Source organism: Rattus norvegicus, chromosome 9 (assembly GCF_036323735.1).
Source record: "Rattus norvegicus strain BN/NHsdMcwi chromosome 9, GRCr8, whole genome shotgun sequence".
Lineage (NCBI taxonomy): Eukaryota > Metazoa > Chordata > Mammalia > Rodentia > Muridae > Rattus > Rattus norvegicus.
Window position 1 is genome coordinate 93,638,857 of NC_086027.1, and position 119,642 is coordinate 93,758,498.

At 44.3% G+C, this 119,642-nt stretch overlaps 2 protein-coding genes across 30 annotated transcripts; one reads left to right on the forward strand and one right to left on the reverse strand.

The window, feature by feature from the left end:
• Window positions 1-9,717: 9,717 nt before the first annotated feature.
• Window positions 9,718-34,620, reverse strand: Sp110 (SP110 nuclear body protein). 8 transcript variants are annotated; one of them, XM_063267020.1, is made up of 14 exons: window positions 34,602-34,620; window positions 31,699-31,816; window positions 29,054-29,201; window positions 26,301-26,469; window positions 23,589-23,855; window positions 21,775-21,852; window positions 21,587-21,670; window positions 20,310-20,387; window positions 19,059-19,139; window positions 17,680-17,829; window positions 16,153-16,233; window positions 11,891-11,995; window positions 11,339-11,481; window positions 9,718-9,990 (listed from the first exon to the last, which is right to left on the reverse strand). In XM_063267020.1, the coding sequence occupies exons 3-14, from the start codon at window positions 29,198-29,200 to the stop codon at window positions 9,937-9,939; spliced, it is 1,437 nt and encodes a 478-aa protein (XP_063123090.1). In that variant the 5' UTR covers window position 29,201; window positions 31,699-31,816; window positions 34,602-34,620; the 3' UTR covers window positions 9,718-9,936. The 8 variants fall into 8 exon arrangements, with proteins under 8 accessions (XP_063123090.1, XP_038939329.1, XP_038939330.1 ...); XM_039083401.2 differs by lacking the exon at window positions 34,602-34,620 and adding an exon at window positions 34,417-34,556; XM_039083402.2 differs by lacking the exons at window positions 31,699-31,816; window positions 34,602-34,620 and adding an exon at window positions 34,417-34,555.
• Window positions 33,680-83,740, forward strand: Sp140 (SP140 nuclear body protein). Of its 22 annotated transcripts, none has more exons than XM_039083714.2 (23): window positions 33,680-34,219; window positions 40,323-40,485; window positions 41,715-41,883; window positions 43,776-43,859; window positions 48,264-48,374; window positions 48,688-48,768; window positions 51,932-52,042; window positions 52,356-52,436; window positions 54,947-55,027; window positions 55,310-55,390; window positions 60,014-60,115; window positions 61,593-61,643; window positions 63,232-63,297; window positions 65,529-65,606; window positions 68,467-68,571; window positions 70,466-70,608; window positions 73,429-73,476; window positions 75,699-75,740; window positions 80,425-80,534; window positions 81,243-81,348; window positions 81,635-81,712; window positions 81,805-82,047; window positions 83,291-83,740. In XM_039083714.2, exons 1-23 carry the CDS (start codon window positions 34,188-34,190, stop codon window positions 83,387-83,389), a joined length of 2,265 nt encoding a protein of 754 aa, XP_038939642.1. In that variant the 5' UTR covers window positions 33,680-34,187; the 3' UTR covers window positions 83,390-83,740. The 22 variants fall into 22 exon arrangements, 20 of the variants coding, with proteins under 20 accessions (XP_038939642.1, XP_038939644.1, XP_063123353.1 ...); NM_001012133.1 differs by having other exon boundaries at window positions 33,726-34,219; window positions 81,904-82,047; XM_039083715.2 differs by lacking the exon at window positions 33,680-34,219 and adding an exon at window positions 34,491-34,630.
• The last annotated feature ends 35,902 nt before the right edge of the window (window positions 83,741-119,642 follow it).

Sequence of the window (119,642 nt, forward strand, 5' to 3'; positions counted from 1 at the left end):
GTCTTTCCCTTCTCTTTTGATTGATTTCAGTTGAAAGTTCATTGTATTAGATATTAGATTGGTGGCTACTCCAGTTTGTTTCTTGGGTCTATTTGCTTGGATAACTTTTATTCTGAAATAATTACTATCTTTGTTGCTGAGATGTGTTTCTTGCATACAGTAGATTGATAGATTCTGTTTATATCCATTCTATTGGCCTGTGTCTTTTTTTATGGGGAATTGAATCCATTGATTCATTCATTGATCTTGACAGATATTAATGACTAATGATTCCTGTTATTTTTATATTGGTGGTGGTTGAATGTGTGTGTGTGTGTGTGTGTGTGTGTGTGTGTGTGTGTGTGTATGTGTGTGTGTGTGTGTTTCTCAATAAAAGAGAAATAAAACCAATAAAAGGTTTTAATAGTGTGAAATTGTTAATTTCTTGTGTATTCTTAAGTGTAGTAGGTTTCGTTGGGCTGGAGTTTTCCTTCTAGTATCCTCTGTAGATCTGGGTTAGTGGAAAGGAATTGTTTAAATTTGGTTTTGTCATGGAATATTTTTGTTTCTCCGTCTAGGTTGATTAAAAGATTGGCTGAGTATAGTAGTCTGGGTTGGCATCTGTGGTCTCTTAAGGTCTGTAAGACATCTGCCCAGGCCCTTCTAGCTTTTAGAGTCTCATACGAGAAATCAGTTGTAATTCTTGTAGGTCTCCCTTGTTACTTGGCCTTTTTCTTTTGCTGCTTTTAAAATTTTTTGTTCTGTATAGTGTTCTATTACTATATGGCAGATAATTTTCTTTTCTGTTTTAATCTGTCTGATGTTTTGTAAGCTTCTTGTACCTTGATAAGTATCTCTTTCTTTAGATTTGGGAAATTTTCTTCTATGATTTTGTTGAAGACGTTTCTCTGGGTCTTTGAGTTAGGAATCTTCTCCTTCTTCTAGTCCTATTATTCTTAGGTTTGTTCTTCCCTATTATCCTGTATTTCCTGGATGTTTTGTGTCATGAACATTTTAGATTTTGCATTTTCTTTGACTGATGTATTGGTTTCTTCTATTGTATCTTCTACACCTGAGAGTCTCTCTTCCATCTCTTGTATTCTGTTGGTGATGCTTATGTCTGCAGTTCCTGTTTTCTTTCCTAGGTTTTCCATCTCCATGATTACCTTAGTTTGTGTTCTCTTTATTGCTTCTATTTCCCTTTTCAGGTCTTGGACAGTTTTATTCATATCCTTTACCTGTTTGATTTTATTTTCCTGTATTTCTTTATATTTATTTGCTTCCTCTTAATGCTTCTACTGCTTGAATGTATTTTCCGGTATTTCTTTAAGGAATTTATTCATGTCCTCTTTAACGGTCTTTATTATCTTTATTAAATAACAAATAGAAGACAACATGTTGGCAAGGATTTTAGAGAAAATGGAGCATTGGTCCATTGTTAGTAGCATTGTAACATGTGTAAGAATATAGAAAGAAGTATGGAGTTCCCTTTAAAAATTTGAACATCGAACTGCCAAATGATTTAGCAATCTCACTTCTGGACATAGATCCAAAAGAGTCAGAGGCAGAACATTAAAGAAATCCCTGCATATCTTCTACTGAAGGACTATTCCCAGTAAACAAGAGATTTAGTGTTCCGTCCAGGCTCATGTACTGCAATATTTGAATGCCAGCTGGTGGGGAATTGTGTAACCCTTGAGATGTGGATCTAACTGAGGAAGTAGTCACTGGGAGAAGGGTGTAGATTGCAAAAAACAAAACTTTCATCTCCAGGAGAATATCAGATAGTTTAGTCTGTAATATAATACGGCTGAACAACCTGGGTGCACAGACTTAAGTTACCCCAAAAACCATGTACCAATGTGGCAACAGTTTCAAGAATTTTTTTAAATATTTGTCTATTTATTATGTATACATCATACAGTGTTCTGCTTGCATGCATGCCTGCAGGCCAGAAGAGAGCATCAGATCTCAATACAGATGGTTGTGAGACACCATGTGGTTCCTGGGAATTGAACTCAGGACCTCTGGAAGAGCAATCAGTGCTCTTAACCACCAAGCCATCTCTTCAGCCCAAGAATTTTTATGGTAATAAAATAAAATCACAAATTAAGGCAATTTTCTAATACATTGGTGGGAATGTTGGATAGGCAGTTACAGCAAAGTGGGGGAACCCCTCTATCTGCCTCAGATGATATCTGATGACAGTCTTACCCTCTGGGTTGGTAGAGGTTAGGGGACTGTTATATTCCAAAAGGACTTTACCTTATAGTCATGGGCTATTAGGTGGATGATGCATGGCTCTGAAGAAGGCATAAAGTAGTCTAATGTTTCCCTAGACTTGGAACATTACAGCTCCCCATTACCATGAGAATTCTCCCAGTCAGTTGACCCATCCAGCGGGTCCAGTTATTCAGGGTTCCGAAGGGGCGCTACCCTTGGGCCAATGGGGGGGCGAGAGAAGAAGGAGACCAAGCAAGATTCTATTGTCAAGGTCTCGTTTATTGAGAGAAATGTACAGCATTTAAAGCTCTGAGGCAGGAATAGAAGTGGGAACTGAAGCTTAGGGTGGGGGAGTTTGGGAAGTGCCCAAGGATATAGGGTGAATCACAAAACTTCAAGATATCCTCCTTAAACAAAGAGGCAACAGTCTTCTGGGGACATGTTCTTTGAAAAGGTCGAACCCTTCTCAGGAATCTGCTCAGGGACATCGGTGTTTTGCTCAGGCTGAAACATCCTGTGATTGCTCCCGGGGTCTTCCTGGGAGAGACTTTTGTCCCACAATCTCATAATCTTACAGCAGCCACCTGAGCTTCTGTGGCCATGCAGCCCAGAGTCACGTAGCCACCTTGAGCTATGCAGTCATAAAGTGGCCAGGCCAAAATCTAATACGGCTCCCTACAGTCAGTCACCATTATAGAATCTTTAATACAGGTGCAGCTCTTTTCTTCCCTAGGAACTTCAGGTCATACAACCTTACAATTTGTAGTTTAATGATATTTCTTGGTCCATCGAGATGTAAACAAGTATCTTCATGCTTCTGCCACTACAGTGATAAGCTGCCATTATGCCATGCCTACCCTGCCATGATGCACTGTACCCTCAAACCAAGAGGCAAAGCAAAATTGTCCTTCTTTACATTGCTTCTTGTCAGGCCTGCCACCACAGAAAACTGACACTAGGAAGTGAGGTTCCTGATGTCATTAACCTGACCAGGCGGTTTATAGACATTTGGAAGGGGTCTGTGGGAGAAATGGAAAGAGTTGGCTCTGTAGGCTAGAGCAGCCCTAGAGTTCAATTGGCTGTTCTGGTGGGATATTACAGGTTGAGACTGTCAACCAAGTCTGTGAAGTTTCAAAAAGATTCTTACAGGAACTGGAGTAGAGGTCATTAATGTTACAGTTGGCATAGAGTCTGGCTACCACACAGCCTGTATTCTAAAAATTTGAGCGAGGCTGAAATTTTAAAATATTTAAATTGAATTTTAATATTCTGCTGTGCATGAAGCTGTAAAAGTGAAGCCTATATTACAATGGAAATCAGAAACCCAGGAAATTTGCCAATTCAGGAAGCTGCAGTTACTGGATGGAAATGGCCCAAGAGAGGAACTACAGCTGTTGCAGGCCACAGAGCAGGAGGAACAGGGCTAATTGAGCCCACAGGAGCACAGGTGATGTCATCATCAGTCCCAAACACCAGACATGGAGCTGCAGGGTGTTTTTGTGTTTGTCCTGTTGGAGTTCAGTCTTAATTTGCGCTGATATTTTCTGGCTGTGTCTATTTCTTCCTTTAGTAATGGAAATGTGTGTTCTGTGCCATTGTGTGCTGGAGAGAAGTGAGTCCCCTTTTGATTTAATAGGGGTTAGCAAGAGAGATTACCTTGAGCTTTCAGAAGAGACTTTGGACCTTTTCGATAATATTTAAGCCATTAGGTCCCCGGGATTTTTAAACTTGGGCTGAATGCATTTGTATTATCAGAGGACCATGTACTTATGGAGGCCACGGCAGCATGTTATTATTTAGTTGTAAACTATCTGCCAGTGGCTCATGCCTAAGGCATTGAATATTGGATCTCTAGTTGATAGTGGTATTTGGGGGGGGGGGAAGTTATGGAACCTTTGGGAGGTGGGACCTAGCTGGAGGAAGTGAGTCTGGGGGATGAGCCTTGAGGTATAGGCTGGCCTCACTTCCTGTGTCTTTCTGCTTTCTTAGACCAACAAGATTTGAACAAATGGCCCCATATTCCCACGAGCACAGCCGGGATTGGCGTCTACTACTCTCCCTTCTCTGCCTTGATTACCTTCGAAATGTGAGGCAGAATAAGTCCTTCCTCTGTTAAGTTGCTTCTTGTCAGGTAGTATGTCACTTAGAGAGAAAGATTTAACCAAAGATCCACTACAGGGCTGGCAAAGGAGCTCAGTGGGCAAAGGTGCTTGCTGTAAAAACCTGATAGCCTGAGTTCAGTCCTCGGAATCTACAGAAAGGTAAATGGAGAGAAATGTCATCTGATGCTCACACGAACACTGTGGTGTGGGTGTCCCCCTTCAATCAAAAAATATTATCCATCACAGGTAAATGGCTAAGCAAAGTGTTGTAGAAGCAGACAGCACACAGCAGAATATTATGTAGCCTTAAAAAGCAAGGAACTTCTCAGGCTGGGTATGGTAGCCCACACCTTCATTCCCAGCACTGGAGAGGCAGAGGCAGAGGCAGAGGCAGAGGCAGAGGCAGAGGCAGAGGCAGAGGCAGAGGCAGAGGCAGAGGCAGGGGCAGGGGCAGGGGCAGGGGCAGGGGCAGGGGCAGGGGCAGGGGCAGGGGCAGGGGCAGAGGGAGGGGCAGAGGGAGGGGCAGAGGGGCAGAGGGGCAGGGACAGAGGGGCATAGGGGCAGAGGGGCATAGGGGCAGAGGGGCAGAGGGGCAGAGGCAGGTGGATCTCAGGGACCTCCGTGCCCACCTGGGCTGCATAGTAAGAACCTGTCTAAAAAATGTCAGATTCAGTCCTGAAATACTGAATGATCAAAATTTCTTTATCAGTTCCAAAAGCCACCTATAATTTGTGGTTTCTCATGCTGTAGTGCCTGGGAAGGGTTGAACTTCCCAAAACCAGACAGGAACTGATCTGATGCAACTTACAGCAGGCAGGGTCTTTGAGCTAGCTCAGGCCCCTCCAATGCATCACCACCATGCAGGATAGTTTTGGTGGCGGGGGCGCACTGAATATCTATTGGGGCAAGACTTTATAGTAAGCAGCAAGCAGGGAGTATGTGTGCAAGCATCTGATTGGAGAGCTACTGCGGTCTCTAACATAATTGGTTGGTGCTAGGAGTCACATCATAAACTTCATTTCTGCTCCCCTCTGCATTGGTGACCATTAGGCAGGGAGTGAAGGTGCAGGCTTGTTGGGGGAATAACTTGGAGATGCTGGTCTTGTTGGGGATTAGCCTAGAGACTGGAGCTAGGCATGGGTTTTGTTGGGGGACAACTTGGAAACTAATGATAGGTACCAACCAGCCTGCTAGTTTACCTGAGTTCAAACCTAGATCAGGTTCTCTAAAATGGAGTCTGAACTTAAGATTTGGCCTCTCAACGCAATCCTTGTTCTTCAGCTTCCCCAAGTAAACAGGAGCAGTTTTGGAGATGGGAAGGTCCAGCACAAATGTCTGAGCCAGCTGTGGCACGTTTAGACTGGACCTGCTACCAGGCCCAACCTGATAAAATAAGAAATGAGACCACACAGGTCTCTTCCACTTCACAACATAGAGTACATCTCGGCCACTTTGTTACCCTGACTGTGAGGCTTTAAATATGTGGCCAACAGCAAAAGAGACCTGTTGCCATCTTACGGAGCCGGGCAAGACCATTTGGTTTGTTGTTCTTTGCCATTCTTAATTTTCTGATGAACTTACTTCTGTTCTTGGTTGGCTCTCGTGTTACTTGTGCTTGATGACAGCCATTGAGAGCATCCCTGCTTCCTTTAAAGGCTTCACTATTTCCTTCTAGCTTACTCTGAATCCGAATCCAGTGTCAGGAGTGATCCACAGTGCTCTCTAGTGGTAGGTTAGCGTTCCACAGTCTTGGGTGGCCTTCCAGGGCTTTACTTCTTTTTTATTTCTTTATTTTTATTTTTTAATTGCGTTTTAATTTACATTTTAAATGCTATCCCATTTCCCGGTTTCCCCTCCAGAAACCTGCTATCCCACCCCTCTGCTTCTATGAGGGTGCTCCCTTACCCACCTACCCCCTCATTCCTGCCTCCCCACCCTGACATTCCCCTACACTGGGGCATCGAGCCTTGACAGGACCAAGGACCTCTCCTCCCATTGATGCCCAACAAGGCCATCCTCTGTTACGTATGCAGCTGGAGCCGTAGGTCCATCCCTGTGTTCTCTTGGGATGGTGGTTTGGTCCCTGGGAGCTCTGGAGGGTCTGGTTGGTTGGTATTGTTGTTTTTAGGGGGTTGCAAACCCCCTCAGCTACTTCGGCCTATTCTCTAACTCCTCCAATGGGGATCCTGTTCTCAGTTCAACGGTTGGCTGCGAGCATCCGCCTCTGTATTTGTCATGCTCTGGCAGAGCCTCTCAGGAGACAGCTATTTCAGGCCCCTGTCAGCATGTACTTCTCGGCATTTGCAACATAGTCTGGGTTTTGTGGCTGTTAGACTAGTCATGTCTACAGAGTTGCACCATGACACCTGTTCAAATTAGAAGTGGCTTGAGGACTGGGCCACCACTGGGTGAGTGGGTAGGAGAAGGGAAGTAGCCAAGGCAATAGGGCCAACCATTCTGTAGGTGGGGCCATCTCTGCCTTCAGGAGAAGCCCGTCCTTCTGCATCATTCTCGGTGGTTTGCTCTACTGCTGGACCACTTTCCTTCCCAGGTCCTTCTCTTCCTTAACATGCAAAGGATGGAATTCCTCAGGTTTCCATCCGCAGCCACAGTCTCTCCAGATGATCACAGTCATTCCAGCTGCAGGTTTCCACCTGTGTCAGCCTCATGGTGTCTCAACTCTCCTCAGCTCCTCATGTTCCAGTGCTCAGCCATGTCCCCTCAAGGGCTCCCTAGGTGCAGCTCAAACTCATCCTGTTAAACTGTAACCCATCATCCAACCACACCCTGCTCCTTCTATGGAACTTCCATTAAATATAACACGCTGTGCACACCACAGACCTAAGCCTCCATCCTGTTTTTGTCTCTCATCTCCCAAGTCTATCCTTAGTCTAATGGACGCTCATTTGAAGTTTAATTTTTTTCTGTCCTGTAAGGTCTACCCAATATACCAAATGGGTGTATTAGGATGTTGGTCTTTTTTTTTTTTTTTTTTTTTTTTTTTTAATGGCCATATAAGAGGAAGTGTTGAAGGGTGCCGCCCAGCTCCATGAAGATCCTTAAAGTAGGGGAGAAAAGCTGCCCACTCATGGAAACATGGACCTATTTTTCTTCTGTAAGAAGGAACCAAACTGAAGCCATTTTAAATAAGACTTCCATATTGAAGAGTGGCCAAGTAAAGTTGAAGTTCTCAAGACCTCCTTGGGTAGCTGACACCGTGCTTGGCAGAGGGAGACATGTACATGCATAACTGACATTCTGGTTGGCGAATTGAGACACGAATGCTAAGGCATGTTGCCCTGCCGTGGTTGAGGTTGAATGAACCAACCAACGAGAACCAAGCATACCACAGAGGAATGTTTCTAGGAAAGTATGCTATCCCTAGCATCCTGATGGATGGGAAAATGTAACTGGAACTTGGCACAGATGTTTGAGGATTTCCAGCTTAAAAGCTCTGTGACATTCTGGCTTGGGGGCCACAGTTCAGCTCCCAAGTCTGTTCTGTATCCCCAACCAATCAAGAGATGCTGGATTACGATAACTTTTTTGTTATCGCCATAGACCTGGTACTTGAGTTGTGTTGGATCTAAGCAGACCCCATAACTCTTCTCATCGAAGCAGAGGCTAATAAATAATCAGCATTACTGTCAAGGAAGTGCTGACCCCCTTCCCACCCAGGAGAGCAAGGGAGCCAAGGAAACAAATGCCTGAAAATCTTACATCCTTGTGACGGTAATGTTGTCAGTTTGACAGGCTCTCCTAGGAGATTCACCGTGAGGTTCATCTGTGAGGCCTTATTTACCTCTGGGCATGCCCATGAGGGATTATGTTAATTAGTTTAATTAAGGCCAGAGGGCCTAACTTGTAAGGGGGAGCATCACTCCCTGGGCTGGGGTGTATCCAACAGAGAAGGACTGAACTTGAACACATCCTCCTGCTTCCGTCTTCCTTACACTCTTCATGTCAGGAAATCACTTTGTTTTGTTTTTTTTTAATTGATTCTTTGCAGGTTTCTAGCCGTTTGCTCTCACTTAAAAATGAGGATCTAAGTCTGTGGCTTGCATCTCCCTCAGTGCTGGGATGGTGGATGTGAGCTGCCAACCTGGCTTCACCCCTTCTTCTTAGACAGGTACAGTCCAGTCCCAATGGACAAGACTCTCTATCATCATGGCCTCCTTATGCTCCATTACATCCTGTTTTTTTATTGGATATTTTTATTTACATTTCAAATGTTATTCCCTTTCCCAGTTTCCCATCCATAATCCCCCCATCCCATCCTGCTCCCCTTCTTCTATAAGGGTGTTTCCCCTCCCCAACCACCCGCTTCCTACTTCTCCTCCCTGACGTTCTCCTACACTGGGGGGGTCCAGCCACGGCAGGACCAAGGGCTTCTCCTCTCATTGGTGCCTAACAAGACCACCCTCTGCTACATATGCAGCTGGAGCCATGGGGCTGTCCATGTGTACTCTTTGGGTCGTGGTTTAGTCCCTGGGAGCTCTGGTTGGTTGGTATTGTTGTTTTTATGGGGTTGCAGCCCCTTCAGCTCCTTTGTTACTTCCTAAGTCTCACCTCCAAATACCATATGGTTCTCAACCTTCCTAACGCTGAGACACCTTCCATACAGTTGTTCCTCATGCTGTGGTGACCCCCAACCATAAAATTACTTTGGTTGCCACTCCATTAAACTATAATTTTGCTACTGCTGTGAATTGTAATGTAAATATCTGATGTTTCCCATGGTTTCAGGTGACCCCTGAGAAAAGAACATTCATTCCCAAAGGGGTCTCGACCCACAGGTTGAGAGCCCACTGCCATAAATGGATAAAGCTTCTCCTTTACTAACTCAGAATAGAGAGTCAACTTCAACAAAGGTCTTGATAGGGAACCTAGAGGACATAGCAATGGCTATGGAATTTTTTATGTTTTAAAAGTTTACCCAGTACCTGTATCAATATATTTTACATCGATGGAATCTGGTAGCGACCACACTCTAAGCATTCTTGATCCCAGTGTCTTTCAACCAGCATGATAAAGGATGGTTTACATTGTAAGTGACACTGGGGGAATCTTTGTTTTAAACTTTGAATGAAACTGGCCAAGGGTCAGGCCTGTCTCCTGGGCAAGGAGACACAGCATTGCCTCTGCTAGAAGTTCTCATTTGAAAGGCACTCATGGGTAAGACCATGCCTGGAGAACACACCTATGAGGTAAGGAAGGCTGACGTGAGTGCTGCTCACAGGTGGTTGCCCTGGAAGGGGAGAGGGTCTCTGCAGACAAAGCTCGTTTGGATCACCTTACCCACAAGCACTAAGTGTGTGGCGTTGAGTGATACTTGGTATCGTGCTTGCTTCTTGCACTAAAGCCGTCTCCTTCTGACACCTTTAGTTTCTATTCATTTTAATACCAGGGCACATAGACACTAACAGCTATATCTTTATTTTCTAAGATTCATGTACTTTTCTATTGCAAGTCAGCTGTGAACAAAGGCATCGGGAGCGTGTACTCAGTGCTGGACCAGTTGTGATGAGTTGCCCTACACGAACATGAAGCTGGGACACTCAGAGACTCGAAGGCAAAGTTCAGACACTGAAGACAGCACACAACAGCTAAGCATAGTTCAGGAGCTCATCCGCTAGTCACACTCTTTTTGAGGCTTACTTTTGGAAGTACAGAACAAAAATCCATCCTGAAAGAGAAGAGGTTGACAAGATTATTCTGGAAGTTTCTTCCCTTGTGGATCTTGACGTCTCCCCTCTTTAGGAAATACCTGTATCTAGAGATCAGACTAGGAATGAAACCTCGAGGGGAGAGAAATGAGCCCCCCAATGGCTCCCTTTTAAAGTTTTCCCTTAGTATAAAGTAATTTTCCCTTTACTTAAACCCAAGACCCAACCAAGCTCTCCTTTCTCAGTTCCTTCCCCACTTTCTTTTTCCATTCTTCAGGTAAAATCCAAACATGCTCATCCCTGTGACGTTTGAAGTTTATTTAGAAAAAGAAACTATTCATTTATTATTATGGGGACAAGCCTATACCACAGTGCACACATGGAGGTCAGAGGTCAACTTTGTGCAATCAATTTTCCCCTTCCACATTTACTTGGGTTCTGGGGATCAAACTCAGGTTTTGAAGCTCAAACGGAATGCACCTTTACCACACTGCTGGTGGCCCTGCCACGGAGCCAGGAGTCACGCAACTGGGCAGGGGGAGCAGAGTAAGAGTGAGGTAGAGGCATAGCCAAACCCCCAAAATCTCATTTGGAGACCGTCAGGAATAGGACCGTTCCTTCCCTGCTCTGGGCCTGTTTGTCCAGGTGCATGTAGCCTTTACACTCCCCACCTCTGCCAACCCCGAGGCAGTCCTTTAGCCTGGAAGCCAGGTTACAGGTTAAACTTCCTCTCTCCTTAGAAGGTCATATCCCTCAAGCACCTGGAATTCCTCTTCAGGCAAATAAGGCATTTCCAGAACCCTGGCTCTGGCCAGTGGTGTTCATTCACCTTGAAAGCCTCTACCCACCCCCCAAAGGTTTAAATAGCCCTGTTTCCCCGCCAGAACAGGCGCTGCACTGGGTAGCACCCTGTGATAATGGTTTGCATATTACTGGGAGGCTGTGTCTAGGAATTGCAGCAACTCATGCCTTCTGCAATTGTTACACGTTAGGAAGAGTGCCATAAGGTGTAGGGGGAGGCTGTGCAGTTGAGGTGGCTGAAGAGAGTCCACTTGAACCTGGCTTTCTGTAAAGGCTTATCAGGCTGAGGACACAAGGAATTCTTCGACTGCAGCTAGTTTCCTTCCAGTCAAACTTACCAGGCTAAGCTTCTTAAATCTTGGCTTCCATTACTCTCAGTCCGTTCAGCTCGCCCTAGGCTCTCATGTGCCTCTACCTGCAGTTCTAACTTTGTCATCTACAACTTTTCCTGTTTGAGCATCCTGCTCTCTGTAAGTCATGCTGTTGAGTCAAAATAGGAATTTGTCTAGAGTTTTTGCTGCCCACCCTTCCAGGATGTGAACCCATCACCCTAGGTCATTACAGTACCTGCTCCAGACTTCTTAATGTCTTCTTGTTACAACGGATAGCTTTCTTCCAATCTTTTGACGTGGCCTTTCCCCCTTTCTTTAAAAACTCCTTTACAGTCAGCCAAGCTCCCGCCTCATTCTGAATGCACTTTTCTGAGGATCCTGTAAGAAAAAGACAGGCCATTCTAGGACCCACCTGGATCCTCTGTGACTTTACCTTTGAGCCTCCTCACTATGGCTCTCCCCCTTCCCAGGGCAAGAGGAGATTCTTTTGGGGTGGGAGCAGAGGCTCCCTCCCAGCCTCAGGGGACCATAATCCCTACAGGCCATTGAGGGAGCGGGAGACACCGCAGGGACAGTGTTCACTTCACAGGGCTTGTAGGCAGCTCCGTAGGAAAGTCTACAAACTCCTTCTTGGGAATCCTTTTTGTTGTAGCTTTTGTTTTTTTTTCCCCTTGTAGCCTGGCTAGCGGGATCTGCTTCTTGACAAGTTACCCAATGGGCACACTCTTCCCTTTCCAGCCCACCCATCATCCAGGGACCAGAGAACATCAGAAGAACAGGCACTCACCTTGCTTCAGTTTCTCTTTGAACAAAGTCCCTCTGGCCTCACCACAGGTCACAGAGAGTGTAGGAGAGAGAAAATCCACAGCATCGTCCTTGGACTTTTCTGGAACTGGGAGAAGAAACAGACTTTGGTAAGTGAAGTGATCTGCACTGAGAGATGAGGTCCACCGTCACTGCCCAACTCTGGATGGTTCAGGATGAGTCTGCTGAGTGCACCTGGAAAGATCTGGCAGCTCAGCGCCTCAGAGCAGGGATCTCAGGTTAAGATTCGATCGAAATATTTGTGAAAGGGTTTAAAACAGCTGTTGGTAGTTCCTGCTTCCTTCCCCTCCAACCTCATGGTGGAGGCGTGGAGAGTTCATGCAGGGCTGTCTCTTGGAGACAGAGGAAAATGCCGTAAATGTGTGTCGAGTTTGAGGTTGATATAAGAGAAGAACAATGCACCGTGTGTGTGTGTGTGTGTGTGTGTGTGTGTGTGTGTGTGTGTGTGTGTGTGTAAAAGGAAAGAATGGTGTTGATATGAAGATGCTAATTACCATTAATTACTTTGGAAAGATGGCTCCAGGGGTGTTATGCCATGGAGCTCCCAGGAACAGAGGGCATGGATCTAAGTTGCCTCAAAGAGTGTCCAGCTTTGGAGGAGCCAGGCCAGCCTCCAGGTTAGCGAGTGGATAAAGGTGTGGGCTGGTTTGTCCCACCACTGTCTCCAGCATCCTTTCAAATCCAGCACAGTAGATGAGAATCTGGAGCGAGGCAGATTCTCCTCAGCTCTGCAGCTTCTTGGAAGAACCACTGAGGTTGCCGCTGTTACCAACTTCAGTGGGCGGTTTGCCCCTATCAGATCCTAATTTGATGGAGAAGCAGAGTGACAGGTAACCCTGAACTACTATTCTAAACCCTGTGGGGTGGGCAGATTAGCATAGTGTGGGGGATCTTCCTCGGTTCTCTGTCTCCATGGAAACGCCTTTGCTAATTCCCTATAGTAAGTATAGCTGTAAAGAAGACAGACGTCCTGAATATGCTCACAACAGATGAGGGGGTAGCGGGGGTGTGGGAGTGCTGTGAGCAACAAGTTACCATGCAGGGTCAGGCTACGAGTATTACCCCCTCTTTTGCCTGTTGCAGGTACCTCTTGTATCCCAAATGCAATGGGCCTTTAGTTCTGAGGACTTCTGAAGCCACATCTTCTGGTGACTTCTCACTGGTGCTGAGTTTGGCCTCATTTGCCCACTTCAGTTCAAGGCCTTTAACGATGGAACCTGAGGGGCAGCCTGTGTGTGATGACTTCAGCACCAGCCAGCCTTATTCTAAGGGAGCTGCGGCAGCTGGTTTAGGCCCTCATTAGCGTGAGCAAACAACCGGGAGCATGCAAGGAAGCAATTAAAGATAAAAAACAATTTCCTGATGTGAAAAGCTTCTATGGAGGAAGGCTGATAAGGAAGGGGAGAAATGGAATGGAAAAAAACCCCTAATTAGTCACCCAAAGACCAGCTCATGGATGCTTCCAAAACACAGGGAGACATGCTAAGGTGATGGTTACACCCAAGAAGGTGAAACACCAGGGATGACCTGTGCACTTTATGACCCATGGACCAAGGGGGAGGGTGGAAGTGGGGTGGCTGGAGGTGTCCTAGACAGATTAAGAACATCAAGAACTGCATCATTCATTCCGGCAAAAAGAAGGCAAGGATCATCCATGTAATACATGGGGTGAGTGGCTCAGACGTGGGGACAGTGAGGAACAGTGACAGTGTGTGAGGAACTGGCCCAGGATGCAGACGAGTTCTTTCTCTGTCATCCAAAATGTCTCAACAGGAGGAAGGTGCCAGTTGATGGGGTGTGTGGCGCCTCCTAGGTTGCCCATGCTCCAGCGGATGGCTCCATACCCAGAATTAATTGGATTCAGTGAGAGATGAACATGGGAGGGGGATGTGCCGGAAGTCAGGGGAAGCTGTAGGAGGAAAGAGGAAGTGGGCTTGACCAAAGCAGACTGTATATATGCATGACTTTTTTGAGACAGGGGCTCTCCGTGTAACGGTCCTGGCTGTCCTGGAACTTACTATGTAGACCATGCAGGCCTCAAACTCAGAGATCAGCCTGCCTCTGCATGTATGATTTTTTTTTTTGGCTTTGAAGATTTATTTATTTATTTTGTATATGAGTACACTGTAGCTGTCTTCAGACACACCAGAAGAAGGCATCAGATCCCATTACAGATGGTTGTGAGCCACCATGTGGTTGCTGGGAATTGAACTCAGGACCTCTGGAAGAGTAGTCAGTGCTCTTAGCCGCTGAGTCATCTCTCCAGCCCCATGTATGACATTTTTAAAGGATAAAGGAACGTATAGTTTTTAAAATGCTAAAATTGGCTCAGTAATACTCCTAATAGTGCAAGCACCCTAGGCCAACCTAGAAGTCATAGCTCATGGTAGACGCTAAGCCGAGGGACAACAGTCAGCATAAGCCTGGGTTCCTGCTTCCTCAAGTGTTTCATAAAAAAGGACTAAAGAGGCATCTGGGATTTTTCGCTTTTTCATTGTAAAGACAAAAAGCATTCAGAAGCACCTACGTGGATCTTAGCTCCTTTGAATCTTTTACCTTTTTACTTGAGTCCGATCATGACGATCAGATGGCAATACGATGGGCAAGCGCTTTGTTAATATACCAACTTATCTCATCCGAGCAAGCCTCTGCATAAGGTCCCGGAGAAACAATCCGCCGTAAGCGCAGTTCAAGAACATTCCAGCAGAGGGCAGCATAGTCCTTGGTACGGACATTCATAGTGTTCTGGCATCCTCCTTGTTCTGATTCGTTAGTTGTTTAAGTATAAACAGAGGCACAGAGGAGCCGGACACAGGACAGAAAACAAGACTGATCCACTCCTGACTTCAAATGCCTCTCACACAGTAAACAGGAGGCACACAGACAACTAACCAAAACTCTGAAAGAGCCGTGACGAGAACTCCCTGACAGCAAGTTACATGTTGGAGACGTATGCCCTGCCCCTGCCCCTGCCCCTGCCCCTGCCCCTGCCCCTCCCCCGCCCCCGCCCCCGCCCCTGCCTTGAAGGTAATTCCTTGTAGAAGCGATACTTATTTAAGGTAGTTCATATGGGTGTGGAGCAGAGAGGGAGCAGGAAGTTGAGATTTGTGGTGAGTATGAGGAAGAGGTGGTAGTGGTGGGGAGCACACTGTGCTCCGCGCTAGCTCGATAGGGATTAGTCTGCGGCCTGTCTTAGGAAAGGACAATTATAATGCTGACTAAGAAAAGCCAAAAGGAAGAACTGGAATCAGCAAAGCAGTGAGATGCTGGCTGCTACTGGGAACTGGGAGAGTGTCCGAGTTGCAGGAAAGCACGGAACATGGATGAGAATCCCCAGTGGTCTGCAAACCCCGGTTGTTCAAATAAAAATAAAGGAATAAAGAGAAAGGCAGAGGGAGAGGAAGGGGAGGAGAGAGATTGTGGGGGAAAAATAGAAGACCTCAGAGCTACGTAGGTGCTTGTTTCTTAAGGTAAGCAGTAGCTTTTGTGGGCCAGAGATGCGTGGTGGGACCAAGAGTTAGCGCTGATAGTAATGGGGCTTGCTATGTAAATCTGGCAATTTTAATCGGATTCCAGGAGCTCAAATAAAGGTGCAAGGAGAGACCAAACTCTGCAAAACTCATTCTCTAACCGCCGCATGCACCCTTTGGCCCACAAGTCCTTTCATAACGGTGCAGGTTGCTTATGTGTAGTGTTATGTCTGTATGTGGGTGTTTTGTTTTGCTTGCATGTTTAGCTGTGTACCACAATCATGCCTAGTGCTCCTGGATGCCAGAAGAAGTCATTGTATCCCCTAGAGCTGGAATTTAGGACAGTTTCTAGCCACCATGTGGATGCTGGGAGTCTGAAAAAGCAGCCAGTACTCTTAACTTCTGAGCTGTCTGCCCCGAGACTGGATTTCTAGAAACAACCCTGACTCACAAGCTGGAGATTTTCAGTGTAGGGCAAGCAATATTCTCAAGCAGATTCTCAGCAGCAGTGATGCTGTCCTCAGTGGGGGCAAACATTTCCCCCTTTCAGGAGGGGAAAAAGATAACACCACACACACACAGTCCATGCCTGTCTATCAGTAAGTAGTCTTAAGCTATCATGCATGGGAAGGTTGTGGTGGGAAAACAGACACCCAGAGGGCTCCTTGGGCAGTGAAAGCCTGGCTTAGAGAGTGCTGCTGTTAGTGTGGGCGCCTGCTGGCTGCATCCTGAGACCCAGGCTCCCTATCCTTACCGTGTATGGTTCTTCCTGCTGTGTGGGGCCTCTTCTGAGGCCTCTTTCTAGCCCTTGGTTTTGATGCTTCCTTGCTGATCTCTAGAAGAAAAAGGAAGAAATGTTATTCCTTGCCTGTGGACGCTCCATGAGAAGTCTCCCAACCTCACAGGGCCTCTCATACTTCAGAGCCGAGCACTGCAGACTCTAGGCTGCCTCCTCTTCCCAGGGTGGGAAAATGGGAAAGTTAAACATAAAATACTTCTGTCACGTCTCCAGAGTCCACAGTTGGCCGAAGAAGACTGTGTATGGGCCTATGTTGCCAGTTCACTATAAAGTTCAACGCTTTCCAAACGTCTGAGGCCTTATAAAATCTTATTTGAGTAGCAGGTCCATCTGAGATGGGGAGGCAGGTTTAATTTGAGTACTTGGTAGGCAGGGGTAAGTGTATCTCTCTGAGTTTGAAGCCAGGCTGATCTCCACAGTGAGTTTGAAGTCAGCTAGGACTACATAAACAAACAAACAAACAAATCACTATATCAAAAAAAAGTAAGGTGGGTAACGATTTTGTTTGTTTGCTTTTGGGAGACACTCGTATGGTTCTTACCATGTGGCTCTGACCGGCCTGAGGCTGAGTATATAGACCAGGCTAGCCTCAAAGAGATTGGATACAAAGAGATCCACCTGCCCCTGCTTCCTAAGTGCTAGGATTATAGGCACGGGCTATGCTATCACGCTCAGCTGGTGTGACATTTTATTTTAACAGAGAGCAACAGTGGCAGAGACATGGATTCAGAGTGTAGCTGACAGGTGATGGGGTAAGAGCACGGGGTGCCCTCACAGAGGACTGGAGTTCCATGTAAGGCTAGACCTTCTCCTCTTCAGCCACAGCAATCCATCAGGTGCATGAGTTCAGAAGCAACTGTTAAGAATCTACCTGTGGGGGCTGGGGATTTAGCTCAGTGGTAGATCGCTTACCTAGGAAGCGCGGGCAAGGTCCTGGGTTCGGTCCCCAGCTCCGAAAAAAAAGAACAAAAAAAAAAAAAAAAAAAAAAAGAATCTACCTGTTTCTCATGAAGCCCAGCATCACTGAGAGCTGTGGGAACACGGACTGACACCTGTCTTCTAATTTTGTTTTTGCTTCAGAAATAATTTTCTCCTACACGGTTGGTTATGTGACCAAATTGTTTCACTTTAAACAAAGCTTTTTTTTTATTGTTTTTAATTGTGAATAAAGGAGAAATATGTAGACATAAACAACACAGACGTGGACCTTGGGAAGTTCTTAGTAATCTTTAAGGTTGCAAAATCTAAAGGGTTGACATGCTCTGCCTTAGGTCTCAGCTGGGGTGACCTGTGGCTGTTTCTTTACCGAAAACTCCTCCTCTGAAGTGGATATTGCTTCTCTTTGCCCCTCTTCTCCCCGACCCTCATTCTCTTAATGTCTCTTTGCTAACACTGAGGTCATGCCCCCCCCCCCCCATGCCAGCTCCAAGAGACCCTCCTGTGCTGAGCCTTTCCAATGGCAGGTGCCACCCTCTGCCTTACCTTGAGAACTGGATGTCTGGGCACAGCGAGTCCTTTCCCTCAGAGTCCTGGTCACTACCTTCACGTTCCTAGTTGAGTCATCCTGATTCAGAGTCCTCTGCCCCACCACCTTGAGCTTCTCCTGAACTCCAGGTCCAGGTGAGGCCACTCCTGGTGAGACAGACTCATGAATGGTTTAAATGGCAGTTCCCAGGACCCACCCTCCCTCCCTCCCTCCCTCCCTCCCTCCCTCCCTTCCTTCTTTCCTTTCTTCACAGACTTCGCATTCTACCTCCCTTCCAGATCGCTGTACCTCACTTTTACTGTTTTCTCCTATGTGCACCTCACTTTCTCCCCCCAAAGTCATCACATTCTCCCGCCCCAGGGAGCTCTCATAAGAAGTAACCAGGTAGCCTGGTAGAGCTGGTGCATCCCTTTAATCCCAGCGAGTGGGAGGCAGAGGCAGAGACAGGCAAATCTCTGTGAGCTTTGATTTCTTGAGGTCAGCCTGGTTTACAGAGCAAGTTCCAGGACAGCCCGGGCAACACAAAGAAACCCTGTCTTGAAAAACAAAACCAAACCCAAACCCAAACCCAAACCCAAAACAAAAAATTAGCCAAATAAATATGGAACGATTGGGGATGGGGGGGTGATTTCTGACTGGTTTCTAAGACTCATGAACCACGAGGCCTGGGATACTTCAGGGGGTGAGGAAGGGCCTTCCTTCCATGTAGCTACCCATGTGCAGACAGGCAACATCCAAAGGCCACCAGGCACCTTTTGTGGGTGAAGTAACGAAGGGACAGCCCTATGCCTGCCATTGAAGGCAGCTTCTGGGCGAGCCACCAGAGAGGCTGCGGAGGCCCTGAGGTTCTGCAGTGGGCAGGACTGGTGGAGTAGTGGCCTTCGCTGAGGAGAGGGAGGACAGGGCACTTTTTCCTGTTGGGACTGTGGAAGCTGCCTCCCACAGGACAGCCACACTGCACTGGCAGGAGAGCTCCTCTCAACAGCTTCTCTGGGGCTTTTCCTGTGAATTACCTCTCAGGGCGAGGACCCAGGTTCATTTGCCCTTTTTCTGAAAGTAGCATAGTTTACTTACTCTCCCTTTAGTTGGGAAGGTTGGTTGCCCTCCTAAAGTATGTAAAGAGGAAACCTGATACTCTCTACCCTTCACCTTGGACTGTGTAACCTGCCATCAGGACAGGATTCCAGTCTGCTCCAGTTGTGAAACAAGTCTGGTGAAATTTAAAGCCAGATCACTGCGCTGCCTAGAACTCCTGTGTGCCTATCCAGTAAGTTCAGAACAAGTGGCAACAGATCCACAGCCCTGCCAGAGCCCCCTCCAGCATCCCCCAGCCCTGCCAGAGCCCCCTCCAGCATCCCTTTCAGCATCTTCTTACCCATCATCTTATGTTGAGGGGGCTTTTTTTTCTGCCGTCTTCTTTTGGAATTTGACCAGATGCAACTTTTTCTTTTTCTTGCTAAGAAGAAAAGAGAACAGTCTTTTATAGTCATGTAAAGCTTTCAAACTTTTTTTATTTAAAAAATTAAATTATATTTTTGCTTATTGTGTGTACACGTGTACACTTGTGTGTGTGTGTGTGTGTGTGTGCGCATATGTGTGTGTCTTAACCCTAAGCCATCTCTCCAACCTCAACCCCTAACCTTTTTAAAGGATCAACTGGGAAGGAAGGAGAAATCAGAGGTTGAACTAGAAGGAACAAGCTTCAAGGACAGGTATTAAAATGAGAATTCTTTGAATCAGTTATTGGGAAATTAAGCTAGGGTCAGATATTGGTAGGGTATGGATGGCTTTTGGACATGAGAAATGAAGAATTTGAGAAGGGAAAAAAATAACCAGACGTGAGGAGATAAAGACGTAAGTGGCTGGAGTAGTGGATGGCTTGCCTGCTACCCATGATGCCTTGAAGGTATCCAGGATCATGGCAAGATCTGAGGCGGGAGAAAACAGACTTGGAAGGCTTCTAGGAAGCAATGGGGAAGCCAATGGATGGCAGTATCAGATAGATCACAGTGTTTTTATCATCATCGCCATCATCGTCATCATAGTCATCATCAACATCAACATGATATTTTGGGTATGTGGAGGTTGTACACATGTTCTTTGGTTCACATGCAGAGGTCAAGAGTCATTTTGTAGGAGTCGTTTCTGTTCTTCTGCCATATGGATTTCAGGGATCAAATTCAGATCACCAGGCTTGGTGGCAGGGACCTCTAGCCAGCGAGCCAGGACAATAACAGGTTTTAATTGAACGATGACACCTCAGAGTAGACGATGGGAGAAGGCGAGATGGGAGTAGGCAGCCAGGTGGACATCCAACCTGCTTGCTACTGTGAGGTTTAAGTGACGATGACACCTGCATATGACTTACCAGGAAGCGGTGTCCTCCGGGGCGGGGAGGAGAGTGTACCAGTCACACTAAGCAATTGTGGATAGGAGTTCAGTGAATTTGAGCAATGCTTGGGTCAATATGTCTAAGTGCCTTCTTGTCGCCTATACTTTTCACAAGGCCTTTGAGGAAGGCAGAGTGAGAAGAAAACGAGGAAATGCTGTGTCATTGCAGAAACAGGGATGCTGGGATGCGCCGCAGCTAGAACAGGGAGCATGGCACAGGAAAGGATGGCTGTACCTTTCTTGTTTGCAGGTGTGCAGGGAGCTTCCTGGGGCACTTCCGGGTCATTTGGTGCTGGAGAATTATCTTGAACCACTGGCAAAAGAAACAGAATTCACACCAGAAGTCAGAATGGACTGAAGAGAAAGTGCAGAGGAAAGCCAGTTGGAGAACTCGAAGAGCAGGGAGGGAAGCAGGGATCTGCCAGCCCATAGGGCTCCACCTTGACCTGACCCCCTTAGTTTAAGTTTTAAAGTTTTATGTCTATGGGTGTTATGCCTGCATGTGTGTCTGTGTACCACGTGTATGCCTGGCTCCTGCAAAGGCCAGAAGAGGGTGTCAGATACCTTGGGCTTGGAGTTACAGATGGTTGTGAGCGACTATAAAGGTGGTAGGAGTTGAATTCAGATCCTCTGGAAGAGCAGTCAGTGCTCTTAGGCACTGGACCACCTCTCTAGCCCTCACCGCTTTGTTATTGTTACCTATGCATCTGCTAACAGCAAATTCATTATGAAATTTGGCTTGCTTTGATGCAATAAGAAAAACAGAGGGGGCTTGATACCACAATAGGTAAAAAGGTCCATCTCCTTAAGGCTGTCTGTTGTTTATGCAATATTATGAAAATTGTCTTAAATTCTGACTTCTTTAGGGTCAGGTAACTGGGTCACATTGTAAACTGTCTACGGCTTTTGTGGTCATTTCTTTCTTTTCCTATCATTTTAATATCATATATTCTTAGTACTCTGTACTATGTAGAATTGACTAGTACTGAAAGACAGTTCCCTCACTCAGCTGAAGTCAAGGAAGGAGAGCCAGCCACATCAGCGACATCACCCACCGCTGGGGACAAACGGGATTCCTGTCATGCATTTTGTTGAGGCTGTCAGTTTGAGCGTCAGCCATTGCTGTGAGCTCATCACAGCTGCAAGGTCACACAGTCCAGCCCTACCTTGTCCTCTGCTCTCCTGGAGCCCACTACGGTCTCTTGTGGCTCTATTTGGAATCGTCTGCTTGTTGACACCAATCAATCATTTAGAGTCTAAGTCTAGCAGGTGTGAGGGGACTTTCTGATTGGTGGATCCAGAAGTCTGCCTTTCCCGTCCTGCCTCTTTGCCTTCCCCACAACTCTACATCCCAAGCTTGGGTGAGGAGCGGGAAGCTCAGCTGAGATAGAAATAGACAGCCTCATACCAAGAGGACTCCAATGGCTTTTCTTTTTGGTAGGAAAGTGGAGGTGAGCATAAGCTGTCCCAATGAAGACTGCTAAGAGTTAGGTCAGCCTTAACCAGCATTACCATGCATGGTGCCAGGAGAACCCGGAGGCTGTGCTCCTGAGTCATCTCGATTGTTAGTCTTGGATGTTAAGATGTCTTTGACAACTGGAGGAAGAAGGAAAAGGGTGGGTTACCAAACTGGCTGTCAGGGAGGAGAGTGGATGGTGTACATGCCCAAAAGGAGGACGCTAAAGTCAAAGGCAAGTCACCTGCTTCGGGTCCTGAGGGATGGTGGGGCATCTCTTGAGAGTCTTCCTTATCTTTTCTCTGGTGATCTCTTGAGGACACTGAGCAGAGGGAAGAAAAAGAATTGAGGATTTCAGGATGAGCAGGTGGGGCCAGAGTGGTAAAGAGAACAGTGATTCTAACCAGTAAGGGAGGCAGGTGGCCAGGGGATGGTAGGATACAGAAGGGACTGAATAGTTTAATAGCAGGATTATTTCTTCTTCTTCTTCTTCTTCTTCTTCTTCTTCTTCTTCTTCTTCTTCTTCTTCTTCTTCTTCTTCTTCTTCTTCTTCTTCTATTCTTCTTCTATTCTTCTTCTTCCCCTTCTTATTCCTCCTTCTCCTCCTCCCCTCCTCCTCCTCTTCTTCTTCTCCTCCTCCCACCTCCTCCTCCTTCTCCTCCTTTTCTCCTTCTTCCTCCTCCTCCTCTTCCTCTTCTTTTGAAAATGTAGATGATGAAATCTTCTATTGACATTACCTTTCCAATTATGTTAACTTATTTGAATGGCAAGTATCAGAGGAGTGGAGGAAAAGTTATTGAGTTCAGGCTCCTTTATTCTCAGTCCTGCAGAGCAAGGAGTCCAGACTGTGTATCTTCGGCAATATCAGGAGTACATCCTGATATAGTTAATGTAACTAAACTTTATTATTATAATAATGGTTTAGGGAAGGCGAGTGGCATAAGTCTGGAAGTTCAATTAGATCTAATAGACATAAAAATTTTATATTTTCTAATAATGTTAATAATAAACATATGTCTTAGAATCTGATTCAACTAAAAATAAATAAAGGGGCTGGGGGTGTAGTGCAGTGGTGCAGTGCTTATTCAGTGTCCAATAGGCCCTCGGTTCTACTCTTAACACACTAAGAAAAGAAAGGGACGAGAAAGGCTGAGACTCAAAGGCTTCTGCATCTAGGGAGGGGAGAGAGGGAGGGAGAGGAGGAAGAGGGGGAGAGGGAGAGAGAGAGAGAGAGAGAGAGAGAGAGAGAGAGAGAGAGAGAGAGAGCCTTATATCTACCAGGAAAGTGATCTTCCACTGAGCTAAACCCCAGACCCACACCAGCATTTTTGATGGTTGGTTTGCGCTGTGAGTCAAAGGACAGCTCTCTCTGTTTCCCTCCCCTTCTTTCTCCTGAGGTTCCAACCACAGCTTCTCATCTGGCATGTTCATCTCCCTCCACAGCCCAGTCAGTGTCACTTTGCACAGTGCCCGTGGAAGGGCTGGGCATCCTTTGCTGGTCTTCTTTCTGACCATGTATCAGTTGTAGCTGTTGAATTGTTACTGGCAGCTGAAGGAGGGAAAACCCACAGGTTGCAGGGAAGAGGGGGAATGGCCTGAAGCAGCAGTTCTCAACCTGTGGGTTTCGACTTCTTCCGCAAACCTCTTTCTCCAAAAAATATTTACGTTGCGATGCACAGCAGCAGCAAAATTACAGTTATGAAGCAGAAGCAAAAATAACATGATGGTTGGGGATCACCACAACAGAAGGAACTGCATTAGACTGTAGTAGCATTAGGACGGTTGAGAACCACTGGTCTGAAGGCTCAGGAAAGGTGAAGCACCAAAGGAAGGGCAGAAGCCGGAGCGTCCAGGCTTAGGAAGAAGATGCTCTGGGATCCGGGCCTCCCGGGCCACTGGCAGCACTTGCGATTTTCTTAGAAAGGGTTGTATGAAGGTGGCTGCATAGAAAGGAACAGATCAACAAAAGACAGCAATTTGGGGTTCTAATTGACAGGAAGCCAGCATCCTAGGTAGGGTTACAGGCTGTTGGACAGACAGGAGGGCTCTGTTTCTTGCCTGGAGTGGTTTTTCCTTCCCGAATGTAGCCAGGGAGAGGAGCAGCTGGGTGGGAAGGGCTGGGCTGCTCATCCAGGATCTCAGTGATTTGCAGTGAGGTTGTTCCGGGGTCACGGATTCTCAGTCCAGAGGACAGATGACTTGGTGGCAATGCCTGGGATCGGGGCTGTGGCAGCAGAGTCTGAAAGGAGCACCCTTCTGCTGGGTTGGTTGAGGCTCCAAGTAGGGTTGGTGCGGGTCTGTTTCTCCCTTCATAGGCATTGCCAACTGGAATTAGCAAAGGAGCACATGTCAGGACCCCGGAGATTCAGAAGTTATCTGGCAGATAGGACTGCCTCCTGTATCTTTCCCCACAGGACCGGAGGCAGAATTACTGATTTTCCCAGGTGCACAGAACGGGTTCATCACCACAAGTGTTCACCTGTGGCCTCTTGTGACTTTTATTTATTTGGGCACTCAGTGCTACTTAGTCCCCAATCCAACACCAAAAATGTGTTGACCACATAGAAATCTACTACTGTAGAAGGTCCCTAAAATATATACGTATATAAATGGAATTTAAAGGGAGCTATCATACAGTGAGGGAGATAATGCCCTAATAAGATACCATAGGATACAGAAATGTAAAATGGTCCAGAGGTTCCTCCTACCCCTAAACATTACAGGCCAATGCTATTGACTACCCTCCACAACGTAGTGAAGCTGGACCTGTCAATCACACTCCAGGGTAGGCCCATGTGCAGGGTTAGTTGACCAATACAGAATGGACTCCATGCTTCTTGTCTGTTTGATTTGGTTAGATTTGGGTATTTTAAAGAGAGAAAGACTAGGAAGTGAGGTGGGTAGTGTGGGAGGATCTGAGAGAAGTTGAGGGAAGGGAGATGATATGACCAATATATGGAAAATCTTTTGAAAAAAGACTGCAAAAATAAATAAATGAGTGGAAAAGAGTTAAGCAAAACTGGGTTTTAACACATTAAAATTGGACATTTTGAATCCAGGGATTTAATTTTCTGTAATTTGGGTTTCATAAAAGTTAGTTGTGTGAAAGGTTTAATTTTTATAAATGTCTCTATTCATTTTATTATTATTTTATAATTTACTTATTTTATTATTATTTTAATAAACAAGCATATCTTCCTGTACTAAATGAAACAAAACTTCCTTACCAGGTTCCATTGGGACCTTATGGTTTCTATTCACTTCTGAGGTTCCATTGCATCCTATGATCTGGCCACATCTATCTGACCGCCCTAGGATCTTCTTCCTCCTCCCAACACCAGGCCCTTGGCTTTCCACACACTGCTCCCTTGAATAGATTGGGGCTGGTTTCTAGTAAGACTGTTCTTTGTCACTTATTTCGGAAGTGATGATACCTTGACCCATGAACAGGAAATGACATGGATACCAACAAAGGCTCAGAACAAAACCACGGAACTGCACAGCCACGGAGACGCTTAAGTCCTGCTCAGATGAACTTAGGGCATCCCTAAGTCCCTTTCTCCTGGCCCTGCTGCAAGGCTTAAAGGTGAAGATGTCCCTCAGCTGCTCTCTCAGCTTAAGGAATCCTCCTTCCCCCAGAGAGGAGCCTTTTGACAGTGACATGTCAATAGTGAGCAAGGCCAATGTCACAGTGCAGTGTGACTGGGGTCTCTTCTCACTATTCTCCGGTAAACTGACTCTCTGTTGGGTGTGTATTCTCCAATCTCAAGTGGCTTTATTGCCTGGTTCTCTTACTCTCACTCCAACCCCCAGACCTGTGGCTGACCCCTTGTGTTCCTTTATTTACCCAGTTCTGCAGTCTAGATGCCAAATGTCCCCTCAAAACTTAGGGTCTCAGGTGACACTACAGGGAGACGGGATGACTCGAAGAGCTGGGGCTGAGAGGAGGTGTTAGGTTATTGGGGACATCTCTAGAGGGGATTGTGGGATCCAATCCTCTCCTTTCTCCATTTTTAGAACACACAGTGAACAATTTTACTTGTTTATACATTCCTGCTATGATACACTATATTGCTAAAGGCTCAAAGTGTATGACAGGTCAGAGTCCCCTGACTTTTTCTCACTGTAAGTAGATTATCATAGGCATTTTGTGACAGAAATAAAAATCTGACAAGTGATCGTGGAGTTACCTCTGAACTTCCCCTCTTTGTTAAATGCAGCTAACAATGATGTCACAGGTGGTTTTAAGGTCATGTGAAATGATCATACAAAATGTGTGGGGCCCTCACACTGTCACAAAGAGATAGATATTGAATTCACGCCCCCTCCCCCCATATTGGGTTCTGACATTTCTGCTGCCTTATGTGTTCCCTGTAGATGCTCCAATAGTTCTTATTTTCAAGATGGGTGTGTGTAATGGCTCACTTTTGTTACACCAGTACTTGGAAAAAAGGCTGAGGTAGAATGATTATATTTTAGGCCACCCTGGGCTACATTTTGGACTCTGTTCCAAATGAACAGCTATTCCTGCACTAAAATTCATTGAATAGCTGCATCAGAAACATCTGTGTCCTACAGAAATTCACCTTGGGGAAACTGAGGTCAGCGTCAGTCAGGTCTACCCCTCCAGCAGCTTTTGTGAGCGAGTGTGACCTACGCCTTTACACAGGGAAAGCAGGCACTGGAGTGTATGTTCCACACTGGCAACAAACCCAGGCTTTTACTGTGGCAACACTGTGCATGTTGAAAGGATTGGAGAAACCACATTACCATTTCTGAAGCTTCTACAAATTGCCCCCAGACTGGGGTATTCCCGTAGGTTGACTTTGCTGAACAATATCAGCAGCATCGATGGGTCGAAAGTCTGCTCCAGACTGGTGAGAATATTGTGCACCACTTTGGATAGAGGGACCAGATTTTGACAGGCTTCCAGAGATTCCTTCAAAGAGTGGATCAGAGGGTTAGTTTGAATGATTACTCATTGAGCTGAGAGCTCTACATTTGTGGTTTTCTGTATCATAAGAAAGCTACTTTGGGGCTGCTGAGGATGGCTGAGTGGGTAAAAGTGTTGGCCCTCAAGTCTGATGACACGGGTTTGAACCCTAGGTAGGATCCATAGGTGGAAGGAGAGAACAGATTCTACAAGCTGCCCTTCAACTTCACTTGCACACCACAGCAGATGTGTGCCTCACACCCAAATAAATAAATTGTAGTACTTTAAAATAATATAAAAGCCAGGCTTGGTGACAGGAGCCTTTAATCCAGCATTCAGGAGACAGGCAGTCAGACTGCTAATGTTTTCTATTGAGGCCATTCTGGTCCACAATGGGAGTTCCAGGACAGCCAGGGCTGCACAGAGAAATCTTGTCTCAAACAAAACAAAGCAAAACAAAACTGCCAAATTTAAGAAATATTCTTTTTTTAATTTAAGAGGAAATTTAGTATAAAATGTAGTTAAATCTTCAGGAGACTGAGTCATGCAGGTCTCTGAGTTCAGTCAGTACAGTGAGTTCAGCACAGTGAAGCTGAGTCAGTGATCTGGGAGTCAGTGCAGTGAGTGCACTGCAGAGGAGCTGAGTCAGTGAGTGGAGAGTCAGTGCAGTGAGTGCACTGCAGAGGAGCTGAGTCAGTGAGTGGAGAGTCAGTGCAGTGAGTGCAGTGCAGAGGAGCTGAGTCAGTGAGTGGGAGTCAGTGCAGTGATGCAGTGCAGGGGAGCTGAGTCAGTGACTTGAGAGTCAGTGCAGTGAGTGCAGTGCAGAGGAGCTGAGTCAGTGAGTGGGAGTCAGTGCAGTGATGCAGTGCAGAGGAGCTGAGTCAGTGACTTGAGAGTCAGTGCAGTGAGTGCAGTGCAGAGGAGCTGAGTCAGTGAGTGGGAGTCAGTGCAGTGAGTGCAGTACAGAGAAGCTGAGTCAGTGAGTGGAGAGTCAGTGCAGTGAGTGCAGTGCAGTGGAGCTGAGTCAGTGAGTGGAGAGTCAGTGCAGTGAGTGCAGTGCAGAGGAGCTGAGTCAGTGAGTGGAGAGTCAGTGCAGTGAGTGCAGTGCAGAGGAGCTGAGTCAGTGAGTGGAGAGTCAGTCCAGTGATGCAGTGCAGTGGAGCTGAGTCAGTGAGTTGAGAGTCAGTGCAATGAGTGCAGTGCAGTGGAGCTGAGTCAGTGAGTGGGAGTCAGTGCAGTGATGCAGTGCAGAGGAGCTGAGTCAGTGAGTGGAGAGTCAGTGCAGTGAGTGCAGTGCAGAGGAGCTGAGTCAGTGAGTGGAGAGTCAGTGCAGTAAGTGCAATGGAGTGGAGCTGAGTTCATTCATGAATTCATGCAGTTCAGTGCAGGTCAGTAGAGGCAGTTGAAGCCAATGAATAAAGAGCCCAAAGATTAGAACAAATTGCCAGTTAGTTTGAGGCCAAGCAGAGCAATTCAGTGAGAAGCTGAGAGAAGCCATATTGAATCAGTCAGCTTGGAGAGGAGTTGGAGCCAGAAGAGCTGAGTTGAACCTGCCAGCCAGATTTTAGAAAGAACTAGAAAAGGTGAGTTTATTCAGCAGAAAGCCTCTGAGATGACAATTACATGCAATTGTAAAAGCTAATGTAAATATTACATTTTACATTCCCTGAGCTTGAAATTAAAAAATCCAATAAATAAATAGATAATAAAATAAAAAACAAAACCAAATTGAAAAAAACAAACAACAAAAAACCCCACCCAAACGATGTACCAAGCACTACATTCGTACAAATAGCCATGTCTTCCAGTGCCTGCCTTACATCAGAATGAACTGGGGAGCCTGCAAGACAGTGCATCAGGTAAAGGCGCTTGCTGTCAAGTTTGATAACTAACCTGAGTTCAGTCTTCAAGATCCGCATGGCAGAAAGAGAAAAACCAACTCCTACGAGTTCTCCTCAGACCTTCATACTCATGCCTTGGCATATGTGCACACCTGTGCACTCTCACACAGACACATCACAACAAATGTAATGTGATGTTTTGTTTCAGAATGACCAACGCTCCACATGCTCTTAGACGGTGGGACAATGGCTGAGCATTGGGTTAACAGCATCTTGGTGCCAGAAAAATATGTGACATTTGGATCCTGTGACCGTGAATTTATTTGAAGAAAGATCTTTGCCACTGAGGATGCTGAGACACGATATCCTGGATTAGAGCAGTGCTTAAACCAAGTGTTCTTATCAAAGGAAGAAAGAGGAGAAGACAAAAGAGAGAAGACGACATAGAGGTGGAAAGAGATGGCAGTGGACTATTAGTCTAAGAACTCCAGGAGCTTTCAGGAGCCACCAGAAGCTAAACAGAGGCAAGAAACATATCCATCTCTGAACCTCTAGCACCTACAATATACCCTGTCCCTAACACAGCCCCAAGACACCCTTTCTCCCAACCATCTCTTTCTGCAATAATGATCATGGTCAATTGGGCCTTCCATGTTCTAGGAGCCCTGGTGGGTTGTGGTCAGAGATCTCAATACTGGAACACATGTAATGAGGACTGGGCTGCTTTGTGGAGGGCCCACAGGCCTCACCTTGTACATTCGCTCAGTGATGAAGGAATTGTCTCGGAGTGCTTCAAAGAAGGGGAACGGCTTGTTGATGGCATAGGCGATGTCCAGCTTCGTGTATATGAAATGCTGAAGAAGAGCCTTTTCCAAGGCCTTGGTCAGGGTGAACATCCTATAAAAAGAGGCAGGCTGAGAAAACAGAGGCAGAAGGTATCAGGAGCATGGGGGAGTGGCTCTCTGCATAAAATGGGTTCTCAAAGGTAGACATTCTAGTCTTCAGGCATCCCTTAGCAGTCTACAGAACAAAATCTTGCTAAAAGACCCATTGGTAGAGGAAATAAAGGTGGTGCCCAGCAACCAGAAGCCGAGAGGGACAGACAACAGCACACCACCATCCTGAAAGGGATTTTAAAAGTTAAAGTGGGTTTGGAAACATCTCTTATTCACTGAGTATGTCCTATGTGCAGTCTTTGTTCCAAGGATATCATAGGTAGTAACTTATTGGAGTTCACGAAGCGTTGCAAGATGGCCACTGTCATCACAACTACCTAACTGGAGAACTCCAATGCAGACAGAGGTGAGGTAAGTGACCCTCATGCTGGATCATGTAATGTGGAGGGGGCTGAGTACCAATTGAACTTGACTTTCTAGTTGCTGGTTTACTATTGAGAAAGTGCTTGGCCACAGTTGAGTCTATATAGAGAGAGTTGAGAATAGATGACCTGGGTTAGAACAGATCACTTTGCAGTGTGGCTGAGCACATCTAGTGCCAATGCTTACGGGAAAGGGACCACCTGACATGTGGAGCTAGAAACCTGGTAATATTTAGACACTGAAGAATCACTCACAGCATTTTGAGGTAAGCAGATAACACAAATAGAATCAGGAAGGACATGAAAATTAGGATTGGTCAAAGTCACCACTTGGTTTTATGACCCCATTTCATTCTTTGGGTCAGACCTGTGTCTTCTTATGGGCTGTTTATAAAAATCGACTGCTTCCAGACCATGAGAAAATAACCAGTCAGTTATAACAGGAAGAGAACTTCCTGGTGACAAACTGTTGTAAGAAGGCAAGCCCTAGTAAATCTTGCAATCACGGAGGGGTTGGGAGGGATTGGCAGTGGGGGGGGGATGGAGCCCAGGACCTGTGCATCATAGGCAAGTGCCCTATTGCTGAGCTACATCCCAGCTAAGAGTAAAGTCCTGCTTGTTTGTTTCTGTGTTTGTTTTGTCTTAAACACAAAGAAGAAGAAGACAAGGGCCCCCTTTCCTCCTTTTTAAACAGAATATTACTGTAATATATATTTCCAGGAATTTAATTTCAGCATCAAATTAAGCAGTCTGGTCCCTTTCTTCTTTCCTAGTCCCTTAAACTTAGCAAGAAAAACTTGAGGAGAAAACAAAAAGAAGACAATTTCACAGGGGAACTGTGGAACGGGGAGGTGTGTCATGGACCGTTCAGTCCTGAGGAAATTCAGGCAGACAGGGGACAGACAGGTGGGTGAGAAAGCTGTTGAGGATATGCATGGTGGGGGGGCAGCATGAACATGTGCTCTGGGCGCCACTTAGGATGACTTGTTATAGAGCAGCACTCAGGCCTACACTGTGACAGCTTTGTCATTTGTCACCTGCCGCAGTTTCTGAAGTCAGACCAACAGAGGTTAAGTACCTAGCCCTAGGACACCAATCTACAGTAGAGTGTGTCTGTCTCTGATACTTTGTTTTTCCCTGTGCAAGATACTGTACCTCAAGCCTGAGGAAATGGTACAAGCCTTTAATGCTAACCCTGGAGGCAAAGGCAGGCAGATCTCTGCCAGTTCCAGGCCATCCTGGTATGTACAGTAAGTTCCAGGACACTCAGGGATACACAGTGAAACCCAGTCCTCAAGAGGGGAAAAAAAAAAAGATCCTGTGTCTCAGATGCCTGCATTCAGGTTTTTATTATGTTAAGGGCCTTACAAATAAATTAGGAAAAGACAGACAAACATCCATTAGGAAAGACAAAGCCCCAAACACAAGCAAACAATAAAATGAGCATCATTACAATGAATGCATAATTAAGCTGGGAAAAGTCAGACAAGTGGGAAGGCCTTGATAGCGCATATTCAAAGTGACCAGGAAAGAAAACAACAGCCACCCTCCCCAGTAGGGTAGAAATGGAAAGCATTTCAAGTGTTCTGTGGCTCATTTGGTAATCAGGGTCGCCAGCAGTAAAAATTAAATTCCCTTGAATCTTCATGCGCAGTAATGTATTTCAGTGAAATGACCATGGATTAAAAACAAAACAAAACAAACATACAAAAAAAAAATCCATAGCGTGCTAGAGAGAAGTATGGAGGCTTCTCATTTTCTCTTTCCCAATAGCTTCATAATTAGGCAAATGTGGGAGGATGATGACGACACTGCCCACCGTGGGCAAATGCAAGGTCCAACCTGGGGAACATGCACTGGACACTGTCCCCAAAGCCTCTAACTTTCAGAAAAAGAGTTGGGTGTATGGACCTCACTGCCCTCCCCTCCCTTCCTCTTATCCACATCCACTCCAGGGTCGAGTCTCTGGAAAGGATTACTTAACAAAGAGAGAGCCTGGGGACTCTCGGGTACAGCAGATAAAAGCTGACCCCAAGAATCTGGAATCTAGCTGCAGAGCCCAAGAGCAGAACGCACCTGGATGCCGGGTTGCCAACGGGGATCTCCCAGGTTCTCCCAGGTCACTCCAGGATTAATTAAGAGGTTCCTGGATCCTGCCTGGAAAAGCCAGCCAGCCTAGTCTGGACCCGAAGTCCTAGAAGCACCGAGAGGAGTCAAGTTTCAAGAAAAGAAAACGAAAGTGATCTCAGCACACAGAACAGGAAGCCGGACACGCCAATCCCGCCCTCCACCCCCAACCCCTCCACCCCTATCTCCTGCCTTGTGAGGCTTCCCAGCATGGTTAGAATTCTGGGTTTCAGTGGCATTACTGGGAATCCAGATCTGCCCGGAGTGGAGTGACAGGCAGGGAGGCTAAGGACCAGCATTGGAAAACACGGAAGGGGGTGTCCACTGTCGCCTTCCCAACCTGGGGTTCTGTTCCTCTAGTGGCCGCATTGTAACCTTTTTGGAGGAATGAAATGTTTTCAAGCTGGATTGGGGTGAAGGTTACCCTGAAGAAGTTTGCTAGAAACCATTAAATTAATAGCAGCAGCAGCAGCAGCAGCAGCAGCAGCAGTAACAACAACAACAACAATAACAAAACAACAACAACCAGAGCTAGCATTTTGAAATGTCTAGAATTCATTAGGATCAGTATGTGAGAAAATTGAAGTAAAACAAAAGGCAACCAAGTGACTCTCTAATGAGAAGTCTTCAATTGAGAAGTGTTCTGAGTAATATTTCCCAAGTGTATTTAACCCACGAGGCCCCCCACCCCCACCCCAGGACATCCATGAAGCCTCTGGGGCTTTAGATTTGAACCAAGGCTGGCCCTCCACAGGACAGAGTCTCTGTACTTCCTATGGGGACATATACCAATGGTAGAATTTGCAGTCAAGTACAGTCAGAGCAGTAGGCTTGGCGCAGAGTGTCTCAGGGATGGGGACTGAGGGAGGAAGGAAACAAGGCAAGTCTGGTTAATACAGTGTGTGTGTGTGTGTGTGTGTGTGTGTGTGTGTGTGTGTGTGTGTCTGTATGTCTGTCTGCACAAGAATCACAAGTATGCTTATGAGCCAGAAAATTACCCACCCTCGAGAAACCTTTAAAGCAGGAAAAACTCTTACATCAGACAGATGTGAATAAGGGCAAAGGTTTTATTGGGAGCCGCACATACTGAGAACACGGTAATGATGGTAAAACCTCACCTGGCTGGTAATTCCCACCAAATGAGAGCCTATTAGAATTACCCATTTTTAGCACGGTTTTATTAGATACGTAAGATGCCTTCATTTAAAGTGATGATTTTGGTGAACTTTACCACATATTATCATGCCACAGTGATCACACAAGCCAAGTCCTCTGCCCCCCTAAAATCCCCTTTCTTGGCAGAAAACCCCTTCCCAGATTCCAGCCCTAGGGGAACCATGGATTGGTGGTTACACAGCTAAGTCTGGCCGGGGTGGAGATGTCTATAAATGAAGATGACCTTTTTTGGTATGTGGTTTCATTTGCATCCCTGTACTCTTGGGACCTGTTGCTGCAGGAAGTAATTTGTTCCTCTTTAGCAGAGGTCTGAGCCTGGAGCCCTGCACAGGCCCTCATCCCTGGCCACCTTATCTCTGACTCAGTTTTGCCTGCATTTCCAGTCTTCCGTTAGTTGTTTTTGTTTGTTTTGTTTGCGTCCTCAGTCCTGTTTCTTATCTTTTCACGCAAGCTAGTTTCTCACACGGAAGGAGAGTGGCGCTAAGTGCAAAAGGTGTGCAGAATAAATGTAAGGCACCCCTTCTTTAAAACTGTATTGTCCCTGGCTGAAGCCTTGACTGTGACCCACTTCCAAATTCCACGAGATGCCTCTGGTTCTCAAGACCACGGTGAAGTTGCTGGAGCCCTGTCTTGCTTCACTGTCAAGGTCACACCTATGCAAAGCTGTCCCGCCCTGATTCTCTGCACTTGCCTTTGGTTGGTGGAAGTGTGTGGGTGGGGATGAGGGGGGAGGTCTCTCACTCCAGCTTACATTAAAGTCAGAAGCTCGGAAACAAAGCCACGCCTTCTGGCTTTTCCTACTCTGCTGTTCAAATATCAGATGCCACCTCCTCTGGTTCTGACTCAAGGGGCTGCCGGGACAGCCACAGGCCAGAGAGACTGCGGACGACCTACTCTTCCTCATCCTTCCAGGCACCACCCAGCAAAGGGCAAAGGAGTTCCTTCCTTTACTAACCAGCCAGCTGGCCTCAGACAGCTAGGAGCTCTTAGCTGAAACAAACCCTCCCACCTTCTTTCCTTGGAGGGCAGCAGGGGTCCCAGGTTTCTGGGGACTTGGGCTGTCTTTGCTCCTCCCCTGTGGGGCAGAGCCTAGTGGGGGCCAGTGCGTTAGTACAGTGATGTCATAGTTGAACAATTTCACTTTCCTTTTTCTCCTCTTTGGAGGGCTCCGAAGGAGTTCTCTCTGGGCTTCCCAGAGTCTCAGAGCGGGGGTTCAGTCTGCCCTGAGCCAAGTTCAGGGTCCCTTGGGGTCTGCGTAGGGGATGGCAGGAGGAGACAATGGACTCAGCAGCAGGTAAGTCCCATCCTTTCTCTTGTCTCTTGTCTCTGCTAAGATCTGTGTTGAAATGTGTTACTAGGGCCACCCAGGCTGGGACCAAGGCCCACTGATATTTGAGACTGAGCTCATAAGGACACGAAGAACTGGGAAAAGCAGGCTTCATCGCGGGTAGGCTAGCTGTCAGAGAGTCCTATGGTTACCCCCCAACTCACCCCACTTCATTTCCTTGCTCCTGTCCCAGAGCTTGTCTGGCGCGCTGTGGCCTTCCGGTGTGGACTTCCTGGGAGCTCTTGTAGGAGTGGCTGGTTCACTGTGACTTCTGGCCTCTCATCTCTTTCTAACCCTCACTCTAAAGGACAGCTCTGTCCAAGGAAGATCATTTAGAATAAGTTCAAACCTGATCCTGTCGGTTGCCAGTCTTCCCAGGTTAGTGGTTGTGGACAGCCCTGGCCTGAGCCCACATGTCCTACTTAGGTCAGGTCCGGGAGTTTCATCTCTCAGTTGGAGGAAGTGAGAGGGAGGAGGTGGGGAGTGGGTGTTGCTCTTAACCCCTTCTATTCCTGATGGTTACATAGCTGGTTAGAAATAGATGCAAATTCGCTTTGTCTCTCTGTCTCTCTGTCTCTCTGTCTCTCTGTCTGTGTCTGTGTCTGTCTGTCTGTCTCTCTCTCTCTCTCTCTCTCTCTCTCTCTCTCTCTCTCTCTCTCTCTCTCTCTTCCCCCGCATGCGCATGAGAGGAGAGATGGCCCAGGTTTAAGCACTCATACTGCTTTAGTAGTAGACGTCCCCAGCACCCATCCCAGGCTTCTAACTGCCTCTGATGCCCAACTCCGATCAGACACCCTCTTCTGCCTTCCATAGGCGCTGTATTTACATGCAGGAAACACACCGAGACAGACACATATATACATAATTCAAAATAAAAACAAAAAAGATGAGACGAAGGTGTATGTAGCTAATTGCCCTCCAACAGGGACTCTCTTGGGGCAACTTCTGGTCCTGCAGACATCTTAAGAAAGCATCACTTCTCCGTGACGTTTGGTCAAGGCCACTAGTGATACCAACAGCATGCTGTGTCTTTTGGGAGTGAGTGGGGTGGTTCATTACTGGCTCAATGTCTTTCTTATAAGCCTGTTGAAGTGATCTGTCTCTCAGAGTGTGAGTGTGTGCTGTTTCTGTCTTTGAAGACATTTTTGTTGTGGTTATCAATCCGACAGGTGTAGGAATGGCTGCATCAGTCTTTACTATCCCTTCACTGTCTGTGGGATTCATAGTGTGTGTGTGTCTGTCTTTCCTTCGTCAGTCTGACTAGAGATTTAATAACGCATTGATCTTTCCAAAGGAGTAGTTTGTGGTGTGAGCAGAACACTCACTTCTTTTAATCTTATAGATTTCTACTTTAATTCCACTGAATCTTTGTTTTCATTGGGATGAAATTGCTCCTCATAAGACTGCATTTATGCCTCTCTTACCTTCTGACATATACAAAGCTATGTGTTTTCCCCTAGCCACTGCCTTTGCTGTGTCTCAGATTTAATTTATGTTTTAGACTTCTGTGCTTTTTCAGTGTAGGAGCAAGAGTCGCACTTTTGCCTGTCTTCCCCCATAGGTTTTTTAAAAATTAAATTTATTTATTGTACGTGTACAAGTGCCACAGTGTGTCTGTTGAGGTCAGGGAACAACCTTAGCTGGCTGATTCTCTCCTTCAACCACGGAGGTCTTAGGGAGCAAGCTCGTGTCCGCAGACTCGGTGGCAGGGCCTGTATCAGCTGAGCCATCCCCCCCCAGCGCCTCTTCTACTTATACTAGTTGCAGTTTTCAAACATACTGTTTTATTATCGTGCTATTATTAAATATAATATATAATTAAATTTCCAAATAAATGGAAAATCACATTTCCACTGATAATGGACACAGAGAAACACCTATCATGTTTGTAAATATTTTCATTTCACTCTTTTTCTTTTGACTTTCCTTTCTTTTTGTGCTCCTTTGGTTTTAGTAAAACATTTTTATGATTCTTTTTCTCAGGAACTCCTTTATCAATTGTTATTATTATTTTTGTTTCATTTCGTTTTTCTTTTTTGCAGTACTGGGGATTGATTCTGGGGATCCTCTTGAGAATGGATTTTGGGGAAACTTTCATATCTTATGTCTCTGTTTTTTCTAAACTGTGTGTGTGTGTGTGTGTGTGTGTGTGTGTGGTGTGTATGTGTGTGTTGTGTGTGTGTATGTATATGTGTGTGTTGTATATGTGTGTGTATGTGTGTGTTTTATGTATGTATGTGTGTGTTGTGTGTGTATATATATGTGTGTGTATGTGTGTGTTGTGTGTGTATGTGTGTGTTGTGTGTGTATGTGTGTGTTGTATATGTGTGTGTATGTGTGTGTTGTGTGTGTATGTGTGTGTTGTATATGTGTGTGTGTATGTGTGTGTTGTGTGTGTATGTGTGTGTTGTATATGTGTGTGTGTATGTGTGTGTTGTGTATGTATATGTGTGTGTTGTATATGTGTGTGTGTATGTGTGTTGTGTGTGTATGTGTGTATGTGTGTGTTGTATATGTGTGTGTGCGTGTGTGTGTGTGCGTGCACGCATGCGTGTGCACTTGCACTTGTCCATGTGCGTGTGAGCGCACTCACTGCTCACTGTCTTGTGGCACTGGGTAGTTTAGTTTTGACACCTTGGTACTTTTGTATTTCTGATTAATTGGCCGCATCTTCTAGCTGGGTCAGAATGTCAAATATGAAGCTGCAGTATTTGGATTTACCATCTGTGAAGTAATTTAGTTCCAACTCAGGTGTTATGGGGAGCTCAGTTCAGATCCCTAGAACCCACATGAAACCTGGATGTGGTGGTGTGTGCTTTTTAACTTCAGAATTAGGGGGTGGAGACAGTTGGGTCCCTGGAGATGACTGGCTGAATTAATGATATTGGAGTTCAGTGAGAGACCTTGTCTCAAAAAAATAAGGTGGAGAACAACTGGACTCCTTGCACAGACATACTCCAGGTACATAGACATGAGCACACACATACATAGACAACCTCCTTAAGTTTAAGATAAAAATTATTGTATAGTTTTGTCATATTATGACAAGATTTTTTGGTATCAGATGACTTGGATATGCTTTGTGTTTGTTTATTGTGTACTCCTGACTAGCCTGGAACTCACTATATAGACCAGGCTGGCCTAGAATTCATGGAGATCCTCCTGCCTGTCTCTGCCTCAGACATGCTATGATTAACACACCCCTTTTTCTTAAAAATTATGGAGAACCCTAAAAGCTATCTTTTGGTGTTCAATTTAATGAGATTTACCATTAATTATAAATTAAAGCTTCAGACATTTAGAATATTCATCCCTTAAAAATAGCAGCCACAAATTCATCACCATCACGAGTGATGCAACCTAACAGAAAATAACAATATTTTCTAAAATAAAATTAAAGGGAAAGATATAATCTTGCTTTACCTTCTCGCAAATGTCCTTACTCTCCTGCTTGGTCAAAGTCCCAGACTGTCCTGTTTACCTCTTCGTTCAGTCTGCAGTGATGCCACAGCCCATGGGCATCTGCGAATCCCACGCAACACTCTTGGGAGGAGGAAAGGGAGAAAGGGCAAGTGGTATTTCAGGATGGTTCTGAGAATGGTGTGTTCGCGTTGGCATCTGAAAGAGTCTTGAGCGGTGTTGGGGTTCCTCAGACTACACCTCGAGAGTCATCATTCTCAGTTATTCAGCATGCAGGTATTGGCATTTTAAGTGCTTAAAAAAGGGATGTGTCTTCAGTGGCAGCACCAGGCGATGTGCTGGTGTGGATGGGAGAAATCTCACAAGGCTCCACCCCTAGATGAAGAGCTGTAGGCAATAAATGGCTGTTAAGAAAGAGAAAATGCACCAGTATTCTCCAGGAATGAACCCTCTGTTAGGTTATGCAGTGTCTGGCGGGCAGCCCTAAACACATATGCATGCGAGCAACATTACATGAACTCTGCAGGTTGTATGTATGTATGTATGTATGTATGTATGTATGTATGTATGTACGCACGGATGTATGTATGCATGTGTATATGTGTGTATGTATACATATATGTATTTATATGTATATGTGTATATATATATGTAACAATAATTAAAAATGGTTTTGAAAGGAAGTGGGAAAGGAAGGCATGAGAGGATTGAGACAAAAAGGGGGCAGGAGAAATGATGTAAATACAGCATTCATGCATGAAAATTTTAAAAATATATGAACATTTAAAATAAATGAAAGGCAAACATGTGCCCTGATTTATTTGATTTAGTTTTCTTGTTAATTGATTATTTAGGTTAGCATAAAAATGATGGGCCTCAACATGGCATCTTCATACGTATTTACTGCATACTTCATACTGTATTTTTGCTCATCTCCTCCCCCTCTTGCAGGACTTGGTTCTCTCCTACACTGTGGGTCCCAAGATTGAACTCAGGCCATTAAACTATAGGGAAGGACATTTGCCCACTGAACCTTCCCACCAGCCTTCCTTCCCCCTTTCTTTGTATTAGAAATTGACTTCTTTCTTCATTGAGACAAGGTTTTGCCGTATAGCCCAAGTGAGCCTTGAAGTCACTAGGTAAGGGCCAACAAGATGCCTCAGTGGATAAAGGTTCTGTCTAGGCACCAGGACCTGAGTTTGATGCCCAGAACTTACCCAAGAGTGAAAAGAGAGAACCAAATCCACAAAGTTGTCCTCAGACCTCTACATGTGCAGATATTATAACCGTACTAACACTAGGTAAAATTAGAAAGAAGTTGCTATGTTGGCCATGAAGGCAGGATGCTGTGACTACAGGCATTGGACCATGCCCAGATGATTTCTCGCTTCTGTCACTGAACTATATGTCATAATTTGTTTCCGTTTGCCACCCAGAATGGCGTCAATTACATGAACAAACACTCCCATGTCTCATTGGACTTCTGGGCTTTTTTTCTCAGAGGATCCTCTCTCTAAACACTGTCTCTGGGCAGAGAGATATCAGGCACTGTAGAGAACAGCATGGCTAATAAGTGCTGGTTTTGAGGTGGTAGAGAGGCCCCGTCACTGAAAGAGGTGGGGAACCAGGCGGAGAGGAGAAAGCATGTGCAACTATGGATGAGCCACACGTCTCAGTCCTGGGTCAACTGCTTTGCCTTTACAAATGAAATGGATGAAGAGGGTCTGCTTTTTCTTGCATTTCCACTTACCCAGAGGTCTATAGATGGTGTTCCAGTTTCATTTCTGTTGCTGCGATAACATACCCTGATATAAAGCAATTTAGGGGAGGAAAAAACCTATTAGCCCACAGGTCCAGGTTACAGGTCATCGTTGCAGGAAAGTCTATGAAGCAGTTGGTCATGTCCACAGTCAAGAGCAGAGAGTAATGAATGCAAGTGTGCCTGTCAGTGATCAACTTGCTCCCTACACTCGTGCCACCCAGGATGCCCTACCTAGTAATTGATGCTGCCCACAGTGGACTGGATCTTTCCATATCAACCAGCAGAATGAGGACAACCCTGGACAGACATACCCATAGACCACTCTAATCTAGACAATCCTTTATTAAGACTGACACAATTCAAGATGGTTATAGATTATGTCATGTTGACAATTAAAACTAATCACCGGCTGGAGAGATGGCTCAGTGGTTAAGAAATGGCTCTGGCTCTTCCAGAGGTCCTGAGTTCAATTCCCAGCAACCACATGGTGGCTCACAACCATCTATATGAGATCTGGTGACTTCTTCTGACCTGCAGGCATATATGCAAGCAGAATGCTGTATACATAACAAATAAATAAATTAAAAAAAAAACTAAGCATAGTGTTGGGCATGGTGGAGCATGATTTGAACTGAGTTCTCAGGAGACAGAAGCAAATGAAATCTCCATGAGGACAACCTTGTCTACATAGTAACTTCCAGGCAAGCCAGACTTACAGTTGGTACCCAGTCCCAAACAAACCAAACCCAAAGCATCACAACATATATTATAGTAGATGTTTAAAATTTTAATTTTACGTTAGCGGACTATCCTTTGTGTCAGAAATTATCCAGCTATTGGTGGCGTCTTGTAAACTGGTATCAATTCTGCATGGAATCTATCCCTTAGGATGATCCCAGAAAACCAGAATGGAGAGCAGTCAGATGACTATCAGCTAATGTTCAAGCTCTTCAAAGAAAACAAGGTGGAGATTGCAAGTGCCATCACCAAGCTATTTCCTTTCCTCATGAGCCTTCGAGACCGAGACTTCATCTCGGAGCAGAAGTATCAGGTGAGTGTGGGGAATGAACTCAGTCCTGACAGCAAGCCTGCCCCGTGCTGTATCATGCTGAACCTGTGGTGCAGCCAACAGGCTGAAGTGCTTTCAGGGAGGAGGGAGCTTCACTTCTTGTAAGTCAGAAGATAACCAGAGAGGCAGATGTCACAAGGACCATTTACATCTTCTGCAGTAACTGAGGCACATGGTGACAGTGATGGATAGCAAACAGGAATGCTCCAAAGTGCATACCAGGGTCACTCGTGCAATGTAACAACAGAAACCAGGATGCACATAGACACATCTAAGCAGCACTGCCTTACAAAGTGTCTTAGTTAGGGTTTTACTGCTGTGAACAGACACCATGACCAAGGCAAGTCTTATAAGGACAACATTTAATTGGGGCTGGCTTAAAGGTTCAGCGGTTCAGTCCATTATCATTAAGGCAGGAGCATGGTGGCATCCAGGCAGGCACAGTGCAGGAGAAGTTGATAGGTCTACATCTTCATCTGAAGGCTGCTAGCAGAATACTAATGTTCAGGCAGTTAGGATGAGGCTCTTAAAGCCCATACCCATAGTGACACACTTACTCCAACAGGGCCACATCTTCTAATAGTGCCATTCCCTGGGCCTAGCATATACAAACCATCACACAAAGCCTATTTATTCCATATCCCAGAGTCTGAGGGCTTTGAAAGTCACAGGTAGTTGCATTATCTGAGGACAGAACTTGGGGAGTCCTGTTTACTTCTCTTTCTTCAAGTTGTTCCTGGCTCCTCAGTCACCTCTGAAGCCCTAGACTGTAGTAAAAGGTCAGTGATGGGATTCCCCTGGTGGTAACAAAGACCTTTTCTTCTTTATGCATTCTCTTTGCCCTGTGGCTAGGATGCTCACTTGGTTGCTGCCAGCCCTTTAGAGCAGCTCAGTCTTTAGGGAGTTAGTTGTCTGATCCCCAAGGTCCCCAAGGTCCTGCCTGGTACCACTCAGGGTCTGGGAGGGCCTGGCTCTTACAGACATATCATTTGATTATTCCTCAAATTTTCTCTTCCCTGTCTACTGTTTGTCAGCATCAGAGCTGCTTTCAGATGAGCAGGGGTTTGTTTGTACAGAGGACATGTAAGACGTCACCTTGGCATTTGCAAAACTCAAGACATTTTACGAGAAAAGAAATGGTGCTTGAACCAATCGAAGCCTCAATAACCCATACAACCATCATGACATAATCCTGTATTCAATATTTTAAGGAATGTCAAGAAACATGTAAGAACCTGGTTCCAGTGGACAGAGTGGTGTATGACATCCTCAGTGACATACAGAAGAAGTTTAGCCGGGATCTTCTGAAAGTGATATTCAGCAACGTGCATCTGAAGGCCTACCCTGACTTACAGGAGATTCTAAAACACTTCCTAAGTGGTAACTATAGCTCTCACCTGCTTCAGGGAATGAAAGACAATTTCATTCATTTATTCATCCATCCATCCATTCATTCATTCATTTTTTCATTGATATTTGACATATAATTTACTGAAAGACTATGTCATGCCAAGCACAGGGAGATGTAGGAAAAACATACGGCCCATGTAGTCAGGAGCTTACACCTAGGCCAAGTAACACATAGACAACTGCTCACAGGACCTGATTTTCATGCTATTAAACACAGTATGAAGGATGAGTTTCCTTAGACAGGAGCCAGCTCTCTTTGATGCTTGCAGACATTTGCAATTGTAAACATGCAAAATTTATCACTCAGCAGAGTCCTACTTCAGTTTCCTTCTTTGAAGAGTAGAGAAATCACAAGGGGAGCCCAGGCTAGGCCCAGACACTTGAGAGGGTAGCCCGTGTCTGCCTAGAGTGGGAGAACAGGGTGGGCTTTAAGAACCATGGTGTTGGCACATTGCATGAACATGAAGTCAGCAGGTCCTGGGTAGAGAACAGCCTTTGCTGTTCCCACTGGTTCCCTGTAGCTTCAGCTTTTCAGCACCCCTATCTCTAGAGGACTCTCCCTTCTGCAGGGCCTGGATGTGGCTCTGTTCCTATTGCTTGGTCGGTCGTCTTGAAATGCAGCTCTGAGGGTCAAGAGCTGGTGTTTCACTCCTCCCTTACCACCCGAGGTCACTGACAGCCAAGCCACTTCCTGTGTTGTTTGCAGAAAGCAGCTTTCCAGTTTCTCCTCACTCATCCTGCTTCCTCTTCAGGGCTGTGTAACCAGAACAACTTCCCTGACTCCCCTGACTCAGTTCAAGAAAGTCCCTTCCTCTCTTTCTTTCTTTCTTTCTTTCTTTCTTTCTTTCTTTCTTTCTTTCTTTCTTTCTATCCCTCTATTTCTTCTTTCTCGTATCCTTGAAAGACAGTAGCTTTTCCCATTCCTTTACCTTCTCCTTGCCTTCCCTCCCCTCCCTCCCCTCCTCCTTCCCTCGTTCCCTCCCTCCCTTCTTCACTGCTATCTCTCTAAGCCTTCCTTTTCCCTACAGAAGCCCCCTGCCTTTCCAATCATAGCGGTGTCACTTGTCTTCTGCCTTACTTTAAGTTGAAATTGCACCCAGGCCCTGCAGAAGGGAGAGTCCTCTAGAGATAGGGGTGCTGAAAAGCTGAAGCTACAGGGAACCAGTAGGAACAGCAAAGGCTGTTCTCTACCCAGGACCTGCTGACTTCACGTTCATGCAATGTGCCAACGTAAAGTAACTCTCCCCAAATCATGTTGAAGAGATATAAACCATGATATAAGCGTTCCCACTGTCTGTCTCTAACATTTCCAGGTACCAGAAGGGTTAGAAGGCTGCACAGAGACACCAGAATCCAGTGTGCACCTGATGTGTAACTGACATGCAGTTCGGCACACAGCTGAAATCCCTAATAGCCTTCTCCTCTTCCTCCTGTTCAAGTCTACTTGTTACCTGTTCCCCAGAGAAACAGCAGCCAATAGCTGAGGTTCCGCACCCAATCAAGCCTTGAGGAGGCCAGTTATACCTCCCCAAAATCTTGGTTTTACATCGAGTGGTTATTCAAAAAGTTTCTGCAAATCATGCCATTTATCTCCACAAGCTTGCAAATTTAGAAGGACAAACTCAGTGTCATCACACCTTGCTTTATGCCATAGAAGAAGAGCACCAGGGACCAAAGATGAGAAGAAAGTAGCAGGGGTGAACAGAAAGAAAACAGACAGCAAGGCTCTGGGTGGGTGGGGTGAGCATCACAGAGGAGGTGGAGTAACTCACCGGCGTGCTGAGCACCAGAGCCCAGAGAGAGTGCTTGGAGGTCTCTGCCCTGTCACTGTCTGATTTGGTCATTGTCTTATTTCTCCTCAGTTTCTGAAAATCACAGGACTGTACAAAGGATAAATGGAAGAGATGTTGAAGAGAGGCCCAGACTGCCAGCTGTCGTTAGGGAAGGTGATTATGTTTTTAGAACACTAATTAGCTCGGGATACTATTTTCCTGCCTTAATCTTTAGAGAAATGACCATTCCCAACACACACACACACACACACACACACACACACACACACACACACACACACAAACACAGAGAGAGAGAGAGAGAGGCATGTAGCCATCCATATATCTACCAACCTATCCAACTATACACCCAACCATTTACTTATCCACATACCAATACAAGCATCTAGCTATCCATATACCTGCCAGTAAATGTTATCTGTCCATCCACCCATCCACCCACTCATCCATCCATCCATCATCCATCATACCATCCATTCATTTCACTCCTCCTGATTCTCCTCATAGATGGCTAGATTATGTTCAATATTTGAATTTTCTCAGGAGACACAAGCAGTATAGAAGCTTCACGACAAGCTGTTTGAGATCTGTCTTGAGTATAGACCATACACCAAGAGAGGGAAGTTGAGAACTCTAGATGCAGCCAAGGATCTTGAGTTGTGAGTGACAGTGTTTCACCTAACCAGACATGGAGTCCTAGTGTCATCACTTGGGGTACACTACCGAGGGGCACTGATATCCTTCAACTACTTTCCCCATGCTTGGGCCAAGCGTGTAGAAATGAAGAAAATAAAAGCTGAGAAAACTCCTGGGTAAGACTTTTGAAGAGGACTTGGGAAGGGAATGTCCTCTTTGTCCACAGTGAACAGAGACTTTCATGATATGAAAGGATGATGACCAGAACATATAGAAAGGGAGGAGATGATATGCTTAGATTCAACTCTGTCAGAAATATCAGGAACAACAAGCTAACTAAAGAGAACAGACCGAGCTGGGGAGATGAACACAATGGGGGAAAAGGGCTAGGCTCACTTATAAAATGAGGTGCAGAGTTTAATATGAGGAGAAAATTATATAAAGTAGAGATGCTGATAAATAGTATACGAGGAGTGATCAGCCCTACACACAGATTAAAAATGAAGGATGAATCAAAAGCCAGCAGGAGGCCAGTTAAATGACACTTGCTGCCAAGTCTGATGACTCGAGTTTGCTCCCTGGGACTCACATCTGTGTAGGAGAGGGCTGATGCCTATAAGTTGTCTTCTGACCTCTACCTATGTGCCATGGTATGTGAGAGACTTTCCCACCCCAAAATAAATACAGCAACAGCAACAACAACCTTAAAAGTAACAATAAGGTTTGGGGATTTAGCTCAGTGGTAGAGTGCTTGCCTAGGAAGTGCAAGGCCCTGGGTTCAGTCCCCAGCTCCGGAAAAAAGAACCAAAAAAAAAAAAAAAGTAACAATAAGTAAAGAGCAAAACTTATCTTCTGGGAAGGGAGGAAACAGTTTGAGACATTGGAGGGACTGAGCTGAAACTAAACTCTGGCCTAAGGTGACTCTATCAGCTGTGAGTTTTCAGGTTGTGGTGACCCCAAGTCTCAAAGTGGCATTGGGAAATATGCAGGAGCACTCAGTCTCTCTCAGGCATTCTTTTTTTTTTTTTATTAACTTGAGTATTTCTTATATACATTTCGAGTGTTATTCCCTTTCCCGGTTTCAGGGGAAACATCCCCCTAATCCCTCCCCCTCCCTTTCTTTATGGGTGTTCCCCTCCCCAACCTCCCCCCATTACCACCCTCCCCTCAACAATCACGTTCACTCAGGGTTCAGTCTTAGCAGGACCCAGGGCTTCCCCTTCCACTGGTGCTCTTACTAGGATATTCATTGCTACCTCTGAGGTCAGAGTCCAGGGTCAGTCCATGTATAGACTTTAGGTAGTGGCTTAGTCCCTGGAAGCTCTGGATGCTTGGCATTGTTGTACATATGGGGTCTCGAGCCCCTTCAAACTCTTCCAGTTCTTTCTCTGATTCCTTCAACGGGGGTCCTATTCTCAATTCAGTGGTTTGCTGCTGGCATTCGCCTCTGTGTTTGCTGTATTCTGGCTGTGTCTCTCGGGAAAGATCTACATCCGGCTCCTGTCGGCGGCCTGCACTTCTTTGCTTCATCCATCTTGTCTAATTGGATGGCTGTATATGTATGGGCCACATGTGGGGCAGGCTCTGAATGGGTGTTCCTTCGGTCTCTGTTTTAATCTTTGCCTCTCTATTCCCTGCCAAGGGTATTCTTGTTCCCCTTTTAAAGGAGTGAAGCATTCACATTTTGATCAACCATCTTGAGTTTCATTTGTTCTAGGAATCTAGGGTAATTCAAGCATTTGGGCTAATAGCCACTTATCAATGAGTGCATACCATGTGTGTGTTTCTGTGATTGGGTTACCTCACTCAGGATTTTCCAGTTCCGACCATTTGCCTACGAATTTCATAAAGTCATTGTTTTTGATAGCTGAGTAATATTCCATTGTGTAGATGTACCACATTTTCTGTATCCATTCCTCTGTTGAAGGGCATCTGGGTTCTTTCCAGCTTCTGGCTGTTATTAATAAGGCTGCGATGAACATAGTGGAGCATGTGTCTTTTTTATATGTTGGGGCATCTTTTGGGTATATGACCAAGAGAGGTATAGCTGGATCCTCAGGCAGTTCAATGTCCAATTTTCTGAGGAACCTCCAGACTGATTTCCAGAATGGTTGTACCAGTCTGCAATCCCACCAACAATGGAGGAGTGTTCCTCTTTCTCCACATCCTCGCCAGCATCTGCTGTCACCTGAGTTTTTTTTTTTTTCCAAGGGAAAATATTTTAGTATATTTTTTCAGAACTTTTGCTCTTCAAACATATTTCTTCTTTAAGATGAGACAATATGCTTACTCATATTATGAAAATTGTCCTAACATATCTCTGTTTTCTTATTTTTTACTTTTTTGCCAGCACACAACCTATATTTTATTTTTTTCTCTATATATATATATATTTATATTTATATAGAAAGACCAATAATAGCAGTGTGTTATGCATCAACAGCAGCAACAGCTTTTCCAGGTTCTGCAGTCATCTGAACAAAACTGTAGAGACATCCAGCACACTCCATTAAAAAAAAAAAAGTAAAAAAACAAAACCCGAGAAAACAGCACAGTTCTGTTACTCTTGTGGTACCTGGCACCATTTTTTTTTAAATTAGCTTCTCAATCATCATCTGGAAAGAAAACATTCTGAGCAACATCATTAAAAACAGCTCTGATAAAGCACGGTCACTACTACGTATCATAAAGCAGGTACAAGCTATTTTACATCCACAGAGGTATGATACAGTACTGTCCTACATCTATAATACTTCTCTCAGGCATTCTTATCTGTAAGTTAATGATCCCCAAACATGAACCTTCACACTTGCCTGTCAGCTTCCTCAGCTGCAGGCCTTGGTTACCTTTATGTAGCTCTCTTTATATAGCTCTCTCACAGACTTCTCTATCTGGATGCTTCAAGAACTTCAGCATGAAGCGCTTGCACAGTTCCACATATCTGAATAGACAGAAGCCCTGTCTCCTGTGCTGGTGTCTCTGTTTCAGCACGGGACAGTATTTCTCCATTCTGAAGCAGGGTTGTTACTGACTGCCTCTCCCTAATGGAAAACACTCTTCCATATATCACATCTGTCCATTTTCCCCAACACAAAAGGCAGATCGGATCTCTCTAATTTTAATTTATTTTATTTTATATATATGACAGTTTTGCTTGCATGAATAAATATACACCACATACTTGCCTGGCATCCAAGGAAGTCACAATAAGGTGTCAAATCTTCCGGGAACTGGAATTGCACAAAGTTTTAACCTGCCATGTGGTGCTGGAAATTGACCCTGTGTCCCCTGAAAGAGCAAAAAGTGCTCTTAACCATTGAACCATCCTTCCAGACCCACAAATCAGATCTCTTATTTCATCTTAAGGCTAAGAAAACAGCCCTGGGGGGGGTCTCTAATGTCTTTTCTCATTTCATCTTGCTCCATCAAACTCACTCTCTTGAACTTCGACCAGACACTCAGAGAAATGTAGTTGACAAAGCTTACTCTCTCTCTCCCTGAGTTTAACAGCTTCCTGGTGTCAGTAGGATCCATTCTTTTCCTCCCTGAAGGTTGCAGCTTCCTGCCTGCCTCTCTTGTCCTTCAAGAGAACAGCGTGTGAAACATTCTCAGTTACTTTGATTTCTTTGTTCTTTGATCCTTTACCTGTCAGGGGAAATACTTGTGGCTCCTGCTGTTTGGAACAACCTAATGCTTATGGGTAGAATATGAGGGGTCCTTTGCTCATGTTGAAGTATTGGTTATTGGGGAAGGACCGTGTTTGGCTTTTCTGGCTGTTTGTGATACACAGTCAATGTTGTCATGTTGATTCCTTGTACTCCTGGTTTTTCTATAGTCCCTGAACTTCCTGGTTCCATTTGAGCACACTGAGGTATTTCCTGGTCCCTCTGCATGGTTTATTGAATCCTTGTTTCTCTTCAGCATCCTACAGTCCTGGAAATACACAAATGAGTGCTGGACAGGCAGAGGAGGTGCCCAGCCTTCCACAGTGCAATGGAGGAGATGAGCGAGACTTCACTTGCCAGTCAGCTGGTGAGTCTGCCAGAGAGAAAGACGCCCCACTCCACTTTCCCCATCCTACCCTATGCACAGAGAAGATGTCCCAGAGGCAGCACCATGGGTCACAAAGAATGGGCAATGCAATGTGTAAGGAGGGAACAGATCAATCCTCTGTCTGTGGTGACAGACAAGGAGCCATGTCAACCTGCACTTCAGAGTCCCAAAACATGACCATCCTCTCCAGGAGACACTAAGCCCCCTTTTAACCTTCTGCTTGTCATAGGCAGCTCGCCTGCAGCCCTTTTCCTTAGCCATTCTGAGGCAACTGAGTCATTCTTTCCTACAGAGGGAAGGAGTTCTCCTGAACAAATGTGTGATGGACAAGAGCCTCAGGACAACCTGCCCTCCTCCCTGAGATGTGAAGCAGGTGAGTGAGGGGAGCACTGTGTGCTCTGCAGGGTTCTTTCTGGAGGCTGAATTCTGAACTGGGGTTTCTTGCTGTGTTTGCTCTGTTAAAACATCAAAAGAACACATGGCCATATTCGCCCATGGCATTCTGGGAAATTTCAGGGAGGAAAAAAATTCTTGAGAAATATGAAGGAGTATTGTTTGCTGTTACAAAGAACATGAAATTAAGCAGACATGAGGTCACCTAAAATATCTGGTTTATATATAGTCACATATCACTTATACTGAGGTGAAATGGTGGGAAATGCATTATGAGGTGACTTCTATATTGCATGGATACCATAGAGTGCCCCACCACTGAAAATCTTAGCTGTCCAGCTTCTGCTCATCTCTGCCTATGTTATGTCTGTTATAAATGTGGTCTACCCTGGGCTAAAATGTTATCATGTGCCACATGAATCTATGCTCAGGATGGTGTTTGAGAAGAAAGTGAAAAATTCAAGCATACTTGCTAGAACGCATGTAGGAACAATGATTGGAAATGTCAGAGGAGGGTGAAATAAGAATAAATGGCTGGTTGTAAAAGAGGAAAGACACACACACACACAGAAACAGAGAGAGAGAGAGAGAGAGAGAGAGAGAGAGAGAGAGAGAGAGAGAGAGAGAGGCATGTAGCCATCCATATATCTACCAATCTATCCAACTATACACCCAGCCATTTACTTATCCACATTCCAATACAAGCATCTAGCTATCCATATACCTGCCAGTAAATGTTATCTGTCCATCCACCCATCCACCCACTCATCCACCCACTCATCCATCCATCCATCCATCATCCATCATACCACACATTCATTTCACCCCTCCTGATTCTCCTCATAGATGGCTAGATTATGTTCAATATTTGAATTTTCTCAGGAGACACAAGCAGTATAGAAGCTTCACGACAAGCTGTTTGAGATCCGTCTTGAGTATAGACCATACACCAAGAGAGGGAAGTTGAGAACTCTAGATGCAGCCAAGGATCTTGAGTTGTGAGTGACAGTGTTTCACCTAACCAGACATGGAGTCCTAGTGTCATCACTTGGGGTACACTACCGAGGGGCACTGATATCCTTCAACTACTTTCCCCATGCTTGGGCCAAGCGTGTAGAAATGAAGAAAATAAAAGCTGAGAAAACTCCTGGGTAAGACTTTTGAAGAGGACTTGGGAAGGGAATGTCCTCTTTGTCCACAGTGAACAGAGACTTTCATGATATGAAAGGATGATGACCAGAACATACAGAAAGGGAGGAGATGATATGCTTAGATTCAACTCTGTCAGAAATATCAGGAACAACAAGCTAACTAAAGAGAACAGACCGAGCTGGGGAGATGAACACAATGGGGGAAAAGGGCTAGGCTCACTTATAAAATGAGGTGCAGAGTTTAATATGAGGAGAAAATTATATAAAGTAGAGATGCTGATAAATAGTATACGAGGAGTGATCAGCCCTACACACAGATTAAAAATGAAGGATGAATCAAAAGCCAGCAGGAGGCCAGTTAAATGACACTTGCTGCCAAGTCTGATGACTCGAGTTTGCTCCCTGGGACTCACATCTGTGTAGGAGAGGGCTGATGCCTATAAGTTGTCTTCTGACCTCTACCTATGTGCCATGGTATGTGAGAGACTTTCCCACCCCAAAATAAATACAGCAACAGCAACAACAACCTTAAAAGTAACAATAAGGTTTGGGGATTTAGCTCAGTGGTAGAGTGCTTGCCTAGGAAGTGCAAGGCCCTGGGTTCAGTCCCCAGCTCCGGAAAAAAGAACCAAAAAAAAAAAAAAAGTAACAATAAGTAAAGAGCAAAACTTATCTTCTGGGAAGGGAGGAAACAGTTTGAGACATTGGAGGGACTGAGCTGAAACTAAACTCTGGCCTAAGGTGACTCTATCAGCTGTGAGTTTTCAGGTTGTGGTGACCCCAAGTCTCAAAGTGGCATTGGGAAATATGCAGGAGCACTCAGTCTCTCTCAGGCATTCTTATCTGTAAGTTAATGATCCCCAAACATGAACCTTCACACTTGCCTGTCAGCTTCCTCAGCTGCAGGCCTTGGTTACCTTTATGTAGCTCTCTTTATATAGCTCTCTCACAGACTTCTCTATCTGGATGCTTCAAGAACTTCAGCATGAAGCGCTTGCACAGTTCCACATATCTGAATAGACAGAAGCCCTGTCTCCTGTGCTGGTGTCTCTGTTTCAGCACGGGACAGTATTTCTCCATTCTGAAGCAGGGTTGTTACTGACTGCCTCTCCCTAATGGAAAACACTCTTCCATATATCACATCTGTCCATTTTCCCCAACACAAAAGGCAGATCGGATCTCTCTAATTTTAATTTATTTTATTTTATATATATGACAGTTTTGCTTGCATGAATAAATATACACCACATACTTGCCTGGCATCCAAGGAAGTCACAATAAGGTGTCAAATCTTCCGGGAACTGGAATTGCACAAAGTTTTAACCTGCCATGTGGTGCTGGAAATTGACCCTGTGTCCCCTGAAAGAGCAAAAAGTGCTCTTAACCATTGAACCATCCTTCCAGACCCACAAATCAGATCTCTTATTTCATCTTAAGGCTAAGAAAACAGCCCTGGGGGGGGTCTCTAATGTCTTTTCTCATTTCATCTTGCTCCATCAAACTCACTCTCTTGAACTTCGACCAGACACTCAGAGAAATGTAGTTGACAAAGCTTACTCTCTCTCTCCCTGAGTTTAACAGCTTCCTGGTGTCAGTAGGATCCATTCTTTTCCTCCCTGAAGGTTGCAGCTTCCTGCCTGCCTCTCTTGTCCTTCAAGAGAACAGCGTGTGAAACATTCTCAGTTACTTTGATTTCTTTGTTCTTTGATCCTTTACCTGTCAGGGGAAATACTTGTGGCTCCTGCTGTTTGGAACAACCTAATGCTTATGGGTAGAATATGAGGGGTCCTTTGCTCATGTTGAAGTATTGGTTATTGGGGAAGGACCGTGTTTGGCTTTTCTGGCTGTTTGTGATACACAGTCAATGTTGTCATGTTGATTCCTTGTACTCCTGGTTTTTCTATAGTCCCTGAACTTCCTGGTTCCATTTGAGCACACTGAGGTATTTCCTGGTCCCTCTGCATGGTTTATTGAATCCTTGTTTCTCTTCAGCATCCTACAGTCCTGGAAATACACAAATGAGTGCTGGACAGGCAGAGGAGGTGCCCAGCCTTCCACAGTGCAATGGAGGAGATGAGCGAGACTTCACTTGCCAGTCAGCTGGTGAGTCTGCCAGAGAGAAAGACGCCCCACTCCACTTTCCCCATCCTACCCTATGCACAGAGAAGATGTCCCAGAGGCAGCACCATGGGTCACAAAGAATGGGCAATGCAATGTGTAAGGAGGGAACAGATCAATCCTCTGTCTGTGGTGACAGACAAGGAGCCATGTCAACCTGCACTTCAGAGTCCCAAAACATGACCATCCACTCCAGGAGACACTAAGCCCCCTTATAACCTTCTGCTTGTCATAGGCAGCTCGCCTGCAGCCCTTTTCCTTAGCCATTCTGAGGCAACTGAGTCATTCTTTCCTACAGAGGGAAGGAGTTCTCCTGAACAAATGTGTGATGGACAAGAGCCTCAGGACAACCTGCCCTCCTCCCTGAGATGTGAAGCAGGTGAGTGAGGGGAGCACTGTGTGCTCTGCAGGGTTCTGGAGGCTGAATTCTGAACTGGGGTTTCTTGCTGTGTTTGCTCTGTTAAAACATCAAAAGAACACATGGCCATATTTGCCCATGGCATTCTGGGAAATTTCAGGGAGGAAAAAAATTCTTGAGAAATACGAAGGAGTATTGTTTGCCGTTACAAAGAACAGGAAATTAAGCAGACATGAGGTCACCTAAAATATCTGGTTTATATATAGTCACATATCACTTATGCTGAGGTGAAATGGTGGGAAATGCATTATGAGGTGACTTCTATATTGCATGGATACCATAGAGTGCCCCACCACTGAATATCCTAGCTATCCAGCTTCTGCTCATCTCTGCCTATGTTATGTCTGTTATAAATGTGGTCTACCCTGGGCTAAAATGTTATCATGTGCCACATGAATCTATGCTCAGGACGGTGTTTGAGAAGAAAGTGAAAAATTCAAGCATACTTGCTAGAACGCATGTAGGAACAATGATTGGAAATGTCAGAGGAGGGAGAAATAAGAATAAATGGCTGGTTGTAAAAGACGAAAGACACACACACACACACACACACACACACACACACAGAGAGAGAGAGAGAGAGAGAGAGAGAGAGAGAGAGAGAGATAGAGAGAGAGAGAGAGAGAGAGAGAGAGGTCTGAAATCAGAGGAGAGTGTCAGATCAGTAAGCTCCACAAATGGCTGATGCCTTAAAGACAGCAGTGGGGAAGATGGTGTTAGAGGGAAAGAGGGTGGGGCCAGGCAAATGCTTGAGGAGGATGGCAAATCTCCATTGGTGCAATCGTGCTCACTCTTAGGCAGCAATGTGAGGTCTGTCACAGAGTCCAGCCTATGAACAAACATTAGGTATGTATTCAGGTCATTATTATCTGTCTTTTGTGTTTTTCTCTCTTCAATGATGACCCAAGAACCTACCTTACAAATGATTGAAGGGAGAAAAATCAAAAGTAAAGAAGGTTCTACAGATTTTAATGTCCTGTTTTCTAGGTAGTTTTATTTCACTGTCAGCAGAGAAGAGCCTCCTTTCTTTTACCTCCTTTCCTATTCACCAGCCTGTCCATCCTTGTGTCCACACAGCCATGGACCAATACCTCTATCTAGTTGTTCATCTATGTATCCATCTATCCATCTATCCACCAATCCATTCATTCATTCATGCACCAAATCACCCATCTAGCTATCCATCTATCTGCCAGTCTATGCAGCTATCCATTCAATTATCCACTCATTCATTACTCTCCAAATAACAACATAACCATCCATCTGTCTGCCAGTTGACCCACCTATCTATCTAGCTGTCCTTCCAACCATCCATTCATTTCTGTCCTCCTGATCCTCCCCAGAAATGACTGGATTATGTCCACATTTGAATTTTATCAAGCAGAATAGAAGCCCGACTTGAGGCTGTTTGAGATTTTTCTTGAATATAGATCATACACCAAGAGAGGGAAGTTGTGAACTGTAGATGGAGCCATCAAATCTGAGTTCTGAGTGATTGCTGGTCTTAACAGACTAGACATGGAGTTCTAATGTCACCATTTGGGGTACACTATCAAGAAGTGCTGATCTCCTTGAGCCGTTTCCCCCATGGTTGGGTCAAGAGTGTGGACTTGATGAATAAAGCAGAAACTGAGGAAACTCCTGGGTAAGACTTTTGAAGAGGACTTGGGAAGGGAATGTCCTCTTTGTCCACAGTGAACAGAGACTTTCATGATATGAAAGGACAGTGACCAGAAAGGGAGGAGATGATATGCTTAGATTCAACTCTGTTGGAAATATCAGGAACAACAAGCTAACTAAAGAGAACAGACCGAGCTGGGGAAATGAATGCAATGGGGGGAAAGTGCTAGGCTCACTTATAAAATGAGGTGCAGAGCTTAATATGTGGAGAAAATTATATAAAGGCAAGATGCTAGTAGACAGTGTAAAGCACTCATCAGCCCTACAGAGAACAGAGAAGGAGAAAGAACTAAAAACCAGTTAGGAGGCCTGATAAGTAGCACTTGCTGTCATGCCAAATGACTTGCGTTTGCTCCCTGGGGCTCACATCTAAAGAAGAGGGCTGATTCCTATAACTTTCCTCCTTGAAGTTTCCAAATTCCTGTCTGTCTGTCTTGTCCATCAAGAGAAGCGTGTGTGAAACTTTCTCATTTACTTCCATTACCTGGTATGTCTTTGATCCTTTGCCTGTTGTGGGAAATAGGGAGAAATATTTGTGGCTGCTGCTGTTTGGAACAACCTGACTCTTATAGATAGAATATGTGGGTTCTTTATTCACGGTGAAGTAGTAGTTACTGGGGAAAGACAATTTCTTGCTCTCTGGCTATTTGTGTTACACAGTCAATGTTGTCACTTTGATTCCTTGTACTCCTGGTTTTCTTATATTCCCTGAATGTCCTGGTTCCACTTGAGCACACTGAGGTATTTCTTGGTCCCTCTGCATGGTTTATTGAATCTTTATTTCTCTTCAGCATCCTGTAGTCCTGGAAATACACAGACGAATGCTGAACAAGCAGAGGAGGCGCCCAGCCTTCCACAGTGCAATGGAAGAGGTGAGTCTGTCAGAAAGAGAACCCCACCCCTTTCCCCATCTGACTCTGTTGTTTACATACTCAGAGAAGAAATCATAGAGGCAGCACCAAAGGTCAAACTAATGGGGAATGAGATGTGTAGGGAGGGAGCAAATAGGTGGCCAACCCATCTCTGGTGACAGAGAAGAAGCCATGTTAACCTCCACTTTACAGTCCCCAAACATGGCCATTCCCTGCAGGAGACACTAAGCCCTTGTACTTTTCTGCTTTTCTCAGGCACTTCTCATTCTATGTTTTCCACAGAGGGAAGTAGTTCTTGTGAACAAATGTGTGATGGACCAGATCCCCAGGATGAACTGTCCTCATCACTGAGACGTGACACAGGTGAGGGAGGGGAGCACTGTGTGGTCTGTAGGATTCCAAAGGCTGAATTCTGAGCTGGGTTTCTTGTGTTTGCTCTTGTGTGCACATCAACACAAAGAGAGGGTCGTGTGCTGGCTAATGTTCTTTTATTTGCCTATGGCATTGTGGGTAATTTTCAGGTGGTAAAATGTCTTGGAAAACATCATGAAAGAATGTCATTTATTAGGTGCTCACAGGTCACTTTCTTTTTTCTTTTTTTTCTTTTTCTTTTTTTTTTGGGGGGGGGGAGGTGGGGACCGAACCCAGGGCCTTGCGCTTGCTAGGCCACAGGTCACTTTCATAGGAATCTGATGGGTGGGAGAACACTCTTGCCTTTGACTTTTCCACAGTCACTAAGGCCGATATATATTGAAACTCTAGGACAATTTCTTGCTCTAATTTCTGGATCTCCATGGAAACCAAGTAATGTAGTATTCCTATACTGACTAATCATTTTTCTTATTTTTGCCACAAACCTGCCAAAAATGTTTAAAGAGGAACTACTGTATCATTCGTTTGATGCAATTCATTAAAACCTAAAGTTATTTGACCCACATATTTTCCATGCATCCTTTGATACATATGTTATCCCTTCATTCCTAAAACTCTTAAGACTCTGTCAGGGGAAATTGTTACAAGTTTAAGGCTCTAGGTACATAAGAAATGAATAAGATTCTGGCATGTTTCAGAATCTTAAAATGATAAGGAGAACAGAGGTCAAGCTTCCAGATGGTTGGACATGGGCTCTAGGATCTCTGAAGCTGGTAGTTAGGTTCTTGTGGTCTGAACCCAAATGAAAGTTCAAAGGTCTTTTAATACTCAAGGGAGCTTGCAAGGGCCCAGTGGAAAGAGGTTTTATTTACCAAATAGGAATGCTTAGGGCGAGAAGATGAAAAAATATCCCAGAGAATTAGAAAGTGTGTGAATGCAGCGCTACATGCGATAGAAGAGCCCCAGACGGATAGAATTCGGAAATATTAACACAGAGGCAAATGTAAAATGTAGTGCATACTGCAGAGGTAAAGACAGGTGACCAAGAAGACAGCAAATGCCAGGGAGAGAAAAGCTAACGATAGCGAGAGGCACAAAGGCCTTCCCAAGTTCCATTTTCAGCTGGTATTAACAAAGTTGTTTTAAACTCAGGAAGAGCTATGTTTGTGAGTCCCATTCTCTTAGAATGGACACTGGAGCTGTAGAGTATATATGCAATCATCGAACTGAGCAATTGGTGAAGCTTGATAAGGGGCTGTGGAGGGACTGGTTGATTTCTAGTGGGCAAGTAGAGTCTGGCTGTTCCTGATTGGTGGCGGTTCAGAAGCATGACTGTATGAATCATTGGTTGGCTTGTACAAGCCCATCTGCTGGACTTTAAGCTCAATGATTAATTAGGATTATTCTGGTTGCTGCTTCTTTATATAATCAAGGAATAATGCATTTCCCTAGGAGTAGAGGAACTTTTAGAAGTATTATTTTTTTATTAAAAAGTTCGTGTATGCATGTGTGTCTAAGTGTGGTTTGTGTATGTACATGTGCACGTGAGGAACTCTTAGAGGCCAGAAGAGGGTGTGGTAGTCAGAATAGAGTTACAGGCAGTTGTGGTTCACCTGATACTGGTGCTGGGAACCTAACTAAGTGTCTCTGGAAGATCAGTACACATTCTTCACTGCTGAGCCATCTCTCTAGTGTCGGTAGGAAATTTCCATTCTTGGTTTCTTCCTTGTGATGGTCATCATTTGAAGCTTACAAGAGAGACAATTAAGTATTGTCTCTATTGAAAATGTCTTTTCTGCACTGAACTTAAACTCCTAAGCATACTTCATTAAGTAAGGGTTATAGATCAACGGGTTGAGAGAATTGTGTCTGTGGATAGGGAGAGAAAAGAGAAGTTATGATATATATTTTTTTAAAAAATTGGTTTAAAATAATGTTATACAATGACTTTTGATAGTATTCTTTTCTTCTCCCCAACTCATCCCAGATACTCTCCAAATTCCCTCTCTCTCTCTCTCTCTCTCTCTCTCTCTCTCTCTCTCTCTCCTGTATTTGTGTGTCTCTTGCTCTTAAAATATCAAAAAAAGAAAAAAACCCAAAAGGACAAAAACAAAACAAGAGAAGCCTCAACCCCCTCGCCAAAAACCCCACAAAGTTTGTGTGATCAACTACTCCTGAGTGTGGGATGGGGTTAACATACACAGTGGCACTCTAGAGCTCAAGACACCCCATAGAAAATAAGTGCCTGATCTTTTCAAGCGAGTAACATCACATGGTCATCAAGCAGAAGTAGAGCGTGAATGTATTAAGATGATCAGTTTAGGAGAAACAGAGAGACTACTGTGGTTAGGCAAGGCACTTCCCAGAAGGGATCACACCTAGTCATACCCTGGTGGCTGAGACTGATTGATTATAGAGACAAGCACAGGTGAAACTTTCAGGACTTCTGAAACACATCTGTGTTCGAGTAATCTGACAGTTCTATTTGCAACATCAAGGTTGAGGGGCTTTGTCAAAGAAAACAATGTTCCCCAGAGAATAGTCTAGAATGACAAATACTAGGGATGTGGAAACACTGGAGAACCTCCTCTCTTGTTTTATAGAGCTACTTGACAAACATGCCAAGTCCCCCACCCCATTGTGAAGTGGAATCATTAGTTAAACCCTGCCGATTATTAGGTGCAAGACTCAGAAGTTCTGACTGTAAGAGCACAAGGAGGAACTGCAAGTTCTGTTATGAGAGACTGCTTTGAGAAAGCAATCCCATGACAAGTGGAGGAAGGATGCGTGGTTATGAGTATGACCAGTGTGTTGCCATGTGTGGACTACTAGGCTCTCAAGAGAAGCAGAGGCTAAAAGGAAGACATGTAGTCAATGACCTGACAGTAGTTGACTCAAGATTACATACACAGTGAGAAAAATGACTTACTCTCACAGACTGGCAAGTCACCACGTATCTTTGTGAATGGTCAATGAGAGAGTAGAACCAAACTTCTTTACAGTTTGGCTCCCAACTGGTGGATCCACATTTATTAGTTTATGAGGCTGGCTTGGCTTGGGAACTTGTCGGACCTTCCCGTCCATCTGTCTGTTTTGTGTTGTTATCTTCCAATATTCAGAGAGATGGGAGAATCAGGCGCAGACACAAGGAAAAACACCTTTTAAAAGTTTCTGAGACTAAATGTAGCAAGCATAAACACAGCGGCAGAATATTTGCTACATGCTGTACCTACAAATTAAGGTAGAAATTTCTTTACGTTGCTTTCTACATGCATCTTTAACTAACCTAACTCAGAAATAAAAGCACAGTGAGTCAAGTTCCAGCTGCGACTGAGTCACTTGGCGTGGTTCAGAATCATTATCTGAGTCGTACACAAGAGGTTTAGATTTTACTTCTGCAGGACACTCCCTCCCAGCAAGCCTACAGATGATTCTGTTGAGAACATCATACATAGAAGCTGGAGACCATCATTCCCGTATCTGAAGCTGCAAGCTTGCCTAGTGAAGTCCCTGGAGGGTGGGGGAGGGGAACACCATGCTCAAAGCGTGTGGCTTCTACAGAAAAGGCCACAGTTGGTTGTGCTTGGTTAAGAAACAGGTAGTTCAGGGTCTGCTTTTGCAAAGCAGAAGTGGTTATGCCCAGGCCGCCCTGAAGCAATCATCCAAGCATTTAGAGGGTGACTGCTGCTGATTGGCTGGATTTCAAATTTGTATTGTGGCTTCTGATTGGGTAGATTTCAGAAGCACGGTTAGTGAGTAGGTAGTCATTGGCTAAATGGGAAGGGTTTGGAATTGGTACAATCAGCCAAGATTACTTTTGACTGTTTTAAAAAAACAAAACAAAACAGTTTTATTCTTCCTCGTGGGAAATAAGAACTTTAAAGCTTTTTTTACAGCTACCTGTAGTAAATTAAAGGTGGAACGTGGGAAATAATGTAGATGCAGAAAGAGAATGGCTCCACTTGATCTTGGGTGTGATGACTGGAGCAGGTTTTCTGTTTCTTAGGTTTCGTTGATGTTGGTTTTATTTTTCCAGACTATCTGCGCAGTCAGACAGCAGTGGGGGCTCTTCTCTGTCTCTGTCTCAGGATCCGTGTACAATTTTTTGGTTAGGATAACTATCCAGGATGCTAGGTCACAACTAAACAAAGAAAGGGGTTGGAAGAGCTTGCTTCTGACCTGCTGTTCTGTGAGAGACAAGGTGACCATGCCCTAAAGTTATCAAACAGATACAGTTCTGACAAAGAGGGCAAGACAGGAGAGGAAAAATTAAAAGCAGAAACTGAAAGACGGGGGGAGAATGTAAAAATATTTTGGAGAAACAAGAAAAGGGGTGGGAAAAAAAAGAAAAAGGGATGGGACCAATAGACTTACAAAAAGGCCATGTGTCACCCTTGGAGGGACAATAGAAGATCAATGTTCAAGGCTAGCTTGGGCTAGAGTGAGTTTAAGGGCAACCAGAAAAATTAGGTGGTACCCTGTCTAAAAATGCAACATTAAAAAGTATCCAAGGGTGTAGCTCACTGCTTGCTTTGCACAAATGAGCCCTGAGCTTGGTACCCAGTATCACAAAATTAAATAACAAACTTACACACACCTACAATTTTGGCCCAGGAGCACAACAACCCACAAGTGAAGAGAGGTGTACCTGTGTCATGTGTTCCCCAACATATGTGCCAGAAGACCTAGAAGCAAGGATGGGAAGCAGTCAAGGAGGTAAGGAATAGATAAGTGCCCAGGGGTCATGGGTTAGGGATGGCTTGGTGAGTACCCAGCTCCGGATAGAGTAATAGCTTCTGGTCTAGTCCATCCAAGAATCCAGTCCTCCTGTACTTCCTTGTTGGAGCTGGAGAGAAGCAAGAAACATTTCCAGAGCCACGTGGGAGGAGAGGAGTCAGTTGGTCCCATGTAAATGATGAAGAAGAAATGCATTGTTATTAATTAATTAATAATTAATAATACCCCAAATGCTGTGCCCCCCCAGTCCCAGTCCCCACCTCAGATTCCCTTCTCCTTTGCCTCTGAGAGGGTAGAACCTCCCCTCCCAGTATCCCCCAAGTGTATCAAGTCTCTGCAGGATTAGGCACATCTCCCCCGAGGCCAGACAAGGCGGCCCTCTGCTACATATGTCCCAGGAGCCTCGGTCCAGCTCCTATATGCTCTTTGGTTGGTGACTCAGTCTCTGAGAGCTCCCAGGGTTCTGGATTAGTTCATACTGTTGGTCTTCCTGTGGAGTTTCTATCCCCTTCAGGGCCTTCAATCCTTCCCCAAACTCTACCGTAACGGTCCCTAGCCTCTGTCCAATGTTTGGCTGTGGGTATCTGCATCCTTTTCAGTCAGCTGCTGGGTAGAGCCTCTCAGAGGATAGTTATGCTAGGGTCCTGTCTGTAAGCACAACAGAGTATCATTAATGGTTTGGTTTTGGCTCATGGGATTGATCTCAAGTTGGGCAGGTTATAGGTTGGCCATTCCTACAGTCTCTGCCCCATCTTTATCCTCCCACTTCTTTTAGGCAGGATGAACTTTGGGTAGAAAATTTTGTAGTTGGGTTGGTGTCCTTATCCCTCCCCTGGGATTTCTGCCTGGAGGATGCTGCCAGGAGGTAGCATCTTCTGGTTCCAGATCCCCAGTGTTAGGCATCTCGGATAAGGCCACCTGGAAAATTAAACTCTTAAAACCACCACTTATCTTGTCTGCTGCCCTGATGTATCGAGTCATACCCATTCTTCCCTGCCACCCAGAGGGGCTGAGTAAACTTTTGCAGCTAGATAATAAAGTTGCTGTGTCATGGTAAGGCTGTGACAAAGCTTCCTACTGTGTGTGAGCTGCTGCTTCTGAAAGAGTTCAGGTCAACTATTTTCAATCCAGTGTACCCTCCCAACCAACATCCTTACGTGTGTCAAAGAACCAATCAGGACTTGCCTAGAACACTTCCTACCCCATTCTCATTTTATTTGTACAAAAATGTGTTAATATATAACATGTCTCATAGGGAGGTTGGGGGGCAACAATGGTCAAGGCTCTCCCTGGATTCCCAGTTGTCAGTTCACTGGGCTTAGATTCTACTAGGAGGAGGAAAGACATGGCAATCCAAGCATTGCTATAAGTAAGGTCTCTCAGTGTGAATGGTCCTAAGGGTTCTACCTTCTGTTCATTATCTCTTTCCCTATTGTCATTTACTGTCTTCTATAAGCCATGGACACTGGGAGGAAAATTCCTGCAGGAAAATCCAAGAAGAGGAGAAGTAAGGAAACAAAGATTGTTTACATGCTTTTGATATTCCCGATAAGTTATTTATCCCAGAATTACTATTGTTATTATGTATGATAATGGGGTTGACTTTGGTAACCTCCCCTGAGGTTCTCCTTGCCCTTGAACCTGTTATCTTTTTTAAAAAAAATTTATTGGATATTTTAAAATTTACATTTCAAATGCTATCCCCTTTCCTGGTTTCCTGTCCATAAACCCCCTATCCCATTCCCCTCTCCCTGCTTCTATGAGGGTGTTTCCCCACCCACCTCTTCCCATCTCCCTGTCCTGACATCCCCCTACACTGGGGCATTGAGCCTTGGCAGGACCAAGGGCTTCTCCTCCCACTGATGCCCAACAAGGCCATCCTCTGCTACATATACAGCTGGAGCCATGGGTCTGTCCATGTGTACTCTTTGAACCTGTTATCTTAATGACAAAGACACTCTACAAGAAACCTTAAGCTAGAAACCTTGGTGGGTTGGGGGAATGTTTTTGACCATTGTTGTATGAGGAACTAATCTGATTTTATGGGTCTTAAGAAGTGGAGAATCTTTTTTAGATGCAGGAAGAGAAATGGCTATGGAGGAATAGTCAGAAGGATGCAGGTCTGGTGAGTCTGAAGGTGCAGGAAGGGACCAAAGACCTTTGTGATCTTGAGAACCTGGGACAGGCAAGGAAATAGGTCGCCCCCCAGAGCCTCCAGGAGCAGGAGGGTTGTAGACAGTTGCACACAGTTGAAGAGATCTTTTTGTGGCTCTGTGCTTTCAAATTCTTACAGAAACATCTAGGCGTGACATGCTGGTATACAGGGTGCATTTCTTCTTATCCCTCTGCTAGGATCCACAAAGATTGTGGTGTGGAGCAAGTCAGGGAGAAGTTGCACACACAGGTCTATGTGGGGACTGATGAGGACTGTACAGGAATGTCCCTGTCTTACAAGGCAATGGTGGCAAATGGGCCCTTCCCTGCGCTATTTAACCAAGTTTATAAAGTATAATTCCTGACTCTAATGGTCCTGGCTAAAATGCAGCTCACTGTTTTTGCATGAGGGAGGTATGTAAATGCCTGGCTTCCACACAGGTTCTAAGAGAACACATCCTTAGAAAAGAAGTGTTGATAATAGTTGAGCTCACCTGGACAGGGCTCTCTTTGGTCACCATGACGGTGGACAGTGCCCCATGAACTGGGCATGCTGTGAATCTGGGTTCCAGCGCCATGCATCATGCCTAGTCTGTGGTTGAGGAAGGTTACTAACTGTGGGTCCTCCATTCTATCCATTCTCTGACCATGTCCTTAACTGAGTGGCATCACCTCAGTGAGACAGAGCCTACCAGAGTGAGGGTCTGGCAATTCTGAAAGGCGGGTGTCATCAAAGCTACCCTTATCCCTAGACCTCCTAAGTGTGAGGTATCACCTCAAGTGTTTGGGTTCTGCTCTTATACCCTGCCATGTCCTTCCAGAGGCTGCACCCTCACCTGTAGGCTTATATTTTTCAAAACCTACTTTCATAAGGGTTCTTAAATGCTCCAACCTCCCTTATAGTGCCCTTTCTCTCTCTTTCATTTTGTTTTGTTTCGAAGGAAAAAAGAAAGGTTACAACTGGTCAAAACCAAAGCGGAGGAAGCCAATGATTGTACGGAGAAAATGTAAGCAAATGGAGGGACAGTCACAGCTGTTGAGTTTATTAAGGTGCTGCCCTTTGCATACGTGGGGGCCTGTGAGTTTCTGAACCATGATTGTGTGTGTGTGTGTGTGTGTGTGTGTGTGTGTGTGTGTGTGTGTGTGTATTGTATTCATACAGGTACATATGGGTGCACATACTTGCCCCGACATGTATAGGCCGTGATAGATATAGAATATCCTGCTCTCCCATTCTCTACCATATTCCCTTGCCAGTCAGCAAGCCTCCATGAGCTGCTTGTCACCAGTGCTTTAACACTAGCCCTATAGGTACATAGCTATAGGTACACAACTATAGGTAAACAGCTATAGGTACACAGCTATAGGTACATAGCTATAGCTACACAACTATAGGTACATAGCTATAGGTACACAGCTATAGGTACACAACTATGGTACACAGCTATAGGTACACAGCTATAGGTACAAAGCTGTAGATACACAGCTATAGGTACACAGTTATAGGTATACAACTATAGGTACACAGTTATAGATATGCAGCTGTAGGTACACAGCTATAGGTATACAGCTATAGGTATATAGCTGTAGTTACATAACTATGTACTTTTTACATGGACGCTGGTGTCTGAGTTCATTTCCTCATGCTTACACATTTATGGCTCTTAAGCACCGTGCAATCTCCACCTTCCCACAAAAATTTTATAGCTACACGAAGACATGGGTTAAGGTGCTGTAACAAAGCATCCCAGTGCTACAATGTCTTTTACAAATGGTTTGTTTCTGGCACACAGGATGGTCCAGATTTGAAAGGGAGGTGCTGTCATCCTCAGAATAAAATTTTTTGTTGATTTAGAAAAATGTTTACAAGAAGGATGAATGAAGCAGCCAAGCTCCATGTGCATATGTAAAAGTGTGTGTGTGTGTGTGTGTGTGTGTGTGTGTGATAAGAAAATTGATATTTGTTTATCTATGTACCTGTGATAGCATTCGTTTTTGCCTATAAATTCAGGTCTCTTAATGTAAGAATTTATCTGTATGTATAGAGAAAGATGTACTTAGAGATAGAAATGACTGACAGTCCATATTTATAAATGTGTTCATTGAAGGGCTGATGGGACAGCTCAGTGGTCACAAGCACGAGGAACTGATTTTGGATTCCTCACACCCACATTAAAAAGTTGGGCATAATGTACACATCTGTACTCTCTCACTGGGGAGGCACATATGGGTGGACCCCTCACAGTGGTTGATTAATAAGCCTAGTCCCAGATTTACTGTCAGACCTGTGTCAACAGCTAAGGTGAAGAGCTATTGAGGAAGACACCAAACAATGACCTCTGGCCTCCATGCACATGCAAGCACACTCACATATACACACATAGGAACACATACATGTACACACATACACACGCATGCAAAAATGCATACATTGGTGATATTTGGTTATTGGAATAAATGTGATGTCTATATTTTTATTTTTTTTAAATATTGACTATGGTCATCCTTTGCCATGACAGGGATTCTTTAGGGATACATATATCCACAAACACGCAAAGGGATAGACAGATAGATGATAGATAGGTAGATAGATAGATAGATGATAGATAGATAGATGACAGATAGATACCAATTGACCCTAGAATGTTTTTGAACAATTTAATCACAAATATGCATGGCGATATTTTCTATATTGTGTATATATTTACAAACGGTCCCGCCATCTGATTTTAGTAATTGTCTAAGGGTCTGCTTCTTCCTAAACAAAAGCTAAATGCTGTTTCCCAAATGATTATCAGTTTTGCATCAGGTCCATGAAGTAGGCATTGGAATCCAACTGGGTCTTAATTTCACCAACTAAGAGTCTTAAGCTCTCGATAATGACCTGGCTGTGCTGTTGACTGATGTGTACATTTTTGTTCGGAAGGGAGAAAAGAGTAGTTGCATCTGCCTTTTGAATGCATATTATGAAAACCACATTATTTGGGCTGAGTTTTTGAAAACATTTTCATCAATTATCTTCATGTGCAGACGGATAGATTTCTTTCCAATATTTTAAAATGACTGAATTATTCGCATGCTTTAACCCTGACTTCTGTCTGGAAGGACACAGCTCCTCGTTGAGAGCTCTTATCCACCGTGTGTGGAGAAAGTACCCTGCCGTAGCAGGAGCCCTTCCTTGCTCCTTCCATTTTCCCCTGTGCATTTCCAACTCTGCATTTGCCTGTGTCCCTCCTAGATGGCAGAAGAGCCGTTACCCAGGCAGTTTTCAGGAGAAAGAAAATGAAGAACCCAGGACTCTCTGCTAAGATCAGGGGTAAGACAGCTTCTTTGGATCTCATCCCATCTCCCTCTGTCTGGTAAGGGTTGGGGGGGAGGGGAATCTGAAGATAAAAACCAAAAGAAAGCAAAACAAAACAAAACAAAGAAAAAAAACTACTCAACTATCTTGTCAATTTGAGAATAAAACTGTTAGGAGCAAGCGCGTAAACACCTTTCCTCTGAGTTGAACTGTATTTTTATGGAAATGCTTTTCTCTTACTTATCAGTTATTAAAATCTGGTGACTCAGAGGCAGAAAGCAGACCTTTCCCCTTCTGGAGAGTTCTTTCTTACCTTGGACAGGCCCTGTAGCTCTCCAGGTCCATTTCTACAACAGTAGTGTTCCACAGGAGAAGCTGAGAGCCCTTTCTGACCTGATACTCAATTTTTGAGACAGTCAGACCATGTCTGAGAGAACGAACAGCAAAGGAATGAACCTTTATGCGTTCTCCGATTTAAAGCAATTCCCCTCTGTCAGCCTGGGCAAGCCCAGACTAGGGCATGCAAGCAGGGCTGGCACCATCCCTCTTCTATGTTCCCATGGGGCTCTGCCTCTGTTGCCCAACAGCTGGTGTGGAGGCGCTGGGTTGGAGAGATTGAAGAGAACAGAGCTGACAGGTGTTTGAGCAGGTGTCCTGTCTGATGGAAGATGCTGGACGTCTAGGATGCTCTCTCCACCATGACACACTCCCATCACTTCCACAGTAGGGAGAGAGGAGGGGCCGGACATCAGGTTTACCTCATTAAAAGAATTTAGCTTTCCGTTTGGAGCCTGGTGTGAGGGGCCCTGATGGCATGATTTAATTCCACTGATGTGTTCTGTGGTCACACTGTGGTTTGACACTTTGCCTTAGGATGTTCAGGACTCCAGGGGACCACCTCTGCCAACTCGAGAGGAAAAAAGACTTTCCATCCCCCCCCCAACAGAAACTCCTGTGTCATTAGTGACATGAGCAGACCAACAGGTCACTTTGTTTGCCATTTACTAAATTGATCCCAACTGCTGAGCCTTCTATACATTTTTTGGATAAACAGCAGAGAAGTGACAAATCTGTTACTCTAAAGTTTAAGACTGGCCATAACAACTATTTTTACATAACTTTAAACTATGTTCTGACCACAATTGTATTTATGGGGTTACTGATGGATTTCAGTTTATTACATGGGCAAAAATACCTCTGGTTGCAACAATAACTCAATCTTGCCTTGCTCAGTTATTCTGCTAGGAAATAAAATGTTGTAGAATATAAAATGTTCCTAGATCTAAATCCAAATCTCCCTATACCAATTTCTCTGCTGTCTAAAACAGACATCAGTGTTTCCTTTATCTCTTCAAAATCTGAGCCTTAAACAGGTTCAATAAAAGATAATCCAGCAGGCCTTCTAGTCCCACAATGAAAACCGTCACACAGTGTTAGGGAGAAAAGATCTCTGAATTTGTTGTGCTGGCTGATCCTGTTGCCAAAGCTTTTACACCAAGTCAGGCTAGAATAGAGGAGGGATAATTACTGGAATGAATCAGGTGGAAATCTTCTCAGTAGGCTATCAGCATGGGACCTCAGAAGAAAGAGGGGGAATGAGCTATTTCCAAGCAAAACTTAGCCTTCTAGAGTGTCAGTGACATCTTGAAGCCCAAGAGTGGAGAGTCCCTTGGAAAGCCACTTTGAGTGGAAGACCTTATGTTGCGTGGTGGTCCCACCATCCACAGAGAGAAAGCAAGAGTATTGGTTTCTACAACAGCTTATGTGGCTGAATTACCCAATAGAGACACTTCCTGTTTTCTCACTGTGTTTGAAATAGTAACAAGAATTTTGATGATGTGGCTGAAACAAGGTTCAGAGCCCTGTGCCACTACAATGCTGCCTGCTTTGATCTGCAAACTCTCAAGACTATAATCTCTGCCAGACACAGGGTGTCTGTCATCCAGCAGTGATGTACATGAAGGTGACCCAGAGTGTTGGGCAAAGACCTGGGTCCAAGTTTTCTCTTCCTTTGCCTGCAATGGACTTGGACAAGTGCCTTGTCTTTCACCTCAAATTCTTTACTTCTAATGTAAGAGGGTCATCTATGCCAACCCAAGTCCATTGCAGTCTTGATCACACTTAGTCTCAGCACCATGGACAGTCCACTGCCCCCCCCGCCCCCTCCCCTCCCCCCACCTCCCTACCTCCCGCCCACTCCATCAAAGTCTCTGCCTTGATAACAGGGAGAAAAACTTATTGACTTTTAGGAATTTCATCTCTACTTCTGTGGCGTTGCATCTCTCCACCTCCTGTATTGTTTTCAGATTGTTCTAGAACTCTCTGGGTTTCTCTATCAGCTGCAGACAGAAAACCAAAAAAACCAAAAAACAAAACAAAACAAAACAAAAAAAAACCCCACTGTTGTGAGGGAGAAATTAAACAGAGCAGACATAAAGACAAATTTGAAATGATCCCACCCAGCGCTGCTAGGTTGCCCATTATCTCCCCAAGTCAGTGCCAAGGTGGAGAGATAAGAGGACCATCCCTGCTACCACCTTTAGTAAGTAGCGCATCTGGACACTCCTGCCATAACCTGACAACAGCTGTGTGTTTCATGTAGCAGTCGATGGTGCTAACCAGAGTGGGAGTCAGGACAGTTTTATTGAGTCCAAACTTCTCTGCTAAAGCCTTCTGTTGTTTTTTTTTTAATAAATTAGGGGTAAAGTGTTTTGTCACTATGTATCCAATATGCCCCTTGCAAGAAAGATTTAGAAGCTAGAGATGTGAGGATCAAAATGTCCCAAGTGTTAAAGGAATGACCCCAAGAGGGAGAAGGGGGAATTGAGCAACTGCAAAGTGAGACTGAAGAAGGAAAAAAAAATCCTCTTTCCAGGTCCAAGAAGGCACGGGAAGGAAATGGCCAATTTTAACGCGGAGTTGCTACCTGTGACGTGTGGTAACTTGAAGGGAGTATTACACAAGGATAAATTCAAACAAGGTAGGTTTCATGGTTTTTAATTTGCAATTGATAAGTTTAAAAATCACACGTAACAATGCAATCACTTAAGGAACCGTGGGGCAAGCATGGCTTGACATCGGGAAGGGATCCTGACACGCTATTTTCACACTTGAAGAAACCATACGTAATAGATGTTCATGACAGTGTGAATGTGGCCACGAGATGCGCAGAGAACCAGAAAAAAAATACTATGAACTTCCATCCACAGATGGAAACTATTGTGTAGTTTCATTCTGGTCAGACACAAATGGGAAGAGGCTATGGGCCACTGTCTTCGCGTCCCTGGGTCATTAGTCCTGGGGCATGACACTAGTCATGGTGAGACCATCACAGAACTGAAAATCAGAGAAGCCAAGTTCCAGCCTCGGATTTGCCAAGTGAGGTGTTCTTATTCTATAGAGGCAGGTGGGGGGACTTTCTGAGGCTGAATTTCCTATTTTAAAAATAGAGGACAACAATTTAAAGCCTGATCCATGCGGATAAATGTATATCGTTGGTATAGCATATTCTTCAATACTATGCCATAAAGATTTATATGAAATAAAGCCTCAGTGTGGTGGTCTTCATCTCAGATCTCTCTTAATAGGAGATTGTGGATGACAGTTAACAGAAAGGATTACATTGTCTCTATTTTTTAATGGTTTTAGTGAGTTATGATTCATACACTGTACAATCCAGCAATTAGAGTCTAATAGATGCGTGGAATTTTTTTTGTTCATCAGAAACAATTACCATGAGAATATATTTGCCTCCCTTTGTCCGTGAATAGTCAATGCTCCTTCCCACTCCAACTAGTCAATCGCCTATCTAATTTCTGTTCTATAAATCTGCCCATTGTATACATTTCATGAAACAACATCCTATAATATAGGCCACTTGTGACTGCCTGCTTTCACTTACCATGATGATATGTAATAGATAGCCTTAATTGATGAATAATATGATATTTCGCTGTACACACACATTACATTTTCACCATTCAGTCATCAGTTTGGATAGTTTTACATGTAATAAATAGTGTTTTGAGAATTCAAGGTCAACATGTGTAGGAACACACATACTCAGGTTGAGGCACACAGAAGCCGAGTTGCTAGGTCATATGGTGATTGTATGTTGAGCTCAGTGAGGACTCACCAAAATGGTTTTGGTGGTGTTCTGTGTTCCCACCAGCAATGAAGGGGGCCTCCAACTTCCCAATGCCAAAAGCTGTGGTTCCATTTTTGTTTTCTGTCATGGTTATCCTGGTGGGTGTGAAATGGTGCAGTAGCAATTTTGTTTGCGTTTTCATAATAACGAAGATGTCAAACATATCCTTAGCTTTTTTTTTAAAAAAAGAAATCGTAGTCTCTATTTCCATGGGATAGGATTTATGTTTGATGGTGTCTACCTATGACGGCAGGGATGGACAAACTTCTGTTCAATATTCCCTTTAATTGGATAGAAAACGATGTCACCTAATCCTGAGTTGCAGAAACCAGGAACAGTTTTAGTTGAAGCTGAAGATTCCACCTCCACCTAGCCTGGGGCACCCAAGACTGTTCTCCAGCTTGAGAGCACAGCATCCGGTTGGACCCAGTCACACTGTGCTATTGGTCACTTGTTTGTTTCTTGGTGACCCTGAAGTAGTTTTAAAAGGTCGTGATTATCATCTCTTTCATGAATGAAAATGAAAGAAATATGCAAGGTTTCATGAAAGCTCTTGAGGGAATCCCAGGACTGAGCTGGGACTCCTGAAGCCAGGCCAGAGGCCTGACTCTTCTGCTATTGACTTTCAGCATAGATTTGGTGGCTCTAGATCCAGTGCGGTGGGAGATCATGAATCTGAGTCCTAGGGACAAAGCAGGCTCAGAACTAACCTCCTGTGATCTTACAGGGATATCTGTGATGTCTATACAGTGCCAGGATGGGAACTGGGTCACACCCCCTGAATTTGAAATCATGGGAGGCCATGGAAGATCAAAGAACTGGAAATTGAGTCTGCGGTGCTATAATTGGCCCCTGAAACTTCTGATCCAGGTATTGCAGATGAGGGGAGGGAGGTCAGTCCTTCTTCTTGCATTGTTTATAGATCAAATAGGTATTGAGTTATGGGAAAGCCCAGATACCAGTTAGGTTTTCCTGTCACTCAGGAGAGAGGCATCTCTCATTCAGAACCTCATCGGAGGCATGCCCTTGGTGGTATTGACAAATGGGAGATACAGAACCTCTGAGGAGGGAATGGTCATTCTGAATAGGGATTTTTCTGCCTGAGGTCAAAGAAAATGGAAAATAGTCTAGAGCAAGAAGAGCATTCGGAGAGTTCCAATGAGGGCACCTGTGTGATGTAGGGGGTGCACTTTGTGTTTGGCATAACCCATCCTTTGAGGTTTGTAAATATAGCTTTTATTCATCTGAAGTAATTGTAATTTCTGAGTTGTGTTGCCTCCAATGCTAATCTAGGCCTAGGCCTAGAAATGTCCAGCCACTGTACAATCTTATCTAGGCCTGGAATGTTTTCAGCCTCTGAGACTTACTGTTGAATAAGCTCATCCTTTCTAGTACTTTCTGAACTCTGGCTGGCTGGTTCATCTCAGCTGTTTTGGCTCTAAGTCCTTTCCAATCTGACTGTTTCAATCTGGTTTCTCTCAGTTTCTTCTGAATTGCTCTGCTTGGCCTCATAATACCTTTGGCAATCTGTTCTGTTCTTCTGGCCCCTTCTCATTCTCTGGCCCATTCTGTCTTCACCTGTGTCTAGCTTGTTTTCTCTTCAACCTGTCTCTGTAAAACTTTGCTGGTAAAACTCTCTCTCTCTCTCTCTCTCTCTCTCTCTCTCTCTCTCTCTCTCTCTCTCCCTCTTCTTGTGCTGCCCTGTAAATAGTTTCCCTTTTCTCTCTCTACCCAGAGTTGAGCATATCCTATTCTATCACATCTTTTTCTGATTCATCACTTTGTCTGCCGCTCAATTAGACTTGACTTTCAAACACTGGTGCTTCCTTTTACAAACTCACTTCACCTTCATTGTTTGTGACTAAAGGTGAGTACTAAGGGCCTATCTATATTCCAATCAGAGTGATTGAAAGTGTGCCCTAAAATCTGAGCCACACTACAACTAGAAACAGGTTTTTTCAGTAAATAACACAATCTCAGGGTTCACAGTGTTATCAAATATCCTGCAACAAAAGTTGTAGGTGTAGGGATTTAATTCCACCCAAATTACCCCAAATTCAAAATTCAGACAAGAAATCAATGATGTCCTTGAAGTTAGAAATAGCAGTTGAGCTCTTGCCCTGAATAAACTCCGTTCTATACTAAAAACAAAAACAAACAAACAAACAAAAAAGAAATGGTAGTTGAAGACAAGACATCTTGACACAAGTCTTTAGTCTCAGTACTTGGGACTCAGAGATGGGAAGATTTACGTGTTTTCAAGGCTAGTCTGGTCTAAATAGCAAGTTCCAAGACAACCATGGCTATGCAGAGAGAACCTGTTTCAGAAGAAAAAAAAGAAAAAGAAATGGAGGTTGAAACATGTCACCATCACCATCATTATTTGGTATACAGGGTTGAACCTAGGGCTTTGAGTGACCTAAAGAAGACTTCAGCCCTAAACAAAGCCCAGTCTTCTTGTTTTACCTTGCTTCCTGTGCTGCTATGAAAAACACCATGACCAAAATCCACCTGTTGAAGGAAAAGGATTACTTGGCTTACAGCTTACAGTCCATTATAGTGTGAAGCCAAGGTAGGAACTCAAGGCAGAAATATGGAGGCACAAACTGAAGCAGAAACCACTGCTTAAGGCTTGCTCCTTGGCTAGTGTTCAACTGCTTTTCTTATTCAACTTCGGTACACCTTTCTAGGGATGGTACCACCCACAGTGGGCTGAGACATCCTATATCAATTCTTAATCAAGAAAACATCCCCACAGAATTGCCTATAGTCTATCTGGGATAGACAATTCTTCAACTTATGTATGTCAAGTTAACAACCAAACTAGCTAGGACACATCTAGTCTCACATGATTTTGTCATCTCTCTATCCAGCAAGCCTGAGTATTTATCTTAGAATTCTTAGCTCAAATATCTCTCCCCACTCTGACTGTCCTAGTTCCTCAGCTCCAAGAGAACCTTCTTAAACAGTGTGAGATTGGTTCTCTGTGTTGGCAGTCATAGCACATGCCTTTAATCCAAACACTCCTGAGCAGAAGCAGGCGAATCTCTGTGTTCGAGGCCTCTACAGTGCAAGTAAGAGGGCTAGGACACAGAGAAACCCAGTCTCAAGAAGAAAGTGGAGGAGGGTGGAGGGAGAAGAAGGATGAGAAAGAGGAGAAGGAGAAGAAGGAGAAGAGGAGGAGGAGGAGGAAGAAGAAGAAGGAAGAAGTGGAGGAGGAAGAAGTGGAGAAAGTAGGAAAGGGGAGGAGGAGGAGGAGAAAAAAGGAGAGAGATTCTTTTCTTCCATGAGCTTTCTCCTCATGCCCCCTCCTAAACAAGGTTTTCTGTCTTTGTGTGCTCCAAATTCATCAGAGTCTGTGACAACCTATATGCAAGCAACAAATGGGTGTTGACTGGCTAGATCTGGTATAGAAAGTCAAGCTAAAGTGGGTCAGGTGGGAACAGAGACAGGTTGAAGCAGTGATTATCGGGGAAAATTCTCAGGACTTAAGGGAGATGCATCAGACAAAGATGGATGTAAGGCGGGTCTTTCTAGCTGTCACAGGCTACAGTGTGTAGGTAACAAGAGAGAAATGGAGTCAGACACCTGGGTCTGAATCAGGCAGAACTTTTGGGAGGAGGTTGGAAATGCAAGACTCATACCACCGAAATACAGATACCTACATATTCAGGTCCTTTTATCTTGCAGAGAAATTTTCTACCCATTCCTCCACGGATATATGGCAAGAGAAAAAAGGTGAGTGCTCACCACGTGACTTTACATACATCAGTATCTTACTGATGGTGCCTGAGTTGGGCTGTTATACTTAGTCACCTCTCATTTCCTCCTCTACTGCTTTCTTTGCTGGTTTTCAGCCTGTGCCTTCCCTCATGCTCCTGTAGTGTGGGTAGAGCAAGATCTTCCTTGAATGTTAACTGCTTTAAGTTGGAGATGTTAGAGAGCCAGCAGCATAGACTTCAACAAGCCACATATCACTGGACACTGGCTTCATAGCTCACTGACTGAGAAACTGAACTCCAGGCTAGCATATAATTTGTCTTGGCCACTATTGTCAAGCTTGCTTGAACTCTGAATCCCCCAGACATTTCATCCACTCTGTTTCTAGAAGTAAGCTCTGATCTAACCTGCTCAACAATTACTTTAAAGGCCAGTGCCTCTGTCTTCCCCCATAGGCCAAGAGTATCTCAGCCTGGATCGCTCAAACAAGCTAGAAATGTCTAGCCTATGAAACCCTCCTTAGTTCTTGGGTGCAGTATTTCATAGCAACAAGGGGCGGTTGCCTCTTATTTTGTGTCTCTGTTTGTAAGAACAGAATTCCCAGTGAAACAGAATCCAAGATCCATTTCCATTTTCCTAAGTCTCCCAGGGCCTCTTCATCTACTCAGAGGCATGGACTCTGGAAATTTCCACGTCACAGTCAGCATCACATGACAGGACTTTTTAAACTGGCTGGTGATGACTGGTTTGTGTCAGGAAGTCTTGGATCCCCATCATAACCGTCATTTCTGAGTGATGACATCTGCATTGAGACATCCAGAGTCTCTTTTCCTAAGCGAAGCCTTATTTACTCGTCTGTGTGATGCTTCATTCTAAAGAACACACAGAGAATGCCCAAGGACTGGAAGAGAAGATCATAACAAGAGCCCTCTCTGACTGACCCTGAGTGTTTTGTCAAAGTTGCTGTCTACGTTAAATAATGATCAATAGGGTGAAGTGGGGGATTCTAGACCAGTGGGTAGTGACAGGACCACCCCTCAGGTGAGTATATCCTAGATCATGCTTGTCTCCAGCTCTCAGCCCAGGGCTGGAGTTAAGAGCTGTGACTCCCTGTATCACAGAAGGGAAGAATGAAAAGACACCACAGTGGATGTGCCAAAGCAATGTGAATTCTACTGTTGCTTCTTAGCATTGTGGCCAGCATGGCATCTTTTTGAGATTTGAATAGAGAGGAGGGAGGCCACCAAGTGGAAGAGCTGTGGCCCCGGGGAGCCTTAGTTTCATTTGATTTTCAGGGGGAGCTACAGAAAGTGATGGATTTTTCTTTCTGGGGTCACTTGGACTCTAGAAATCTGAGCCTTATGGGTTCTTGAATACGATTGGTTCATCTTCAGCCTCATTCTCATGGTACTACTCTGCAGTAGAGTACATGTGTGGCCAACACATCCTGGGTTGGCAAGTTGAAAGAAAATGGCCTAGAGCCTTGAATGCTCAAGGATAAGTAGAATTATTTATTTAGAAACCAGGTCCTGCCTCCTTGCATGACTTCACAAAGGCACCTTGGGGACTAGAACCAGCAAGTAGAATTTGCTTTCATCCAAACAGTAGTTCGATGATCCTCTTTTTCTCCTACTAGATACACAGATCCATAAAAATAGATATAAGGGGGGAGGGAGAAATAGATGTTTTAAGAGAAACACTTTAGACAGAATGAATTAAATCAGCATTTTCAATCGAAGAATTTAAGAGTGAATACACTCTGCCAACAGTTCTTGGGAAACCCCCTGCAGGTGCATGAGGCCATAACTTCTACAAGCTACAGTGTCTCCTTTGATCTTGCTGTTCACATTATCCACTAATTAGTTTATGTGGGAACTAAACAAGCTCAACACTTGAGTTGTTCCTACCTATGAGCTCCTCAATAATTAAACAAATTTTATAGGCAAGATGGCACATGGCTGGAATCCCAGCACATGGAATGTAAAAGCAGAAGGATCAGGAGTTCAAGGCCAGCCTGGGCTAAAGTGAGACATATCTCAGAAGTAAGATTAATGCTGGTGACGATAAAACAAATTTAAGTAACTATCATTTGACTACTTGAATGGATAATCATATTTTTTTTTTTCGGAGCTGGGGACCGAACCCAGGGCCTTGAGCTTGCTAGGCAAGTGCTCTACTAAATCCACAACCCGGGATAATCATATCTTAGACTTAATATTATCACTCAAATTTTATTTTAGAAGAGAACACAAAGTTTGCATCATTTCCCAGCGGACCCAGACGTAAGTACTGACTCCTAATTATAATCCCTGAAAAGCCCCAGCCTTCTTCTTGGTGCGTTGTCTCTCCCTTAAAGGGACCCACCTGTCGGTTTAGATATGCTGCTGTGAGTAAAGAGTCATCATTACCAAACCTATCCCACAACCAAGGTAGGAGAAGTCACTGTGGGTGTTTGGGTCAGAAGCATCTGACTACATGGGATCATATATTCTCATTTACCCTCAAAGTGGGAGACAGAGTTCTAGATTACTGGGGTCCCTGGGACAGAACCTGGCATGACAGTGGGCCTGGCTGGCTTTGGATGAAGGGTGAAGGGCAAATACAGGAGGAGATACCATTCCCAAAGGACAGTAAAACATCCTAGCTCAGATCCCATGTGCAGGTAGAACTCAGGAGGCCAGACCTCCTGTGAAAATTCTAGGTCTGGACCTCTCTTTGTCCCACAGAAAGTTGCCTACAGAGTGAGTAGGTTCTCATAGAAACCCTGGGACCAGTCTGAAGAGAGCCACAGCCAGCCACAGCTGATTGGAGGCAAAACCATCACACCGAGCAAATCACCAGTCAGCTTGGCTGGTGTTCGGGCGTAGGTAAACCATCCTAATACATAAGGCCCTGTCCATCCTCTGCTCACCTGTATCCTTGTACTTTATGGAGCTTGCTAGAGCAAAGAAACGTTTTTTATTTTTTCAGTTGGAAAATATTTTTATTGCACCAATTCATTTTAGAAATGAAGAAGACGGGAGCCGGTGTGTATCTAGGATCGCAGAGTATTAGCACCCAAAAAGAAACATTTTAAAGAAGCTTACAAGTTAGTGGTCAGAAGACAAAGAACTGGGTGGATTTGAGAAATGAGAGGACAGAAGCAGGATAGGTTTGTGGCACATGGAGCGCGTTATATAGAATGGTAGAGACAAGGAAAAGATCAGGGAACAGTAGGAACATGGTTCAGAGTTTAACAGGATGAGTTTGAGCCGCACCTAGGGAGCCCTTGAGGGGACATGGCTGAGCACTGGGACATGAGGAGCTGAGGAGAGTTGAGACACCATGAGGCTGAGGACACGGGTGGAAACCTGCAGCTGGAATGACTGTGATCATCTGGAGAGACTGTAGCTGCGGATGGAAACCTGAGGAATTCCATCCTTTGCATGTTAAGGAAGAGAAGGACCTGGGAAGGAAAGTGGTCCAGCAGTAGAGCAAACCACCGAGAATGATGCAGAAGGACTTCTTCTGAGGGCAGAAATTGCCTGGGCTTAGAATGGTTGGCACTATCACCTTGGCTACCTCCCTTCTACCTACTCACCCTGTGGTGGCCCAGTCCTCAAGCTGCAATAATGTTTGTACCTCAGACAGTCACAAGAAAGTAGAAAAAATTCCCAACAGTTCATGGACTACATAAAAGGAGTGCCCCCCACACTTTTTACATCTTTTTTCTTTCTTTTCCCCCCTCTTCCTCTCTTCCTTCCTTGAGAGTTTTGAGATAGGGTCTCATGTAGACCAACTGACCTCAAATTCACTATGTAGCCAAGGATGAACTTGAACCCCTGATCCTCCGGTCTCGACGTTCTAGTTGAGATTCCCAGTCTGTGCCAGTTTTGAAATTTTTCTGTGTTCCTATTGAGGCACCTCTCATTTCTCAAATTGTCACTGTCACCATTCTCCTTGAACTTGGGACTAGGAATGTGTGTTTTCCGGTACACATGTTATTCTGATACTTCTTGGTTCCTGTGTTAACAGTGATCGTAGGAAAACCCCAGCAACATGCAAGGGAGATTATGAGGAACTCATTTGAATACCTTTCTGAATGACAGGAAACAGACACCCACTGACCAAGGATCATAGGTGTTATTAGGGGCTTCCCATGGGGGGCAGAGAACTAGTAGACCATCCTAGGCCTCTCAGCTACTTATGTCTGTCTCTCTCTCTCTCTCTCTCTCTCTCTCTCTCTCTCTCTCTCTCTCTCTCTCTCTCTGTTGTTGTTACAAGGCTTCAAGCTGTCTTCAAACCCATGATTCTATTGCCTTAATCTCCTCAGTGGGATACCTTAATCCATATACCCACCCCATTTAGGCCTTCTGACTTTTCCAGCTATTTAGGCAGCAATAACATTGAGCCTTAATTTTGCTGTTATGCCAGGCTTCCCCCACACAGCAGTTCACTCATAGTTCACTTCTGGCCCTTGAACACACATATATTTGTATACCATACAATGGATGTGTATTGGTCTCTTTATAATTGCTCTATAAAGTCTATTGGTTTTGATAAGTAGATCTTACCTATAGTAACAAAGAAAAAACAATGTCAAGGATTAGCTTTTTCTAGATGAAAACTAACTTTGACTCTAGGCAGTCTGTACTAGTCTTGGCAAAAAGTTCAACCTCTTTTGACTTGGGGGATTTTTCCCTTTCATAGAACGAAGTTCTCTTTTATGCTTACAGAGAATAATGGCAATGCTTTGGTCTCTGTCTTAGTGGCCTTTCCTTTTATTATGATGCAATATCCTGGAAAAGGCACCTTGAAAGAGAAAGAGCTTGACTCACAATCCTAGATTACAATCCATTTGGGTAGGGAAGTTCAGGGGGTAGGAACCTAAAACTGGTTATGTTACTGGCATCACCAAGAGCAGAGAGCAACAGTGAATGAGTGCACGATCACGCTCACCTCCCTTTCTCTGCTCACAGACTCCAGGAAGCCTAACCGTAATTAACATACTCTAGAATACACATCCCAAGGGGTTCTTTTCCCAGATGATTCTTGTCGTAGGGTTTTATTGCAGTGAAGAGACACCATGCCTAAGGCAACTAACCAGAGCTTCCAGGGACTAAGCCACTACCCAAAGACTATACATGGACTGACCCTGGACTCTGACCTCATAGGTAGCAATGAATATCCTAGTAAGATCACCAGTGGAAGGGGAAGCCCTTGGTCCTGCTAAGACTGAACCCCCAGTGAACTAGATTGTTGGGGGGAGGGCGGCAATGGGGGGAGGATGGGGAGGGGAACACCCATAAAGAAGGGGAGGGGGAGGGGTTAGGGGGATGTTGGCCCAGAAACCGGGAAAGGGAATAACACTTGAAATGTAAATAAGAAATACTCAAGTTAATAAAAAAAATAAAAACAAAATAACAAAAACAAAAAACATCATCATGAGTGAGATAACCCAAAAAAAAAAAAAAAAAAAAAAAAAAGGAGAACATTTAATTGGGACTGGCTTAGACTTCAGAAGTTTAGTCCATTAGCATCACCGTGGGAAGCATGGCAGCATCCAGGCAGCCGTGGTGCTGGAGAGGAAATGAGAGTTCTACCTCTTGACGTGCAGGCAGCAGAAGAAGCTTGTGCGCCATCCTGGGTTTAGCTTGAGCGTATATAACCTCGAAAAGCCTTTCTCCCAGTAAAACACTGCCTCCAACAAGGCTACACCCACTTCAACAAAGTCACACCTCCTAATAGTGCCACCCACTATCGGCCAAGCGTTCAAACACATTATTAGTCTATGGAAGGGGGGCATATCTATTCGAACCACACAATTCTAGACTGTATCAAGTTCACAAACAAACTAAACATGCCAATCTCCAACCCTGGGTGATTGACATGACTACAGTCCTTGGATTTTAGTGACAGTGACTCCAGGTCTCACATGCCCATTCTCTTGGGTCTTGTGGGATTGATCTTCTACAAGGTTCCAACAATTTTTTTTTTTTTTTGCTTTCTTGAATCCACTCGCCTGGCCACCTGTACTCATATCCTGCCATTGCAGAGGCCCTACCACAGGTTCTTAACCCTCTAGACACAGGAGCCACCGTCAAAAATCTCCTCTGTAGATGCTTTCTTCAATTCATGGCATGCTTGCAGCTTAATTACAAGATGCAGTATTCTCTTAGTTTATTCCATCAAGTTAAATGCATAGTACATCTCCCTTAAATGAGTCAATATCATCATTGTTATACAGGCAAGTGGACTTAATATTTTATTTCAGAAACTCCTTTTATCTACATGCTTGGAACATTAGTCAGATTATATAAATATCTTGTTTTGTTGCTAATTGTCTTAGGGTTTTATAGCTGTGAAGAAATACCATGACCAGGACAATTCTTATAAACAAACAAACAAATAAACAACCTCACGACATTTCATTGGGTCTGGCTTACAGTTCAGAGGTTTAGTTAATTATCATCATGACAGGGGCATGGCAGCATGCAGGCTGACACGGTGCTGGAGAGGCAGCTGGGAGTTTTACATCTGGATCGGAAGGCAGCAGGAAGTGACTGTGAGCTGCTAGGCCTGGTTTAAACTACCAAGACCTCAAAGTCTGCCCCTAGTGATGGACTTCCTCCAACAAAGCCATAGCTGTCTCAACAAGGCCACACATCCTAATAGTGCCACTCCCTGTGATCCTATGGGGGCCATTTTTATTCAAACCACCACACTTGTATTCTGTGTCAGGATTTTTGGTTTTACAGGGAGGATGGTTTGGGGTCTGGTTCCTGCTTCCCTTCTCCCAGACTTCATTGAAGACCAGGAAATCTTGTTTTGCAAATTGTGGTTCATGTTTTTACTAAATATCCGAGGTAGAAGCATCAATGTCCTTGTAGACTCATGCAAAGGTCAACTGTGGAGGATTGCCACAGTGGTGGCTTTGCAAATCTCACCATCCCTCAATGATTTAGATGTTCTATTTTCTACATTCAGAACTCAGATGAGTGTGAGGTGTGCCGGGATGGAGGAACGCTCTTCTGCTGTGACACATGTTCCAGAGCCTTCCATGAAGAGTGTCATATCCCAGCAGTGGAAGCTGAGGTGTAAGTGGGGTGTGATCCCTTCTCTGTCTCCTAGATACCCTTAGCTTGGTGTACACAACATCCTGTGGAGTGGTAGCCTGGGTCTTGAGGTGGGAAACACAAGGGCTCTTAACAGGTACCAAACAGGAAGACCCAGGGAGCTGTTTCAAGATGCTGTCAGCAAGAGGGGCGTGTTCTCCGCGTTAGGAAGCCATGTCTCCTGATATAAAGGCTGGGCCTTTGCCTACACTCCGCTACAGCCTTTTCTCAAAGTTGTGCACCAAAGCCTCTCGTTCAAAGATTGGGGATAGAATACCCTGGTTACTTTTGTTTCTATGTACTTGTGAAAGAAAAAATGCATGACTGACTACTTCCCACATTCACCAGATTGTAAGGGGCTCTAGGAAGTTCAAGGTTACCAGAAATATTTTTGAAGACCATTTTACTATGCTTAGATTTAATAGCCTAGTCTCCTTTTGCTCCCAGCCACCTCTGTCAGGAAATGGGGACCCACCACTCATCACAAAGCCCACTTTCCAAGGACAGGCTCCTGCCATGACACTGAAAGGAGGCTGGCAACTTAAGACCCTAAGTGGGGTCCTTCAGAGTCCAGGAACCCTTGCCCCAGATGAGTCTGTCAGTCATTCCCAAAAGCATAATGGCAGGTTCGGGAACAGTGGGCGCTTTCAATGGTCTCATTCTCTGCTAAGTTCATGTCCAATCTTTCAGAACACCATGGAGTTGCATCTTCTGTAGGATGCAGTCCTTAGGAAGTCAACAGAGTCTTCCAGAATCTGAGATACTGCAGAGGGAGATGGTGCCCCAGGAACAGTTGGTGAGTTACTGTGAACCCCATATTTTCTCCTTTCCCCTGGATAAGGACAAATAGTCTTGGAGCCAGAAGAATAGCATCCAGTATAGCCTGCTCTCCCAAGCCTCACCCCATCATTGTGCTGCCGCAGCATAGCCTCTAGGTATAAAAACTCAGTCATACAAGTTTATAACCAAGAGGCACTCATGTTGGGCAAATTTGCAGATGGGTTTGAATGGTGCCTTCCCGAGGGTACATGTATAGATTCTGCCTTTCTACGTCACTCTGACTGACTCCCTTTTTCTTTCAGAAGTGTGAGTATGTTCTCTTGAGAGTCTATTGCTGTTCTGAGAGCTCCTTTTTTTCCAAGATGCCATATTATTATTATGTAAGTAATGGTGGTGAATCCCTGGTCACTGGCTTCCATGATGTCTCGTGACTGAGAGGGCCATTTGTGGGATTCTGATCTTACTCTTCCAGGAGCGCAGGCTCTATTGTTTCTGTGGAGTTTCTGGGACCCCAGGGAATGTAAATGCTGAGCCATGGTATTCACGCTCCTCCGGCTATTTCCCTCACCAGTTTAGAGAGATGGCTGTGGGCGTGCAAGAACCTATGTGGTTGGACATAATCAAGAGAAAGCTGAGTGATCAGGCTTACTCCCAAGTAGAAGACTTCGTGCAGGACATGAGACTCATCTTCCGGAATCACAGAATCACGTTCAAGGTCAGCATCCCTCTTTGTCTGCATCTCATCCTCAGGGTTACTCTGCACCTATTTCCTGCTCACTGGAAAGTTTAGTTTCACATATCTTCCTGTAATAAGGATCAATAAACAAGAGATCTGAGAGTGTCAAACACAGTAGTACAAGCCTGTGATAGTAGCATTCAAAAGGCAGATGGAGGAGTGTATTAAGTTCAAAGCCTGCCTAGTATGAGACATTATCTCAAAAAAGAAACAAAAACTTGGAAGTGAATTTTTTAAGTTAGTGGGCCACAGAGGAAAATTAAGCCAATACCCCCAACACACACGCACACACGCACACACACACACACACACACACACACACACACACGAGAATAATTTAAAAAGAGTATATGTATGTCAAATGTGGGTGTGATGGCACAGGATTTTAATCCCAGCATATGGGAGCAGATGTAGGCAGAGCTCTGAGTCTGAGGCTAGCCCAGTCTACAGAGCAAGTTCAAGAACATGCAGGGCTACACAGAGAAATCCTGTCTGGAAAAAAAAAACACACTCTCTCCCCCTCCCTCCCTCTCTCTCTCTCTCTCTCTCTCTCTCTCTCTCTCTCTCTCTGTGTGTGTGTGTGTGTGTGTGTGTGTGTGTGTGTGTGTGTGTGTGCATGTGAGTGTAGATGCCTATGGAGCCCGGAGGCTTCAGTAAAGTGAATTGAATTGGGTCTTTTGCAAGAGTACTATATGTTCTTAATCACTGCTCCCTCTTTCTAGATCCTAGCTTAAAACTTTGTGCATGCATGTATATAGATATGTGTGATGTACTCATGAGTACATGCATGTTTTTTGTGTGAATCCAGATGAGTGTGTATATTATAATATTCTCAAGAATCACGGTAGAGGGGTGTCATTTTTTACATTTCAGCTTGTTTGAGACAAAGCATCTATTAACCACAGTGGAGTGCTGGGATTACAGACACATGCTACCACATGCACCTTTCCACAGATTTTGGGGATCTCAGCTCAGGTCCTCTCACTTGTGTGGCAAACACTGACCCACTGAGGTCAGTTATCTCCTCAGCCTGATGATTTTCTGCTTCTTACTCCCCCTAGGCAGGATTATCAGAAATACCAAACTCTAAGGTTCTTTACCTGTGAATGAACCATGCAGCTAACAGGGTCCTTCAGAGAATAGAAGTACCAAGAAGGAGGAGGGGTTTCTGTTACTGATAATGATCACCATCATCCTTGTCTGCATTATGATTTTTTTCTAGGACCCTAAGTTTGGTGAAATGGGACTCATACTGGAGTCCAAGTTTGAGAAGAGTTTCAAGGAAGCGTTTGCTATTCAAGGAAGAAGTGAAAAGAGTTGACTGATGTCACAGATCCCACTGGTGTCCTGGCATCATCTTCTCATCTATCCATGCCTACCCACCTACAGCAACAATGACTGTTTTCTACAGACGCCATCGTTCCCAGAGGATTGCTCTGGGTCACATGGAGACAGGTGCATCTGGGACCTCCTGGCCTGAGGTCCGTCCTCCTCTTCATGAAATCAAGATATACTATATTGTTGCTCTCTGCTCTCCAACCGTCTAAGCTGGACCCTGTCTCCAGTTGGCTTTGCCCCCCACAACCCCTACTCACATACTTATCTTGCTTTCTTTGTCTCCTACTCTCCGGAGAGCAACTCACAATAAACTCCAAGTTTCCAAGGCTGCAAACCATGGGGTGGCTCATTCCTGCAATCTCAGTCCTTGAGAAGCTGAGGCAGGAGGATAGTTGCAAGGGTCATGCCAGCCTGAGCTACATAGTGACTTGCAGCTACCCTGGCTTATAAAGGTCTCAATTCTGGAAAAAAAAACCACTCACCAAATAAGACACAAAAGGTCTCAACTCAGGATCTTTCTCTAGGAAACTCATTGTAAGATAATGACCTAGAAGTAAAGTCTCAGAATAGGGTTCTAGAGTTGGGTCATTGTCCAACCAAAGGCGATTGGTCGGGTATCCATAGATCCTCAGGTGTTAAACCAGCACTGGGACTAAATTTTAACCAGTAGAAAGACATTACAGACTGTGTGAGCGACACACAAAGTGGCATATTTGATAGTGGATGGAGAAAAAGGTCGCTGCGAGAATGATGGGGGTCTGGTGACACTTGCTACATGGCTTTAATAAATGGATATAAGTCACTTAGATCTAGTAATCCCAAGTAATCCCAAGGGACACTCATACCTGCAGCCATAGGCCAGACAGCAATGAAAGCATATGTCGGACCCCTTGTGATCAGAAAGACAGATCTCCAGAGAAGACTGTTCTAGGTTCAGGAAGTGTCTTGTGCCAATGTCAAGGTCCTGAGACTCAGAGTGGAGCCATGGAACAGACATGTGTGAGGACTTTGAATCTATTTCCCTGAACCTATTTGTTGTTGAGAGAATCCTTTACTCTTTCTTGGAAGAAAGAGCCATCTGTGTTCCCTATCTTGCTTGAATAGGGCCTCCCAGATTGGCTCAGTGGACAAATCAAGTATGGGGCTGGAAGGAATGTGAGAGGGGTCACACAATAAAGGAGTGAGAAACCCAGCAGACAGGAGAGGGTAGGGGTTGTGGTTGGTCTAGATACTGGATAAAGAAAGCTGGAAACTAAACTGGTTGACAGAGTTATTCCTTTTTAAATGTTTTTTTATTGATTCCTGGTGAATTTCATGCACTACAATTCCAGTCATCTTGCAGACCCTGCCTATTCCCCTCCACCCTTGCAATCTCTCCCCAAAGAAAACAAAACAATGAAATAAACAACAACAAAGGGGTTGGGGATTTAGCTCAGTGGTAGAGAGCTTGCCTAGGAAGCGCAAGGCCCTGGGTTCGGTCCCCAGCTCCGAAAAAAAGAACAAAAAAAAAAAAAAAAAAAAAAAAGAAAAGAAACAACAACAAAAACCATCCTGCCTTGAAACTTGCAGTGCACCAGTGTATCACATGCTATATACACTATTGAAAACAACTTTTCTTGCAAACGCTCATTTCATTGAATCATTGGTCTGGTTCAAAGCCTCTGGCTTCTGTTCCACCATCAATACTGGATCCTCGTTGGGAAACATTCAAACATTTTGTTGTTGCCTTAGGTCATGGAGATCTTACAGCTTTGGAACAGCAGCACTGGTCTCTTCACATGCTCCAGGAGTTCTAGGTAGGTAGATGATGGGGTGGGTCAGGTCAAAGCTCCGTATCTGGACCTGTGTGGTAGCTGAGTTGGTCAGCCTGCCAATTCTCCTGCACCCATGAGTTATCAACAGTTAAATGTTCTTCTGTGCTGTAGAATCTAATCAATCTGGTGATGGCCAAGGGTTATGAATCTAGGCTGTCCCTGGGCAGCTCCTGAATAGCCTTCATAGTTCCAGAACACTTTAATAAAGTGCTGCTTCATTAATGGAGCCATGACCAGAGACTCAGGGACACAAATCTAACAGAAGTGATAAGATGACTCTTATGGAAAATGGGTCTGTAAGATGACTCTGCTCTTCATGGCCACTTAGATGCATGAACATAATGAGTTGATCAGGGCTGCTGGGTTCATGAGCATCCTGGATCCTCTCTGAATGATGGAATAATGGTAGGATCATCTTCCTAGTTACTGCTTCCATAATAGCAATAGAAAGATTAGGTTACAGGTAACCAGAATCACTCAACTGTTGTGGCCAGATTAAGTGATTTCCATAGAGAGACAGGTGGAGACCTTGTCTGTAGGTATCAATGCAGACAGCTAATAGGCCATACCTAGCTAACGTTACTGCAGTCAGGACAGCAGGGCAACCCATAAGCATACTGCTTCATACATATACTCAAAAGAGTGGTGGGAAAAGAGGGCACATGGTGGAAGTTGGCTATCCTAATAAAAGCCTAGAGCCTTTTCCCAATTTCCAATTTGATCCATTTCTCAGTGTGACTCAGAATGCATCACAGGAACGAGGTCTATTTCCCAGCAGAATGAACCTTGCACAAGTATAAGCAGTAATTCTCAGCTCTTCCCCCAGAGGGATCTGTGCATACCTATGTATTCACTTTGGATCATGCCTGGGAAAGGAGCATATGGCTCTTTCATGGGATGTTGGACACAGCATCTGAGCTGATGCTAACATTTGGGAACCCACGGTTCCATCATTATCTCTTGTTAATGGAAACTGTGCAGAGATCAGGTCATGTCTCTGTTACAATGAGTCCACTGGATCTCAGAGCCGCCCAGCAACCATTTGCCTGCGGGCTAAATGTATCATCCGGGTAGATGCAGCCATTAGTTGGGATGGCCTCTTCAACTTTGAAATGACAATATTGTCTTAGAAAGACCAAGCAGAAGGAGGTGGACATGGAAATGTCCTAGGCGACAACTGGTGGAAAGCAGTATCCCAGCACAATTCAGGCAATGGCAGGGCACTATTGTTGCAAATACTGGAAGGTTGCAAGGTTGTTTTCCCCCATTGCATCTCCATTGAGTTCAGCAGTCCCCAGTGTGCAAAAGCTAAGCCATTCATTGTGCCTACTGGAAGCTAAAAGGTTACCCAAAAAGAGTAAAGCTAAAAGAATCCCTAATTGTAGTTGTACCAGATGCACTGTTTCCTTGCTTTGTATGTATGTGTGTTTGGCCCTTATATATGCATGTGCACCACATTTGTACCTGGGTCCTGTGACTGGAGGCCAGAAGAGAGTGTTGGATACCAGAAGCAGAGTTATAGATAGATCTGAGTGGCCAGGTGGGTGCTGAGAATTAAATACAGATCCCTTGGAAGAGCAGCCAGTGTTCTCAACCTCTAAGCCATCTCTCCTGTCTGCAGATGGGGCATATTTATTATAACTCCTGATAAGTGATGTACAGCTATTAGCATAAAAATCTACCAGAAGGTGGTAAGTTAGATAGAATTGTTAGCATCGTGGATTGGACAACAGTGTACACGTTTAGTCTTACTTTGTGCAAAGTGAATTCTCCTGGTGTTTTTAAAAATATAGCCTAGGGCTGGGGATTTAGCTCAGTGGTAGAGCGCTTACCTAGGAAGCGCAAGGCCCTGGGTTCGGTCCCCAGCTCCGAAAAAAAGAACCAAAAAAAAAAAATATAGCCTAACTACTAGACCTGGTGGTACACACCTTTAATCCAAGCACCCAGGTGAAAAGGCATATATATCTCTGTGAGTTCAAGGCCAGTCTGGTTTATACATAGAAAGTTCTGGGATAGACAAGATACGTAATAGAGGGTCTGTCTGTCTGTCTGTCTGTCTATCTATCTATCTATCTATCTATCTATCTATCTATCTTCTATCTCTCTCTCCCCATCTCTGTCTCTTTTTCCATTCATCCTCCATCTCATAAACACATGGATACACACACACACACACACACACAGAGAGAGAGAGAGAGAGAGAGAGAGAGAGAGAGAGAGAGAGAGGAGAGAGAGAGAGAGAGAGAGAGAGAGCACTTTTCTGGATATTATACATTATTGTAGCACTCTGTATCGGTAACTCTATGTTCATTGAATCTGATGCAGAAGTGCTCTGAATATTTTGAGTATTTTTTTTAAGACATAGCCTCTCCAGGTGTTAAGAGGTAAACCTTACAAAGACTCAAGTGTCTGGTATGTAGGTACGTGTGCAGAGATGAGCAGGACAGGGAGCCTGCCAGGATCTCCCCTTCATAGTCAGAAGCCCTTGTACTATGCCTCTCCTACAACATAGAAGCACCAGTTATTGAAGAGTGCTGTAGCACAGCAGAGGGCTGAGGAAACTCCAGGCCAGTCAGAAAGACAACGGGCCAGGAACTCAGCTCCTTGAGTCTGCTGGAACAGGTGAGAAATTTTTGTGATTGGCAATCTGATGGAAACCATTCAAGGCCCCAAGAATCACATACAGGCTGGTTTTGTGTGTCTCCTTGACAGAAACCAGTGCCATCAGAGAGAAAAGAGCACTCAGTTGAGGAAATGCCTCCATGAAATCCAGTTATAGGGCATTTTCTTAATTAGTGATCAATGTGGAATGGCCCACCCCACTCTAGGTGAAGTCATCCCTGGGCTAGTGTCCTGGGTTCTATAAGGAATCAGGCTGAGAAAGCCAGGGGAGGCAGCCAGTAAGCAGCACTGTTCCATGGCCTCTGCATCAGCTCCAGGCTCTAGGATCCTGCCCTGTTTGAGTTCCTGTCCTGACTTCCTTCAAAAAACAGCAATTGGAACTGTAAGCTAATTAATCCCTTTCATCCCTAACTTGGGTTAGATGATGTTTTGTCACAGCAATCAAACCGGAACTAAGACAATGTGTGTCTGGTGGAGTTGGTATGCTATCTTAACGCATAACATTTGCTCTTCAATGCTTTCTACCTAATAATGGATGGAGAATATTATCACCACTAAACAAAGCAGTATAGTGTATGTCAGTGATGTCACCCTGTATCAAGTCTCGATTGCAGTTGGCCCTTTTTACTTAGTGTCACTGGCCTGAGTAGAGTTGCTTATACTGATAGCAAGACAAGCAGAGACTCTGAAGCCAGCCCATGTTGATAGAAACCCAGGGTCTCCATCACTGTCTGTGTGTCGTTGGGTAAGTTACTCGACCATGTCCTTATCTCATCTATATCAGGAAGATGCTAGATGTATGATGCTGTGAGGCAAATTGATGGGTTCATATCAATCATGTGTTTATAAAGAGCTTGGCCCTGCATGACATCCACAAAACCCAAGATTCCTTTCATGAGTCAAGATTCATTAAAACCCACAGAGACTTGATTTATATATGTTAGATAGAAGAGGGCATCACTGATGAAATTCATTGTGATGCAGAGAAAGGGAAGAAGGTTGTGGTGCTGAGCGGGCAAACAGCCAGGACCCAAGATAACTTTCTCTGTAGACACCAGCAATGCTTGAGATTTCTGATGATCATCTTCAAAAAAAATTTTTTAAGACCGAAACAAAAACAAAACAAAACAAAAAATCAAACCCTCATAGTACTAACTGAGGACTCAGCTATACCACTCCTGGGCACATGCTCCACTATGTTCATAGCAGCCTTATATATAGTAGCCAGAAGCTGGAAAGACCCTATATGTCCTTCAAAAGAAGAATGAATACAGAAAATGTGGCACATCTACACAATGGAGTACTACTCAGCTATTAAGAACAACGACTTCGGGGCTGGGGATTTAGCTCAGTGGTAGAGCACTTACCTAGGAAGCGCAAGGCCCTAGGTTCGGTCCCCAGCTCTGAAAAAAAGAACCAAAAAAAAAAAAAAAAAAAAAAAAAGAACAACGACTTCATGAAATTCTTAGGCAAATGAATGGAACTAGAAAATATCATTCTGACTGAGGTAACCCAATCACAAAAGAACACACATGGTATGCACTCACTGATAAGCGGATATTAGCCCAAAAGCTCAGAATACTCAAGATACAATTCACAAACCATATGAAGCTCAAAAAAGAAGGAAGATCAAAGTGTGGATGCTTCAGATCTTCTTAGAAGGGGAAGCAAAAATACAGGAGGAAATATGGAGACAAAATGTGGAGCAGAGACTGAAGGAAAGGCCATCCAGAGACTGTCCCACCTTGGGGATTCAACCCACATACAGATACCAAACCCAGATAATATTGCTGATGCCAAGAAGTACTTGCTGACAGGAACTGATATAGCTGTATCCTGAGAGGCTCAGCCAGAGCCTGACAAATACAGAAGGAGATACTTGCAGCCAACCATTAAACTGAGAACGGGGTCCCAGTGGAGGAGTTAGAGAAAGGACTAAAGGAGCTGAAGGGGATTGCAATCCCATAAGAAGAACAACAATATCAACCAAACAGACCCCCCTCCCCGAGATCCCAGGGACTAAACCACCATCCGAGGAGTACACAGGGATAGACCTGTTGTTCCATCTGCCTATGTAGCAGAGGATGGCTTTGTTGGGCATCAATGGGAGGAGAGGCCCTTGGTTCTGGTAAGGCTTCCCCAGTGTAGGGGAATGTCAGGGCAGAGAGTTGGGAGGAAGTGGGTGGGTGGGTGAGGGATCACTCTCACAGAAGCAGGGGGAGCGCAGGGATGGGATAGCAGGTTTCTGGAGGGGAAATGGGGAAAGGGGATAACGTTTAAAAAAAAAAAAGACCTAACAAAAGCAACAACAACAACAACACCACTCCATCCTTTTTTTTTTTAATTCTTCACTCTAGTGTCTGGGAATTCTCCCTGATCCCCACTTCCATGACTGTAGAATTCTCAGGGATTGCACAAATGTGTTGGTCAGTGATCTCTCTACCCAAATAACAAAGAATGAGATAACGTTCACTCAAAGGTTTGAGATGCCACTAGGGAATGGGAGCCCAGAAGGCTGGATACCTGAGGACAACATGGCTGCTGGTCAGAACCAACCTGAGAAACATCCAGGTTGGACCACAACTGTCCAGTGCAGGAATGGCCAACTCCAGGCCAGTCTGAAGGGCAAAGAGCCAGCTTCTAAGCTCTTTGAGTCTGTTAGAACAAAATTGCTGTTCCCACTGTCCTGTGGTGAAGAGAAAAAGGCTGAGGTGGTCATTGCTCCTGAGTGGATGTGTACACCACCCTATTGGCCATCTATGAGCAATGTAGGAGACTAAAGTTGTCAGTCACAGCTGTCAGTCATCTTTCCTGAACTCAGGGGTGCAAGTGTTTGCTGCAGGGTTGCAGAGCCCAGCAGTGTTCTTACTCTGTTGATTGTGAGGTCCTTGGAGCTGCTTGAGTGCCTGCCTGTCCTGAGCTGAGAGGTCAAGGACTCTTGGTAATGACTCTTAGCCTGAATTTCCCACAATTTCTCCTCAGGGTACCAGGGACACTGCAGATATTCAGTTTCCACTAGGAGGAGAGGATACGGGGCTCTCTAGTTCAAGGGGTGGAAAATTCCTTTTAAAGGAGTTGCATATCGAACATCCTGCATATCGGGTATTTACATTATGATTAATAGAGTCATAACAGGAGCAAAACTACAGTTATGAAGGAGCAATGAAATAATGTTATGATTCAGGTTCACCACCTGTATTAAAGGGTCACAGCATTAGGAAGGTTGGGGATACTGCTTTACTTGCTCTCCTGGAATTCACAGTGGTGGATTTCACAGCTTGCCAATACTCTAGAATACAAGAACCATTAGGTCAAGCTCTCTAGTGTGCTCAAATAACCACCATTCCTCACCTAGTTATATGCTGAGGATGAGGCAGGAGGCAAAGGGCAGGCTGTGACCAGAATCCTTTGGAAAGTAAAGACTACTTAAAAGGTGTCTAAAACAAAAACCAGATATGATGCTATCTCTCCGTCTTCTTCAGCAAAGAAAAGGAATTCTCAGACCTCTTAGAACATCTATGTCTATCCTGTCAAGATGGCTGCTACTAACTCCAAGAGTATATGTAGAACATCCATGTCGTTTACACAAGTGTGTTATGTACTTTGCTGAAACGGGCTCGTTTCTGTGAGCAGAAAAGCACATGGTGTGTGGTTCTGAGCTGTGTCTCTCCTCTCAAAGGCATGTTTCATGGCAGCACTGTGGAACACAGGTCATGTCCCTAGCTAAGTGAGTAGAAAGCTCAGAGGGCTTTGTTTGGTTCCTCTCGTGCCTCCAGAATCAAGCTGATAATGGGAGAGGCCAGGACTCCTGTGCTGCTGTTTGATAGGAATAAGGAAGCTTGTCTTAACTGTTGGTGAAGAAGCTCCTGCCCACACTGTTACTCAGGCCATGACTTTGGAAGCAAAAAACCCAAACAACCCGAGGCTTCTACAAACAGAAGAACTCAGATGGGATTTGGGAGAGAAGTCAAAAGTTGGGTGGCAGCTAGCCCAGAATGAACTTCCTGCTTTCCTTTGCCTGAACTTGGGAGCAAATACAGTCCTGTTTAGGGCAGGAAAAAAAAAAAACCCAAAAGAAACAAAAAACCAAAAAAAAAATCCTTGGCAGGAGGCTTTCTGGTGGGTATAGTCATGGAAAAACAAACAAAACACAAACACAACCAGGGTCTGGAGAGGAAATCTCCAAAGAGCGAAAGGCCGGGGCTTGTCTGATGTCCAGGAAAACAGGATTCTGTATGAACTAAAAGATGAGCCTTGTCCTTCAGACACAGATTGCTTGCAACCCGAGCCATTGCAGTCATAAGTCCCATCTGCTGTCACAAACGCCTGAATTCTGGCTTAAGCAGGAGTTGATAGGTAGCTGCCCACCCAATCAATCTTGACCAAGAATGGGTCCTCAGAACCCAAGAACACTTTTACCCTGCAAAGTGCCTTCCAAACCATCTGTGCCATGATGTTTCTGTTCACATCTTCACCCTTCTGTCTCAAATGCAACCTCTTCGAGGATTGCCTGAAAATAGAAGTTTTCCCCTCTTGAAACCTTCATTCCACGTTGTTTTGTAGCCAGGCTGTGTGTTTGACCAAAGAAGCATTCTCTGGTTTTCCCAAGCGTGACAGCCAAAGTTATGCTTTCAGTTTGAATTACTGTGTCGAAGAGATCGGTGAAAGATTGCCTCTGTGAAATAAGACACAGGTTTTCACTCCCCGGCACGGGTTTGTTTGACCCAACTGCACAAGATGTGGTTGAGCACATGTAGGCAGGAGGTCCATATTTGGGAAATGTATGTATGCTTGCCTGATTGGATGCAGGCAGAATTATATCAGGAGCAAGAGGGAGGAACAGTTTGCGTTTCTGCAGAGGGGTTTTGATTTGTTTTGTCTTGCTTTGTTGTTTGGTTTTGATTTGTTTTTTCCCCATCCTTGCATAAAGAAGGCAGTCTTAGGAACAGGCTCAGCTTGTCCCTGATGTACCCCTTTGCAATCCTCTAGGTCCCCCTTTCTCCTCCTTCCTGGGACAACATTCCAAAAAGGAAGGATGGGACAGGATCCTACAGCAGCACACAGTTAAGATTTGAGAAATACTTTCTTTCGTTTCTGTTTTCCCCATCAGGGTGGAGCCCTCTCTAGGGGGATAATACTCAGGCTCACTTCCTGCTCTCAGCTGTGCATCTGACAGCCTGGCAGCCTGTGCAGAAGCCCCAGGATCAGAGCTCACTCTCTCAGGCCACAGACGGGTGTTAGAAGATGGAAGGGAGCAGCCTCAGCCCCAGGTGGGTCTTCCTTCCTCTGTCACCTTTCCCTCTACAGCATAGTTGATTTTATGCCTGAGTTCCTGGCCAAAGCTTCAGTCAGTCCAAATCACCTGACATGAAGTAGATTGGCCTATAGTTTGAGGGGACAGATTGGACGAGGGGAAGAGAGAGAGAGAGAGAGAGAGAGAGAGAGAGAGAGAGAGAGAGAGAGAGAGATCCAGCATGGGTCTGTCCCTCCCTCTAATTCATGTGAAGATGGTATGTGGTCTCTGAGTGTGATAGGACTGGATGCCTATTGACTGTCACCCTGTGTGGCTGCTGGTTACTGTCGCAAATACCTATAAAAGTAGTTGGACTCAAGTTTCTGGCCCTGAAAATGTTTTTTAAAAAAAGAAAAGAAAAGAAGAAAATGGCTCGAGTCTTTTTTTTTCTTTTTAAAGTATAAAGTGTATATTTAGATGAGATTTATTAATTTTGGGGGTTCCTTGTATCTGTGTTTTGCCTGCATTTCTACACCATGTATGCACTTGCTTGCTGTTGTATACACCTTATGTGCTTGTTGCCCATAGATGTCAGAAGAGGGTACCGGATGCCTGGGAACACAAGTTACGGGTGGTTCTCAGCCATCCTGTGAGTACTGGGAATCCAACCCAGGTCCTTTGCAGGAGAAACAAGTGATTAACCATGGATCTATCCCAACAGCACCTGGCCCAAGTGTCTTGAACCTTAAGTCTCATGCTACCAGTCCCTTCCCTTTGTGATCTACTGTGTTTTCACTTCCCCTTCTTTTATTTGTGGGGTGAGGGAAGTGTCGAGAAAGTGTTTCTGTATATCCCTGGATGTCCTGGAACTTGCTCTATAGATCAGGGTGATCATGAACTCCATGATCTGCTTGCCTCTGCAGCAAAGCTCATTACTCCCTGGGCTAGGCAGACAGTTTAACAGTTACATGTACTCAGAGGATACTAGTTCAATTCCCAGCATGAATATGGTGGTTTCCAGAGACCTATACCTGATGTTCCAAGGGAATCTGACATCATAGACACCAACCACACATGTGGTACACTAACATACATGCAGGTATTGGATTCATATACGTACATTAAAAATAACAAGACTTTTTTTTAGGAGAAAAGAAACAAGGTGTTCTTTGTAAGACAATGAAGGAAGGAAGGAGGAAGGTTGGAGGAAAGGAGAAAGGAAGCAGGACACAGAAACAGAGGGAATAGGATAGTAATATGTGAAGAAATGAGAAGTCAGGATTGTTCAACTGGATAATTGACATCAGCTCACAAACTTAGGAAAGTCTAAATGGGATTAATAAAAACAAAACTTTTTTTAAAGACATTTATTTATTTAGTATATGAGTACACTGTAGCCGTCTTCAGACACACTAGACGAGGGCATTGGATCCTATTACAGATAGTTGTGAGCCACCATGTGGTTGCTGGGATTTGAACTCAGGTCCTCTGGAAGAGCAGTCGGTGCTCTTAACCACTGAGCCATTTCTCCAGCCACAAACAAAACTTTTTGAGAGGTTTATTTTTATCATGAAAGCACTCTGAGGTGGCCAAAGCTTTTTCTGCATCTGTAGGGGGTAATGTGATTTATGTCCTGGATTCAATTAATTTGATGTAGTCCATTTATCCATTTGCAAATGCTGAAGCACTCTTATTTTGCTTCACAGAAGTGGGGTGTACTGACTGGTTTCAGGTGTCAATTTGACACAAGCTGCAATTATCTCAGAGAAAGGAGCCTCCCCTGAGGAGATGCCTCCATGAGATCCAGCTGTAAGAAGGCTTTTTCTCAACTAGTGATCAAGGTTGGGGGTGCATTGTGGGTGATGCCATCCCTGGGCTGGTAGTCCTGGGTTCTATAAGAAAGTCAGGTGAGCAAGCCAGAGGAAGCAAGTCAGTAAGCAGCACCCCTCCATGGTCTCTGAATCAGCTTCTGCCTCCAGGTTCCTGCCCTGTGTGAGTTCCTGTCCTGACTTCCTTTGGTGATGAACAGCAATGTGGAAGTGTAAGCTGAATAAAGCCTTTCCTCCCCAACTTGCTTCTTGGTCATGATGTTTTATGCAGGAATAGAAACCCTGACTAAGACATGGGGTGACAGGTGGTGCCTGACAACTGTGGAAAGTCTTCTCACTTGGTTTTTGTTCATGAATTATATAAAAGAGGCTCAGAGGCCAGAAAAGTCAACAGTTCCTCTCCTTAGTCACAAGTGCCAAAAGCTACCCTTCCCAGTTAGGAAAGGCTGTCACTTGGGTTGCCCATTATTTCAATGACATCGACTGCCTTTTTCTGAACCTGGACAGGTTGACTATTTGGGATCCTTGGTCTGCCAAGTCTAGAAGCTATGCTCTGAAGTTGGACAGCTTACCTGTATGGCTGTTTGATCGGTGAGGCTATAAGTAGGCCAGATGGGGTTGCTTGCTATTATGTGCTTGGTTGGGTAGAGACAACCATACTTTGCTATGACATAGAGACAACACACTGTCCTGGGGAATAGACAGACAGGCACTGTGGCCATACCGGACTGCTGCTAGGCAGGAACCATAAGTGCCTTCCCTGGAGAGGTAGAGGCACAGGCTGCCTGGGCAGAGCAGAGCAGCTGACTGTGCTCTCCCACTGAGTACCTCTGATAGTGGAGACAGGGCTGCACCCCCATCTTATCATCCTGCCCTGTTTGTTCTTTTCATGGCCTCCTGAGTCCTTCGGTGTTCTTCATTGAGCAAGACAGAGGGAGACCTCCCGTAGGGCACGTCAGAGCTCTGGGGGAGCTCTATGCTTGTTTCTGGTTCCCCAGTATAGACAGACCTGAGGTCGAGGGTCACCATCTTGGTAAGGCTAATCCTAGACTGAGGAGGGACAATGCAGGCAGAGAAAATGCTTCTCTTGCCCTTCACATGTGGCTTTGGTGGCCCATGGGTAAGGTTAGTCTTCTCTTGCAGTTGTTGTGTTTGAGTGGGGGGAGGTAGTTACTGGTTGATCATTCTGTGTTGGGGTCTAAGTCATAGACATCCTGACATCAACAAGATGCCTTTTTAACTCAGTGATGTCTGTCACCTCCTGGCATCCCTATTCAGAGTCATGTAGACTCTTAGCTTGGTTTCTAAGGCAGTGATAAAACACCACGACCAAAAACAACTTGGGAAGGAAAGGGTTAATTTGGCTGATAGTTCCACATCACAGTCCATCACTGAGGTCAGGGCAGGAACCCAAGCAGAAGCCTGGGGTCAGGAATTGAAGCAGAGACTGGCATAGCTTACTGGCTTGGTCAGTTTGCTTTCTTTTTTTTCCTTTATTTGATTTTTTATTTACATTTCAAATGTTATCTAACCCCTTTCCTGGTCTCCCCTTCAGAAACCCACTATTTCCCCAGCTTTTATAATGATGCTCCCCCATCCAACCACCCACTCCCTCCCACCTCCTTGCCCTGGCATCCCCTACACTGGGGAATGGAGCCTTGACAGGATCAAGGGCCTCTGCTTCCACTGATGCCCAACAAGGCCATCCTCTGCTACATAGGCAAATGGAGCAATAGGTCCATCCCTGTATAGTCTTGGGATGGTGGTTTAGTCCCTGGGAGCTCTGGGGTTCTGGTTGGTTGATATTGTTGTTCTTCTTATGAGGTTGTAAACCACTTCAGTTCCTTCAACCCTTTCTCTAACTCCTTCATTGGGGACCCCGTTCTCGGTTCAGTGGTTGGCTGGTAGCATCTGCCTCTGTATTTGTCAGGCTCTGGCAGAGCCGCTCAGGATACAGCTGTATCAGGCTCCTGTCAGCATGCACTTCTTGGCATCTGCAATATTGTCTGGTTTTGGCAGCTGTACATGGGATGAATCCCCCAGGTGGTCAGTCTCTGGATGACCTTTCCTTCAGTCTCTGCTCCACACTTTGTCTCCATATTTCCTCCTGTGAGTATTTTTGTTCCCCCTTCTAAGAAGGACTGAAACATTCACACTTTGGTTGTCCTTCTTCTTGAGCTTCATGTGGTCTATGAATGGTATCTTGGGTATTCTGAGCTTTTGGGCTAATATCTGCTTATCAGTGGATACATACCATGTGTGTTCATTTGTGATTGGGTTACCTCACTCAGAATGATATTTTCTAGTTCCATCCATTTGCCTAAGAATTTCATGAAGTCATTGTTTTTAATAGCTGAGTAGTATTACATTGTGTAAATGTACCACATTTTCTGTATCCATTCTTTTCTTGAAGGACATCTGGGTTCTTTCCAGCTTCTGGGTATTATAAAAAAGGCTGCTATGAACATAGTGGAGCATATGTCCTTGTTATGTGTTGTAACATATTTTGGGTATATGCCTAGGAGTGTATAGCTGGGTCCTCAGGTAGTACTATGTCCAATTTTCTGAGGAACCTCCAGACTGATCTCCAGAATGGTTGTACCAGTTTGTTATCCCACCAACAATGGAGGAGTGTTCCTCTTTCTCCACATCCTCACCAACATCTGCTGACACCTGAGTTTTTAATCTTAGCCATTCTGACTGGTGTGAGGTTGACTCACAGGATTATTTTGATTTTCCTTTCCCTGATGACTAAGGATGTTGAACATTTCTTTAGGTGCTTCTTGGCCATTTGATATTCCTCAGTTGAGGAATTCTTTGTTTAGTTCTGTACCCCATTTTTAATAGGGTTATTTGATGCTCTGGAGTCTAACTTATTGAGTTCTTTGTATATATTGGATATTAGCCCTCTATGGGATGTAGAATTACTTTCTTATATTTCCCAGAACAACATGTCCTGAGGTGGTGCCCGCAGTTAGCTGGTCCCTCCCACATCAATCATCAATCAAGAAAATGTCACATAGACATGCCTAACAAGCAATAACTATGGAGGTATTCATGTTCAGTTGAAGTTCCTCTTTTCAAAGTACTTTTGCTTGTGTCAAGTTGACAGAAACAAAAGGGAACAAATTTAAAAAAAAACCCAAACCAATTGGGACACAATGTGTGTTCATTATTCAAATTTCCTCCTTTGCTTATATTCCAGAGGAAAAAAAGTGTAGCCTCTCAACTTTCTCACTCTGTGTAGATTTTTGAGAGTCCACTCTCAGTTTTGCACCTCTTGGAGTAAAATTTATTTGCAATAAAATTTATGCATTTGAATATAAATCCAAGGACTTTTTGCCGAGCTGTGCACCCAGTACTATAGTAAGAGTTTAGGATGCCGTCCTCCCCCATCCCTAAAAGAATCCCTTGCAGCTATGTACAGTCCATTCTCATCCCCCTTAGTCCAAGCAACCACTAATACATCTGTCTGCATAGATTTCACTTCTGGGCATTTTGTAGAAATGAAATTATACATCATTTAGCCTTCTGGGTTTGGCTTCTTTCATTAACAAACAATTTTTGAGATTCATCCATGTTGTAGAATGTCTTAACATTTTGTCCCTATTTATTCATTTCATTGGATAGATTGTTCTATGTCACTTGTCTACTCAGCAATTAAAGGTCATTTCAATGACTTCTATCTTTTGGCTATCAACAATGCCACCATAAATATTTTCATATAATTTGTTGAGAATATTACTTTTCACTAAACCTGTATGAGGACAACTAATAGTGGAATTCAATAATCAAAATTAGCACTATGTTTAACTTTATTTTGTATGTCTTTGGTCTGCAGTATATACGCAATGTGTAAAAACATTCACATGTGTGAGAGCTTACGTGTGTGCAGATACACATATGTGTGCACACATGTGTGAGGAAGTCAGAGCTTGATGTTGAGTTTTCTCTTCTATCAGTCTCCATCGTGTAATCGAGGCAGGGTCTCTCTCACTTGAACTCAGAGCTTCCAGTCAGTTAGTCGATGCGTTGGGGTTAAATCAAGACCTTTATCTTAAGTTTGTTAGTTCTTCAAAGTCTTTTTTCATATATAAAACTTTATAGTTTCCACAAGCATCTATTGTACTGATAACCATTATACCATGATATTGTTCCCCCCTAGGATGTCCAGTGAACATGAGAATACAGAGACGTTTCCCTTTGAACTTATATTTCAACACTTCAAGAGACAGAAAGTGGCAATTTCTAATGCAATAAAAAATCCATTTCCTTTTCTTGAGGGCCTCCGAGATCATGAATTAATCACTGCTAAAATGTATGAAGTAAGTGAAATTTACTACATCATAACCTGGTAAACAAGCTCCAAATTAAGTTATGATTTAATTACCTTGGAACCAAACTTTAGATGATTAACAGGTTTTTAAGGTTGGACTTACTTTTTAAACAGAAGGTTGGACTTACTTTTTAAAAAGATTTCATTTCTTACATGCATGTGTGTGTTCATGCATCTGTGTGTGTGTGTATGTGTGTGTGTGTGTGTGTGTGTGTACACGTGTGTGTGCACGCATGTATGTGTATGCTCACATAGGTGCTGATGCCCAGGGAGCCCAGAGAAGGGCTCCAGATTCCCTGGACCTGGAGTTACAGTTGTGAGCCACCTGATGTGTGGTTCAGGGGATGAAACACAGGTCCTCTGCAAGAGCTACACGTGCTCTGAACCACCAATCCATCCCTACAGACTCAGGACTAAATCTTGACAAAAGCTCATGGCGTTTCACAGCACTTTATAGAGGTATCATTTGCAATAATAAATTCATCAATTATGCATCAGAATTATGGCCTCAGATTTAAAACTTGGCTTCCTGTGAGTGATACCTGTCATGAAACTATTTCTGGATGTATTCTTTGCGGGTATTGAGGAAGAGGAGAAGCAGAGGCCTCAGAGGAAATGGGCCTGCTTCTCTCTGAGGGAATGGTGTTCCATGTCGCCTCTGGCATCAGTGTGGGCTGAAGATGAGGTAGATCAGAATGGGGGTTCTCCATGGACGAGCAATGTCTTGTACATTTCCCAATATGTAATATATGCAAGGTAAACTAAACTAAATGGAAGAAATAAACTAAAAATCAAAGGTGATTTTAATTAACTGTTCGATTATTTTTTCAAAGGGGACTCATAAAATTTCATTTAGTACATTATGTTTTAGTAAATGTTTACTTTAAGAATCTAGATTTAAGAAATTCAAACCTACGGAGTGTCTTATTAGGGCAAAATTTACAAAAATTATTTCTAGGGTTCTTTTGCCTTATGAATATGCCACCCTCTGGTAGGGTTCACAATCAGAGGGGATGGATAACTTTTTCCTTCATGCTAAATCAGTGTTAAACAGGAGGCCAATACTTGTCCTGTTCACAGAGTACCATTGGCCACCTGCCAAATCTATTCCAAAAGTAGCCTGGCTATGAGATATACATTAGTTTGCCTTAAAAAGAAGAATGTATTTATATTTAATTCTTTCCTGTACAAGTATGCTCCCCACACCTATGTGTGCATAGCACTTGTGTGCCTGGTGGCCATGGTGGCCAGAAAAGAACACTGAATCATTACATGGAATTAGAGTTATAGATGTTTGTGAGCTCCTGTGTTGGTGCTGGGAACTGAATGTGGGTCCTCTGTGATAGCACCAAGCAAACTCAACCACCGAGCCCTCTCTTCAGCCCCTCCACACATTAAAAAAAAAACTATTAAATCTACGTATGATTATGTGTGTGTCTGTATTGTGTGGGCATATGTATGAGTCAGCTGCTGTGCACATGGGGACGTAAGTGACCAAGTGTGGCTAGCTGGTTTCTCCTTCCACCGTCTGAATGCCAGGGATTGAACTCAGACCATCAGGATTGGTGGCCAGTGCCTCTCCCCACTGAGCGATCTCACCAGCTCCATAGTTGACCTTTAACCCATGTTTCCCTTCCAAAGGTGGCCCTTCTTACATGTCATATAAATGAGGATGGTTGCTGGAGGTCACCAGTGCTTACTTTCAAAGAGACAATGTATACTCATTTCATGAAGTAGTCGTGCAAGTATAACGCTTCCCCTGAGGAGATGTGTTTGTAGGGATTGAGGGACACTAACTATAATCCTTTTTCTAGGGCTCTTCTGTGTCCTGGAAGCCTGCACTGAAATTTTCTCTGTTCAATGTTTTTATTTAAGGATCTTCAAGATTCGTATAGAGCCCTGGTCCCTGTAGACAAAGTGATCTACAGAGCCCTGGATGAACTGGAGAAGACATTCAGCATGAAGGTCCTCTGTGAAGTGTTCAGTAATGTCAACATGGAGAAATATCCAGATTTGCAACTCATCCATCAAAGCTTTGAACATGGTAATTGGGTTTAACATTCTCCTATGAAAGCACAGACCTTTTTGTTGTCACCAAACACATATGAAGCTTTTACCATGGGCCAGGTATTGGGCAGGGTTATTGAGGATATAGAAGTTAGCAAGACTAATATGTAAATGTATCATCTGAAAACTTATGTCTAATGGCTACTACACTCTCCAGTGTGACAGTTCAGCTGTAGGTGCAGGATCCATTGTAGTATAGCACCTCATGCTCATAGAAAGCAACAATGTGTGACCCAGCTCTTCATCAACCCCATCTCGCCCATCATCAAAGCTGCCTGGGACTTCCCTGTGGTATGTGCCAGATCCCAGACCATTGATCCATGAAAGCCTCTGTTTCTTCTTACCATTGAGACAACCTGGAAGCCATGTTTTCTTCTGTTTTTCTGGTCCTGATTTATAACTTGGCTGCCCCCTGAACACTGTAAAAGGAACACAGTTCTCAGAGGGTTTCCTACTTTTTTACTCATATATATATATATATATATATATATATATATTATTAACTTGAGTATTTCTTATTTACATTTCAAATGTTATTCCCTTTCCCGGTTTCTGGGCAAACATCCCCCTAATCCCTCCCCCTCCCCTTCTTTATGGATGTTCCCCTCCTCATCCTCCCCCCATTGCCGCCCTCCCCCCAACAATCTAGTTCACTGGGGGTTCATTCTTAGCAGGACCAAGGGCTTCGCCTTCCACTGGTGATCTTACTAGCCTATTCATTGCTACCTATGAGGTCAGAGTCCAGGGTCAGTCCATGTATAGTCTTTAGGTAGTGGCTTAGACCCTGGAAGCTATGGTTGCTTGGCATTGTTGTACATATGGGGTCTCGAGCCCCTTCAAGCTCTTCCAGTTCTTTCTCTGATTCCTTCAACGGGGGTCCTGTTCTCAGTTCAGTGGTTTGCTGCTGGCATTCACCTCTGTATTTGCTGTATTCTGGCTGTGTCTCTCAGGAGAGATCTACATCCAGCTCCTGTTGGCCTGCACTTCTTTGCTATGAAGGAGCCGGATTCATCCATCTTGTCTAATTGGGTGGCTGTATATGTATGGGCCACATGTGGGGCAGGCTCTAAATGGGTGTTCCTTCTGTGTCTGTTTTAATCTTTGCCTCTCTATTCCCTGCCAAGGGTATTCTTGTCCCCATTTTAAAGAAGGAGTGAAGCATTCACATTTTGATCATCTGTCTTGAGTTTCATGTGTTCTAGGCATCTAGGGTAATTCAAGCATTTGGGCTAATAGCCACTTATTAATGAGTGCATACTATGTGTGTTTTTCTGTGATTGGGTTACCTCACTCAGGATGATATTTTCCAGTTCCAACCATGTGTCTATGAATTTCATAAAGGCATTGTTTTTGATAGCTGAGTAATATTCCATTGTGTAGATGTACCACACTTTCTGTATTCATTCTTCTGTTGAAGGGCATCTGGGTTCTTTCCAGCTTCTGGCTATTATAAATAAGGCTGCTATGAACATAGTGGAGCACGTGTCTTTTTTATATGGGGCATCTTGTGGGTATATGCCCAAGAGAGGTATAGCTGGATCCTCAGGTAGTTCAATGTCCAATTTTCTGAGGAACCTCCAGACTTATTTCCAGAATGGTAGTCTGCAATCCCACCAAAAATGGAGGAATGTTCCTCTTTCTCCACATCCTCGCCAGCATTTGTTGTCACCTGAGTTTTTGATCTTAGCCATTCTCACTGGTGTGAGGTGAAATCTCAGGGTGGTTTTGATTTGCATTTCCCTTATGACTAAACAAATGTTGAACATTTCTTTAGGTGTTTCTCAGCCATTCGGCATTCCTCGGCTGTGAATTCTTTGTTTAGTTCTGAACCCCATTTTTTAATAGGGTTATTTGTCTCCCTGCGGTCTAACTTCTTGAGTTCTTTGTATATTTTGGATATAAGGCCTCTATCTGTTGTAGGATTGGTAAAGATCTTTTCCCAATCTGTTGGTTGCCGTTTTCTCCTAATCACAGTGTCCTTTGCCTTACAGAAGCTTTGCAGTTTTATGAGATCCTATTTGTCGATTCTTGATCTTAGAGCATAAGCCATTGGTGTTTTGTTCAGGAAATTTTTTCCAGTGCCCATGTGTTCGAGATGCTGCCCTAGTTTTTCTTCTATTAGTTTGAGTGTATCTGGTTTGATGTGGAGGTCCTTGATCCACTTGGACTTAAGCTTTGTACAGGGTGATAAGCATGGATCGATCTGCATTCTTCTACATGTTGACCTCCAGTTGAACCAGCACCATTTGCTGAAAATGCTATTTTTTTTCCATTGAATGGTTTTGGCTCCTTTGTCAAAAATCAAGTGCCCGTAGGTGTGTGGGTTCATTTCTGGGTCTTCAATTCTGTTCCATTGGTCTATCTATCTGTCTCTGTACCAATACCATGCAGTTTTTATCACTATTGCTCTGTAATATTGCTTGAGTTCAGGGATAGTGATTCCCCCTGAAGTCCTTTTATTGTTGAGAATAGTTTTAGCTATCCTGGGTTTTTTGTTATTTCAGATGAATTTGCAAATTGTTCTGTCTAACTCTTTGAAGAATTGGATTGGTATTTTGATGGGGATTGCATTGAATCTGTAGATCACTTTTGGTAAAATGGCCATTTTTACTATATTAATCCTGCCAATCCATGAGCATGGGAGGTCTTTCCATCTTCTGAGGTCTTCTTCAATTTCTTTCTTCAGAGTCTTGAAGTTCTCATTGTACAGATCTTTTACTTGCTTGGTTAAAGTCACACCAAGGTACTTTATATTGTTTGGGTCTATTATGAAGGGTGTCGTTTCCCTAATTTCTTTCTCGGCTTGTTTCTCTTTTGTGTAGAGGAAGGCTACTGATTTATTTAATTTGAGTTAATTTTATACCCAGCCACTTTGCTGAAGTTGTTTATCAGCTTTAGTAGTTCTCTGGTGGAACTTTTGGGATCACTTAAATATACTATCATATCATCTGCAAATAGTGATATTTTGACTTCTTCTTTTCCGATCTGTATCCCCTTGGCCTCCTTTTGTTGTCTGATTGTTCTGGCTAGAACTTCAAGAACTATATTGAATAAGTAGGGAGAGAGTGGGCAGCCTTGTCTAGTCCCTGATTTTAGTGGGATTTCTTCAAGTTTCTCTCCATTTAGTTTAATGTTAGCAACTGGTTTGCTGTATATGGCTTTTACTATGTTTAGGTATGGGCCTTGAATTCCTATTCTTTCCAGGACTTTTATCATGAAGGGGTGTTGAATTTTGTCAAATGCTTTCTCAGCATCTAATGAAATGATCATGTGGTTTTGTCCTTTCAGTTTGTTTATATAATGGATCACATTGATGGTTTTCCTTATATGAAACCATCCCTGCATGCCTGGGATGAAGCCTATTTGATCATGGTGGATGATTGTTTTGATGTGCTCTTGGATTCGGTTTGCCAGAATTTTATTGAGTATTTTTGCATTGATATTCATAAGGGAAATTGGTCTGAAGTTCTCTTTCTTTGTTGTGTCTTTGTGTGGTTTAGGTATAAGAGTAATTGTGGCTTCGTAGAAGGTATTCGGTAGTGATCCATCTGTTTCAATTTTGTGGAATAGTTTGGATAATATTGGTATGAGGTCTTCTATGAAGGTTTGATAGAATTCTGCCCTAAACCCGTCTGGACCTGGGCTCTTTTTGGTTGGGAGACCTTTAATGACTGCTTCTATTTCCTTAGGAGTTATGGGGTTGTTTAACTGGTTTATCTGTTCCTGATTTAACTTCGGTACCTGGTATCTGTCTAGTAAATTGTCCATTTCCTGCAGATTTTCAAGTTTTGTTGAATATAGGCTTTTGTAGTAGGATCTGATGATTTTTTGAATTTCCTCTGATTCTGTAGTTATGTCTCCATTTTCATTTCTGACTTTGTTAATTTCGACACACTCTCTGTGTCCTCTGGTTAGGCTGGCTAAGGGTTTGTGTTTCTTGTTGATTTTCTCAAAGAACCAGCTGTTAGTTCTGTTGGTTCTTTGTATAGTCCTTTTTGTTTCTATTTGGTTGATTTCAGCTCTGAGTTTGATTATTTGATTATTGATTATTATCTGCCTTCTACTCCTCCTGGGTGTATTTGCTTCTTTTTGTTCTAGAGCTTTTAGGTGTGCTGTCAAGCTGCTGATATATGTTCTCTCCTGTTTCTTTCTGCAGACACTCAGACCTATGAGTTTTCCTCTTAGCACAGCTTTCATTGTGTCCCATAAGTTTGGGTATGTTGTACCTTCATTTTCATTAAATTCTAAGAAGTCTTTAATTTCTTTCTTTATTTCTTCTTTGACCAGGTTATCATTGAGTAGAGCATTGTTCAACTTCCACGTATATGTGGGCATTCTTCCCTTATTGTTATTGAAGACCAACTTTAGGCCATGGTGGTCTGATAGCACGCATGGGATTATTTCTATCTTTCTGTACCTGTTGAGGCCCGTTTTTTGACCAATTATATGGTCAATTTTGGAGAAAGTACCATGAGGAGCTGAGAAGAATGTATATCCTTTTGCTTTAGGATAGAATGTTCTATAAATATCTGTTAAATCCATTTGGTTCATGACTTCTCTTAGTCTGTCTACGTCTCTTTTTAATTTCTGTTTCCATGATCTGTCCATTGATGAGAGTGGGGTGTTGAAATCTCCTACTATTATTGTGTGAGGTGCAATTTGTGTTTTGAGCTTTAGTAAGGTTTCTTTTACGTATGTAGGTGCCCTTGTATTTGGGGCATAGATATTTAGGATTGAGAGTTCATCTTGGTGGATTTTTCCTTTGATGAATATGAAGTGTCCTTCCTTATCTTTTTTGATGACTTTTAGTTGAAAATTGATTTTATTTGATATTAGAATGGCTACTCCAGCTTGCTTCTTCTGACCATTTGCTTGGAAAGTTGATTTCCAGCCTTTCACTCTGAGGTAGTGTCTGTCTTTGTCTCTGAGGTGTGTTTCCTGTAGGCAGTAGAATGCAGGGTCCTCATTGCGTATCCAGTTTGTTAATCTATGTCTTTTTATTGGGGAGTTGAGACCATTGATCTTGAGAGATATTAAGGAATAGTGATTATTGCTTCCTGTTATATTCATATTTGGATGTGAGGTTATGTTTGTGTGCTTTTCTTCTCTTTGTTTTGTTGCCAAGATGATTAGTTTCTTGCTTTTTCTAGGGTGTAGCTTGCCTCCTTATGTTGGGCTTTACCATTTATTATCCTTTGTAGTGCTGGATTTGTAGAAAGATATTGTGTAAATTTGGTTTTGTCATGGAAGATCTTGGTTTCTCCATCTATGTTAATTGAGAGTTTTTCAGGATACAGTAACCTGGGCTGGCATTTGTGTTCTCTTAGGGTCTATATGACATCTGTCCAGGATCTTCTAGCTTTCATAGTCTCTGGCAAAAAGTCTGGTGTGATTCTGATAAGTCTGCCTTTATATGTTACTTGACCTTTTTCCCTTACTGCTTTTAATATTCTTTCTTTATTTTGTGCATTTGGTGTTTTGACTATTATGTGTCGGGAGGTGTTTCTTTTCTGGTCCAAACTATTTGGAGTTCTGTAGGCTTCTTGTATGCCTATTGGTATCTCTTTTTTTAGGTTAGGGAAGTTTTCTTCTATGATTTTGTTGAAGATATTTACTGGTCCTTTAAGCTGGGAGTCTTCACTCTCTTCTATACCTATTATCCTTAGGTTTGATCTTCTCATTGAGTCCTGGATTTCCTGTATGTTTTGGACCAGTAGCTTTTTCCGCTTTACATTATCTTTGACAGTTGAGTTGATGATTTCTATGGAATCTTCTGCTCCTGAGATTCTCTCTTCTATCTCTTGTATTCTGTTGGTGATGCTTGTATCTACGGCTCCTTGTCTCTTCCTTTGGTTTTCTATATCCAGGGTTGTTTCCATGTATTCTTTCTTGATTGATTCTATTTCTATTTTTAATTCCTTCAATTGTTTGATTGTGTTTTCCTGGAATTCTTTCAGGGATTTTTGTGATTCCTCTCTGTAGGCTTCTACTTGTTTATTTATGTTTTCCTGTGTTTCTCTAAGGGAGTTCTTCATGTCTTTCTTGAAGTCCTCCAGCATCATGATCAAATATAATTTTGAAACTAGATCTTGCTTTTCTGGTGTGTTTGGATATTCCATGTTTGCTTTGGTGGGAGAATTGGGCTCCAATGATGCCATGTAGCCTTGGTTTCTGTTGCTTGGGTTCCTGTGCTCGCCTCTCGCCATCAGATTATCTCTAGTGTTACTTTGTTCTGCTATTTCTGACAGTGGCTAGACTGTCCTATAAGCCTTTGTATCAGGAGTGCTGTAGACCTGTTTTCCTGTTTTCTTTCAGCCAGTTATGGGGACAGAATGTTCTGCTTTCGGGCATATAGTTTTCCTATCTACAGGTCTTCAGCTGTTCCTGTGGGCCTGTGTCTTAAGTTCACCAGGCAGGTTGCTTGGAGCTGGAAGGTTTGTCTTACCTGTGGTCCCGAGGCTCAAGTTTGCTCGTGGGGTGTTGCTTATGAGCTCTCCGAGGGGGCAGCGACCAAGAAGATCTTCAATGCCCTTTCCAGGAGCTTCCGTGCACCAGGGTTCCAGATGGCATTTGGTGTTTTCCTCTGGAGTCAGAGATGTGGGCAGAATGTAGTCTCTTCTGGTTTCCCAGGCGTGTCTGCTTCTCTGAAGGTTTAGCTCTCCTTCCCATGGGATTTAGGTGTAGAGAACTGTTTATCCGGTCAGTCCCTTCAGGTTCAGGCAGTGTCTCAGAGGCAGCGGATTTGCTGCTCCTGTGCCCTTATCCAAGGGAACCCAGAGGCCGTATACAGTTTCCTCTTGGGCCAGGGATGTGGGCAGGGGTGGGCAGTGTTGGTGGTCTCTTACGCTCTGCAGTCTCAGGAGTGCCCACCTGTCTTGGCGGTGAGCTCTTTCTCCCATGGGGTTTGGGAGCCTACTTTTTTACTCTTTTTTTTTTTTTTTTTTTTTGGTTCTTTTTTTCGGAGCTGGGGACCGAACCCAGGGCCTTGCGCTTCCTAGGCAAGCGCTCTGCCACTGAGCCAAATCCCCAACCCCCTACCTTTTTACTCTTGATCATCAGTTTCTCCTTCCTGTATGGGCAACATAAAGAATCCCTAGTAGCAGTCTCCTCTATCCCAGGGCATGATGGGTGAACTTCATCATGGGGGAACGCATGAATTTTGAGTGACTGAGGGCTAAAAATCCCTAAATGTGTAAGTTTGAAATGCTGCCCCTGGTCCCTGCCGCAGATCTCTAATGGCTTCCTCCTCTTCTTCCCTCTCCCTCTCCTCCCACTTCAGTGTTACCAAATGGATTGTGTTTCCATGGAAGTGATGGAGGAGACCCGAACTCCCAGCTGAGTCTTGAACAAGGTAACTACAGCTGCAGAAAGTTTCTCCTCTCCTCGGAGAATAGGAAATAAAAGTGACCATTAGAAGAGTGTGAATCAGAAGAACTAGAGACAGCAAGGTGGGCAGTGGGTGTGAGCCTAGTGTTAACTTTCCTATACTGGGACAAATTACCCAGGAGGAGCTGGACATGCAAAACCCTGAGGCAGGAAGATTGTGAGTTTGAGACCAGTCAATTTACATAGTAAAACCCTCTGAAGAACAAAACAGAACCTGGCCAGTCAACTTATTTGGGTTCTTAGAGACTTCAGTCCAGATGGTTGGGCCTCACTATTTAAGGCCTATGGTGGGGCAGAACTTCAAAGCAAGGGATTGGGTGAAGCAAAGGTTCATGGGGTCCTGGAAGCAAGGAAAAGAAGAGGTGCCTGTGGTCCTTCAAAGGTATACCCCTGGTGATCCAACTATCTTCGACCAGGCTCTGCCGGTTAATGGTATCACCAAAATTCATTAGTGCCATTTTGAGGGGCCAACATCTAATATATGATGAGATCCAAACTGTTGCCAGCCTCTAATGGGAAGTAGGATCCTGGCAGAGCAGCCATGACATCAGATGTCATCCTGATACCCACGATGAAGGAATCTGAGCCCAGTGTCAGGAACACAGATTGAAAGAGACTGACTACTTGGAAGTCAAGGCAATTTAGAAAATCCCCTGAAGGAATGATCATAATAAAGGGTGAAGCATTATGGTCTATGGTAGCCTCTGAGAGGAAACGCTTTGTAAGAGAGATGCTTCTGTTTTGTGTGTGCCCTTACATCTCTGACACCAGATGTGTGATGGATGGGATTTATCTACAGCAACCAAGTCTCCAGACAGCACAGGGTATCTTATGGTTTAATTAAATTCAGATAAGGGGCTCAGTGTCACAGTAAACAGAAAGAATTAAAGACAATGATGGAAAGATCCTTTTAGTTCTTGTTTAGCATCTACTCTTGGTGTCTGTCTAAGCCAGCTGCCATTAAGGATTGGTATCATTCAGATGCCCAGTTTGCAGATGAGGAAGTAGAATTGGGAGAGACCATGTGTGGAGTGTTCACAGGGTCAAAGTAGCATCAAGAGTCCAGGCATTATGGAGGCAGAGTCTGTGTTCTTGAACATGTACTGCTAATCATGAGAATATGAAACAGAAGTGGGAGCAATATGGAGAGAAAGTACAGGAAGGAATAGCAAGAATGGGTGGGAAGGAAGGCAAGCTGTCATTGAATCCTCAAGAGAAGGCCAGTAGGGATGAGCCACCTGATATATACTCGGAGGTGCTTATGTGAAAGGAGACGTGGTCCAAGGACTCCTGAGAACTCACGTAAGGCCGTAGAGCAGGGAAGCTCTGAGGACTGATGTGGGCATCTGAAGACAAGTCACCACCAGGTGCTAGAGTGGCCCAGGCAGGACTCTACTCTCAGGGGTGACACTTGTACCCTACTCCATGACCTGAGTCTGACCTCAAGCATCAGGGGGGAACTTACCAGCTTCAGATGAATTCTGCATCAGTGACTTGTTGGGCTCTTTAACCCTTGGTCACAAAGAGAAAAGAACCCTCCTGCTCCAACTCCTGAAATAAACATCTTGGGTTGTTGTTGTTGTTGTTTTTGTTTTCTCTCCTTAGGACCTAGTGGCAGCTGTTCTCAAGGAAGCCTGACCTGGTCCCACTTTGATCCCTCCTCATCTGAGGGTCTGTTCTTCCTGACTCTATAAACATTGCTGTCCCATTCCATGGGTTCCAGTTTGCCTTTGTTGCTGTGATGAAACACCATGATCAAAAGCAACCTGGGGAGGAAAGGGTTTAGTTCATCTTACAGAATTGTGTTTACTGCCTTGCTCCATATGACTTGCTTGACCTACTTTCTTACATATCTGACCATCAGCGACATGGGGTGACACCACCCATAGTTGATTTCTGACTGCCATACACATGCTATGGTGCACATGTGCTAAACAAACAAATTTATAGAGCCGTGTATGAGCAGAGAAAGAAAGGTAAACACATATTAAGACGTAGGGCCAGATGGGGCAGAGAGACGACGAGGGAACATGGACAGAATGGGCTGTGAAAAATGATGATGGAATGAACAGAAGGGTAAGATGTCCCCTTAGCACGATGAGCCTGTGATCCCCTCAGATTATAGGAGACCCCACTTTTCTCGGACATAATCACTCTATAAGATCTATTGGTTCCTAAACACAGTGCTCTAGCCCAAGCCTGTCCCCTTTCTTGGCTAAATTTTGCAAGTGTCTAAAGACCTTCTAAAGACCTGAAAGATGTCTCCCTGTGGTGCCATTTGGTGTCTTCTGCTGAATAATGTAACAGAGGACCCCCAACCTAGTGGCTTAAAGCTTCTCTTTCCTCATTTGGCTATGATTTAATTGTAACTCCCTTGGGTCTCCAGCCTGCCCATGTGTGTGCATCCCAGGAGATCTGATCTCAGGTCCTCTCACTTGTGTGGCAAACACTGACCCACTGAGTCATCTCCTCAGCCCTAGGTAGGATTATCAGAAATACCAAACTCTAAGGTTCTTTACCTGTGAATGAACCATGCAGCCAACAGGGTCCCTCAGAGAATAGAAGTACCAAGAGGGAGGAGGGGTTTCTGTTACTGATAATGACCACCATCATCCTTGTCTGTGTTATGTTTTTTTCTAGAACCTTAAGTTTGGCAAAATGGGACTTAGACTGGAGTCTAAGTTTGAGAAGAGTTCCAAGGAAGTGTTTGCTATTCAGGAAAGAAGTGAAAAGGGTTGACTGATGTCACAGATCCTGCTGGTGTCCTGGCACCAAGTTTTCATCTAGCCATATCTGCCCACCTACAGCAGCAATGAGTGTTCTCTCCTATTCAGTTGTTCCCAAGGGATTGCTCTGGGTCATATGGAGATAGGAGTACCTGGGAGTTACACCTCCTAGCCTGGGAGTCCATCTCCCTGTCTCTCCATGAAATCAAGATTATGGTACATTGCTGCTCTGTGCTCTTCAAGGGTCTAGGCTGGAGCCTGACTATAGCTGGCTTTGCTCCCCTCCCCTGCAGTCCCACCCCCAACACACTCACATGCATACGTTTCTTTCCTTGTCTCCTTCTCTCCAATTAAAAACCCACAATAAACCAAGAGCTTCCAAGACTTCAAACCATGTGGTGGTTCATTCCTATAGTTCCAGTCCTTGAGAGGTTGACAGAGGAGGATACTGCAAGTGTGATGCCAGCCAGGGCTACATAGTGACTCTCAGCTTATAAAGGTCTCAATTCTAGAAAAACAAAAACAAAAACAAAAGCAAACCGCTCACCAAGTAAGCCAAAAAAAGGTTTCAACTCAGGATCTTTCTCTAGAAGACTCACTGTAAGGTAATGTCTCAGATGCAAAGCCTCAGGGTAGGGTTCTAGAGTTGGGTCACTGTCCAACCAAAGGTGATTGGTGGGGTATCCATAGATCCTCAGGTGCTAAACCAGCACTGGGACTAAATTTTAATCAGTAGAAAGACATTACAGACTGTGTGAGCTACACACAAAGTGGCATATTTGATAGTGAATGGAGAAAAAGGTTGATGCAAGAATGATGGGGGTCTGATGACACTTGCTACATGGCTTTAATAAATGGACATAAGTCACTTAGATCTAGTAATCCCAAGTAATCATGAGGAAAGGCACACTCAGACCTGCAGCCATAGGCCAGACAGCAATGAAAGCATGTGTCAGACCCTTGTGATCAGAAAGACAGATCGCCAGAAAAGACTGTTCTAGGTTCAGGAAGTGTCTTGTGCCAATGTCAAGGTCCAGAGACTCAGAGTGGAGCCATGAAACAGACATGTGTGAGGACTTTGAATCTATTTCCCTGAACCTATTTGTTGTTGAGAGAATCCTTTACTCTTTATTGGAAGAAAGAGCTTTTGTGTTTATCTTGCTTGAATAGGGCCTCCCAGATTGGCTCAGTGGACAAACCAAGTATGGGGCTGGAAGGCACGTGAGAGGGGTCACACAATAAAGGAGTGAGAAGCCCAGCAGACAGGAGAGGGTAGGGGGTTGTGTTTGGCTTTGGATGCTGGATAAAGAAAGCTGGAAAACTAAATTGGCTGACAGAGTTATCATTAGTTAAAAAAAAACAACTTTTTTTTTAATTCTTGGTGAATTTCACATCATGCACTACAGTCCCAGTCATCTTGCAGACCCTGCCTATCCCCCTCCACCCTTGCAACCTCTACCCCCAAAGAAAACAAAACAATGAAATAAAATACAAACCATCCTGCGATGAAACCTGCAGTGTATCAGTGTCACACAGTATGCACATTGTCCAAACAACTTTTCTTGCAAATGTTTATTGCAATGAGTCATTGGCCTTGTTTGAAGCCTCTGGATTCTATTCCATCATCTAGGACCCATCTCAGATATTTTGATGTTGCCTTGTGGATTTCCTGCAGCTTTGAAAGAACAGAACTGGTCTCTTCACATGCTCCATGAGTTCATAGCTGGGGTAAATGATTGGGTGGATCAGGCTAAATCCTGGGTGGTAGCTGAGTTGGTCAGTCTGCCAGCTCTACCGCACCCATGAGTAATTAACACTTAAATGTTCTTCTGTGCTGTAGAATCTAACCAATCTGGTGATGGCCAAGTACCATGATTTTAGGCTGTCCCCGGGTAGCTCCTGCATGTTCCTCATAGCTCTAGCATTCCTTAATAATAAAGTGCTGCTTCATTAATGGAACCATGATCAAAGACTCAGGGGTACAAATGTAACAGAAGTGGTAAGATGACTCTACTCTCTAGTACAGTAATATGTATCTGTGAGATTACTGTGCTCCCCAGGGCCACTCAAAGGCATGAACTTAAAAAGGTGATCAGGAACAAACTGGGTTCATGAGTGTCTTGGATCAGCTCAGCACTGGCTGCATCTCCCAATTCCTACTTCCATAATAGCAATAGAAATATTATGTTCCAAATAATCAGAATCTCCCAACTGTTGCAGCCAGATAAATAATCCTTAGAGAGACAGCTGGAGACCTTGCCTCTAGGTATCTGTGGAGACCTTATGCTACTGGATCCAGGACAACTGGGAAACCACCTCATACATGTCCTCAAGAGCATGGTGGGAAAAGAGGGCACATGGTGGAAGTTGGCTATCCTAATAAAAGCCTAGAGCCTTTTCCCAATTTCCAATTTGATCCATTTCTCAGTGTGACTCAGAACCCATCACAGGAATGAGGCCTGTTTCCCAGCAGAATGAACCTTGTACAAGTATAAGCGGTAATTCTCAGCTCTTCCCCCAGAGGGATCTATGCATATCTATCTATTCACTTTGGATTATGCCTGGGAAAGGAACATATGGCTCTTTCATGGGATGTTGGACACAGCATCTGAGCTGATGCTGATATTTGGAAACCCAAGGTTCCATCATTATCTCTTGTTAGTGGAGGCCATGTAGAGGTCAGGTCATGTCCCTGTTACAATGAGTCCACTAGATTTCAGAGCCACCCAGCAATCATTTGCCTGCGGGCTAAATGTATCATCAGGGTAGATGCAGCCATTAGTTAGGATGGCTTCATCAACTTTGAAATGACAATATTGTCTTAGAAAGACCAAGCAGAAGGAGGTAAACACTGAAATGTCTTAGGGGACAAATGTTTGAAAGCAGTATCCCAGCAGAATCCAGGCAATGACAGGGTTGTGTTGCTTGTGAAGACTGAAAGAATGCAAGGTTGTTTCTCTCATTGCATTTCCATTCAGGTCAGCAGTCTGCAGTCTGCAAAAGCTAAACCATTCATTGTGCCTACTGGAAGCTAAAAGGTTACCCAAAAAGAAGAATCCCTAATTGTAGTTGTACCAGGTGCACTGTTTCCTTGCTTTATATGTATGTGTGTTTGGCCCTTATATATGCATGTGCACCACATTTGTACCTGGGTCCTGTGACTGGAGGCCAGAAGAGAGTGTTGGATACCAGAAGCAGAGTTATAGATAGATCTGAGTGGCCAGGTGGGTGCTGAGAATTAAATACAGATCCTTTGGAAGATCAGCCAGTGTTCTCAACCTCTAAGCTATCTCTCCTGTCTGCAGATGGGGTATATTTATTATAACTCCTGATAAGTGATGTACAGCTATTAACATAAAAATCTACCAGAAGGTGGTAAGTTAAATAGAATTGTTAGCATCATGGATTGCACAACAGTGTACTTGTATAGTCTTACTTTGTGCAAAGGGAATTCTCCTGGTATTTGTTAAAATATAGCTTGTATGCTAGGTCTGCTAGTACACTCTTGTAATCCCTGCACCCAGGTAGATCTCTGTGAGTTTAAGACCAGCCTGGTTTATACATACAAAGTTGCTGCTGGACAGTCAGAACAACATAATAGAGGATCTCTCTCTCTCTCTCTCTCTCTCTCTCTCTCTCTCTCTCTCTCACACACACACACACACACACACACACCACACAGAGCTTGGATACTATACATTATTGTAGCATTCTGTATTGATAACTGTATGTTCATTGAGTCTGATGAACAATTCTCTAAGTATTTTGCCTATTTTAGTACATAATAGGCTCTCCATGTGTTAAGAGGTAAACCTTACAAAGATTGAGATGTCTGGTGTCTAGGTACGTGTGCAGAGATGAGCAGGACAGGGAGCCTGCCAGAATCTCTCCTTCATAGTCAGAAGCCTTTGTACTTTGCCTCTCCTACAACATAGAAGCACCAGTTATCAAAGAGTGCTGTAGCCCAGCAGAGGGCTGAAGAAACTCCAGGCCAGTCAGAAGGACAAAGGGCCAGGAGCTTGGCTCCTTGAGTCTGCTGGAACAGGTGAGAAAAATGGTTTCAACTGGCAATCTGATAAAACCATTCAAGGCCCTGAGACTCATGTATAGCCTGGGTTTGTGTCTCCTTGACAGAAGCCAGTGTCATCAGAGAGAAAAGAGCCTCAGCTGAGGTTATACCTCCATAAGATACAAGCAGAGACTCTGAAGTTAGCCCATATTGATGGAAACCCAGGGTCTCCATCACTGTCTGCGTGTCCTTGTTATACTGTGTTATTATCTCATGTGTAGCAGGAAGATGCTAGATGTATGGTGTTGTGAAGCAAATTGATGGGTTCATATTGATCATGTGTTTATAAAGAGCTTGGCCCTGTATGTCATCCACAAAACCCAAGATTCCTTTGATGAATCCAGATTCATTAAAGCCCACAGAGACTTGATTTATATATGTTAGACAGAAGAGGGCATCGCTGATGAAATCTGTTGTGGTGCAGAGAGAGTACAAGTAGTCTGGGGTGCTGAACTGGCAAACAGACAGGAACCATGACAACTTTGGCTGTAGACATCAGAAGTACTTGGGATTTCTTGTTAAGAGATCTGATGATCACCTCCAAGCCTTTTTTTAGACAAACAATAAAAGTCCAGACAAGAACACTCCATCCTTTTTATAACTTTTCATTCCAGTGTCTGGGAATTCCTCCCAACACTGAAGACTGTAGAGTTATGTGGGATTATTCAAGTATGTTGGTCAATGATCTCTCTACCCATATACCAAAGGAGAAGAGAAAGTTCACTCAAAGATGGCAGCTACCACGAGGAAATGAGAACATGGAAGTCTGGACAGCTGAAGACAGCATGGCTGATGGTCAGAATCAATCTGAGAAACATCCAGGTTGGACCACAACTGCCCAGTGCAGGAATGGCCAACTCCAGGCCAGTCTGAAGGGCAAAGAGCCAGCTGCTAAGCTCTATGAGTTTGCTGGAACAGAATTGCTGTTTCCACTGCCCTGTGGTGAAGAGATAAAGGCTGTATTGGTCATTGCTCCCGAGTGGATGTGTATGCCACACTATTGGTCATCTATGAGCAATGTAGGAGACTAAAGTTGTCAGTCACAGCTGTCAGTCATCTTTCCTGAACTCAGGGGTGCAGGTGTTTGCTGCAAGGTTGCAGAGCCCAGCAGTGTTCTTATTCTGTTGATTGTGAGGTCCTTGGAACTGCTGGAGGACCTGCCTGTCCTGAACTGAGAGGTCAAGGACTCTTGGTAATGACCCTTAGCCTGAATTTCCCACGATCTCTCCTCAGGGTACCGGGGCACTGCAGATATTCAGTTTCCATCAGGAGGAGAAGAGGTGGGACTCTCTAGTTCAGAGGTCAAAAATTCCTTTTAAAGGAGTTGCATGTCAAACATCCTGCATATCAGATATTTACATTATGATTAGTAGAGTTATAACAGGAGCAAAACTACAGTTATAAAGGAGCAATGAAATAATTTTATGGTTGAGTATCAGAACAACACGAGGAGCTGTATTAAAGGGTGGCAGCATTAGGAAGGTTGAGGACCACCGATCTAGTTTTTCCTGGAACAACACTGTGGAGACAGCTCTCTGAGGTTTGTCTGGAGCCCAAAATATTAGGTCAATCTCTCAAGTGTGCTTGGATTGCCACCGTTTCTTACCTAGTTATGTGCTCAGGAAGAGGGAGGAGGCAGAGGGAAGACTGTGGCCTGATTCCCTTGGAAAGTAAAGACTAATTATTAGGTGTCTAAAGCAAGAACCAGCCAGATCCGAGGTATCCTTCCATCTTCTTCAGCAAAGAAAAGGAATTCTCAGGTTTCTTAGAATATCTTCTACATCATTCCTGTCAAGATGGCTGATACTAACTCCAACAGAAAGTCTAGAACAATCCATGTGTTTTCCACAGGTGTGTTATGTACTTTGCTGAAATGAGCTCATTCCTGTGAGCAGGAAAGCATTGGGGTGTGTGTGTGGGGGGGTGTTCTGAGCTGCCTCTCCTCTTAAAGATGTGTTTCACTACTGCTGCTGCTAGGGAAGGGGCAGGTAGAAAGCTCAGAGGGCTTTGTCTGGATCCTCTGGTACCTCTAGAATTAGCCTCGCTGTGGGAGTGACCATGACTCCTTTGCTGCTATTTGGTGAGGAATAAAAACACTTGGCTGTGTACCCGTTAAGATGCACCTGCCGACAACTTGTAATTCGATTGGTAATTCTGGAGGCAAAACCGGTAGCTTGAGGTTTCTGCAATGAAGGACTCAGACAGGGTTTTGGAGAGAAGTCAAAAGTTGGGAGTTAGGTAGCCCAGAGTTAACTTCCTGCTTCCCTTCGCCTGACCTTGAGAGCAGCTACTGTTTTTTTAGGGCAGACAAAACTTTGGTAGGAGGCTTTGTGGTAGGTATACTCATGGAAAAACAAACAAACAAACAAACAAAACAAACGAACAAACAAACAAAACCGAAAGCCACCAGGGCTTCTGGAGAGTGAAGAGGGAATCTCAGAAAAGAGAAAGCCTTGGGCCTGTCTGATGTCCAGGGGAACACAATTCTGTCTGCACTGAGAACTGAGCCCTGTCTTTCACACACAGATTGTTTACAACCTGAGCCATGATAATCATGATAGCACCCTCTGCTGAAACAAACACTTAGGTTCTGGCTTAAGCGGGAGTTGGTAGGTGGCTGCCCACCCAATCAGTCTTGACGAAGAATGGGTCCTCCAAACCCAAAGACATGTTTATCCCGCCCATTACCTGTCAGACCATCTGTGCCACGATGCTTCCGTTCATGTCTTTTGTCTTGCCACACAACGTCTTCTGGGATTGCTTTCAAATGCCCCTCCTAAAACCTTCATTCCACCCTCTCAGTCCTGCTGAGTGTTCGTCTGAAGCCTTTGCTAGTTTGGGAAAGTGTGAGAGCCAACGTTATGCATTCAATCTTAATTACTGTGTCAAAGATATCCCTGAAACAATGGCTAACCCTCGCCCAAGGGCAGGTACTTCCCGAAAGGCTTGAGGCTATGGGAGATAACAAAACACTCATTTCCACTCCCCGGCACGGTTTGACCCAACGGTACAGGATGTGGTCGATCACATGTAGGTGGGAGTTCTGCATGCAGGAAATATGTCAAGGTGTATATTTGCCTCTCATTGAATTCAGGAAGGAAGTATATGGGGTATATATTTGACCCACAGTGACTTGATGAGAAATATGGTGGCTTTATGGGGCTACCTTTTTAAACCTATGTGACTGTGACTCCTTGCCACCTTCTGTGAACTGAGGAATAGGCCTGGCCAGAGTCCATCATGTTGGACAGTATCAAAGCTTGCTTCCAATTTGGTTCAAAAATTATGGTAGTCATTTTATTCTCACCCAGGTGGATTAATACAAGGCCAGAATGTTCTGGATTTCTCTATCAACAATTCTGCTAATATTATAGAGGGAAACTAGGGTGTGGGGTGTTCAGGGAAGGGAGGAACCCTTTAATAGCATTCTGTTGGAGCTCCCTTTGGACTAAGTATGTTGGACTACATTCTGTTCCCTGTGCACCTCAACTCCCAGGAGCTGACTGAGGTGCTTGGCCTTAATGTCTCAGGAGTTAGAGTCCATCACAGGGTATACAGTGATAATTCTGGCTCTCCCTGGGGCCACTCCTCTGGGTCTCCCAGAGGAGACTGAGCCAGCAACATATAGATATCAGATCCCTGTCGACAAATTACCTTTGAGATACTTTTAAGTCTTGTTACTTAGAGTCCTGTAAAATCACCCAAAAAATATTTGATTTCTGATCGAAGTAGAATGGAGACATGGCTAAAATGTGGGGCACTAAAAGAACCCCAGAAGTCTACCTCAGGCATGGCCTCAGACTGCTCTTGTCAGTCATACGCTCTCCAGCTCCAGGCCAGCCTATCCCGTGCATGTGCGCCAAGAGTTGAGAAAGAGTCGATGTCTGTGCAGGTAACTGGGAGACCTGTCAAGGTAGACAGATGCTCACCTCAGGTCACCAAGTTCCTCAGAGAAAGTCTTCCCAGAAGGAGGGACAGAGAGGGACTTGTTATACCCTGATGATCCATGAGGGGTCTCCTAGAAAGACTCTCTGGAGTGACAGCTCATCATTAACTTACTAATCACATCTGCACTGCAGAAAGGTGGACCAGGTCTTTGTCCGAATGCCCAGGTGGCTACTGTTGCACCTCCCCCCCTGCCCTTGACTTCTAGG

What these genes read in the sequence shown, in the direction of transcription:
- Sp140 (XM_039083714.2), top strand. Translation starts at nt 34,188, where the DNA reads ATGGCAGGAGGAGACAATGGACTCAGCAGCAG. An exon ending in CTCCCTGAGATGTGAAGCAG is followed by an intron (nt 52,437 to 54,946) that starts GTGAGTGAGGGG and finishes ATTTCTCTTCAG; the next exon opens with CATCCTGTAGTCCTGGAAAT. An exon ending in TCCACAGTGCAATGGAAGAG is followed by an intron (nt 55,028 to 55,309) that starts GTGAGTCTGTCA and finishes TGTTTTCCACAG; the next exon opens with AGGGAAGTAGTTCTTGTGAA.
- Sp110 (XM_063267020.1), bottom strand. Translation starts at nt 29,200, where the DNA reads ATGTTCACCCTGACCAAGGCCTTGGAAAAGGCTCTTCTTCAGCATTTC. An exon ending in GGAAGGAAAAACCACTCCAG is followed by an intron (nt 21,853 to 23,588) that starts GCAAGAAACAGA and finishes CCCTCTGCTCAG; the next exon opens with TGTCCTCAAGAGATCACCAG. An exon ending in CAAAGAGAAACTGAAGCAAG is followed by an intron (nt 11,482 to 11,890) that starts GTGAGTGCCTGT and finishes TTTTTCTTACAG; the next exon opens with GATCCTCAGAAAAGTGCATT.